The sequence below is a fragment of the Rhinoraja longicauda genome, chromosome 4 (assembly GCF_053455715.1).
Source record: "Rhinoraja longicauda isolate Sanriku21f chromosome 4, sRhiLon1.1, whole genome shotgun sequence".
Taxonomy (NCBI): Eukaryota; Metazoa; Chordata; class Chondrichthyes; order Rajiformes; family Arhynchobatidae; genus Rhinoraja; species Rhinoraja longicauda.
This window is the reverse complement of record NC_135956.1, coordinates 20274687-20418865: the sequence shown is the minus strand read 5'-3', so window position 1 is coordinate 20418865 and position 144179 is coordinate 20274687. Positions and strand designations below refer to the sequence as shown.

Here is a 144179-nt window from a genome sequence, read left to right as displayed (position 1 = left end):
GGAGAGAGCTGTATTGTTCAAGATACTCTGCAGTTTGAGGAGCATCCACTCCTCCAAGAACACCTCCCATAAATCGAACTCCGCCCACAGGATGGAGCCAGCCTTCCTAAAGAGTATGTTAATCCTATTGGTGTCCACAGCCTTCGCCCTGCTGCCCCAGCACATGACAGCAAAGAAGATGGCACTGGCTGCCACTGATTATACTTAATCTCAAAATATTTCTGCACCATCTCATTAGTATTCCAGGATTAATAATCAAGGACAAGTTTCACCCCGCTCCCATCAGGAAAGAGGTACAGAAGTGTGAAAATACTTACCACCAGATTCAGGGACAGTGTCTTCCCAGCTGTTATTTGGCAACTGAACCAACCTATCAACAACTAGAGAGCAGTCCTGAGCTACTATCAACCTCATTGGAGATCATCGGACTATCTTTAATCGGCCTTTGCTGGACTTCATCTTACACTAAACATTATTCCCTTTATCATGTATTTGTACACTGTGGGTGGCTTGATCGTCTTCATATATAGTCTTTCCACTGACAGGTTAGCACACAACAAAATCTTTTCCCTGTTCCTTGGTACACGAGACAATAAACTAAACTGAACTATTAGCTGATAATGTATCTGAAGCAAACTTCTACAAGATGATATTTGCATCTTGAAGATAATCTTCATGAAGGCGTCTTTAATATAATGCTTCAAATCCTGCATCATGCAATCAATTCTCACCTATGTGCTCAATGCCTGTGTAGCAGTTTTACAAAGCAGCTTGTGTATCACTTGAGATAGCAATAGATCTTCAGGGCACAACTGAGTGAGTATATGAAATAGTTTTGTGTTTTTCATTAAGTGCCTTACAGGTTTTAAGCTGGTGGCACTGTGGCGCAGGGGCTGGCACATTGGAGCAGGGGGTGGCATGGTGAAGCAACGGTGGACCTGCTGCCTTACAGCGCCAGACACCCGGGTTTGATCCTGACCACGGGTGCTGTCTTGTCTGTATGAAGTTTGTACGTTCTAGGTGTAAGGTTTGTAAGTTACAGATGTTGCTTGCTTTGATTACATAGAACTGTATTATGTGGAATGTTATATTTGATGCAATTATGCAAGGAGTTTGGGGCTATTTATTTAGTCCCTGAAAACAGGCACAGGGATCATAATTTATTATCGACAGTCAGGCAGCTTGTCAAGTTTGTTCGATGTAACGATGTCTGTGGGCCGTCCATACTAATGTGCTGTATGCATCAGCCGGAAGCCCAATATTGTAAAATGCTAGCCTTACTTGAAGCTAGCTTACTTGCTTAATGCTTGCCTGAATCTCTTAAGGAGAAAATGGATCTTAACTGCTGGAGGTACAAATATAATTGGAAAGGGTACTGTGCCACAATCAATAATGGCTAACAATCAGGCACTGAGGTTTTCAGACACCGAAGTGGAGGTTTTGGTGGAGGCACTGTTATCTTGAATGACAGAATAATGGCGTTGACGCACATTTTCTTTGCAAGAGGAGGTGGTGTACATTCAATAACAGCAAGGATTAACTGGAAGCTAGAGAGGAGCATCTACAAGCTCTCACACCATTGAAGAATATGGATGGTCGCTGTGGAGATGATCACTGCCGAGCTTTTGTCTATGGGTGAAATTTAAACCGTCAAATTGACGGTACAGTCTTACCTGGTTCTTCTTCGAACTTGTTTCCAAGATGGTGCCCAACCCAGGCGAATATTTGTGTGCTAGCCACAGAAGCAGATCTACAATCACATATTACAATCGCTCCATACTCTTAAATCCATACTATACGTGGCTCGATTGTAATCGTGTATTGTCTTTCTGCTGACTGGATAGCATGCAACAAAGGCTTTTCACTGTACCTCGGTACACGTGACAATAAACTGAACTGAAACTAAACAACCCATTTCCCAATCATGAACTATCCTTTCCGTTTTCCAGACCTATTACCATTGTGACAATGCCCTCTCCCTCGGATGCCACTTTGATCTCTTTAACTGGCAGACTGGCCAGGAGAGGCCGGTCTTCAGCATCACTGGTAACAGCTGGGTCCAACTAGCTGGTATTGGTTGGCCACTTGAACCTTGTCAGCCTACTCTATAAAACCCAGGAATTCTCGCCAGAGGGGAGAAACAAGTGGGGGTATCTCCTGGCTGGCTGTGTTCCCACCATCACAGATTTGAGGAAGACTAAGCCAAAGGAACAAACCTGAGACCACCAGCACCACTGTGTGATCAAGACTGAGCTGCTAGGAAGAAGCCCTAGACAGCCTGTGCTTCTACTGTGGCAAAGACTATGTGGCTGGGGCAAGCCTGAGAAGCCAGTCCATGGCTCTCCCAGCCCATGAACAATAAGGGATTGCACCCACACACTGAGGCAAACACTGAGCTGCCAGGATAACCTGGAGACTGTCAATGTTGCCTCTTCAGGCCCAAAGCTGAGCTGCCAGGATAAATCTGAGGTTGCCAGGATATACCTGACACTGCCAGTGCCTCCTCCTGAGGCAAGGGTGAACTGCAGGAAGAAGCCTGAGATCGCCAAGGTTCCTCCTTTCAAGACAGGACTGAGCTGCCAGGACAACCCTGAGAACGCCAGAGTCATCGCACATCTGACGGCGAGGGACACTGCACCCATGCCGTCCTGGACTTTCTTACCACTGTAAACAAAATATATCACCTCTTTCACCCTTCTGTGAGTGTCGGGTGGTGACAGCAAAAGCAGGCACCATCGCACACCAATGCCACACCATGCATAATCTTTCTTTCTTCTTGTAGATTAGTGTAATGGTGTCACTCATGTTATGTGTCATGCTTTTGTAGTTACGCCCCTTTAGTTTTGAGTGACCACTGCTTGTGTGATTCGGGTTAGTGTAAGTGGAACGTGCAGGCGTGAGGCCGTGCTTGCTATGTAGTTAATAAAGTCTTTGGAACATTATCCAGGTGTAAGGCTTATGTTATTATTATAAGGTCAGCACAACACTTCTCAACCTGCACCACAGCCTTACCCCTGACCCCGGTTCAAATATGATACCCAAGAACTAAACAAGCGACAGAGGACATTGATGTCCTCAATGTCACTTTTTGCACAGGTACTAAAATGGTGTGATTTCTAAAGTGTAGCACAAAGATGTGCACTTGGCGAGTTGAATATATTGCGGCCGGGGCAAGATTGTAGAGCAGATGTCTGCTCACCAGTTGCTAGAGTTGCACCTGCGCTCATTGTAGACATTTCAGATGAGGATAGAAGATCCTCCACAGGAATAAACTTCCTAAAGGTTCAACCCAACCTGCACCTTTTTTGCTTATTAAGATGTAACATGAATGCCCATCATAATTGAGCAGCTGTTAGTATGTGCTGGGAATATGAAGTGTGGAACCTGGGGCAGCGATTGCCATGTGTAATATGGAAAGGAGCCGCATTGCATAAAAAATGTTACAAGGTGATGGATGGTCACCCCTTCCACTGAGTAATGTATGCGGTTCGTGGTGCAGTTTGCAGGAAGTCAGACTTAATGATGTATTTACTAACCCCCTGAGCGCACGTGAGGACGAAACCTTTGCAGCACTGCTTCAGCATCAACGGAGTTTCCCTTACATGTTCCACTCAAATGCTGACTCCGCACTCTGCCACTTCATTGCAGAGAGGTCTGGGTGATGCCCAGTCCATCACACAGATCGGACTTCCCACCATTGACTCCATCTACACTTCATGCTGCCTTGAGAAAGCAAACAACATAATCGAAGACTTGTCCCACCCTCGTCATTCTTCATTCTCTCTGCTCCCATTGCAAAGAAGATACAGAAGTTTGAAAGTGCACCCCACCAGATTGAGAACAGCTTCTTCCCCTGTGTTATAGGCTTCTGAACAGCCCTCCCGCAAATTAGGGTTCTGACAGATTCACCTCTACCCCATTGTGGATAATGGACTTTGTCTCTGGAACTACTGCGCTACAATGCTAAGAACTATATTCTGCACTCTGTGTCTTCCCCTTTGCTCTACCAACTGTACTTGAGTCTGACTTGATTGTACTTTATGTATAGTATCATGTGATTTGATTAGATATCATGCAAAACAAAGCATTTCACTGTACTTTGGAACTACGTGGCAATAATAAACCTAAACTGTCATTTTGCTTGAAGGACCTCTTGGCTCTGTTAGGGTACTGGAATTTCTTTCCATCTGCCTTTGCCTTTAAATTCTCCATAGGTCTGCTGGAAAATGTAGGTACTTGGTGTTCTTTGTGCTTGGTCATATCTTTTGGTATAGAAACATAGAAAATAGGTGCAGGAGTAGGCCATTCGGTTCTTCAAGGCAGCACCACCATTCAATATGATCATAGCTGATCATCCAAAATTAGTACCCAGTTCCTGCTTGCTCCCCATATCCCTTGATTCCGTTAGCCCTAAGAGCTATATCTAACTCTCTTGAATACATCAAGTGAATTGCCCTCCACTGCCTTCTCTGGCAGAGAATTCCGCAGATTCACAACTCTCTGGGTGAAAAAGTTTATCCTCATCTCAGTCCTAAATGGCCTACCCCTTATTCTTAAACTGTGATGCCTGGTTCTGGACTCCCCCAACATTGGGAACATTTTTCCTACATCTAGCCTGTTCGATACCTTAAGAATTTTATATATTTCTATAAGATCCCATCGCATCCTTCTAAATTCCAGTGAATACAAGCCTAGTCGACCCATTCTTTCATCATATGTCAGTCCCGCCATTCTGGGAATTAACCTGGTGAACATAAGCTGCACTCCCTCAATGGCAATAATGTCCTTCCTCAAATTAGGAGACCAAAATGGGAGGCCATCATCGACTCCACAGCCGAAAAGGCCCAACAGAGGATGTACTTCCTGTGGCAGCTGAGAAAACACAATCTGTCACAGACAGTGATGGTCCAGTTTTATACTGCCATCATAGAGTCTGTTCTCACCTTCTCCATCATGGTCTGGTTTGGCTCAGCCACCAAGCACGACATCCGGAAGCTGCAGCGCATCGTTCGATCAGCTGAGGTTGTTGTTGGCTGCAACCTTCCCCCATCGACAATCTGTACACTGCAAGGGCCAGGAAGCGAGCGGGCAAGATCATCTCTGACCCCTCTCACCCTGGCCACAAACTCTTAGAAGCATTTCCCTCTGGAAGGCGACTCCGGACTGTCAAAGCCGCCATGGCCAGACATAAAAACAGCTTTTTTCCACGAGCAGTAGCTCTACTCAACAGCCGAAAGTCTGTAGCCTCCTTTTGCTCTGGTATTTTATTTAATTCTTCGCATGTTTTGCATTATAATGTTTTATTTTAAATTGTTTACTATATATTCTGTTGTTACTTGCGAGCAAAGCACCAAGGCAAATTCCTTGTATGTATACACACTTGGCTAATAAAATTTATTCAATTCAATTCAATTCAAAACTGCACACAATACTCCAGGTGTGGTCTCACCAGGGCCCTGTACAACTGCAGTTGGACCTCATTGCTCTTATATTCAAATCCTCTCGCTATGAAGGCCAGCATGCAATTAGCTTTCTTCACTGCCTGCTGTACCTGCTGCAAATACAATGGGTAATCATACTCAACAAATGCTGGTAGAGCTGCTGCCTCTCAGCACCAGGAACATGACCTCGGGGGCTGTCTGTGTGGGGTTTGCATGTTCTCATTGTGACCACGTGGCTTTCCTCCATGTGCTCCAGTTTCCTCTCTCATCCCAAAGACATGCTGGTTTATCGGTTAACTGGCCTCTGCAAAGTTCCCCTGGTGTGTAGGGAGAAGATGCAAAGGTGGGATAGCAGAGAACTAGTGTGAACAGGTGATCGATGGTCGGAGTAGACCAGTTGAGCCGGAGGGCCCGTTTCCATGCCTCCTGGCAGGCCGCAACGACAGACACACGAGATGGAGAGGACCTGGCAGCGATAGTGGAGAGGTCAGTGCGGCGGTCGTGACAGCGCCGACCGACGGACGAGGTCGGACCATCTGGAAGTAAGGATGCAGCTGCCGAGGGAAGGAACAAAGGAGGACCTGCCGTGAGGGAGGGGGAGGGGGAAGAACAAGGGGGACCTGGAGAGGTGGGGTGAACATAGGGGGACAAACATCGGGGGACCTGACGCTGATACTTTATAACTTTGTAAGCACCCCTGATGTGGCGACTATTTGCATACATTGGGTATGCAAGCAAAGAATTTTGCTGTGTCTTGTCACACGTGACAATAAAGTCAATTTTCAAGTCAAGTCAATTTTATTTGTATAGCACATTTAAAAACAACCCACGTTGACCAAAGTGCTGTACATCTGTTTAGGTACTAAGGAAAAAATGAAACATACAGTAGCACACAAACATAACAGCACATAGTCAAGTCAAGTCAAGTCAAATTTATTTGTCACATACACATACACGATGTGCAGTGAAATGAAAGTGGCAATGCCTGCGGGTTGTGCACACAAAACAGTTCACAGCGCCTCCTCAATGGGCCTCAAACACTAGGGAGTAGAAATAGGTTTTGAGCCTGGACTTAAAGGAGTCGATGGAGGGGCCAGTTCTGATGGGGAGAGGGATGCTGTTCCACAGTCTAGGAGCTGCAACCGCAAAAGCGCAGTCACCCCTGAGCTTAAGCCTAGACCGCGGGATAGTGAGTAGCCCCAAGTCGGCCGACCTGAGGGACCTAGAGTTAGAGAGGTGGGTTAGAAGGTTTTTGATGTAGGGGGGGGGGGGAAGTATTCATTCATGTTGTATCTCTAAACAAATATATAAACAATGGCCCTCCCCTTTAAAAGATGTTGTATTCTTTTGGTCATTAGTGGCGACCCACTTATGAAATCAGGTCAGTTGGTCGTGGGCTAAGGCAATATACAGAGTAGTTTGCACTTACAGGTTGCTGGCATTGTGTTAATGCAATTGTGGAAGAAATTTTGTGTGTGTCCTTTGACGCTTCCATTATCTCTTTGCGAGAGCACTCCAAGCCAACTCCACTGGTATCAATCCTAAGATCAAAGTTCCACTGATGAAAGTTGGATAGTGTGCCTTATGATCAAACCTACTTGGATGTTCAGCTGACAAATAAAAATCAATTGCACAACTTGGGTCTTTATTGCTGCGATCCAAGCATTTCTGGTCTGCCAATATGTTCAAAAGCAATGGATGTTGCATAATCCATTCCTAGTATTTAAGTTAATGAAGCATAACAGTCACCAGCCCCGATATTTACTGGCAGCATAGGATTGGAGGCTTCTTTGAGCGACAAGGAAAAACAGAAATAAAGGAAAGGCATTAAATTTGACAGGATCTTGTTAAAAATTTTATTTTTAAATCCTCATATGGCAGCCAACCAGATTAATAGGGTTAATCCTAATAATGGCTTACATTACTTTACAAGGAATGGAAGTGAGCTATTATCTGCAGTTCCTTAAGTTTGTTTTACTATTTGCTTTAAGTTATGTATTGTATTTGCCTTTTTCTACTCTCCCAAATATCCATTGTCACTGTGACTATTCAGGTTTGACCTACTATTTATTATTTTCCTTCTATTTTCCACCCTAATGTATGAAAGATAGCTCAGAAATGAGCTGCATCGAGCTGAAGGTTTTGCTTTATTCTTCTTTATGGCTGACCTGATAAAATTAAGTGTTTTTCTTTCTCAAATGGATCCATGCATTACATGGTGTGACATTGAGCCATGAGATCAGGACTGTTGCAGGTTTAACTTGCAGTACATTGATTTAGGTGACCTCAGCCACAGCGCCAGTAACCATTGACAGGGAGCACCAACAAATTAGCCAGGTCCATACTCCTGACATCTGCATGATAATCCCTACTGGAAAGTTCACGTGTGACTGTCAGGATCTGACTGCATAATTGAAATGGCTGCTCTCATTCCCTGTTTAACCTACCCAAGGAATTATGGTCATTGAAGTATGAGTGGACTAATAGTATTGTGAAAAAATACTCAAAATCTTTTTACCAGAGATGATTAGTTTAATTTAGAGAAATAGCACGAAAACAGGCCCCTTTGGCCCACCGAGTCAATAGACAATAGACAATAGACAATAGGTGCAGGAGTAGGCCATTCGGCCCTTCGAGCCAGCACCGCCATTCAATGTGATCATGGCTGATCATTCTCAATCGACCAGCAATCCCCGCACATTAATACTACCCTACACACAATAGGGACAATTTTATATTTATGCCAAGCCAATTAACCTACATTGGAGTGTGGGAGGAAACCGAAGGTCTCAGAGAAAACCCATGCAGGTCAAGGGGAGAACGTACAAACTCCATATAGACAAGCGCCTGCAGTCAGGATAGAACCCGGGTCTCTAGAGCTGTAAGGCAGTAGCTCTACCGCTACGCCACCATGACGCCCATTATGGCATTAATGCAGAAAAATATCCTGGTTACCACAGAATTATCATATGTAATCTGTTCAGTCATGTCTAAATTTAGGATTTCAGAGAAAGATATTCTTCTTGAAGTCAAATTTAAAAATACTCTGCTACTTGCCAGTTTCCACTGGAGACTGAATTCAAGCTTTCTTTTAAGGGAATGAAGAGAATGCAACCTTTTACAGCAGACACCTTTGATTTTATCAAGCTGCCTAGAGATGACAACTGGAAAGAACATGATAAGAATTACAGAAACTGGATTTAGATATTCTAACATTATTTATTTTACTAATATTTAGGACAAAACATTAATATTTATTCTACATAGGTACAAGTACAAAGTTATTTAGACTGCTCCCTTAGGGACGTTAGTGAAGTTGGACCATTTATGCATTTTTATTCAATTTTCTGTTATTCATATTCATATTTCCTGACAGCATAGGAGACCCATCAAGCCATGCCGGCTCTCAGAACAATCCCACGCCATCATTCATTTCCCTGTAATCTATTCTCTCTCACTTGCCCATTAACTCCAACCTAACCATGCAAGCTACCCCACAATTCTCCCATGAGCTACCTACGCTGGAGGTCATTCAAAATAGGGAATTAAGTGACTGATCAGTTCATTTTTAGGATGTGAGTGGAAGCCCTGTGCAAACAGAGAGAACATGCAAACTCGAAACGGGCAGCATTGGAGGTCAGAATCAAACCTGGAGCTATGAGGCAGCTGCACCACCTGCCGCGCTACTGCTGCACCCAGATGCCCACACGGACGAAACATACATGAAACCAATTCTCCACACGTGCTGGCTGTCATTTCTAGGATGCTGACCCCCAACAGGAAATTGGCAGTAGCTCCTCTGTACCCAGCAAAGTTTGCCCTGTGTCAGTTGTACAAGTGGTCATGTTGGAGGTCACATTGCATGCGTTTCAGAAGTCGGGTGTTTGCAGACTTCTGTAAATATCAGTGGCACATCATTCTGAGTGAGAACTTAGTAATTGGCAGAAATTGGAACTTTTGGTGAAGTCTTCAAGAGTCAAGAGTATTTTATCGTCAGATGTCCCAGACGGAACAATTATATTCTTACTTGCAGCAGCACCACAGAATATGTAAACATATTCTGAACATGTCTGAAGAACGGTCGCGACCCAAAACATCACCCATTCCTTCTCTCCAGAGATGCTGCCTGGCCCGATGAGTTACTCCAGCATTTTGTGTCTATCTTTATGTAAAGATAGTACTCTGTAAACACCTCTTCGGATGTTCACCTTGTTGTAGTGAAGAGGCTTGTGTGCTCCCATGATTCTGAGAGTGATGCCGCCGGAAGCACTAGTTTCTGGTAGGGCCACCATGGTGGTAAGGCCGAGGATGAGGGTCGAGACTAAGGACGGTCGAACCTACAAGACCTCAATGGCGGACCAGGCGGACAAAGTTATCTTGAACTGAATGGCTGTGAAGGCGGATGAAGGCTGCAACATATCTCAGCTCCAATTGTCTTGGTTCCCTTGCCATTGGAATTAGTTGATTGATTTGTGAAGGACCGTGTGCTTCTTGGAGTGCAACATCAAGTACACATTAAACAAACACACGCACAGGTGTCTTCATTCTTCGGAATGTAGACAATCATCTGAACTGAATTGTTTGCTGAGTCACCCTGGTGAGCCTGCTCTCACATTATGGCCAGAATGGGGAAGGACAACTGGTTTTCTTTGCCCTAGAAACATTAGTGAAGCAGATGCATTTCTTGATGCTTCAGTAGCTTTGGAGTTACCATTATTGTTATTCACTTTTTAATTCCAAAGTTATCCAAACAATTCCCCTGCTGCTGTGGTAGAGTTCAAATTCAGTTTGTGAAACATGTTGACTTAAAAACTCCTGAAATTCCCAGAAATGGCAGATCTTAGTAGGTATTTGTTTTGTTGGACTGCTTCCAAGATGGCGCCCAACCCAGGCGACTATTTGCGTGCTAGCCACATAATCAGATCTACAATCACATATTACAATCGCTCCACACTTAAATCTCTACTCCGACAACAATTCCCTTATCATGTATCTATCTATACACTGTAAATGGCTCGATTATAATCATGTATGTCTTTCCGCTGACTGGTTAGCACGCAACAAAAGCTTTTCACCGTACCTCTGTACACGTGACAACAGACTAATCTGATCTGACTGAACTGAATTAGTGAGGTGCATGATGCAGGAATGAGCAGAATGTGCACAGAATTTAACAAATTGCCAGAAGAGAGTGGAATAAAGCAGAAGGCAGAGATGCAACACCTATCTGGAGTCCCCAGCATTGTAATATTATGGCTAATCTAACTGTCACCTCAAATATGCATTCCCAAGTTCCCTGGAACTCCTGGATATCAATTGCCTGCCCTAAACCTGATCTCCACCTCAAAATATTCAAAGAACACTTTCACCTGCCTTTGTTGAGGACAGTTCCAATGACGTGCCCTCTGAGAGAAAATATTTTGCCTCATAGTAAAGTAGGCAACCCCGCATCATTTTTAAACAGACTCCTAGATTCAGATTTACCTTCAGCAGGAAACATCTTCTCGACATTCACCCATTCAAGCCCCTACAGGGTCTGAAGAAGGGTCTCAACCCGAAACATCACCCATTCCTTCTATCTAGGGATGCTATCTGGCCAGCTGGGTTACTCCAGCATTTTGTGTCTATCATTGATGTAACCCAGCATCTGCAGTTCCTTCCTACAGGGTTTGTCTTCCTCCAGGGCCGCTGCGGCAGACGCCTTCTGGAGGACCACTGAGAAGTCTCATGGGCCGGAGCCTCCTAGGCCAGAGCCTCCTAGGCCAGAGCCTGGGCCTCGAGGTCGGAGGCGGAGGCTCGCTAGTCGATGATGCCCGCGGCCAATGGCCTCTGGGTCTGCGGAGCCAGTGACCAGGCCACAGAGGCATCCGGAGAGGACACGGAGGCGATAGTGGAGAGGTCAGTGCGGCGGTAGATTATGGCGCCAACCGATGGACGAGGACGAACACGTGGAAATGAGGATGCCGCTGCTGTGGGAAGGAACAAAGGAGGACCCGGCATGGGGGGACCATCGTGAAGGAGGGGGAAGAGCAATGGGGACCTGGCATGGGGGGACCATCATGAGGGAGGGGGAAGAGCAATGGGGACCTAGCATGGGGGGGACCATCATGAGTGAGGGGGAGGAAACATGGACAATGGAGGCCCCGGTGTGGGGAGACCACCGTGAGGAGGGGAGGGTGGAGAACAAAGGGGGAGCTGTCGCAGGGGTACTTTGTAACTTTGTAACCGCCCTTTATGAGCCACTATTTGCATACTTTGGGTATGTAAGCAAAGAATTTCACTGTGACTTGTCACATGTGACAATAAAGTATTCATTCATTCAAAGCCTTCATTCATTCAATCATTCATTCATTCATTCATTCATCTGTTTTTCATCACTGCAGATTCAGTCTTTAAGTCATGCGCCGTGTTATTATGTGAGTTGGTGGTATGGTGAGACTGCTCTGCTCTCTCCCGTATCGTCTGGTCATGTTGTGCCTACTGAGTGTCTGTAAAGTATATGACAAGGTTGAGATTCTGGTACCAGCCACTCCCAGTAACTAAAGGGAATATTTAGTCTAACATTTTCAAAGCTTTCAGACTCAGCAATAGGACGGCACAGTGGGGCAGTGAGTTGTTGCCTCACAGCGCTTGCAGTGCCGGAGACCCAGGTTCAATCCCAACTATGGATGCTGTCTGTACGGAGTTTGTACATTCTCCCGGTGACCGCATGGGTTTTCTCTGAGATCTTTCTCCCACACCCCAAAGACGAACAGTTATGTAGGTAAATTGAATTGGTACAAGTGTAAATTGTCCCTAGTATGTGTAGGATAGTGTTAATGTGCTGGGATCGCTGGTCGGTGCGGACTCGTTGTGCCGTAGGGCATGTTTCCAGGCTGTATCTCTAAACTAAATTTTAAAAATAGATTTTCTAATAGAGGCCAACACTGTTTTTCTCCATGGGTTTAGAGCATCTACGCATGCCTGACTCCCTACTTCAATGGCCTCTAAAATTCACAAAGTGCTGGTGTAACTCAGCAGGTCAGGCAGCATCCCTGGAGAACATGGATAGGTGAATGTTGAATAGTTGATAGGATGTGTAAACTCTGAGGTGCGGGTCACAGCCTTGTAGTGGTGCTAAATATATGTGATATGAAGGAACAGAATGCAAGATACAAGTCCTGATACATAGAGATTATTGGTAGTGGGTGATTAGGTGATGTCTTGGGCTTACTGTGCAATGGAACGAAGATAATTGAAGATAGACACAAAATGCTGGACTAACTCGGCAGGTCGGGCAGTTCTCTGGAGAAATGGAATAGGTGACTTTTCTGGTCAGCACCTTTCTTCAGACTTCCAGATCATTGAAGATGGTCGTTTCACTGACCATGACCATATCGGACATAAAAAGCACCAATTCCAGTATTTAATTAGACTTGGACGTGGCAATATATGGACACAAAAAACTGCAGAAGCTGCCTTATACCAAAGTGCTGGATTAACTCAGCAGGTCAAGCAGCATCTCTGGAGAAAAAGGATGAGTACTGTTTCAGGTAGGGACCCAAAGACCCGACCCTAAACATCACCCATCCTCTTTCTCCAGAGAGGCAACAACATAGATGGATATAAGATGCATATAATAGGAAGGTAGCTAAATGCAAGGAGAATAATAGAAAAATATACCACTAGGGTTGTATGAAGCGAGTCTGGGGTGGAGGGTGGGGGCAGGGTGAGTTGAATAGTCTGTTTCTTGCCTGTGAATACCACGTAATACCATTGCTACAATGTAATGTCATTTATATGGAACCACAGGGAGAGCAAGGCAGAATTGCAGCATTTTTCCTAATCCCCTACCTATCTCCACTGATCCAGCAGAACAATAATCAGACTCCCACATTCACAGCTATCAGAACCTTCTAATCCTGCAATTCAAGGACCGATCATTTTCTGATTGCCTTCACTTCAGCAAGGAAGATTGGTGCCAGATCCTAGCAGGCTCCTTGTTCTTTGCAGCCAGTTAAAATAGTTGATTTCCATTTTCTGCATTGAAATAACTACAATTCCTTGGAAAGAGAAAGTCACCAGGCAGCAAGTTCTGGGAATGTCTGCCCTGGCCCTGATAAAAAATAGTCTAGTTGCTAACAAAATCAAAAAATGATAGGCAAGATTTAGTTCAGCTAAGTAATATACTTTTTGGTATATAAATGTCAGTTCTATTATCACGTATGTCTCCTCTGGGTGCCCCACACATTCCCCATGACAAGACTTGGACTTTACTGCTCAGCATCCAATCACACTAAAACATTATTTGGCATTGTACAAATGAAACCACTTTTGTGAATGTGAATATTGCATGTGCCATATTTTATGTTGCAGGATGCTAAAACGGAACCCTCATGTTGATCTTACTTTGACAAAATATATCAATGAATAAAGTTTATATTAAATACTCATCTATTTTCCAATGTTCCGCAAAAATAAGGCGAACATTCCTGTGTTAATAATGTAATAACCCTTCCCTTATGGTAGGCCTTATTTTATCTTTTCCCTGGCCCAAGCACTTGACCTTCAAAGGTTAGGTCCTGGACAAAGAAAGATAAAATAGCCTGGATTTTGCAAGGCAGAGTGCATTGCCAATTTGTCACTGATAAAAATCAAGTGCTTATAACTCACCTTGGAGCCAAGGTCGTTAATAGTTCCACTTTATACAAAGTATCCAGCATCAAAAAGAAAATGTGGCTGTTCTGTATGGTCAATGTGGGGCGCTGCTTTTCTCGTTATGTCCAACAGAAGGCATTGGGAAGGGGCTGAGATTCTGCTTGAATGACCACAAATCCTTGAAAGGATTTATGAAGTGAGAAATAGGTTGACATCTCAGGTTACTGAAATGTCATCAGCAGTAGGAAACATTAGGGAACAGGCATGCAGGAGAAGTGTGGAGAGAACAAAGAGAATGTCTTTAATAGAGTGGGAACCAAGAGAAAATGGATGACATAGATTGATCACAAAATGCTGAGGTAACTCAGCAGGTCAGGTAGCATCGCTGTAGAACATGGATAGGTGACCTCATGGGTCAAGACCCTTCCTCAGACACAAGAAGGCAGTCTGAAGAAAGGTCTCGACCCGTAACATCACCTATTGTTCCGTGGAGATGGTGCCTGACCTTCTGAGTTACACCAGCACTTTGTGTCATTTTGTGTGTTACAATTGTCTTCATTTCTGCGCTTCTTCATTTCTACTTTCTGACATGGATTGAATACCTCCTCTCTCCCATCTCTAACTAGGCTGGGCTCAATGGGGCTCTGACTGATATGTCCATTTGGTTCTGATCCACCTCCAAGAAAAAGAGAATGTCAAATTAATTAATTAAATCTCAAATTATCTCAATCGGTACACATGACAATAAACTAAACTCAATTTCAATAAATGTATCAGAAATTTCAAAAATGTCAAATAACTATGTGTTCTCATTGAAACACAGCCTGTTACATGCCTAATTGAACATATACAATGGTGCTCAAAATTGATAGAATGTAAATTAGTCAATGATATCCGATGATTTTAAATGCTGTCAAGTGAACTACAAAAGTGTAGAAGGGGTGGACAATTTAGTAACGATAAGAGACAAGGAATGAGAAATTAGCCACTTAGTCCAAGCAATGGAATTCTCTGCCACAGAAGGCAGTGGAGGCCAATTCACTGGATGTATTCAAGAGAGAGTTGGATATAGCTCTTAGGGCTAATGGAACCAAGGGATATGGGGAGAAAGCAGGAACGGGATACTGAGTATGGATGATCAGCCATAATCACATTGAATGGCGGTGCTGGCTTGAAGGGCCAAATGGCCTACTCCTACACTTACATCTATGTTTCTATGTTTCTCTCTTATGTACCTTTCTCTATGATTTAACAAAAGCCTGGGAGCAAATCAACTGCGCCCACTTCTTGCGTTTGGAGAATGGTGCATGGCCCAAGGAGACAATAATAGAGGAAAGAACCTTATGAATGTCAAACACACTATGCCCCGAGTTGTTAGAACTTAAAAAATTAATTTGCTCAATTACATACTGTATAATACGCACATTTAAAGCATCCATTTATCATAAAGCTTTGTAATGCATAATTCATAACATGAATTAAATTCTCAGCTATTAGTTTTGTCCTCTGAAAATTTCTAGGAATTTCTGCCACTGGTGTCTTCCACATATTGCAATAAAATTAAAATCAGTATCTAATTCATCAAAACTTCAGTTACTTTCATCCATTATTGCAGCCTTCATGTTTCCCCTTTGACTTCCATTATGTTATCTTACATTTGAAAAAGCACAGCCAATATATTTTTTCAAATTTTCTGGTACTGGAAGAACATTGGTCATTTTTATTTCAATGAGAAAACTCACAAGGAAATCGTTTTGGCGTTTGCTAATCTTTATAAAGCTACCCTTGAGTTTCTTTATGTTTCTGGAGCTGTTCATTACTCCATCTATTAATAGCCACACGTGAGAGTTACACATAAGTTGTCAATCAATCACAAACACTTCAAATTGGCATTTCTTTGCCCACGGCAGCTTTTGGAATCAACTATTCAAAGTGGAAGTGATGAGTTCTTGGCAGAGAAGAGCCTAATATTGAAGGAATCTGAGAATAGAAACACTTATAAAAATGAGCTTTCTTTGCACTTTCATACGTTAACAATTTTTCAGACATAATCTGTGCACCTTCCTCCCCCAAACCATTTCCAGTATTGCTGAGGGGTGGCACGGAGGAGCAGTGGTGGAGTCGCTGCCTTACAGCGCCAGTAACCTGGGATCGATCCTGACTGCAGGTGCTCTCGGTACCGAGTTTGTACATTCATCCTGTGGCCGCGTGGATTTTCCCCCGGTGCTCCGGTTTCCTCCTACACACCAAAGTTGTAAATTGTCCCTCGTGTGTATGATAGTGCTGGTGTGTGGGGATCGCTGGTTGGTGCGGACTCAGTGGTCTGAAGGGTCTGTTTCTGCACTGTATCTCTAAAGTAAACCCTGGAAGAAGTATGGCATTCCCTCTGGCATCTAATATTGTGCTTTCTTTAAATGTCACTAGAGGATATCATTATAGAATGGTTGTTGGCTCCATGTGCTGCATGAATGAGCCAAAGAACGATGTGATCTTTGGTAGTGTCTTTTGATCTTTGGGTTATCCCGGGGAGCCGCACAGGCCCGACCAACCCGCCGACAACCGCGCCACCGACCGGAACGTGCCCCGGTAGGCCCGACTCACCCCACAGGCCTCCCAGGGGACTGCGGTGAAGCAGGGTGGCGAAGCCTGCCTGGGCCGAAGGAGCCTCAGCAGCGGCGGCGATGGGAGCTTTGGTGGCGGCGATGGGAGCTTTATCAGCTGTGAGTGCCTCGGCGGCTGCAGCGGGTGCCTCGGCGGCGGCAACGGGAGCCTCGGCGGCAACGGGAGCCTCGGCAGCAGTGAGGCCTCGGCGGCAACGGGAGCATTGGAGATGGTGGGGCCTCGCGATCGACCCGCGATCAATGGTCGATGAGCGTGAGGGAGGGAGGGGAAGACAATGGGGTCCTGGCGTGCGGGGACCGCCGTGAAGAACAATGGAGGACCCAGCGTGGGGGGGGCGCCATGTGGGACGGTGGGAGAACAAAGGGGGACCTGGCGTTGGAGAGGAGGGACACACACTCTAGTTTAGAATCCTCTGCCCTGGCGATAAGTCTGTGTTTGATTGTTTGTCTGTTCATTCATTCTGGTGAAGGCGCTGTGCACACAGCAGCCAGCCAGCCAGCACTCACTTGTCTTTTTCTTTTTGTTTTCACTTTTAATTTCAAGTTTTTGTGTATATTGTTGTATGTTGTGACTGTCGGCAGACCAATTTCTCTCCGGGGCTGAATAAAGTTATATCGTCTCGTATCGTATCGATATGCTAATAAGCTCTTGGTAAAAAGTCCTTGCTGGGTAAGCTCTGGAGGTGCACCAGATAATTGATCCCATCTCTCATATTGTTCTGGAGTGGCACAGGGAGCATGCAACATAAGAACAGGGGACCAATGCTATCTTGAAATTGAGACTGTATGATGTGTTATTACTGGGTAATGCTGCATAAGGATGATGGGGGAAATGTGTACCTGCTCACTTCACAAGCTGCGGATTCAAGGTGCAACTGCTCTATTGCTAAATCGTCTCCAGTGAACAGTCAATGGTTATTGCATGCCAAATTTTTCAAGGAATAGAATAGGCAAATGTAAATTAGACTAAACATTCTAGGTTATAGGGTAAAAGTGTGCTAAGGGATCTGAGGCGTAAGAATTTTAAAGTAAAGGAAAGATTCTAGGTTAGTGCAAGGTGGTAATGTTCTAAATTCATAAGTTCTAGGAGCAGAATTAGGCCATTCAGCCCATCAAGTCTATTTGGCCAGTCAATCATGACTGCTTTATCTTTGCCTCTCAACCCCATTCTCCTACCTTCTCCTCATACCCCTGACACCAGTACCAATCAAGAATCTATCAATTTCCGCCTTAAAAATATCCATTGACGCCCTCCACGGCCTTCTGTGGCAATGAATTCTACAGATTCACCACCCTCTGACTAATGAAATTCCTGCTCGTCTCCTTTCTAAAGGCAACTCCTTTTATTCTGAGCAACTCCTTTTATGGCCTCTGGTCCTAGACTCTCCTACTAGTGGAAACAACCTCTCCACATCCACTCCTCTCTGTGGTGGTGGCAGGTTTCTTCCTCCCATTGTCTGAGAAGAGTATCTTTCTGAGTCCAGTCTGTGTTTCAACAGTAAGTCAAGGGAAAAATTGTTCAAACAGGGCATGCACATTGACAGTTGTGAATCTCGCATAAATAATTTTTCTTTCCTGATTCCAATACTCAAAATCTTCAAGTTTCATCTTTGGATTAGCCTTTGGAGATCGGAAGTGTGATCATTTGTATTCACACCTCCTGCAACTCCACACAACCAATGCCAGAACCAATACTAAAGTAATAATGAAGTGCCTACATAGAAATATCACAAGTAGATGTACTGAACTTTCTCAGGTAATTTCATGCAGCATTTGAAACCACTGTCCCCCAACACATTTCAGAATTAATTTGGAGGCAACAATGAATGTTTTCATACATGGGTGTTGCTTTAATTTAAGGAGGAAGAAAAAGAAGAAAAGAGAATGATCTTTGCAGTGGTATTGTCTTGCCTGGCATTTGATTAAATGATAATTATTTGGGAATATTTTGTCATTCTGGTGCCAGTAAACTTCCCAGTCAGTGCCAGTCTCATTTCCAGCCAGGTGGGATGGGGTGTTGGCATCACTGCCACTAATTTTCATTCACCCACCATGTTCCCAAGAGAAAAGTTTGTCATTTTTCATCTCTTACATGGTGCCAAGCCTTGCTGATTTTTGGCAGGAGATGGTACTTGAATATTCCTAATTCCATCCAAATGTAATAAAAATATTAGTTCGACAGGAAATGAAAAAAATAAAAGAAAGAAACAACCGTAGCCCTGTTTCGCCATAATGAAGACCTGGAGCACTTGTGCAAGAATGAAACAAAAAGACAAATAGGATGTTGACATTTAGCTGAAGAAAATTGGAATACAAAGCTGAGGAAATGATACAGCAATAGTACACAGCCTTGGCCAGACACCATCTGGTACACTTTGTTATGTTTTGGGTTCCTCAGAAAAGATGCATTGACGTTGGAATAAATTTAACAGAATTTTGCCAGGCTCAAAGTATTAAATTGTAAGGAAAAGCAGCGTAAACGTAGTATATGTTTAGTTTTGCCTCAAATTCCAATCATTTTAAGGAGACTACCCTCCCTTCCCTTCCCTTCCCCTCCCTCGCTATGGGTTTTCATTCAAATTTAAGTATATGTCAATGAATATAAGACCAGCCATGAAGCAGCACAAACAGTTTGGTAGAGTTTAAAATGTTTTTTTTAACTTGTTTTATAAATGTTCTATGATGTATTTGGAAACAGCATCATGGCAAAATAGAAATATATACATCCTTTTATTCGTACATACCTCCCTTTGTATTTATTTAATATATATTGTATTTATATATATATATATATATATTTAATGTATATGTATATATTTGTGCATGTGTGTACAACTATTTGAATGAATCACAATACAGTGATTAAATCCTTCATAACATTTGAATGAATAATCCAACATTTTTCCAAATCTACAAATTAATGCCATTGTGCCCAAATGGAATACTTTAATCTTTGGATCCTCCCCAAGCCTGTAAATGATATAATAATTGTGAAGTCCTGATGAGTTTAATAACTCTGGAGACATGGCAGGTTTTGTGAAAATGCCCTGCTGCTGTTTGCAAAACCAGCCTAAACATCTCAAAAGTCACTTCTCACTCAAATGCAATTTGCACTGAAAATGTTGTGGTCTTTTTTACTGGGTACTTAAATGTTAAAGGAGTTATACTGGAAGAAAAAATCATCTCTTGGAAATCATCTCCATCCCTGGAAACTCCAGCCCAGGATATTTTAAATGTTAAAAGTCTTCATGTGGCATGGTAACACAGTAGTTTACTACAGCTAGATGCAGGAAAAATGTTCCCAATGTTGGGAGAGTCCAGAACCAGGGGCCACAATCTAAGAATAAAAGGGAGGCCATTTAAAACTGAGGTGAGAAAAAACATTTTCACCCACAAAGTTGTGAATTTGTGGAATTCTCTGCCACAGAAGGCAGTGGAGGCCAATTCACTGGATGAATTTAAAAGAGAGTTAGATAGAGCTCTAGGGGCTAGTGGAATCAAGGGATATGGGGAGAAGGGATATGGGGAGAAGGCAGGCAGGGGTTACTGATCAGTCATGATCACAATGAATGGCGATGCTGGCTCAAAGGGCAAAATGGCCAAATGGTAAGGGTTAGTATCTTTCCTAATAAAAAAACCCTGGGTGGACAGGTCTATTCGCGTTGCCTTGAATGCTCGCACCACTGCTTACAACTCTGGCCTGGCATCCAGCAATATGAATGACTACAAGGAGAGTCCTACCGACTGCAAAGGGCGGTGAAGGACGCAAAAAGGAGGTAGAGGGACAGGATAGAGTCACAGATGGAGCAGCAGGACACCAGGTGCCTTTGGCAGGGGCTACGGACTATAACTAACTACCGGTGCAGCCCCCCCTCAACCGGAAGTGCCGGCACCTCCCAAGCTGATGACTTGAACTCCTTCTACGCACGATTCGAGATGGGCAACATTACCCCTATCTCGCTGTCTAAAAACAACCGTCAGCGCGCTGGCTAGCGAGGCTGGAGGGGGATCCACCGCTGGGGATGTGCACACATTCTCGGTGTCCGAGCACGACGTGAGGTGGGCTCTGACGCGTGTGAACACGAGGAAAGCTGTAGGCCCAGATGGTATATCTGGGCGAGTACTAAAGTCCTGTGCCACTCAGCTTGCTCCAGTGCTCACCACAATATTCAACCTCTCCTTGGCCAAGTCCGTGGTCCCTGCATGCTTCAAAAGATCCATCATCGTACCAGTGCCAAAGAATGCCTCTCCAGCTTGTTTGAATGACTACCGACTGGTGGCCCTCACCTCGGTGGTCATGAAATGCTTCGAGAGACTAATCAAGAACCACATCTGTGCCTTGCTCCCTCGCAATATGGACCCGCTGCAGTTCACATACCGTCCGAACAGATCCACGGATGATGCGGTCTCCCAGGTTCTGCACACCGCTCTCTTGCATCTTGACAGCCAAAGGGGGGCTATGTGAGGATGCTGTTCATTGACTTTAGTTCAGCTTTCAACACAATAGTCCCCACCAGACTTGCTGAGAAGCTGCTGAAACTGGGGCTTAACACTCCCCTGTGTGCCGGGGTCCTGGACTTTCTCACCACCAGGCCCCAAGTGGTCAAGATGGGGAGACATACATCTAGCCCCCTCACCCTGAACACAGGATCCCACCAGGGTTGCGTCCTTAGCTCCCTACTGTACTCCCTGTACACACATGACTGTGTGGCCAGGTTCAGCTCCAACTCCATCATCAAGTTTGCTGATGACTCTGTAGTGGTGGGGCTGATCTCAGATAATGAGGAGAAGGCCTACCGGGAGAAGGTGGCTGATCTGGCACTCTGGTGTCAGGACAACAGCCTCCTCTTGAATGTCACAAAAACTAAGAAGCTGATTGTAGTCTTTAGAAGGGCTCAACATCCGAGGACGTACACGCCACTGGAGTTAAATGGGACTACTGTGGATAGGGTGAGCAGCTTTAAATACCTGGGAGTCCACATCACAGAGGATCTGACATGGACAACACACATTGCCGCACTGGTGAGTAAGGCAAGGCAACGCCTTTACCACCTTGGACAGCTGAGGAAATTCAGAGTCTCTCTGAGGATCCTTCAATGCTTCTACTCTGGGGCTGTAGAAAGCATCTTGTCCGGCAACATCACAATCTGGTTTGGGAACAGTTCTGCCCAGGACAGAAAGGCTCTGCGAGAGTAGTGCGTTCGGCTGAACGCACTATGGGAATTACACTCGCCCCCCTGCAGGACCTATACATCAGGAGGTGCAGATCCAGAGCCAGCAACATTATGGGGGACCCCTACCACCCCAGCAACGGACTGTTCCAGCTGTTACGGTCAGGCAAACGCCTCCACTGTCACGCTGTGAAAACAGAGAGGATGAGACGGAGTTTTACCCACAGGCCATCAGGACTGTTAACTCTTATATCACCAGGGACTAATTTAATGTATTAATTTTTTTTTTGTGTTGTGTCTTTTAAAAAAAAATTCTATTCTGTTTTGTAGTTTAGCACAATCCACAGGCGTTGCCACTTTCATTTCACTGCACATCTTGTATGTGTTTGTGACAAATAAAGTAGACTTGACTTGACTCCTGCACCTATTTTCTAAATCTAATTCTAAAATCTAGTTATGCCATTGGACTAAAAATCTAAAGGCCTGGTCTATTTATTTGGAGATCTGAGGTTTGCGACAGCAGCTGGCAAATTAAAATTGGTTAATTAAATAAAATCTACAATTAAAAAAATGAAAATGGTAATTGTGACTATGAAACTACCAGATGGTTGCAAATATCCATCTGTTTCACTCGTGTATTCCTTCCAAAGGAAATCTGTCATGAGCATTTTGCCTGGCCTGTACATTTTTTCAGTTCCCAGCTGTAAGGTTGACCCTTACCCTCAGACTTTCATCTACCCACTCCACCCCATCCCCTGTACCCCCCGATCTCCCAACCCGGTTACTTTCCCAGACATCAATTGCAAATCTCACTATATTACGGCACGGCGGCGCAGCGGTAGAGTTGCTGCCTTACAGCGAATGCAGCGCCGGAGACTCAGGTTCGATCCTGACTACGGGCGCCGTCTGTATGGAGTTTGTACGTTCTCCCCGTGACCTGCGTGGGTTTTCTCCGAGATCTTCGGTTTCCTCCCACACTCCAAAGACCTACTGGTATGGAGGTTAATTGGCTGGGCAAATGTAAAAACTGTCCCTAGTGGGGTGTAGGATAGTGTTAGTGTGCAGGGATCGCTGGGCAGCGTGGACCCGGTGGGCCGAAGGGCCTGTTTCTGCACTGTATCTCTAAAAAAAAATCTAGCTACTGATTTCCTCACCACTGATTGCATTCCCCAACTAGGAATCCTAACCCAAATACCAATCTTAACAATCCTCCGCAATTACATCTATGTCTACTTCAACATCATTCCTACTTTGGCTTGCATGACGGCCGACAGACTACGAATTCTGGTCCTCGCTTCAACTGGAGATGAGACCCACTCCATACCAAGGTTATTCTCCAAAAGCCAATTTTACACCAGTCACTGGTTATCCCCTAGTAATGATCCCGACCTCCCATCTGCAAAGATAACCACTCCAACTAGTGCCTTTACTACCCGTAAAGTTATTTACAGTCCTGCACCCTTTTGCACCCTTATTTGCACCCTTGCAACTGAACAGCCTCCTGATGATCAGATTATTGATCCATCCCCACATTAATCCTCAGGCAACTTGACCCCGACCAGGCCAGCAACTGATTAGTCTGGACCCTCAGGACAATCCATAGCTCCCTAATCCCTGCACAGAGTCATACAGTATGGAAAGAGGCCATTTAGCCCACCACATCCACGCTAACTAAGAGGAACAGCATCTCATATTTTACTTGGGTAGTTTACACCCCAGTGGTATGAACAGTGACTTCTCTAACTTCAGATAGTCCCTGCTTTCCCACTCTATCCCCTCCCCTTTCCCAGTTCTCCCACTTGTCTTCCTGTCTCTTACTACATCCTATCTTTGTCCCGCCCCCTCCCCTGACATCAGTCTGAAGAAGGGTCTCGACCCGAAACGTCACCCATTCCTTCTCTCCAGAGATACTGCCTGACCTGCTGAGTTACTCCAGCATTTTGTGTCTACCTTCGATTTAAACCAGCATCTGCAGTGTTTTTCCTACACACATTGTCCCACAGAGTAATTATCAAGACCTGGTATTGAGAGAGAGTCTGGGAGAGTCTAGGACAAGAGCCTCAGAATTAAAGGATATTTTTTTAGGAAGGAGATGAGGGTGTTGAATCTGTGGAATTTTTGATTAGTACAGGTGTCAGAGGTAATGGGGAGAAGGCAGGAGAATGGGATTAGGAGGGAAAGATAGATCAGACATGATTGAATGATGGAGTAGACTCGATGGGCCGAATGGCTTAACTCTACTCCTATCACATGACCTTATGATCTTATTTCCCCAGAGGTATGATTCCATGACTATGACTTGGTCCTAATCACAATCCCTGGGTGTCTCCTGCCCCCACAGTAGGAAAAGCCCTTCAGGGCTTGCAGAACAGTGGTATCCAGTCAAAAAATAATGCCTTTAGTCGTCCTCAACATTGATGACAGATCCTATGAAGTCTCGTGGCATCAGGCCAAACACAGGCAATTGCCTCTAAATGATCTGTTTACGTCCTAACTTTGATAAAGAAACAATATTTCACTACGTTAAACAGTATTTGAAAAATCCCTCTGTGTGAGGCACTTAGAACATAGACTATTGAACAGAACCATACAACAGAGGAACAGGTCCTTCAGCCCATTATATCTGTGCCGAACATGATGCCGAAACCAATTTTTATCTGCCTGCACAAAGTCCATATTCCACCATTCCCTGTATCTCCGTATGCCTATCCAAATGTTTCTTAAATGCCACTATCGTGTATACCTCCAACGCCACCCCAGCAACGTGTTCCAGTCATTCAAATCCTTTTGCCAAAGGGTGCTTGTATGGCTTCAATGTCTGTGGTCAGTTCACTACCATAAAGACACTCCAGGAAAGGCCAAGTTCTTGAGGACATGGGCACCAATATTATGCTTGTGGCAAGTGCTGACTGAACTAACATGATGAATAAACTAACTAGACTTCATCCTCGTCAGTCTACAACAGTATTGGTAGAGACAGAATTCTAATCTCACACCAAAGACACTTCCAAATATTATGTGCCTGCACCATTGCATAGCTGGTAGAGCTGCTGCCTCACAGTGCCATGAGACCGGGTTCAATCCTGACTTCACGCGCTGTCTGTGTGGAGTTGCACGTTCTCTTTGTGACCGCATGGGTTTTCCTCCTACATCCAAAAGACGTGAGCCTTTGCAGGATAATTGGCCTCTATAAAAATTGCCCCCAAAGTGTAGGGAATGGATGCGAAAGTGGGATAACACAGAACTAGTGAGAACAGGTGATCAATGATCAATGTGGACTTGGTGGAAGGGCCTCTTTCCTTGCTGTATCTCTAAACTAAACTAAACTAAACTAAACTAGAATTACATTGTACAAACTAAAACAGATTTGGAAGATGAAAACTGAGCAGGTAGTCGGCACAGTAGACTATCAGCAGCAGCAGAGCTCAATTTCACTGCAATTTGTAACATCGTTGTTCAACACGTACCTTCCCAAACTGGAAACCAATCCTGGTTCAAAGAGAAGTGTAGCAGGGGATACTATGAGCAGCAGCAGACATATTAAAAGATAAGACATTAATCTGTCAGATACGACACAGGATTACAGGCATACTGAGCTCCAAAAGTAAATGTCAAAGGCAAAGTTATCCCACAACTAACAGATCAAAGACAAGTAGCCATGCAACACTGAGACATGAATGTTAGTGAATAGCTGTCAGGAAAAGGAACTTCCAAGAACCCACGGGATGCTGATTTATTACAGAACTTGTAGACCTTCAGTCTCAATACTCAGATACGTGTCTCTCCTGTGCATTAAAAATGACATCCACTCAGGCTGTGCACACTGCTGTGCCAGGAAGCTGGTGGGATTCCTTACTTTCTGCTGGCACTCCCAAGGAAAAGAATCACTCGTGGCCCAGCATGGAGGCTACCAATGAGAGACTGGAGACAGACACAAAACGCTGCTGTAACTCAACGAGGCAGGCAGCATCTCCGGATCGAAGGAGTGGGTGACATTTCGGGTTGAGACCCTTCTTCAGAGCAGAGCCTGGTGTCAGGTGGGTTGTGGTGAGCAGGGGCTTAGATGTGGGGCTCAGAGTTCCATTTTAGCCAGCATGGACCATCACTGGAGACTAGCAGCATCTGCTCCCTGAGTGGAAAACCAAATGAGAACTATAGCATCCAGCTGGCCTTTTAACACATGGAGCAGGTCTTTCCAGATCACAGTAATGCCGCAAAATCATTGTGAGTTAAAGTGAAAGCCAGGGGTTTGCCCTAGTTCCCAGCATAGTTGTGCTGTCAATAACACCCCTCTGAATATACAGTTTAGTATTAGTATTAGTATTTGTTTAGTTTAGTTTAGTTTAGTTTAGTTTAGTGTAGTTTAGTTTAGTTTAGTTTAGTCTAGTTTAGTCTAGTTTAGTTTAGTTTAGTTTAGTTTAGTTTAGTTTAGTTTAGTCTAGTTTAGTTTAGTTTAGTCAAGTTTAGTTCAGTTCAATATAGTTTAGTTTGTTGACATGTGTACTAAGGTACTGTGAAAAGTTTTTGTTGCGTGCTAACCAGTCAATGGAAAGACAATACATGATTACAATCAAGCCATCCATAGTGTACAGATACATGATAAAGGAAATAACATGAAGAATATTGAGTGCAAGATAAAGCAAGTAAAGTCCAATCAAAGATAGTCCAAGGGTCTCCAATGAGATAGATGGGAGTTCAGGAATGCTCTCTGGTTGTGGTAGGATGTTTCAGTTGCCTGATAGCAGCTGGGAAGAAACTATCCCTGAATCTGGAGGTGTACATTTTCACACTTCTGTACCTTTTGCCCGATGGGAGAGGGGAGAAGAGGGCATGGCCAATGTGCGACTCGTCCTTGATTATGCTGGTGGCCTTGCCGAGGCAGCGTAAGGTGTAAATGGAGTAAATGAGAGGTTGGTTTGCGTGATGGTCTGGGCTGCGCCCACAATTCTCTGTAATTTCTTGCAGTCTTGGATGGAGCTGTACCCGAACCAAGACTGCAAGAAATTACAGAGAGTTGTGGGCGCAGCCCAGACCATCACGTCATACCTGTAGAAGTTGGGGACATGCTGAACTTTCTAAAGGGCCTGTCCCACTTAGGCGATTTTAAGGCGACTGCCGGCGACTAGGCTGTTGCCAACAGTTCACCGCGGTGTCGCGGGCATGATCGTAAGGAGTCTCCCAAGTATCGTAGTGGATCTCAGCGAGTCGCTGAGAAATCAACCGGAGTGAAATTTCTCGGCGACAGCTGGCTTGTTGCCAGGTATCGTTGCTTATTGCGGGCGCTGTCGCATGCTGTCCCCAGGTTTGTTAGGTTGTCTTAGATGCATTTAGAAGCACGTAATATTAAATTAAGTAAAGTTATTTGAAGATACCATAAAATACTTGTGTTTAATCAATTTATTTACCGTCAGGACATTTGACAAGTAGATTGGAGGCGACAGTTTGACGGTCAGGTAAGCATGGGAATTTTCGCAATGTTTATGGCCATCAGCGATTACATTTAAAGTAGGTTCCCAACCCAGATAGGCAACCCAGAAACCAGATATGCATCTCCCGTACATTTTCAAAGAATGCCCACACTCATCACAAAAATCCATTTAACCACTTTTAAAATAAAATTTCTCAATACTTCTATTAGTAAGCTGGAAGTCAATCCAGTTTATGCCTTGTTACCGTGAAGCTTGGTTTTCAAGTAACCCGGGCAAGATGTTATATTTCGAAACTCTCAAGTACTTACCGACTTGTCAGTGATTTCAGCGAAAATTAGGACGCCGGAGAAGCATTGACAGCGTGGGAATTTTGCGATGTTTCCGAAGACGGCGTAACCTCATTGTCGCCGGGTAAAAAAAAATGTTGGCGATCTACTACGACTTTGACAGTCGCCTGCAGTCGCCTAAAAAATCACCTAGGTGGGACAGGCCCTTAAGTCTTCTAAGAAATATATGTATAATGCTATAATGTCCTGTTATTGTGCTGGCTCCATCAGCACTTTCACTCGTGGATATGCATCCTGAGCCTGTGTACAAGGCAGGAATCTACCTATGGGTATGAAAAATTGAACAGATGTGGCAATTCCACAAAAAAACCCAACTTAATCCAGTTAATTACCACTCCAGTCCACTCTCAGTCATTAAAGTGATGGAAGGTGGCATTGACAGAGCTGCCAAGGGCATTTACTCACTGATAATCAGCTCACCAATACTAGTTTGGTTTCTGCCAGAACCACTCAGCTCCAGCCCTCATCAGCTTTTTTTCCCTTCAAAACATGGAGCAAAGAGCAGAATTCCAGAGATGAGCTGAGAGTGGCTGGCCTCAGCACCAAGGCGACATTTTACCACCAGGAAGCCTGGTGAAACTGAAGTCGACAGAAATCATGAGGTGGAACATTTGTTTAATATGCTGGTTTACTCCGAAGGTTGACGACACAAAGTGCTGGAGTGACTCAGCGGGTCAGGCAGAATCGGGGTCTGATGAAGGGTCTCGACCCGAAATGTCAGGTCTGATGAAGGGTCTCAACCAAAAACGACACGTATTCCTTTTCTCCAGTGATGCTGCCTTACCCGTTGAGTTATTCCTGCAGTTTGTGTCTATCTTGGGTGGAACACTTCACTGACTGAGTTCATCGTTCATATGAAAAAACAGGTTGTAGATGGAGGAATTTGAATCATCTCATCACCTGGACATTGCTGTGAGAATTCCTCAGTGCCAAGTCCTTGACTCAGTAATCTTCAGCTACTTCTTCAATGACTTAGAGATGTGGAAACAAGGGACTTTAGATGTTGGTTTACCGAGGAAAGACACAAAATGCGGGTCAGGCAGCATTCCTGAAGATTCTAAAGTAGGGACCCAACCACAAGGGACACTTATCCATGTTCTCCCTGGATGCTGTCTGACTTGTTGACTTACTCCAGCATTTTGTGTCTTTCCTCATCAATGACCTACTTCTTCATCATAAGGCCTTATTGAACAATACTCAATGACTGCTGACCAGAAACTTGACTCAAGTCGCTACGTGCATCCTTCGGATTCCTGCAGGTCAGAAGTGAAGCATCTCATGGGGAGTCAGTAGCTTCCCGACACCCCAAGGGCTTCCAGCTATTCACAAGGCAGTCGTCTGGAGTGTAATGGAACACTCTTCACTTTTCTGGATATGTGCAGTTCTCTCCGTGTAGAAGCCCACTTACTTAATTGTTATCCAATCCTCCACCCCAGGTATTCACAGTCCACCAGAGGTACTTATAATTTCAATGTGCACATGTATTGTGCAAAGTTGCTCAGTGTGCAAACTGTACAACTCCTCCCCCTTCTGTCATTGGGTAGATTGACTCCCCTTCCCCCTCAACCCCCCGCCCCAATCTTTGCACATCGCCAATCCTGGACTTTCTACTTGTCACTTTAATCTCATGTTTCATGTATCTTGTTGTGTTTTATGACTGTTGGCAGACCTATTTCCCTCCTGGGATAAATAAAGTTCTATCATACCGTAGCGTATCATATCGTATCATATTGTATCGTATCATGATCGTGTCGTACAACATGCTCTGCAGCTATTCTATCTGGACTACTCTAACCGCACCTTCCATGCCCACCAACAATTAATTAGTCTAACTGGAGCAGGAAAATGCCCTGTGGCTCAAGAGAGCTACTAGCCCTACACATCTCTCCTGCCTCCCTTTCTTTAGCCTCTCCAGCCCATTCCTCTTTATTCACTCTGGACCCATTTGGGAGCTTTGTGCCATCAGCACAAAGGGACCAATTTGGCTTTGATAAAGCAGCAGCTTCCCAGTAGACCTGATAATATTGAGATTCAACAGAGTTATCTAGATCAGAACGATACTAGTGCGAGCCCTGGTTTTGCAACTGCTCTGCCCAAGACAGCAAGAAATTGCAGAGTTGTGGAAACACCCCAGTCAAATAGACAATAGACAATAGGCAAGAGGTGCAGGAGTAGGCCATTTGACCCTTTGAGCCAGCACCGCCATTCAATGTGATCATGGCTGATCATTCTGTCATGTAAACTAGCATGCATCTCCCCACCCCCCATCATGGACTCTAACTACACCACGTTGCTTCAGGGAAGGAACCAGCATAACTAAGGAGCATGCACATCCCCTGTCAATCCCTCTTCTCCCCACTCACAATGGGCAGAAAATCCAAAAGCTTGAAAGCATATCTCACTAGATCCAAGAATACTCTTTCACCAGTTATCACATTCTTGAGCAGACTTCTCATAATCTATAGACCAGTTAGTCTGACATCAGTGGTGAGGAAGATGCTGGAGTCAATTATAAAAGACGAAATTGCAGAGCATTTGGATAGCAGTAACAGGATCGTTCTGAGTCAGCATGGATTTACGAAGGGGAAATCATGATTGACTAATCTTCTGGAATTCTTTGAGGATGTAACTAGGAAAATGGACAGGGGAGAGCCGGTGGATATAGTGTACCTTGACTTTCAGAAAGCATTCGACAAGATCCTACATAGGAGATTAGTGGGCAAAATAAGAGCACATGGTATTGGGGGTAGGGTACTGACATGGATAGAAAATTGGTTGACAGACAGAAAGCAAAGAGTGGGGATAAATGGGTCCCTTTTGGAATGGCAGGCAGTGACTAGTGGGGTACCGCAAGGCTCGGTGCTGGGACCGCAGTTATTTACAATATACATTAACGACTTGGTTGAAGGGATTAAAAGTAACATTAGCAAATTTGCAGATGACACAAAGCTGGGTGGCAGTGTGAACTGTGAGCAAGATGCCATGAGGTTGCAGGGTGACTTGGACAGGTTGTGTGAGTGGGCGGATGCATGGCAGATGCAGAATAATGTGAATATGTGTGAGGTTATCCACTTTGGTGGTAAGAATAGGAAGGCAGATTATTATCTGAATGGTGTCAAGTTAGGAAAAGGGGACGTACAACGAGGTCTGGGTGTCCTAGTGCATCAGTCACTGAAAGGAAGCATGCAGGTACAGCAGGCAATGAAGAAAGCCAATGGAATGTTGGCCTTCATAACAAGAGGAGTTGAGTGTAGGAGCAAAGAGGTCCTTCTGCAGTTGTACAGGGCCCTAGTGAGACCACACCTGGAGTATTGTGTGCTGTTTTAGTCTCCATATTTGAGGAAGGATATTCTTGCTATTGAGGGCGTGTAGTGTAGGTTTACTAGGTTAATTCCCGGAATGGCAGGACTGTCGTATGTTGAAAGACTGGAGTGACTAGGCTTGAATAAACTGGAATTTAGAAGGATGAGAGGGGATCTTATTGAAACATATAACATTATTAAGGGGTTGGACACGTTAGAGGCAGGAAACATGTTCCCAATGTTGGGGGAGTCCAGAACCAGGGGCCACAGTTTAAGAATAAGGGGTAGGCCATTTAGAACGGAGATGAGCAAAAACTTTTTTAGTCAGACAGTTGTAAATCTGTGGAATTCTCTGCCTCAGAAGGCAGTGGAGGCCAATTCTCTGAATGCTTTCAAGAAAGAGGTAGATAGAGCTCTTAAGGATAGCGGAGTCAGGGGGTATGGGGAGAAGGCAGGGACGGGGTACTGATTGAGAATGATCAGCCATGATCACATTGAATGGTGGTGCTGACTCGAAAGGCCGAATGGCCTACTCCTGCACCTATTGTCTATTGTCTATTGTCTAGAGATGAATTACTGATCATCCAATCTACCTTGTGGCAGACCTAACACTTTTTTATCTGCACTTGTTCTGAAGCTGTGACAAAATATTCTGCATGCTATCTCCTTTCTCTATTTGCACTACCTGTTGGTTTACCTGAGTAGTGGGCATAACAAACTTGTTCACTGCATCCCGTTACACGTGACTATAGTAAATCAATGCCAATATTAATACCTTCATGTTGATCCTGAAATTGGGCCTAAACAAGTCAACAGTCCATTTTCACTTTCATCAATAGAGCCTTCAGAGCCTACACAATTCACACGGTATGTAGTAAACTTTATAATCAATGACAAAAAAAAGGATTTATTAAGAAAGAGCATGTTTAATTTTATTGTGGTGCCTTCAAACCCATAAACATAATTTAATTCAGCTGAACCTTTACTTTTCAATCTAACTAACTGTAATGAGAAAACTGGGATAAATCTAGAATATTCCCAATAGCCGCTGATTTGCTCGGTACCTGGGGTATTGCACATGATAAAGCTGCTGCCTTCTGACTATAAACTATTCCTTGCATTTTTTTCACTGCCACTTCCATCAAGATTGCAATCTTGCAAGTCAGATTTTGCATAACACTCCGTGTGTTAAACAGTATGAACTGTATCCATTTATCATTGAAACTTCTTGCAAATTTGATCTGCAGCGAATTGTTTAAGAATGTAATTGGAAAAAAAAAGGCAGCAATATTGCTTCTGATTATTTCTTCTGCCCTTTTCATTCTTCATACTTCTCTCAGTGCTATTTCAAATTCCTGTGGATTGAAGTAATCTTCCAATTTCTAAACTACCTCTGTGAATAAAACATCTCCATATTTTGGGCCAACAAATTAGTCAGCATAAAATAGGGCTCTGAACCAGTCTATTTAATTGCCTTTGTCTGCCTTATTGTGGCTGTGTTCAGTGCCTACACATTTTGAAGCTGATCCTGCACTTTAATAATAATGTATTGTTAACCTCAAGGAACATCTCAATCCTTTCTTTAAATGCTGTGAAAGATTCTCGACTGTGTGTGTCTAGTCTGCTGAAATAGCTTGACTGAATTTGAACTACCATTTTACCCGTGGCACTTACGATTTCTCTATCAGATGCCTACTTTTGTATGTTTAATTGTTATGTTATGTGCACTTCTTTCTGTGCTGCACGCTTCTGCAATGTCTGTTTAACATCGCAGCTATCTGCGCAGATTTACCAAGTCCCTGTGTATCCATTAAAACTTCTGAACTGGAGGTGCAAAGTCTTGATGTTCTGTAAATTGTCACTGATCGACAATCCTCGGTAGTTACGTCAAAGCTTCTCCTCAAACTATGGATTGTAACAACACCATTAAATACCAGTCGTTTTAAATAACATTTTCACTGGTTGTCAAGTATTTATAGGTAGGCAGTGGGCCAGATTTGTGGTGCTGCAAAATATTATCTACAATAATCTCTAGAGGACACCACAACATGCTAGGAGCCTTGGAAAGACACAATGCTAGAGTAATTCAGCGGGTCAGGCAGCATCTTTGGAGAACATGGATAAGTGACATTTCAGGTCAGGACACTTCTTCAGGTAGGAGCCTTACACTTACGATGACATCATATAGATAGAGTCATAGAGTCTTACAGCTTGGAATCACAGGCCCTTCAGCCCAACTTGCAGACACCAGCCAACATGTCCCAACTGCCTGCATTTGTCCCATATCCCTCCAAACCTGTCCTATCCATGTACCTGTCTAACTGTTCCTTACACGTTGTGATAGTCCCTGGCTCAACTATCTCCTCTGGCAGCTCATTCCATGCACCCACTGCCCTTTGTGCGTATGTTTATGAAGTTACGAAGTTTATGTGGCTTGTCCACAAAGGCCATTCGCTTACTTGGATACAAGAAAACCATAATCATATAAGGCAGCACCATGGACCAAACCTGATGACCCTGCACTCCTTTTTTCAGCATTGAATGATGGAAAGATGCAGCAAGGAAACAGTTCCTTCAGCCCACCAAGTCCACGCTGACCATTGATCTCCCGTTCACTCAAATTCTATGTTATTCCACTTTCTCATCCACTCACCCACACACAGGGGGCAATTTACATACAAACCCGCATTTATTGTGATATGGGACAACCTGGAGGAAATCCATGTGTTCACAGAGTGACTTTGCAAAGTCCACATAGATAACAGGTATAACAGGTATAACAGAGCTTTATTTGTCGTTCGGTACCGAAGTACCGAACGAAACTACATAGCAGTCATAGAAAAAAAGAACACAAGACACATAACCCCAACACAAACGTCCATCACAGTGACTCCAAACACCCCCTCACTGTGATGGAGGCAACAAAACTTCCACTCTCTTCCCCACGCCCACGGACAGACAGCTCGTCCCCGACCGACCCGCACAGTCCCCGCACCGGGCGCTGAAACGTCTCGCGGCCCGAACCGGGCGATGAAAGGCCCGCGACCAAGCCTTGCGCAGCTAAGTCCCGTGGCCGAGCCGCACCGGGCGATGTAAAGTCCCGTGGTCGAGCCGCACCAGCGATGTAAAGTCCCGTGGTCGAGCCGCACCGGGCGATGTAAAGTCCCGTGGTCAAGCCGCACTGGGCGATGTTGAGTCCCGCAGCCGAGCCGCACCAGCGATGAAAAGTCCCGCAGCCGAGCTGCACCGGGCGATGTTAAGGCCCGCGACCGAGCTGCACCGGGCGATGTAAAGTCCCGCAGCCGAGCCGCACCAGCGATGTAAAGTCCCGCGGCCGAGCCGCACCGGGCGATGTTAAGTCCCGCGGCCGAGCCGCACCGGGCACTGTTAAGTCCCGCAGCCAAGCCGCACCGGGCGATGTAAAGTCCAGCGGCCAAGCCGCACCGGGCGATGTAAAGTCCAGCGGCCAAGCCGCACCGGGTGATGTTAGGCCCCGCAGCCAAGCTGCACCCCGCGCCGTGAGGAAGAGAAAAGTTTCCCCCACCCCCCCCCCCACCCACCCACCCACACCACCACCCCCTCCCACACATACACAACCAAAAAAATATATAAAAACCATCCCAACACCGACACACAACAAAAAAAAAAAGGAAAAAATACGAACAGACTGCTAGCAAGCCGTTGCCGTTAGGCGCCGCCACTTCCGCTAAGCCGCACCGGGTGATGTTAGGCCCGGTATCAGGATTGAACCCGCGCCTCTGGTGCTGTGAGGCAGCGGCTCTACCAGCGGCGCACTGTGATAACCTTGCCACTGACCACCAAGGCACTGCATACACAGCCATCTCCATGTACTGGTACTGTACTGGTACAGTACAGCCAACTCAATGTACTGCTGGTTCTACCTATAAACATCGCTCACCACCTCTCAAAGCTGTCCAAACAGTTAGCAATCTTAACTTCACAGCTACATTTCAGCCTGAGCATGGTCTACCACGCAGGTAGTCATGCAGAAAGTACAGATCTTTAAAACGAATGATTTTTGTTGATATTTTTCAGAGTTTACATTAATCAGTCCTTTGCACATCACTGCCCTGAGGTAATTGAATTTCTCTTTGCAAGTCACAGTTGTTTGCATTGGGTCAGACGAAGGAATTTCTGGTGCAGGTCACGTTGTCCCCATGTAGAAACAAGGAACTGCAGATGCTGGTTTACACTAAAGGACACAAAGTGCTGGAGTAACTCAGCGAGTCAGGCAGCATCTCTATGGGACACGGATAGGAGATGTTTTGGACCGGGACTCTTCTTCAGACTCCATGGTAAGGTTTTGTATGTGGGAGATTGTGTTTCACAAATTTGATTGTGTTTTTAAAAGATGTAAACAAGCAGGTTGATGAGGGCAGAACCGTAGACGTAGTATATATGAACATCACTAAAGTCTTTGATAAGGTTCACATGGCAGGCTGTTCTGAAAGGTTAAATCGCATGAGATCCTGGGAAAGCTAGAAAACTGGATACAGAATTGGCTTCATGGGAGGAAGCAGACGCTGGTGGTGGAAAGTTTTTCCGACCGGAGGTCTGTGACTCGAGGTGGGCCTCAAGGATTGGTGATGGGCCCATTGCTATTTACCATCTACATCAATGATTTGGATGAGAAAGAATAAGGCATGATTAGTGAAAAATAGTGCTGGAGTATGCTCAGCGGGTGTGGCAGCATCTCTGGTGATCCATGTTCTCCAGAAATGCTGTCTGACTTGTTGTGTTACTCCAGTACTTTGTGTCTTTTTTTTTTTAGAAACCAGCATATGCAGTTCCTTGTTTCTATGTTTAGGCATAATTAGTAAGTTTGCAGATGACACTAAAATAGTAGCATTGGAGACAGTGAACATAGTCATCAAGAATTACAGCAGAACCTGATCACAATGGTATGTGGGCTGAGCAATGGCTAATGGAGTTTAATTTACATAAGTGGGATGTGCATTTTTGAAGGTCAAACCAGGCAGGATCTACCCTGGTCGCATCTTGGGAATTGTAGTAGAACAAAGAGATATAGTAGAAGTAAATAGTTCCCTGAAAGTGTGCCAGAAGGTGGTGAAGAAGGTTTTTGCCACATTAGCTTTCATCAATCAGGAAATTTAATATAGAAGCTGGAATATTATGTTGCAGCTGTACAAGATGTACAAGATGTTGGCAATGCCACACTTAGAATACTGTGTTTGCTTTTGGACATCCTGCTATAGGAAAGATGCCATTAAGCCGGAAAGGATGCACAGAAAATTTATGAGGATGTTGCTGGGACTCAAAAGCCCCATCTACAGTAGTCCCAGCAAAACCTTTTTCAATTCACGTACGTCCGAATGTCATTTGAATGTTATAGTACTTGCCACAACTACCTCCTCTGGCAGCTCGTTCCATCTTTCCACCACCCTTTGTGTGCAAAAGGTTGCCCCTCAGGTTCCTATTAAATAGTTCCCCTCTCACCTTAAACATCTGTTCCCTGTTTCTTGATTCCCCTACTCTGGGTAATTTGCCCTATTCCCCTCGTGATCTTATACACCTCTATAAGATCACCCCTCATCCTCCTGTGCTCCAAGGGATAAAACCTTAGCCTGCCCAAACATTCCCCATAGCCCAGGCCCTCAAGTCCTGGCAACATCCTTGTAAATCTTCTCTGCACTCTTTCCAGTTTAACATCGTTTCAACAGCAAGGTGACCAAAACTGAACACAACACTCCAAATGCGGCATCACCAATGTTAGCGTGGATTAGTTTGGCCGAAGGACTGTTTCCATGCTGCATGGAAATAACTCTTTGACTCTAAAAGGAACTCATCAATGTTTACCTTTGAGTATTACAGTAAGACTGCCTCCCACTCACTGAATGCCTGAAAAGGCTTCATTCAAGAAGGTTAATAGTGCGAGAGAGGTTTGAATGGCAACAAGCTTCAGGACTGAGAGCTTTCATGTGCTTTACTGAGCAGATCATACTCATGTAATAAAAGCCAGACAGTGAATACATGGAAAAGGTTTTCTTCAACATTAAGATTTATATTAAGCCAAATAAAGCGGGGTTTTTTCCTGCTGAACACAATACTGACTTCTATTATTACTGCAGTAGGGTGGACTCAGCTCTGATTGAAAGCATATATTCTGAGCACTCGTCAATATTTTACTGTTGAATTCACTGCAGTTAAATGCTAACCATATTCAGGCATGAAATTGTTTTATAGTACAATTTTCAAATTATGAGAGAGCATATGATATTACTGCATGCATACTATCAGCACAAGCTGCAACATGTCAAATGGAAGAGAGTATATTAGAGCTCTTGTCCAAAATGATGACCTTTTTTTTCCTAGTTATATTTAGCCTTAATTGAACGCTCAAGATTACCTGTATCTCCAACTCCTAGGGTGACAATAGACAACACAGATATTGCCCATGTTGACAATCATAATCAATTTATTCCCTCCTAATAAGATCAGAAACGGAGGTGGCTGTAGAAAATTATACTATGCTTGTATATTTTGAACACTGCTGCAGAGTGGCGCAGTGGTAAAGTTCTGCCTTACAGCGCCAGAGACTCGGGTTCGATTCTGACCATGGGTGCTGTCTGTATGAAGTTGGTATCTTCTCTGTTAGATTAAGAGTTACATTTATCTCTTAGGGTTAAAGGAATCAAGAGATATGGGGAAAAGGTAGGACCTTGGTACTGATTTTAGATGACCAGCCATGATCATATTGAATGGCGATGCTGGCTCGAAGGGTCGAATGGCCTATTCCTGTACCTATTTTTCTATGTTTCTATGTCTCTGTTTCCCTGTAACTGCATGGATTTTCTCCAGGTGCTCCAGGCAAGACATGCAGTTTTGTAGACTTAATGGCTTAGGTAAAATTGTCAATTGACCCTAATGTGTAGACAGTGTACAGGGTGATCGCTGGTTGTCGTAGATTTGGTAGGCCGAAGGGCCTGTTTCCGTGCTGTCTCTCTAAAGACTCTAAAGTCTTGCCTGTTAGAATCCAAATTAAACCCTTTGAATGAGTACATGTATTTAAACATGCTTATTATGACCTAGAAGGAAGCCATTGTGCCCATTGAGTTTCTACCAACCCCAAGCAGAGCAATCCTATGCCCCTACTTATTGCCCTGTAACATTCTCTTCAAACATATCCACCAATTCCTCCAGCTACACTAGGGGTAATTTATAGGAGTCAATTACCTACCAAACAGCATAACTAGATGAATGATTGGAATCAGCAAGCAATTTGCTAAAACATTTACATCGGACTGTAAGGGTTTTGGAGTGAGTGCAGTTGAGAATTTTTGACTGAGTTGCATCGGTCTCAGGTCTCAGTCTTATGATTATTATTGTTTCAAATGTATATAAATGACGATGATTCAGAAATCTAGGTTCAGAATGATTCAGAAAAGTAGGTTGCATCTACTAAATCCCACACGTAATCTCTCCAAACTCTTGCTAAATGTGCCATTTGAAATTAGAAGCGCCAGATGCCAAATCCTCATTGAGGCAAATACCTCATAATCCGTTCTGATGAATGTGTCTCGACCTGAAACGTCACCTATTCCTTTTCTCCAGAGATGCTGCATGACCAGCTGAGTTACTCCAGCTTTTTGTGCCTACCCAATTCCTCTGCAGTTCGGTTCAATGTGACTATCACCCTGTCCCCTATTTCTTTTCAAGATAGTACTTCAGGTTATTTCCTGTGATATAGTCATTGTTTCTGCACAGAGTGAGTGGAAGCCATTTTGCATTCATACATGCTGACGTTGGATGATATTGGGAGACGCTGGGTAAAGATGTTGGGCTCTTGTCAGATGAACATTAGAGATCAAAAATGATTTAAAAATCCAGTCACAGGAAAGGTGGTCAGTTTCAAAGGAATGTTAGGTTACTCCACATTTTTTTTCTTAAGTTAATAAGGCCAACCATTGTCATTCTTTCCTTCATAAGCTTAAGGTCATTCAACATTCTACTGTCTACCACAGTAACTTGCACCACAATCCATCCACATCTCTTTCTGTGCTTGATGACTTACACCAACCACCTTGACAATAAAGTTCCTGTGATTTTTTTCAAATCTGTCTTTGGTCTTACCCCTAACTATGTCTTCATAAGTCCTTCGAATATTCTGAGATATCTCTACTCTTCCAATTCATACCCAGCTTAATCATTCTACTGTTGGCAGCTGTTCTTACCAGCTTTCAACTTCTGAAATATATCTCCTGAACTTATCTATTTCTTCAAATCTCTTTCCTTTTTTAAAGTACTCCTTAAAATCCAAGACTATGATCAAGTTATTGACCTCTACTCTAATGTCTCGCATCCCCCCTGGTGTCTGGGGTCAACGTTCAGAAGCTTCAAGAATTAATTCTGGAGATTTGAGCCGGAGTTTTGAAACTTCTTGTGAAACTCTTGAAAATGCTTTCTCAAGAATTCACTAAAACGTTGTCACCATATATTCCCGCGTGAATATTGCATTTCTCAATCTCACTGGATATCTAACAACTATTGTCAGTATAACCAGCTTTCTTAGATATTAGGTCATTGTTAGGGGCCCCCAAGATCTATAGAAAGAAAGGAGAACATGACACCATTTGCTCTTCGAAAATAGATGAAACAGGTATAAGAGGGTAGGAGGGCAAGTTGGACACCTTTTTTTCCGCAACTAAATGATATCCAGCCCTATTGCCTCCTTCTTTTGGAACCACTCTACAAGTCCTTCAGGCCACATTTGAGAACCTCAATGCTATATCTGAGAAACTTACATCTACTCCTTCAGTCCAAAGGCATCCTGAAACCGGTTGCAGCATGGAAACAGAGCACACATAAAATGTTCAGCAAGAAAGATGTCATGAATGCTGTACTTCCAAGCATATTTGTTTCTGCACATTCAGCTCAACTCAAATCCTGCTAATCATCAATTAGCACCAAAATTGATTTTTCAAACCAGACTATCAAATGGACATTCCTAATTTCTTCAGTATCCACTGGTTCCTGTTTTCATCCTTCCACCAAAATAGTACCTTGGACTCTTGACTCTGGAAAGAAAAGGTAATTTTATAATTAAGATGGTCAAGCTGCAGAAAATATTAACTCACATTACAATCCAGGAGCCTGAGTTCAAACAAGCGAAAATTTAATGTAAGTTTGATATTCACAAAAAAATATTAGGATTTGAAATGATTTTTCTTTTGGATAATATAATAAAGGCCTAAATGTTGGGTTCAGTGCATAAGCAACTGGATGTTTCAACGCATGAAGATAGAATCTCTCTGAAAGGAACAGTTCAACAATAATTATCCCATGAACTTGTGAATAATCATAATCATAATCATACTTTATTAGCCGTATGTTTTGCAACATATGAGGAATTTCATTTGCCACACAGTCATACCAATAAAAAGCAACAGAACACACAAATACATTTTAACATGAACATCCACCACAGTGACTCCTCCGCATTCCTCACTGTGATGGAAGGCAAAAAAGTTCAAGCTTCTTCCCTTCCTTGTTCTCCCATGGTCGGGGGCCTCAAGCCTTCTGTTGACGGGACAAATAAGCTGTTAGACTGTAATTATTAAAACTTTTCAGGGATATTAGCAATTTATTTCATTTTCTTCCAAACTAATTGTGCCTAGAAACATTTTGTATAGCAAGGCAAGGTTTATGTGTTTGCATTTACAGATTTGATGAGGGCACCCATTACCATGCTGGTGAATTGCCAGAGTTTGAAATAAAGAGCAAGTAAGAAATAGAGGTGATTGTCATCTAATTATAGAAATTCCAAGGAGATTCCTTCATTTTGCATTTGATTACTCTGCATGTTGTGATGCACTATGTGGATTGGTGGTTTGATTTGATCTGAATTGCAGTTTTTTTTTTTACTATTTACACTTGTTTATAAAAATATGATTGAGGCATCTTTCTTACCATGGAATAATCAGAGAAGCTCCACACCATCTACTTTGCATTGACTAAGGGCAATATCAACAATGATATTATCAATCAATAATAATAGTAAATAGCAAACTACCACCCAAAAGGAAATCCTTCAGTTATATTCTATTATATCTATTCTACCTTGCTCAATATTCAATAGAATGAATGAATGAATGAATGAATGAATGAATGAATGAATACTTTATGGTCACATGTGACAATTCACAGTGAAATTCTTGCTTTGGTATGCAAATATTCGCCACATAAGGGCGCTGACAAAGTTACAAAGAATAGTTCAAATAGCATGACTATTTGCATGTGACAATAAAATATTCATTCATAAAGTATTCATTCATTTATTCATTCATTCTATTGACTATTGAGCATGGGATAATAGACATCATAGTTTCAATAATTTGTATTAGTTCTGAAAATTAGATCCACTCCTGCAGAAAGTTCATTGGAGATAAAGTGCGACTTTGGTACAAGGAAGATTCAGACAAAGATTGCATTGGGAGAACGATATAGCCTTTCTATTACATTGACTTTCACCCTGATTTCTCTCTGTTATAGACGTGTTAATTGGCATCGTGGCATACATGCCATCATGGAGCAACATTAAAATTGGAGACTATTTTAAGAGGATATTCCACAGTCACTCATGATTGATGGAGTCAGGGGCTTTAGTGAGATTGAAGAATACCATGTTTTGTGGCTGCTTCAGATCCTTGCATTTTCTTGGAGTTGGGGAAATAATGTCCACTGTGATTCTTGATGGATGGAATCCAAGTGGATTCATGGAGCAGCTCTTTAAACACACGGAGGAGCTGCTTAAGAAGGACCAGGTCAAAGCATTTCCTTATGACAGACACAAGAGACTGGTCTCTTTTCTTAAAGGTAGTCACAGCTCAACATTCAAGCCCTCTTTCTTGATGAACAGTTTATGCATGATCTACTTACATGCAGCAACAGGTTTCAGGGTGCCTTTGGACTGAAGGAATGGATGTAAACTTCTCAGATATAGCAATGAAGTTCTCAGATAACCTTGAGGCACTTGTAGAAGTGTTCCAGAGGAAGAAGGTAAGAAGGATGAATATCATTTACTTGCATGATAAAAGGTCTCCAACTTGTCCCCCAACCTTCTTTTACCTCCGTCACCTACTTTCCAAGACCTAAAGGTGTCATGTTCTCTTCCATTTGGAACAACTTTATAGTTGCTAGTTGTCTTCCCTGACCTCTGACTATGGCTCTCAATCTTATAATTCTCCACGATTTCTGATAGAACTACAGTATAATAGTTTTGGATCCTTGCTGCTTTGTTAAATAGGACATTGTTTGTAAGTGGGTATTCCAGTGTCACATATGTATCAGGCCGTGCTTCTCTAAACAAGATTACATCCTTGCATTCATGTACAACATAGTTACAATAATCTTCATACAATATTATATCTTGTCTGAAGAAAATATTTCCATTGTTTCTATAAATGTCGTAGCCTTCAAGATTGTGCACTAAAGCCAACCTAGGACTGGCCTGTCATTTTACTGTCTTGCATTCCAAAAGTTAGTCTTGTATTTGTAATCCATTTTGTGTGGACTAGATTCAACTTTTATGCTGGACATAGCAACTCGACCTACCATGACTTATTGCTTCCAGGATTCGCCCCACTGACACAGTTAACTTTGTCGCTTTTGACGACTATGTTTCTTTGCTGCGTAGGAAGGAACTGCAGATGCTGGTTTAAATCAAAGAAGGGCCTCGATCCGAAACGTCACCCATCCCTTCTCGCCAGAAATGCTGTTTGTCCCGCTGAGTTACTCCAGCATTTTGTGTCTACCTTATGTTTCTTTGCTATTCCATCCTCAACACTAGAGTGAGATAGGTGTTCTCTCTGTACACCAACATCCAATGATGCCCTTTTGCAATGTGCAAAAAATTACATGATATACAAGGAGTATCCTCAAAACAACCTGTATCCTCTTTATTCAAATTGCCTCTCTGGAACATACAATAAAAATTGTTCAAGCTTATCGTGGTTTTGAAATAAAAACATTACATTTTCCCTTGGATCCCTTGAAACTGCCAGAAATGCAGAAGCAAGTTTGAGTCCTTAACAATTGAATTCTCTCTTCAGGGTTGCACATAATTGAGATGTGTGTGGAGCAGTACAACACTCTGTAGTTAAATGTTAAGGCCATTCATTCATTTCCAGATTTTTGTAACAATGCCAGCACTTTTTTTAAACTACTGGTGTGTCTTTGTTCCTGGGTTGGTATGTGAGATATCATATAAAAGATATCATCAGCAAGCAAATTGATTAAACCTTCATTGAAGATAATGGACCATACCCTTGTGAAATAGGGTTTAGAGTAAATTCATAATTACTGTATGGCTCTAAAGGGACTATTTAAAAGAAAGTCAGTTAGTCAAACATAACCTTATATAGATTTCCATACGTTTATTTTTAACCTTGAGGCTTTGTAATGCTCAGCGCAATTGTTTCCAGATTAAGTTCAGTACACAGTTGTGCCTGCGTCCCACCTTCTCAAACAAATCAAGAGTCAAGAGTGTTTAATTGTCATATGCACCATGAATGGAACAATAACATTTTTAATTGCTGCAGCTTTACCAGCACATTCACGCAGCAGCCCAACAAATGAATATACAGTAAATAATTATATCATAATTTATCAGTAACACTAGGTAACAGGTCCTTAATAGACTGTTCCAAGATGGTGCCCAACCCAGGCAACTATTTGCGTATCAACCACAGAAACAAATATACAATCACATATTACAATTGCTCCACACTCTTAGATCTCTATTCTTACAGCAACATTTCACTAAACGTTATTCCCTTATCATGTATCAATACACTGTAAATGGCTCAATTGTTATCATGTATTGTCTTTCCGTTGACTGGATAGCACACAATAAAAGCTTCTCACTGTACCTCGGTACACATGACAATGAACTAACCTAAATTAAACTAAACTAAACTAAACTGAGGTAAAGTTGTGGTTATGGTTGTGCAGTGTGATTCATGAGCCTGAAGGTTAAGGGAAATAAGTTGTTCGAGAACCTGGAAGAAAAAGTTCTTAGGCATGAAACGTCTCCCATTCCTTCTCTCCAGAGATGCTGCCTGTCCCGCTGAGTTACTCCAGCTTTTTGTGTCTATCCCACTGATGAAAACAAGTTCATGGATCCTCAGCTTTGCCTTCACCGTCAGTTGGATTTTTGTTCCTATTTCCTTCACCCAGTGGACAGAGTGACACTTCGAAATTAGTGCCAAATTAAGGACAGTCTCACTTGATACTTGTATTAAGTCGGCACAAAGCCCTTTTGCAGGACTCTTAATGTAAATGTAATAGAAGAGATGTTTGCCCTACATATCTGAGGTAGATAAGCTCATTTTTGAGTGTCATAGCAAAGGGTCTGAATACTTATATAAATGTGATATTTCAGTTACTTCTTTTTAAGTAGTTTGCAAAAATTTCTAAACACCTGTTTTCGTTTCTTCATTCTTAAGTATTGTGTGTAGATTGATGATTTAAAAAAAAGAATTTAATCCATTTTTAAATAAGGTTGTAACGTAACAAAATGTGGAAAAAGTGAAGGGGTCTGAACACTTTCTGAATGCACTGTACAAGTTCCTGCACTTCAATATTGGTCAGATCCTGGTAAAGTGATTTTGAAGGGTGGTGGAAGGATAAGGGAGTGACTGTGACTGCAGATGCTGGATCACAATAGTTCATCTCTGATTACTTAAGAGGTGTTTTACGTTTTGGTAGTAAATAAGTGTGCATGTGTAAGCCTTGCGCAAGTGCTAAGTGTGCATGTTCACTTCAAAATAACTTCGTTTATTTCATGTCAGAATTTCTCTCATTGCTATGCACTAGAGCTTTTGATTGGCTGAAGACACAGAGGCTGGTTCACATGGTCAGTTTAAACCCCAATAGGTTCTAACAACTTGGGGGCTGGGGGGGGAGGGGGGGGAATGAGGGTGTAATTTTTGCCCATACTATAAACATTTTGACAGCTGAGACATGTTAATAATACTGACTTTCCATCCATTCTGCAGAAGAGGAGGCCTCGTAGCACCAGTGACATAGAGTGGGCTTTGTGATAGTCTTGTGATAAGGTGTGGGAATAGCCTGAAGCAGGTTAATCTTTGGCTTCACAGTGGAGACGCAAAGGACCAATTTCATCACTTATCTGGAATACCCATTTGATTCTCCGGTCAGCTCCTAAATTACCACAGACAGGTTGTAGCTTGTATGTGATTTTATATGAATGTCAGGAATAAAGACTGCACTAGGCAGTGAAGTGTCCATTGGGTATGATACAAAAAATACGTGATTCAATATTCGTAAACATATGGTCTCTACTCTTCTGGTCTCCAACTATCAGTGCAATATTCAGTTGTGCAAATGCTTTTCCTACCTTCTCTGCACTCCACTGACATTCACAATGTTACACTGAAAATTGACACAAATTGCGGGTCAGGCAGCATCGCTAGAGAAAAGGAATAGGAGACGTTTCGGATCGAGGCCCTTCTTGGGACTGAGAGTCAGGGGAGAGGTAAACTCGAATTCCTTCCTACATATTAACACTGAAGATTGCTAGTTAATCCTGCATGGTGGCGCAGGGGTAGAATTGCTGCCTTACAGCGCTTGCAGCGCCAGAGACCCAGGTTTGATCCCGACTAGGGGTGCTGTCTGTGTGGAGTTTGTACGTTCTCACCGTGACCGCATGCGTTTTGTCCGAGATCGTTGGTTTCCTCCCACACTCTAAGGACATACGGGTTTGTAGGTTAATTTGCCTGGGTTTGTATACGTGGTATAAGTGTAAATTGTCCCTAGTGTGTGTAAGCATTGTGTTAATGTGTGGGGATTGCTGGTCGGTGTGGACGCGGTAGGCCAAAGGGCCTGTTTCCGTGCTGTATCTCTAAAACTAAAACTAAAACTAAAACTTAGCAATTCCAGTACATAAGAGAGAAGTTGATCATTTAGAACATGCATGCATCAGAGTTCCCTGTTTCATCTATCTTGTATTTTCAAACATATTGAGCCCATGGCTAGGAACACTGTGAATATTAGAAATGATAGTGTGCACGCCCCATGCAAATCAATAACGAAAGAGCTCAACCTGAAGATCCAGGAATATTGTCTTGCATTGTTTTGAGATTTGGTGATCAGCAATTTTAATTTACTGTCCATGTCAAGGAATAAGATTTCAAAATACATATGTTGAACAGTATCCATTCTTCTGAGAATTGACAACTTTTTAATATCTTTCTTTTTCTTTCTTGTAGGATATCCCTGATATTGCCAGATTTTTTAAATGTGTGTAATTGTGTTTATTATTCATTTGAACCGGAATTACAAAAAGAAACATTTAATAATATTGACACAATATTAAATCTGCATAATGTTTACAAAACTTCATTGTAATGAATTCATCTTCAAGGAGAGATCGTGATTCTTTTATTCCCCTCCCACTCACCGCTCTGCCCCCCAGCCCCCACCCCAACTCTCTACCAACTTACTAACAAAAAAACCCATCCCCTGAGCCATTTGCTGCCATGCCTTTGGCTCCACAATGCTGCACGGCTTGATGAGTTCAATTGAATTTTAATGATTGAGCCAAGAAGGGAAGTTGTCAAGTGCTGACAGATTGCTCACCGATCATCAGGCAACAAATCCCGGAACTTCTCCAAGGACTTGAGCTGGCAGTTAACAAACACCCAGCATATTACACATCTATTTCTGTTCACCAAGAGAGTTTATATATGCCTTTTCTTGACCTCAAGATAATCGGAGCTCCTCCCAATTAAACGTCACCAGGTGGGCCATGCATTGGAACACTAAATTATGGTGGAGTCCAATGTGTGACAAGTTTTCCAATTTGCATAAATTAACAAAGACCCCCATGATCACAGGCAGGGGTTCCCGGTAATCTAAACCAAGCTTGCTCAAAAATCACATCAGGTGGCAAATTAACAGATGAGGTTTACCATTTTCACTTCATTTCTTTCCCATTCTTGATGAGGAACAGGGTATCCGATATTTACAAAGATACTTGCTGAAAGCAGGAGGGAACCCTGAAGTTAGCATGCCAATTAGTGGCTGATTAACTCAGTTGGCAGGTTGGCAATTTATTTCCAGGGGATTTCAGAGTCACATCAAGGTGCAGCACAAAAGGAACCCAAATAGTTCCCAATGCCTTCTCTCTTTCAACAAAATCCTATTGTGACTTCCACACTCCTGCTCTTGCCCATATCTTTGAAAACATTTTCCTTTTCAATCCTAATCCACTCTCTTTGTAACGTTGCAAATGAATCTGCTTCCATTTTTTCAGGCAGTATTTTCTAGATCAGAAACTGCTTGCTTTATAAAAATATCTCTCCTCAAGACTCCCCTGTTTCTTTGATGAATCATTTAAAATCTGTTCTTTACTTCCTCTTAATTCTCCTCTTAACCATCTCTGCAAAGGTATTACTGTACTTTGTGGCTGTTCGCACGAGAAATGGAAGCAAGATTAGGCCATTCAGTCCTTCATGCCTGCAAAGTTATTCAATAAGACCATGTTTGATCTTTGACCACCAAATGCCACTTCCCTGCACAGGTATTCTCACCTTACTTTCCTTTCATTCCTTCCACTTTTTCTCCGATTCTCCACAAATCCTCTATTGTCCGAGTACCACTCAAACAATGGTAAGCTGCTGCAGGTCATATTGCTCTTGTTCATAATCCAATCCAATGGTGACCAAGGCAATGCCATGGTTTCATTGTTTAAAATATACTATAGCTCTCTATAGTTCAGAAAATCCGAATGCTGGAATACAAACTCTCAAAACCATCTCGAATAGTTTCTCAAACGAGAAGCTTCCCAGGTTGTGCCATGGAGCTGAACGGCCCGGCAGGCCCGAGGGGAACTCGACAGGGATCCGCCGAGAATAAAGAGGGACCCGGCGGGCCGCGCCGCCAATTACGAAGGAGGACCTGGCAGGGGGCCCCCAAAAATGATAAAGGACCCAGTAGCCATGCCGCTGAGAACAAAGTGGGACCCAGCGGCCACACCGCCAAGTATGAAGGAGGACATGGCAGGAGGCCGCCAAGAATGAAGTGGGACCTGGCGGGTTACCTGCGGCCAAGTGCGATGGCAGGCCTGGTTCACCGTTGCAAGAAGGTAAGACTGTACCAAAAGCCTTTGAAACTTTGTCGGTGCCGGAAACTAGGCCACTCTTTGTGTACTGCCTAGGTGAGGTCTGCTGAATAACTTTACCAGATTGTATGCTAAAGCAAAGAATTCCACCGTGCCTAGGCACATGTGACAATGCAATAACATTGAATCATTGAAAAAGTTATCAACTCTTTCCCACCATTATGGAGGGAAGACTCTTTACAAATTGGATATTTAATGCATAATTATAATATAATTTATGGATTGTATTCTCACCTTACTTTCATTAAAGAGTTTCAGGAAACACAGGGCTCTTATGGACTAAATATAAAATAAAGTGCAATGTCTCCCCAGATGTGCGATCACCACATATTTATAGCAGCCCTCTTCCCTGGAAGGAGTGACTTGCCAATGTACCCACTCAAATCTTTGCAAATTTTAATCCCACATCCAAATGCACATCCAAGTTAAAATTGTCTCACATACCAAGATATTTCATCATTATTTAATTAGGTATTGTAATTAAATTTCATTCTTAATTACAAATGAGAAGATTCATAGATAATTTAATGAATAATGATAGTAGGAATTGATGTCTATAGAGAGCAAATTGAATTATTTTTATCCATCTTGATAATTAATCTGTGTTCAAATCTTATCTGCAATACGTAAAATGATCTCTTGTATGACAGCTCTCGTATGTTGGCCTTGACGTCTCTTCACATTCTGGACGTTCTAGTGTGAGGAGATGGAGAAGCGCAACTTCCACAGACAGGATCGCAGCAGAGGCTGAATAAACATTCATCTTGACTCTCGGATATTTCCGTATATCTAAACGGAATTGTCAGGAGACGTGCAATGTGGTAACCAGTCAAAAGTATTTCTATTGATTCAGCAATGATCTAATCACTACCTGCCAGTAAGTTATTAGTCACAGCAGTTACTGCTACAGATGGAGGAGTAGCTGTACACGCTGACAGAAATAATGGCCCTGTATGATGCTGATTTCACCTTTCAAGATCTGTTTCTGATAGAAATTTTGTGAGAGTCGACTAGTTGACTTGTTGTTACAAGTTCTAATTTTTTACTTTCTGTGTCTCCCTTGGGATGGGAGGGGGAAGGGGACACAATTTTACGTTTCATCATTGGACGAAAAATAATTGAAAACAAAATAACATGAGTGATAACAAAATTGAGGCAGATGAAAATGGGCAGTGAATTTACAAATTAACTGTTAATTGCTTATCCCTGGCTAAAATTACCATAATTATGTCTGTCTTTTTGCCCTAGCTCTCTTTTTTGCCTTGGATTCTTTTTTTTTAATCTAAATAGGTAAATTACCTACAAAAGTACTTTCGTAAAACTGTGCAACAGGGATTTCTTTTCAACATCATTTCCATTGTTGATTGCAAATTGTAGACACTTTCTCAACACGCTACGAAGACATTCTATTCAAAGATACTTGATATCCATTTATGTTAGGTGGCAGTGTGGTGCAGTGGTAGATTTGCTGCCTTACAGCGCCAGAGACCCGTGTTCGATCCTGACTACGGTTGCTGTCTGTACGGAGTTTGTACGTTCTCCCCGTGACCTGTGTAGATTTCCTCCAGAATCTCCAGTTTCCTCCCACACCTCAAAGACGTACAGGTTTGTAGGTAATTGGCTTGGTAAAATCGTAAATTGTCTCTAGTGTGTGTAGGATAGTGTTAGTGTGCGGGGATCGCTTTACGGCATGGACACGATGGGCCAAAGGGCCTGTTTCTACACTGCATCGCTAAACTAAACTAAACTACAAATGTAACTCGATGTTTGGTATCGAGGCCCTGCATCGCGATTTCCTGCACCTTTTGCTTGAACAGATGCAGTAGATGAGGTTGGAGGAGGTGCATACAGTAGATGAGGTTGGAGGAGATGCACACAATAGATGAGGTTGGAGGAGGTGCAAACAGTAGATGTGATTGGAGGAAGTGCGCTCAGTAGATAAGGTTGGAGGAGGTGCATACAGTAGACGAAGCGCAGGCTCGGCGATCATTTTGCTGAACAATTCCATTCAGTCTGCCTAAACCTACCTGATCTCCTGGTTGCTAAGCACTTCCACTCCCATTCCCACACTGGCCTTTCTGTCCTGGGCCTCCTCCATTGTCAGAGTGAGGCCCAGCGCAAATTGGAGGAACAGCACCTAATATTTCACTTGGGCAGCTTACACCCCAGTGGTATGAACATTGACTTCTCTATCTTCAAGAACCCTTGCTTTCCCTCTCTCTCCATCCCTCCCCTTTTCCCAGATATCCAATCAATCTTACTACATTTTATCTCTGCTTTGTTGTTACCTTCTCCCAGATAATAATGATCTATTCTACATTTTCCTTGATCATCATTCCCTTTGTCCTGCTTTCAAAACCTTACACTTTCTAATTTATGTATCTCCCACTCCCTGGACATCAGTCTGAAGAAGGGTCTCGACCCAAAACATCACCCATTCCTTCTCTCCCGAAATGCTGCCTGTTCCGCTGAGTGACTCTAGCATTTTGTGTCTATCTTTGGTTTAAACCAACATCTGCAGTTCCTTCCTACACAATGAAATCATTGTGAATGGCAGGTCGACAAATGTTTTATTCGATGGTCCGCTGCTGAGAATGGCATAGTGCATGAGGTACAAATCTTTGCCGCTGTGGTTTCAGAAAAGATTGGATGAAAAACAAGGTGCTCAAATCAAGTCTAGATTATATGCAAACTTAGCTGTAGATCTACATGTTGTGCCAGCTTGGTATCTTGATAATGATATGTTTTTGGCTGACAGACACATAATGTTCATAGGTTCATCAATGAATCAATGAATGAATACGTTTATTGGCCAAGTATGTACACAATCAAGGAATGTGCCTTGGTGCTCCGCTCGCAAGTAACAACACGAACATACAGTAAACAATTAAGAATAAAGCTTAAAACATTAAGAATGCAACATTACAGTTTAAACACGTGAGTGAAATAAACCAGAGCAAAAAGAGACTACAGACTTTTGGTTATTGAGTAGAGCTACTACTCACAGAAAAAAAGCTGTTTTTATGTCTAGCTGTGGCGGCTTTGACAGTCCGGAGTCACCTTCCAGAGGGAAGTGCTTCAAAGAGTTTGTGACCAGGGTGAGAGAGGTCAGAGATGATCTTGCCCGCTCGCTTCCTGGCCCTTGCAGTGTACAGTTTGTCAATGGGGGGAAGCTTGCAGCCAACAACCTTCTCAGCTGATCAGCGATTCATTGCAGCCTCCAGATGTCGTGCTTGGTGGTTGAGCCAAACCAGCCCACGATGGAAAAGGTGAGGACAGACTCTACCATGGCAGTATAGAATTGGACCATCATTGTCTGTGGCAGATTGTGTTTTCTCAGCTGCCACAGGAAGTACATTCTCTGTTGGGCCTTTTTGACTGTGGAGTCGATGGTGGCCCCCCATCTAAGGTCCTTGGAGATGATGGTTCCACCGATGTGACTGTGGTGTTGTTGATGGTGAGTGGGGGAAGGGGAGAGGGAGCTCTCCTAAAGTCTACAATCAGTTCCACTGTCTTAAGAGCATTGAGCTCCAGGTTGTTACGAAGGCACCACGACACCAGTTGTGTCACTTCCTGTCTGTGGGCAGATTCCTCCCCATCCTGGATCAGTCCAATTAGGGTTGTGTCATCCGCAAACTTGAGAAGCTTGACAGAGGAGTCTGTGAAGGTGCAGTCATTGGTGTGTAGAGAGTAAAGGAGAGGGGAGAGTACGCAGCCTTTCGGTGCTCCTATGCTGAGGGTCTGTGGGTCCGAGATGTGCTTCCCCAGCCTCACATGCTGCTAATAAGTGATGGAAGCAGAAATAGGCCATTCAGCCCATCATCCACACTGCCATTCAAGCATGGCTGACCTATCTTCCCCTCTCAACCCCATTCTCCTGCCTTCTCCCCATAACCCCTGACACCTGTACCAATCAAGAATCTGTCTATCTCTGCCTTAAAAATATCCATTGACTTGGCAATGAATTTCACACTTTCACTACCTTCTGACTAAAGAAATTCCTCCTCATCTCCTTCCTAAGGGAACATCATTTTAGGCTGGAGTAACTCAACGGGATAGGCAGTATCTCTGGAGAGAAGGAATGGTGATGTTTTGGGTCGAGACTCTTCTTCAAACTGTTGGTTAGGCTGGGATAGTGAGTGCCACAAGGTGCAAATTGAGAGGTTCAGTTTGGTTTATCCTTTTCTGTTCTGTGAGGATACAGAACATATAGAACCAGATTAAGGCATTGGAACAAGAACCCATTACACTGCAATAATCATGGGTTACTAATCTTGACAAATCAAATTAGTAAAGGTTGTCTTGAGTGCGAGTTATTTAGGATCATGTCTTAATAAAATACATTGTGCAAGCAATGTGGAAGAGGCTATTTTAGATCTAGTCATGTGTAATGAGACAGGATTAATTAACGATCTCACAATAAAGAATCCTTGGGGGAAGAGTGGTCATGATGTTATGGAATTTCACATTCAATTTGATAATGAGAAACTTAGACTGAAGTTAAATAAAGCCAATTGCAAAGGTATGACGGCACGGCTAGCTAAAACAGACTGGTTAAATAGATTAAAATGCAGGGTGATAAATAAGCGGTGTAGTCATCGAGTCGCCGAATTGTGTGTCGTATATATGAGTGTGAGTAAGTCTTTAGAATCTGTTTAAACCATGTGAAGTGACCTTGATGCTTTGTTGTGCCAGATGCCTCTGTTTAGTTTGAGAATAGTTGTCGTCAATGAGGGATTTTCTATTGTTACTTCTGTCTAGTCTGAGTGATAGAACATGCAATAATACAGTAGAAATCCACAGACACTACAAGCAATGAGAGATATTAGGGTAACAGAGGCATACAGCATTTAAACAGGCCCTCTGGCCCAACTTGTCCTTGTACAAATTCCCGGAATGGCGGGACTGTCGTATGTTGAAAGGCTGGAGCAATTAGGCTTGTACACACTGGAATTTAGAAGGATGAGGGGGGATCTTATTGAAACATATAAGATAATTAGGGGATTGGACACATTAGAGGCAGGAAACAAGTTCCCAATGTTGGGGGAGTCCAGAACAAGGGGCCACAGTTTAAGGATAAGGGGTAGGCCATTTAGAACGGAGATGAGGAAGAACTTTTTCAGTCAGAGAGTGGTGAAGGTGTGGAATTCTCTGCCTCAGAAGGCAGTGGACGCCAGTTCGTTGGATGCTTTCAAGAGAGCTGGATAGAGCTCTTAAGGATAGCGGAGTGAGGGGGTATGGGGAGAAGGCAGGAACGGGGTACTGATTGAGAGTGATCAGCCATGATCGCATTGAATGGCGGTGCTGGCTCGAAGGGCTGAATGGCCTACTCCTGCACCTATTGTCTATTGTCTATTGTCTATAGACCAAGATGTCCCATCTTCATTAGTCCCACCTGCCTTTGTTTGACCCATATCCCTCTGAGCCTTTCCTGTCCAAATGTCTTTCAAATGTTGTTATAGTACAGTGATGTAACATTTGAAACATGGACGATGGACACGAAAGAAGAAGAAGAAGACGACCTGCCTCAACTACCTCCTCTGTCAGCTCGTTCCATATACTTACCATCCTCTGTATATAAAAGTTGCCCCTTAGGTTCCCATTAAGTCTTTCCCCTCTCACCTTAAACCTATGTCCTCTGGTTCTCGATTCCCATGCAAGGTAAATGATTCTGAGCATTCACCCTATCTATTCTCCTCATGATCTTATACGCCGCTATAAGATCACCCCTCATACTCCTGCACCCCAAGCAATAGTCCTAGCTCCCCAACACCTCCCTATAGCTCAGGCCCTCATGTCCTGCCAAATCCTCCTAAATCTTCTTTGCACATTTTCCAGGTGAACAACGTCCTTCTTATAGCAGCAGGGTGACCAAAACTGAACACAATACTCCAAATACAGCCTCACCAACATTTTGTACAACTGTAGCATAACATCCCAACTTCTATAATCATTACCCTCACTTATGAAGGCCAGTGTACCAAAAGCCTTGTTGATCACCCATCTACCGGTAACAATACTTTTGCGGAACTATGTACCAGCATTCCTAGATCCCTCTGCTCTACAACACTCCCCAGGGAGCTGCCATTCACTATGAAAGTCCTGCCATGGTTTGACTTCCCAAAATTCAACACTTTACACTGATCTGCATTAAACACCATTAACTTGATCTTACATTAACTTGATCGATAGGCCAGATGGGCTGAGGAATAGTTGATTGAACTTAATACAGAGAAATGTGAGGTGTTGCATTTTGGGAAGTCTGACAAGGGCAGGACCTACACAGTGAATGATAGGGTTCTGGGGAGTGTTGTAGAGCAGAGAGATGTAGGAGTGCAGGTGCATGGTTCCTTGATGATGGAGTCGCAGGTAGATAGGGTGGACAAAAGGCTTTTGGCACATTGGCCTTCATCAGTCAGAGTATTGAGTATAGAAGTTGGGAGGCCATGTTGCAGTTGTACAAGACGTTGATGAGGCCTCATTTTTAAAGTATTGTGTTCAGTTCTGGGCACCATGTTATAGGAAAGATGTTGTCAAGCTGGAAAGGGTACAGAGAAGAATTACGAGGATGTTTCCAGGATGAGAGGGTCTTAGCTATAAGGAGAGGTTAAGTAGGCTGGGACTATTTCTTGGAACACAGGAGGATGAGGGGTGATCGTATAGAGATGTATAAAATCATAGGAATAGATGGGGCACATGCTCAAAGTCTCTTGCCAAGAGTAGGTGAATTGAGGACGAGAGGACAGGTTTCAGCTGATGGGGAAAGAGTTAATAGGAATCTGAGGGGTAACTTTTTCAAACAAACGGTGGTGGGTGTATGGAACAAGCTGCCAGATGAGGTAGTTGAGGCCAGGACTGTCCCAACATTTAAGAAATAGTTAGGCAGGTACATGGATAGGACAGGTTTAGAGGGATACAGACCAAACATGGGCAGGTGGAACTAGTGTAGCTGGAATATGTTGGCTGGTGTGGGCAAGTTGGGCTGAAGGGCCTGTTTCCACACTATCACTCTCTGACTCTATGACTCTAACCATTCCACAGCCCACTTGCTCAACTGATCAAGATCCTTGATGAGCTTGATGGACCAGCTAGAAGGATAGATTGGACAAGCAAGGACTTTACTCTTTGGAGCGCGGGATGCTGGAGGGTGAGGTGCATAAAATCATGAGGGGAATAGATAAGGTGAATGCACTGAGTCTTTTTCTCAGGGTGGGGGAATCTAGAAATGTTGAAATAGAGGGCATAGGTTTAAGGGAAAGATTTAATCGGAAACTGACAACCTTTTCACTACAGAGGGTGGTAGGCGTAAAGAACAAGCTGCCGGAGGAACTGTTTGAGGCAGGTACAATAACAACATTTAATAGACACCTATAAAAGGATATGTGCCAAATATGGTAAATGGGACTATTTTAGATAGGGCATCTTGGCTGGCATGGATGTGCTGGGCTGAAGGGCATGTTTCTGTGCTGTATACCTCCACAAAATATGATTGTGATCTTATGAATGACAAAGCAGGCTTTATGGAATTCTCCTACACCCATACCTTCTGTTCTTATCTTCCTTGTGCATCTATAAAGAGCGTATATAAAGATTTATTATCCCAAAGTACTTCATAGCAGCAATATGAAGCAAAATTTCAGAGCAATCCAGCAAAGATATATTATGAATTGAGACCAAATTGCTTTTTGGAAGATGTAGCTTTTAAAGCCTTTCAGAAAGAAAAATAATTGATGGATTTTATAAAAATGATCCCAGAAATGATTGGGTTAACATATAATGAGCATTTGACGACACTGGGCCCGTACTCACTGGAGTTTAGAAGGATGAGGGGGGACCTCATTGAAACTTACCGACTAGTGAAAGGCCTGGATAGAGTGGATGTGGAGAGGATATTTCCACTAGTGGAAGAGTCTAGGACCAGAGGTCATACCCTCAGAATAAAAGGACATACGTTTAGAAAGGAAATTAGGAGGAATTTCTTCAGTCAAAGGATGATGAATCTGTGGAATTCATTACCACAGAAGGCTGTGAAGGCTAAGTCACTGGATATTTTTAAAGCGGAGATTGGTAGATTCTTGATTAGTACAGGTGTCAGGCATTATGGAGAGAAAGCAGAAGAATGGATTTGAGAGGGAAAGATAGATCTGACGTGATTGAACGTAGACTTGATGGGCCAAATGGCCTAATTCTGCTCGTATGAATTATGAATATGTGTGGAGATCCTGGAACATAAGGGAAAGAAGGCCAATAGTTTAATTTTCTGGATCAGTATGATATTTCTGCTCATACAAAAAAGAAACAAAACTGTTTTTAAAAAAAACCACCTTTCTGGGTCCCTTCTAACCCCACCTCATTCCTGGTTTAGTTTAGAAATACAGTGCTGAAACAGGCCCTTCGGCCCACCGGGTCCACACCGACCGGCGATCCCCGCAGATTAACACTCTACCACACACACTAGAGACAATTTTTACATTTACCAAGCCAATTTAACTTACATACCTGTACATCTTTGGAGTGTGGGAGGAAACCGAAGATCTCGGAGAAAACCCACGCAGGTCACGGGAAGAACGTACAAACTCCGTACAGACAGCACCCATAGTCGGGATCGAACCCTGATCTCCTGCGCTGCATTCGCTGTAAGGCAACAGCTCTACTGCTGCGCCACCGTGCCGCCCCATGGCGTAGTAGACTTGATGGGCCACATGGCCTAATTCTGCTCCGATAACGTACTGTATGAATGTGGATTACATAGAGAGAATTCAATCACTGCCTAAATATGAAATTCTTGAATATTCCTAAAGTGCAGTGAGTTTGCTTCAAAGGAAATATTATCTGATTTCCTTTTGTTTTGGAGGATGGAAAGACCTGCAAGGGAAAGACTTGTGAGACTCATGGGCATCACTAGAATCAGCAGTGGCATGTACCAGAAACACAAAGCAACGACTTAGCTTCTCTTTCTCTTGGAATTGTGTGTCATCATGTAACCTTGCACAAGTGACTCCAAGTTTGGCATTTGAAAGCATTCAAACCCACAATATTTCACCAATGGACCTTTAGTTCAATTGCAGAAACCAAATATTTAACAGTTATGTAGATTTTGTCTATCATCCAAATCCTACATTATAGCTTTTTTTATGTGTTGCCATCTACTTCATTTCTCAACTACTTTCCCAACAAAGGATGCATTTAGGATTCTTATTCTTCTTTATTTGTCCCTCAGGAGTAAAGTTGACTTGTCCCCATTCCTGCTCAGGTAATGTGTGATGCCAAAGTTTCACCTGCAAACTTAGCTGCGGGCTCTTAATGATAGCGGAGTCAAGGGATATGAGGAGAAGGCAGGAACGGTGTACTGATTGTGGATGATCAGCCATGATCACGGTGAATGGTGGTGCTGGCTCGAAGGGCCGAATGGCCTACTCCTGCACCTAATGTCGATTGTCTATTGTCTAGTCTATTGAGATGGGAAGTAGCGATGAAATGGGCAGGTAGTTTCATAGATGGTGCTTTCCTTCAATGTCCTACCTTCAGTTTTGATGTGCTCACAAAACAAGTTGGATGTCTCGACAACATTCTGTATGTTCCTTCCAAACGTTCAACGGTGGTAGCCAGGGATTATTATGAGTTGCTGAGAAGATTACACTGTTTTCAAGGAGAATTTGAGAACATCCTCAAATAATTCCATTTGTCAACCTGGTCACCTCTGGTTGCAATGGAGCGTGGAGTGGGGTATATATTTTGGGAGTCTGGCGTAAAGCATGCGTGAAATGTGACCGACCCATCAGATTAAGAAACCTGGTAAGGCTGCATAAAGAACTTTCAGACTGAAAATCACTATTTTAAATTAGATTTAATAAGAAGTGCTCACTAGAATATGTTTTGGCCATTCCAGCCTCTGAACTATTAATCAGGTCCATGTACTTTTTTCCCACTTCATGCTCATGTAGTTTTGTCTTTTAAGATAATTCAATTAAGTGCCGCACCTTTTTGAACTCAAGAGAAAAACATAATAAAGTTGACTACTGATCCAAGTAGAAAAGCAATTTTGTTTAATGAATTTCATGTTGTTTAAAGAAATGAAGAAAACCATTATGTTTCCTCAGTATCAGAAAGATCAAAGGGACAATTCCCTCCCCTTAGCCTGAATAACCAATGACTGCCAAGCCCAAAAAATGTTCGGAATGCTGGTTGTTGTGTTGAAGATTTGGACGATCCACAATTACACCTTTGAATTTCCATCAAACAATTCATAAGCTGAAGCAATAAGTCTCCATGCTTAAAAATAGTTTATTTTCCTTACCTCACAGGATCATCTGTCGTCTTTTTCTTCTTGCGTTTGAGGCAGCAGAAGTTATGAAGGTGCTTCTGCTTCTGCCGCCTCTGTTTGTTGCCGTTCGCCTGACTGAGGTCAGTCGACAGGGCTCATCACGGGGAGGTCAACAACGTGAGCCCCATCTGTAGTTATTAACACTTACTGAGATGTCAAAAGGATATGTGTTTGTGATTATTCGCCCAAAATATCTGTGGCCGGTTTAGTTGCATGTACCATGCAAATATAGCAATTTCATGATATATATTATATATTATTAGCAAGGCAGGCATTGCAGTAACTAACTGCGGTTTAGCTATCTCAAAAGCAAGAAACCTTTGAATTTTTATTTTCAATTGCATACCTGCTCCTTGTCTAAAGTTGCCACAGCATTTGGAAATGTATTTACATATAAGCATTATTGACTTCAGCAGCATATTGCTGGCAGAATTTGGTCTATACTTTTAGGCAAATTAATAATTTGTTGGTATTTATGAAGAACCAAATTTGAAGATAAGCTGTTTTAGTTGAGAAATGTGTGTTTTCCAGCATAATTAAAATGAAAATGTAAAAATGATAACAGAAAAGGAAATGGATGCACAACACATTTAAAATTATTAAGACATTAATTAAAACTTGCTGAGAATCTTATCACCAGAAGTCATATGGGAGATCAGTTATGAACAATTAGAGCGTATTCTAACCTCTGTATTGTTTGAAAAATATGTTCAGTTAAACATAATGACATTGTTGTAGCTTTTAATTTGGCGCATGAGTAGTTGGTAGCCGAGTCATGCCTGAGTTTGGAGCTGAGTCTGTACTAAGGTTAATTTAGCTTCCTTGCAATTGCAGTCAATAACTCCTTCAAGCCAATAGTCTTATGGTGATATCATTAGCAGTCATTCGAAAGAGGTTATAGAAAAGTTGATAGAAAGAGATAGAACAAGTAGGCATTGATATCCATTAAAAATCTTTTGTTTTAATTTTTAGAGATACAGTGCGGAAACGGGCCCTTCGGCCCACCGAGTCAGCACCGACCAGCGATCCCCGCACATTAACACTATCCTACACATACTAGTGACAATTTACACATACACCAATTAACCCACATACCTGTGCTTTGAAGTATGGGAGGAAACCGAAGATCTCGGAGAAAACCCACACGGTCACGGGGATCAAACCCGGGTCGCCGGTGCTGCAAGCGTTGTAAGGCAACAACTCTACCCCAGCACCACTGTGGTAGCCCTATTTTTAATTTCTTCTGTTGCAATTATTTGATTTTTAGAAGAAATCCAAATGCAATGATTTTCAATTGTAATTATTTTTACCTAATTTTGTTTAACCATACAAATTTTTTTTAAAAATTGTCCTAGGATTTATATAAATATCTTTACTATCATAGATTTCGTGCTCCCCCGCCCCCCATGCCATATATTTCAGCTTTAAGGACCTTTAATTTATTACTTATAGTGTTAGAACATAAAAGTCACAAATATAGTTTGCCTTGAGTAAAATGGTCACCTAAATCATGCATTGAAGTTGATGGACCCGAATAAAGAATTAAATGGGCTCCACATTAGTGACCTGATGTGTAAGTCATTTAAGTTATATGACTAAGTTGTAGAGAAATAATACATTATCTCTCTTATTAAGAGAGGTTATAGAGAGATTATGGCGCCGCGGTAGAGTTGCTGCTTTACAGCGCCAGCAACCCGGGTTCAATCCTGACCTAACGGTGCTTGTCCGTATGGAGTTTGTACGTTCTCCCCGTGACCTGCGTGGGTTTTCTCTGGCATCTCCAGTTTCCTCCCACGCTCCAAAGACGTACATGTTTATAGGTTAAATGGCTTGGTATAATTGTAAATTGTCCCTCGTGTGTAAGATATTGTTAGTGTGCGGGGATCACTGGTTGGCAGAGTCGGTGGGCCGAAGGCCCTGTTTCGGTTCTGTATCTCTAAACTAAACTAAATATATTTGCATACAAGAATAGTGTTTCTGCTAAGTTGATCCAATGCAGTAAATTGGAAAAAACATTAAATTATTGCAATTACAAAACTTTAATGATATTTCTATAAGTTAGCTAATACATGTACTGAAATAAACATGTGTAAATGTGATTTTTGAACGTGAGTGAAGAACAGAGGCCCTTTAGTCCTGCAAACATATTTAACCAAACTGTTCTCCCGGTGGCTCAGCACTTCAATTCCCCTTCCCACTCCCAGTCTGACCTTTCTGTCATGGGCGTCCTCCATTGTCATAGTGAGGCCCAGCGCAAATTGTAGGAACAGCATCTCATATTTCGCTTCAGCAGTTTACACCCCAGCAGTATGAACATTGACTTCTCCAACTTCAGATAGTTCCTCTGTCCCTCTCTTTCCTCTTCCCCTTCCCAGTTCTCCCACTGGCTTCCTGTCTCCCACTACATCCTATCTTTGTCCCTCCCCCTCTCCTGACATCAGTCTTAAGAAGTGTCTCCACCCGAAACGTCACCCATTCCTTCTCTCCTGAGATGCTGCCTGACCCGCTGAGTTACTCCAGCATTTTGTGTCTACTCTCCATTGAATTTGATCGTGAATTTGATCTGTACTGCAATTTCATCTACCCTCAAAATGTTTTCCATATAACAGGGACTAATATGCAAAAACAAGACAATTAGGATCCCTGTCATTAAATACAATATTATGTTTCTCAAGACTATTACTTCCATCTGTGCTGTTTCTTAATAGCTTTTGGTAGGTTCTGTTTACTTGTAAACCCCTCCTCCTTACTGGCAACAACCTGTTCCTGCTACGTCTTGTCCCTGGTCAACATGGCTTTATTTTCAGCATGTGCACAGAAATATAAAGTAGGGCAACATAGAGCTGGAGGGCAACAGCCAGAATTCTGATAATCATCCCAGGGATGTGCAATAAATAACTAAAACTCTATCTTTTTCTCTCAGGCTGCTCTAATGACATTCCACAAATACGCTGATCCTTGCAGATAGAGACACTTTGCATAGCCACTGCTTTCTTCAAGCATTCCTGATGTGGCACCCAATGGGATGATGTGAAGGCACACGAGCCAAGTGATGGTTATGCTCCTCCGAATTTATTTGCATCTCCAAAACGTGCTCTGCTTTGTATCCAGTGCAACGCTCTCTTGGGTAGTTGCAGAGGCAACACAAATCAAATTAAAGGGGCAGCTCCAGTCCACTTTTGCCATATGTCTTTCTCTTAACTATGCTTTCATTCATGTGCAAGTCCAGGCTTTGGCTCCTCTATTAGAGAAAGATAACTGTCCTGATATGTAACAATTATCTCAATTTCATCATTGGGAAGATTCTTCAGTCAGTCAGTTCAATTTAGTTTATTGACACGTGTACCGAGCGAGGTACAGTGAAAAGCTTTTGTTGCGTGCTAACCAATCCGCAGAAAGACAATATAAGATTACAATTGAGCCATTTACAGTGTATAGATACATGATTAGGGAATAACGTTTAATGCAAGGTAAAGCCAGAAAAGGCCGATCTAAGATAGTCCGAAGGTCAACAACGAGGTAGATAGTAGTTCAGGATTGCTCTCTAGTTGTGGTAGGATGATTCAGTTGCCTGATAGCAGCTGGGAAGAAAGTGTCCCTGAATCTGGAGGTGTGCGTTTTCACACTTCCATTCCTTTTACCCGATGCAAGAGGGGAGAAGAGGGAGTGGCCATGGTGTGACTCGTCCTTGATTTATGCTGCTGGCCTTGCCAAGGTATAAACGGAGGTATAAACGGAGTAAATGGAAGACAGGTTTGTATTTCTTCCTCTTACTCACTTGAGAGGAGGAAAACCAATAAAAGTGGAATTGTGCGTGTACTAATCATACTATGAGAACTTTCTTAGAATTATAGACAACTTTGATTACCTATTTTCTTTCTCATTGTGTGCCAGTAGGAATGGACAGTAGTAATAGAAAGTAGTAATACATGATTGTGTTGCAAACTCTTGACACAGTCTAACAATTATAAAGCAAATAATTTTCTTCTACTTACAGCTCCAGAGACCCAGGTTCGATCCTGACTACAGGTGCTTGCCTGTACGGAGTTTGTACGTTCTCCCCGTGACTGCGTGGGTTTTTTTCCAGGATTTCTGGATTTCCTCCCATACTCCAAAGATATACAGGCTTGTAGGTTAATTGGCTTGGTATAATTGTAAATTGTCCCTACTGTGTAGGATGGAATTAATGTGTGGGGATCACTGGTGGGATGTGCAATAAATAAATAAATAAATTTATTCGGTGGGCTGAAGGGCCTGTTTCCGTGCTGTATCTCAAAAGTAAACTAAACTACTAAGTTTCTGTATTAGACGTGTCAGTAGCTTTGTATCTATGTCTCATTGTTTTACCTTTGCATAGATTCAGCGACTGGATGTTTTTTAAGGTAGAAACTGATTAGTTTCACATCGTAAAATCACAGGCATGGAAATATACAGCAGGGAAACAGACTATTTGGCTCAGCGTATCCACGGTGACCAGTGGCACCCTTCTGTATTAATCCCATCTCCCACAACTTGTCGCACAGTCTTTTATGTCTAGTAGAGTCAAATGCTGATCTTGACATTTCTTAAATGCTGTCAGTGAACCAGCCTCAACCATTCTCTCCGGCAGAACATTACAGGTCTTCCTCATATTCCTATTGATTATCTTTCCCCATACCACAAATCTATGTAATCTAAATTTATCTGCCTTGGGTAAAGTTTCCTGCCCTCTATCCTATCTATGCCCTTTATCATTTTATATACATCAGTTACATCCCCTCTTAACTATCTCTGTTCCAGGGAGAACAAACCTAGTTTCTCCATTATCTCATCATTAGTGAATTGTTGCATCCTAGGCAACATCTTGGGTGAATGTGTTCTGTACCTTTTCCAGCGTTCTCACCTGCCATCTGTACTGTGGAGTGAGGCCACACACAAATTGGAGGAACAGCACCTCATATTCTGCTTGGGTAGTTTGCAACCCATTGGTATGAACATTGAATTCTCCGATTATAAGTAACTAACCCAAAAACACCACCCCGATTCCCCCCCCCCCCCCCCCCTTTTCCCCTCTCTTCTGTATTTTTCTTAGATAGATGTGCGCCAATTTCTCCCTTTCCCCTATCCACTTCCACTTATATTCCTTATATAATAAGGAATTATATAAGGAATATAATTCCTTAAAGGAATATAATTCCTCTGTCTTCACATTTCACGCTTCTTCTTCGATTATCTTATTATCTCACACTTTTTGTCTTTTCATTTCTAGCCTATGTCCAACAATCTGCCAACTAAATAAAACCCCTCACATTATCCACCTATCACTTCCTAGGCTTTCACCTGCCCCACCTCCCTTCCAGCTATCTACCCTCTACTACAAACGGCCTGAAGAATGGCTCCCGAAATGTCGTTTATTCATATTTTGCAGAGATGGTTCTTTGTGTCTTTGTAAACCAGCATCTGCAATTCTTTGTTCCTGACATGTAATAATCCTTCACATACTCCTTTACTGGTTCACCTGCATTAGTTTAGTTTAGCTTACAGATACACTACATAAACAGGTCCTTTGGCCCACTGAGTCCACACCGACCAGAGATCCCCGTTCACTTGCACTATCGTACACACTAGGGACAATTTACAATTTTAACCGAAGCCAATTAACGTACAAACCTGTATGTTTTTGGAGTGCGGGAGGAAACAGGAGCCCCCGGAGAAAGCCAACGTGGTCATGGGGAGAACATACAAACTCTGTATAGACGGCACCCATCGTCAGGATCGAACCCAGATCTCTGGCGCTGTAAGGCAGCAACTCTACTGCCGACCTATGTTAAGGTTGTTTCCTCAAACCATTTGCTGAGAAGGCCTTCATCAAATATTTACAATGGTGCAAAACGTAGCTATATCTTATGAAGGCAATGAGATTTGTTTACATGGCCAGGGTTTCTGACGCGTGGAGGAGACAGGTGAAGGAACCCCCTGCCAGGCTCATCCGATGGTGGCTTGTGCAGTATCCTCAAGTTTCCCAATTACACGTCGCCTCCTGGCTGGCTTTTATTTCACGGATGAAAAAGCCAGCTCTTTCACTTTAATCCAAGGGCTGTCTCCCTCTCGCCAGCAGCCTCTCTCTTTCCTCCACAGAAGCCATAATGATTGTTGCCACTGTGGGGAGTTTGAGTTCAACTGTTTTGCTCTTCTCAGAGAGCTATGCAGCGAATCACTAGAAGGTACGTTCCAATTGCTCCCAGACCTTTAGGGAACCATGTAGTCACTGTCATAGCCACACCAGTGCTGTTGTTAGGGTATTTTTAGTTAATTTTATGTTTTGTTTTGTGGGAGATCCATTTGGGCACCAGCTCCACATGCTGTGCAGGTTCAGCACACCAAAAGCGGGTGAAATCCAATTTCTCAGTAATTATAAGTTTCTATAAAGGAAACTGACAGTGTAAGCTTGTCACTTTTTAATTATAACCTTCCACTGGGGGTGGTACTGTAGAGCATCAATTTTGTGTCACAGCTAGTACCGAAGTAAAACCTAAAGCTCCAAGCAACCCTGGAGTTTTAGAACATAAAACAGTCACAGCCCAGGAACAGGCCCTTCTCCCTACATTGTCTGTGACGAACATGATGCCAAGTTAAATTAATCTCCTCTATCTGTGTGTGATACTTATCCCTTCATTTCCTGCATATCAATCTGCCTATCTAAAAGCTTCTTAAACCACTGTATCAGGGCGGCACAGTAGTTGCTGCCCCACAGCACCCAGGTTTGATTCTGACTATCGGGTGCTGTCTGTATGGAGTTTGGGCATTCTCTCTGTGACTGCAAGGGTTTTCTCCAGGTGCTCCAGTTTCCTCCCACATCTCACGACGACGTGCGGGTTTGTGGGTTAATTGGCTTCTGTAAATTGCTCCTAGTGTGTATTATACCCCTAGTTGGATATCATAGAACAGTGTAGGGGTGATCAAAGATCAGCGTGTACTCAGTGGGCCCTATGGCCTGTTTACTCACCATATCTCTAAAGTAAAGTAAACTAAACTACATTAAAAGCTTCTTTGTTTCACCAACAGCCATAAAGTTTTCCAATCTATCGATAGAATCATAGATAGAGTCATAGTCTTACAGCGTGGAAACAGGCTCTTCGGCCGAACTTGCCCACACCGGCCAACATGTCCCATTTACACTAGTTCCACCTGCCTGCGATTGGCCCAGATCCTATGAAATCTGTCCTAAATGTACCTGTGTAAATGTTTCTTAAAAGTTGTGATTGTACCTGCCTCAACTACCTCCTCCGGTAGCTCGTTCCATACACCCACCACCCCTTGTGTGAAAAAGTTACCCCCACAGGTTTCTATTAAATCTTTCCCACCCTCACCTTAATCCTTTGTCCTCTGGTTGTCGATTCCCCTACTCTGAGCAAGAGACTCTGCGCATCTACCCGATCTATTCCTCTCCACAACAAACTGAAGTATATCGTTATTTGCAGATTTTACGCTACATTCCAGACTTTTGTCAGTCTTTCTGCAATGGCATTACTGTGTCTTCACTGAAGGTTCATTATCTGTAAATGTACTTCTCAGGAAGATATGGCACCAGCAGAGAATCTGAATTAAATCTGGGGAATGCCTTATTAAAGAGACTTGTGTCCATATTTCATCTGACCCACATCTAATCACCGACTCCACCCTTCTACCATCCCCAACACTGACCCCCTTCCCCCTCAACCTGACATTTTAGCAAAGCAATAGAAGATCGTCTGGGATTAATAATAAGATTGTTTTTGGAAAATAAAATGTTGCAGCGTTGTGAGGTAATGAACATTGCTTCAAGTCCAGCTTCAAGTTTCTGGGCACTCACATTTCGGAGGATCTCACATGGTCCACTAACACCACTGCGCTGGTCAAGAAGGCGCAGCAACGACTGTTCTACCTGGGAACACTGAAAAAGTCTGGTCTGCCCCAACAGCTGCTGACGACCTTCTACCGCTGCACCATAGAGAGCATCCTAACGCATGGCATCCCTGTGTGGTATCTCAGCTGCACAGAGGCAGAGAGGAGAGCTCTTCAGCGGGTAGTCCATAGAGCTCAGAAGATTATCGGAACACAGCGACCAGCCTTGGAGGGCATCTACAACACACGATGCCTCAGAAAAGCCACCAGTATTCACAAAGACTCAACACACCCCTGCAATAGTCTGTTCGAAATTCTACCATCGGGCAGACGCCACAAGGCCTTCTACGCACGCACCTCCAGACTCAGGAACAGCTTCACCCCCAGGGCCATAGCTGCTATGAACCGGTCCTGCTGAGCCGGATGGTCACATCGCACAGCGAACCGGCACAGACCTATTTGAACTTTATTCTGTTTTAAAACTGTTCCTAATTTTGTTTCACTGGGTTGTCTAAATTTATACTGATCAGCTAATTAATTTATTGCATCGTATGGAAGGCGCATTCCAAATCTCGTTGTACCCCTGTACAATGACAATAAAGATAGGTTGTATTGTATTGTATTGTAAACCATCCTTATTTTAACCGAGGTATTAATCTATGTATTTTATCAGGAGTAGCCCCTTCATATTACATTAAAATTGCTGACTAGAAAACATGCTTAGCATTCACATATCAAAAATTATTCCAAATCACCATCTGTGCAAGCAGAACAAACTTCAGCTCAGAAGGTGAAAAATGAAGATAATACTAGTATGTTTTATTCATTGAGTAGGGAAGATGTACAATAGAGTGTGCAAGATGACAGGGGCATTTTTAGAGAGCCAAGTGATTATTTGGTGAAACAAGTGAGTGATGGGTTAAGCTCCTGGTTAAATGTACTATTCTCCAAACATCCAACGTGGCCTAATGAATCATGATGTTATCTAATTGTTCAGGTCTGCACATCAGACCATCAATTCAGCATGAACAGCAATAAATAATGGGTACGATTTATGGTACTGTCTGAGGTGGTCTTTTTGTGTCATTGTATTATATCAAAGATTTGTTTCTGACCATCAGAAGAGCAATTTGAAGTATGCCTGCCTTTTCTGTGCCTCTGTAAGACATCCGTGGCATTAGTCTGAGCAGTGTTCTGCAGCCCACATTCTGATCAGTATCAACCCCGGCAAATCCAACACAGACTCAATTTGACTTTATCAAATGACCTAAGATGCCACATAAGCAGATGAGAAGAAGAGCCCAGGCATTTCTTGTCCCCTTTTAAAGATATGCTCATTTCAAGGCAGAGATTGATACATTCTTCATGAGTGTGGGAGTCAGGGGTTATGGGGAGAAGGCGGGAGAATGGGTTTGAGAGGGAAAGATAGATCAGCCATGATTGAATGGCGGAGTAGATTTGATGGGCCAAATGGCCTAATTCTGCCCCTATCACTTCTGAACTTATGAACTTATATCATACAATGACCAAAAATAATTCAACCTAAACAATTCTGTAGCCTAATTTTGAATGAGTAAACTTTCTAGATTGGTACACTCATTGATAATTGTGCTACTAATATGTCATGTTAAAGATATGGGGTCGATGGGGCATTGCTTTCTTATCCAGTTATAATGAAGTTGACAACTTTTCAATGAATTGTGAGAATGAAAGAATGTTTGTGAATGCCACTTTGCACACAATACTTGTCAAAAATGTACCTTTTATTGCATGCAAAATATTTGCCATTTATAACATCTCTTTATACTTAAATTCAGCAGTTAAATTTTCTCTGTACATTTTCATTCAAATTTTGAATATATATTATATATTGATAAAACTCTATAGATGGCTGTTTTTGTACAAAATACTACCACTGAAGTTAATTCCTGTGGTGCAAATTTACAGGATTTTCCTTAACCATGTACATTTGTTATAAAAGCAACAAAGTACATTTTGAAACGTGCCATATTTTAATGCAAAAATTAGAAAAGTGCATTATTTTACAACACTGCAGTAATCATTAAGACAATGTAAAATATATACATAATAGTGCATTCATTACAAAAAAGAAGCAATCCCAATAATTACATTTTATACATGAGTCTGAGATCTAGCTTGAGTTGTAAACATTTTGTTACAGCTTCCTATCATTTAAAATATTTCATAGTACAACAAAAATTAAATCAGCTTTGGGAATAACAGTTAAATCATTGAAACTGTTAGACCTGTAGAGGAATCTTTTTGTTGTTGTTGTTGTTCTTTTTCTATTCTTACAGTCTTAACCCAGGCATTCAAAAACTAATTCCAGGTCATGCAGGTCTTAACTGAACTAAAGATCTAAATGCAACTCTAGCCATCCATTCCTATTCCCTTCACATAAAGCAAGAAGCAGCAAATGGCCAGAATTGCTGCAAAAGTACAAATACTCACCCTAAATTAATAAATATTAATTGCATTATTAATTTCTTTGCTAGTTAAGTTGTCTTTTCAGGTTTGTTACAATGCATACCAGTTTTACAAAGCACATGCATTTTAACTGGCATGCTAAAATGGTCTTTCCGCACTTTACAATCCATTATTAAAGAGCCAGCTTTTCAAAATACAATGGCACATCCGGTATACTGACTGCATCATGTGATAACGCGCATGCTTTTTTTCAGCAACACAATTTAGGTTATTCTGTTCTGTCGATTAATTCTGAAATGCGGCATTTAAACTGTTTTACAAAATTAGTACCTGATGCATTGTTTCCTCACATTTCCCACTTTCATCCAGAACGCTCCCTCATTCTAACAATGTAATGTTCCTTTCAAGCTGATTAACACCAATCAAACACGTCCATTTGCAAGTAGTTTTGATGGATGCGCAATGTGTTGCTTGTTCCTAAAACTCCAGCTGCCACCTGTAAGGCATATTGTCGTTGCTTTGGAGCTGTTACTAACCATGCTTCATGCTTGGTTTTTGAGTCTCGGAGAAAGGCTTCGTTTTTTTTGCTGCTTCTTCTCCAGCGCGCTCAATAACAAATCAAAATAAAAAGGGTCTCAAATGGACTTCCTCCTTCTCATGAGCCTGTGGTTTTCGTTGAAGCTGTGTAAACCCGGCGACACAGAGCTCACAGGGGAGGGGAACAGACTGTTTTTCAATGTACTCGGTGAAATCTCTTCTATCTTGTAAGATACCGAGTGAAAGTACTGAGGGTTTAACTGCGAGCTGAAGGAATTCTGGTGCGAGACCACCTGATTGGTATACTCGTGAGACCTGTAGCACATGCAGGAGCAAACAGATTGCAGGTCTGTCACTTCGGCTTTGTATCGCTGTCGGCCCTGTTGGGCGTCCTCCTGGATGTGGATAATCATGCTGTTCCTATTGCCTGCCAAAGATGCTCGCTCCTCAGCGTCCCGTCGCTCGTCTTCACTGTTCATGGTCAAAAACCTGAGAACCACCAAGTTGAGGAAGGCTCCAATAACTGTTAAACCGACCAAAATGTACATAAAGCTGAAGGCCACGTAGAGTGGCCTTTTTTGCAGGGCCTTATCTTTCTGCAGGGCCACATAGTCCCCGAACCCTATTGTAGTCAATGTGATGAAGCAATAATAGTATGCATGGAAGAAGTTCCAGTCTTCGTAGTGCGCAAAGGCAGCTGCTCCAATGCACAGGGTCCCCATGCATGAGAAGAAGCCGACAGTCACCATGTTCTCCATGGACACATCAGTGCTTTTCATGCCAAGGCATTTCTTTATCCGTTTCAAAAGGTACTTGACAAATGTGTTCATCCGTTCTCCCAGGCTCTGGAACATGACTAGGGTCAGTGGTATTCCCAGCACAGCATAAAACATGCAAAAAGCTTTACCTGCATCTGTGTCTGGAGCTGCATGGCCATATCCTATGAATCAAAAACATATATAGCGTTAATCACATTGCACCCAACATCGGAGATTGACAGATTTTTGATTAGTACGGGTGTCGGAGGTTTTGGGGAGAAGGCAGGACAATGGGGTTGAGAGGGAAAGATAGATCAGACATGATTGAATGGCGGAGTAAACTCGAAGGGTTGAATGGCCTAATTCTGCTCCTCGAACTTATGAACTTATGAATTTTTCAGGCACTTGTGTACTTAATCCTGAAACCAGGAATTACCCTGGTTCAAAAGTGGATATTTTCCACTTTAGACTTTAGAGATACAGCGCAGAAACAGGCTCTTCAGCCCATCGAATCCGTGCTGACCAATGATCACCCCCTGCACTAGCACTATCCCACACTCACTAGGGACAATTTACCATTTCTTTATCGAAACCAATTAACTCACAAAGTTGCACGTCTTTGGCGTGTGGGAGGAAACCAGAGCACCCGAAGACCAGACCACGCGGTCATAGGGAGAACATACAAACTCCGTACAGACAGCACCCGTAGTCAGGATTGAATCTGAGTCTGTGGGGCTGTAAAGTAGAAACTCTATCGCCACTTATTTTTGGAAGATTTTCCGTTTCAGAAATAGTGCTTTTATTACCCATAACCTCTGACACCCAGCATGACAATTGTGCTCTTTTCACAATGCAAAGCACTTGTTATTGAAATGCTTAGAATGTGCACGTAGCCGTTACATAGACAGCCGGGCTTGAAAAATTATCAGATGCGTTTTTCACCAAAGTATGAAATAGCAACTAAAAATTTATTATCAGGGAGTTGAGATCATTTGAATGGTGACATCAGCCAACAATGATAATGGATGCTAGACTATAAATTCAAGCAAGCATGGTGATTAAACCCCTGCAGAATGAACCCAAGGTCTCTCAATTCTCATATGACACATTTTTAAAAAGGAACAATTGTGAATTATTATACTGAGGACTCAAGTTAATTTGGGGATTAGAGATTTTGCGTTGAGCAAAATTAACTAAACTAATTGAATACATGGGCAGTGCTGCTAAAGGTGATATCAATTATTGGAATGCACTTGGACCCATATTGTTATAGGTTTCACATCACAGAATTATTCAGCTGCTAATTATGTACCCTTTGATCCCAACAGATACTGATCCAGACTGACAAAATGTTTAAGCAAGACAGAAATACAAGACAAGACTAGTCCCCAGTGCTCAGTCATTGTTTGATTTAGTCAGACAATGACTGACTAAATTGATCATTTAGTCAGTCATAGACACAAACCAATAAACAGTTTGGCTTCTAAAACATTAAATAGAGCATCCCTAACTTATTAGTGTGCAATTTATTTCCTTGCATTGGCTGGTGTGGAATTATAAACAAAAGAGAAGAAAGTGGATTTCTTTCAATACACAAATTCCAAATGGCTCTTCCAGTATAAGTTCATAAGTTCATGTGAGAGGAGTAGAATTAGGCCATTCGGCCCAACAAATCTACTCTGCCATTCAATTATGGCTGAACTATCTTTCCCTCTTAATCTCATTCTCCTACTTTCTCCCCATGACCCCTGAAGAAATTTTATACAAATTCCAAAAATTGGATTATTACCATTATCAGATGCTGGACAAGTATAAGCAGATCATTCTGTGCCAGTCCTCTGACTGAGGAAAAAGTGTCTTTAAGGTAATGAGAGAAGACTGCAGAGAAATCATTACATTGACATTTGATTGAATGAAGGCAAAACACATTTACAGATTTGATGTGTTTTTATTTCATTACATCGGTACCAAATCCTGCAAAACTATTTTGTCAACCACTGACTTGGAATTTTGGCCTGAAATTTCATGGAAAGTTTTGAGGAACGGTGATATGACTGTGAAATAACATAATGCTTATTTTGCAAATTTCACAAAGCTTATTGATCGAATTTTGCAATTCTATCTATACATTATCTTGCCCATTTGATCCATTCCTGATTTGCATCAGGCACCATCTTACCCAGATCATTAACATGCTTCGTGTAAATGATCACAAATGACACACGTTCGTCTTTTTGGATCAAAAGTCATGATTGCTGATGTTATTTAATGATTTATCTTCCACCACATTGACGTTGCAGTTTTCTACATCACTATATGTCTTTCATAGCATCAAAATTTGTAAAATATAGAAGGGAAAATCTTCCCCAATTGTATTTTCTTAAACATGCAATGCTTAATGTGCATCAGCAATCAACATTGATTTTTTTAGTACATCAGTAACATGTACCAGGACATAAAGAATGAAAAGGACCTGCATTATGGATTTTCACTGCACACCAGTTGTTTACACTGCTTGCTGCTTGTTTAACACCAGTTTTTAAAAATGTGACATATGTTGCCATCATTGCTCAGTGTAATTTTGGCATGAGTCAGATCAAGGAGATTCTAGCCCATTAATTATTTTGTCATCTGATTTGTATTTGTGGGATATTCTTCAGTGTGAAATGGCTGTTGTATTTGCTTACATAACAATTAAGTGCCTCAGGATACTATTTTTTCTTTATTAATAGCTCTGTACAAAAGCAAGTTGTTGTTGACATCATTGTGTTTCAAAGGAAATTATCTAGTGTTAAACATTTAGATATTTTAGAAGTTTGTAAATACATGCAATCTATTCTTTATTCTCTGAAAGATGTTCACAATGGTTCTTTTTCCACCTTGCATCTATTAAAACAATCAGAGTTTGAGAGTCTACCATTCGGTAAGCTGCTATATTTGAGGAAAAATGTTTTTATTCCATTTCAATTTCAAACAGAGATATTGGATCATTTTATTTTATCCCCTCAGGCTTATTATTTTCTGCATTATTCATGAAAAAGTCCCTTTTTTAATCTTATTTATTGCTGATTGATGGCGTTTCCAATAAAAGGACTGTACTGTACAGTCTGTATTATACGGAAGACGTACATTTAAGATATTGTCACATGAAAACAGTTATATCTTTGAAGAAATATTAAACTGTCAAACTGTGAGACCAATAATAGTAACACTGGGGAACAGATTGGTAATATAAATGATGAAAAAATGGAATTGTTTCCACAGTGTGCACAGACCTGTGTTCTAGATTATTATGATTTCACCTCAACACTTTGGACACCAATGCGGATCAAATTCCGGGAAATTAAGTGGAACGAATGTGGACTGTAAATTGAAAAAAAAAACCCGAAGGACACTTAAAAGAAAGGTCGACTTCAACAAGATAAATTGACAAACTTTTCAGATAAGTTAGTAGTAAGAATTGTCTGATAAGACGGTGGGAAAAGCATAGGAAACTCTCAGATAAGAAATGTCTACAGTATGAACCGAACATATTTGCACATAAAGCAAAGCAGTGAAGCCAAAACAGCAAACAACTTAAAAATGGTAATCAAACAGAGTTTTGAAAATAATTTAGAGAATGTAAGAAAGATGGTAGATGGCATGAAGGTATATACAGTTTCATTATGTGAAACATCCACCATAGTAATCTAAAGGCAATACTCATTACATATTTATATTAATGTCAATTTTCAGAGTTGTTGATTACAACATTTTAAGTTCTAAGTTAATTTAGACAGAAGGTGCAGTGTTTATTAACTAAGTCATATAGTTGCATAAAAAATTGAGAAACCTACAAACTTTATACTATTACACTTTCTGAGATACAGTTTCTGGTGCCTTTTTGGTGCAGCTCAAAGGTTCATTATAAAACCTAAAAGACTAGTTAGTTTAGTTTGGTTTATTATTGCCACCGAGGTTTATTATGTACCGAGCGAGGTACAGTGAAATACTCTAGTTTGCATGTTTATCCAGTGAAAGAAAAAAACTATACATGAATAAGATTATCTTGAACATCATAAAACTTTGTGTGGAATGATTTGCGAGGATTGAGGTTTGCCTCTGTCCTGTGCTGTATCCTTCAATGTTCTACATTCTATGTTCTATTATACAGACCATCACATATTTCAAACTACATTTTTGGCAACCTTTTCTAAGTGTAGGAGCCATTTTGTGTTTATTAGCTATCTTGGCATATTATTATAGTATTTTGTATCCTGCTGTATTATTTTTGGACACCAAGAGGTTGTCCTGAGATGAATACTAGGCTTATGTGTATGGACTGCGACGAGCCATGGGAGGGGCCAGAACTATGAGTATTATTCACCCAGCACTGATGTAATGCTTCAGTAACACCAGGAGCGTGCTAGACATAGGGTTTAACAGGCCATACAAGAGAAGCTAAGCCTACTAAACATAGGGTTTTAGTAAGTCAGTGACAGGATACGAAGGAGTGACAGTGAGATACTAAGTTCTTACCAAACAAAGTTAATGATGGGAGATATACTAATCTGTTTGTATTGTTACTTCAATAAACAACTAACTAAACTGCAATGCCGTGAAGATCTCTCCGTTGTTGTTTTTGCGTCAAGAAATATCGCTCCACCTCCTTCGTCAATGGCAAGCTTAAGGACTTTATTGGGAAGGACTAAGTTGCCGCTATATTGTAAGAACTTATCTTAGCCGGAGTGCTATTGTAGGAACTTAACTCAGCCAGAGTGAATAGATCAAGAGCTATCCTCGGTGAGTGAAGATAGTTAATCTGTCTCTTATAGTCATTTTAAGTTGGAATTGGCTCTAGGAATGGGACTGGAGCTTGTGTATCGACTGCAAGGAAGACAAGGATTGTTTTATTGCAAAAGCTCTGAAGCCGAAACAGACTGATAAGGGTCATTACCTACATTGATCTACTGCGGAGATTGGAAACTTCGTAAACCTTCGCACAGGAATTATAAATTTTGCATTAAGCTTTATTGGAAAGCTGTTTATCAGAAACTGTATTGGAAAATGGCTTCTGTGAGGAATGCTGAAAGCAAAGAAGTGACCTTGTGCAGTGCTTGCTATCAGTTTTGTTCGTAATTCCTTTGAAGATATGACTTTATGTCAGTACGTCTTAAAGGGACAGTGACGTACAAGTATGTTTTTATGTAAATCTTATGTTCGGCCAGCAGGTGGCAACATCAGAATGGATTCCCAAAAGGAAAATGGTTTTTCTTCAATAGGTCGAGCTTCTAAGTTCTCTTATGTCTCGAAACGAGTTGCTACCCTGAAAGGACAGGGTGAGATTGAAGAAGAAGAAGAGGAGGAACAAGAAGAAGAAGAAGAAAAACAGAAAAACTCAAGGTATAAACAAGCTACCAAGTTAATACAAATAATGAAAGAGAACATGGAATCAGGTGAAAATGTAAATGGAGTACAATCTAACCTGATTCAATTAATCAAGGAAGAACTGGTAAGGTTACCACTGCCTGAAGATGTGCTCGAAAAGCAAGATCAGTGGATTCACCACACAGTGGAAACTTTCATTGGGTTTTCACAAGGTACTAAGGATGGTCATCAAACTACACACTCCATTGCTGAGAGTGCTACACGTCAGAGTCGTGTAAACTTAGACATCATTGGACCTGAAGACAGTGCTTCAAATGTCTTAAACTCTAAATTAAGCTACAAATCTCGTTCTTCATCTCGTGCATCTTGGACGCACTCTGCTCATATGAAGGCTAAGGCAGACCTGTCCGATCTCGCAGAACAGGCTGCCTTCATGTAAGAGAAGTATGAGATTGAGGCTCAGATAAAGAAATGCAAAAGGAACAGAACAGAAGACAATTGGAAGAGGAAAAGGAACGGAACAGAAGACAATTGGAAATGGAAGAAGAATGTAAGAGAAGATAATTGGAAATGGAGGAAGATTGGAAGAGCCAAAAGGAACAGCTGAGAAGACGGAAGGAACGATTGGAGCTAGATGCTGTAATAGCAGCAACCAAGACAAGGTTCAATGTACTTAATGCTAGGAAATCAAGATACAGCTCGACAGTGGCTGATGGGATGAACTCTTATTTGAAAAGAGGAACTGTCAAAGGCCCTACCTTTGCTAAGGCAAGAGAAAAACCGCACAGCCAAAAGCATTTTGGCAATGAATACATAACCTGTAGAATCACAGGTGCAAGAAGATCATCCTGAAATACTTCATATTGAACAAAAAGTCAAGGAAAAGAAACCAGAACAGAAGGAAAAGCCAAGTACGAGTGATGCTGTTCACCCATCTCAAACGTGTGACCATATCGGGTCCGGTGATGAGACCTCTATATTCCCCATTGTACCAGTACGTAAAGAGCCACAAGGGAAGTACAGTGTTGCAAACACACACTTTTTTGGATCGTGGAAGTTCATCTACCTTCTGCTCTGAAGGTAGATGAGAAGGCTGAACATTTCAGGTTCAAAGATCGAAATTCTCATTGGTACCATGAATCAAGTGAAGCCTGTGACCACTTGTCTTATCTCAGGTTTGGAAATATCTAGTCTGGATAAAGATGATTTTATTCAACTATCTGATGTGTTTACACATAAGACCAACAATGTTTCTCAGTAAACATTCCCAGACAAGAAGACCTGAAGCAATGGCCTTACTTGAAGGATGTCAAGATTCCTGAAATTGACTCTGGCATTGACCTAGTCATTGGGGCAAACACTTCAATGGTATTGGAAACTCGGGAGCTGGTCAATAGTCAAAGAGATGGACCATATGCTGTGAAAACCCTACTGGGATGGGTCATCTATGGTCTCCTGAAAAGAGACCTCAACAGCAGGGATGGGAATGGCTGCCCTTCTGCTGCTGTCAATCGAATATCCATTGCAAGCTAGGAGAAGCTTCTGGTCAAGCAATACAATCACGACTTCATAATGGGAAAATCCAGAGTTGACACAATGCGGCAAAAGGAATTACAGCTTCAACTGGACAAATCAATTTTCTGGACTGATAGCACAACAGTACATTAACAACAAAACCAAACGCTTTCAAACATTTGTAGAAAAACAGAATCTCTTTTTTAAGGGATGTTACTGACGTATCACAATGGAGATATGTTAGCACAAAGGGAAACCCTGCAGGTGAAGCATCAAGAGGACTGACAGTAGACCGCTTCTTAAGTTGGAAAAGAAGAAGATTGAAGAGATTCTGTCTAATTGGAGACTATGCCAGATCCACAAAGTTTTGTGCATACTGTTCGACTTCAGGCTAAGAGCAACATCTTGGAAAGACTGATAACGAAGATAGGTTTGCTCCTGGAAGCTGATACCTGAGTACTTAGAACAATTAGGGGCTGGTGTGTAGGAGCCATTTTGTTTTTATTGCCTATCTTAGCATATTATTATATTATTTTGTATACTGCTGCATTATTTTTGGACACCAGGAGGTTGTCCTGAGATGAATACTAAGCTTACGTATATGGACTGGGATGAGCTATGGGAGGGGCCAGAATTATGAGTATAATTCACCCAGCACTGACGTAATGCTTCAGTAACACCAGGAGCCTGCTAAACATAGGGTTCAGCAGGGGTTTCTCGGAGAGGCTGAGGTATTATTGATCGTGGGATAAAGTGTCCGTGGGATAAAGCGAATATGAGAATGGTAGAGGAACCCAGAAAATAATTGTCACACACTCTGGGAGGCAATCTTTCTCATATTATTGGATATTGAAGTCACACTTGGATATTAATGTCACACTGCATTTCAGCAATGTAATGTTGCTTTTCGAGAAGGAGGCAAATTAAAACAATAGACAATAGACAATAGACAATAGGTGCAGGAGTAGGCCATTCAGCCCTTCGAGCCAGCACCGCCATTCAATGCGATCATGGCTGATCACTTTCAATCAGTACCCCGTTCCTGCCTTCTCCCCATACCCCCTCACTCCGCTATCCTTAAGAGCTCTATCCAGCTCTCTCTTGAAAGCATCCAACGAACTGGCGTCCACTGCCTTCTGAGGCAGAGAATTCCACACCTTCACCACTCTCTGACTGAAAAAGTTCTTCCTCATCTCCGTTCTAAATGGCCTACCCCTTATTCTTAAACTGTGGCTCCTAGTTCTGGACTCCCCCAACATTGGGAACATGTTTCCTGCCTCTAATGTGTCCAATCCCTTAATTATCTTATATGTTTCAATAAGATCCCCCCTCATCCTTCTAAATTCCAGTGTATACAAGCCTAATTGCTCCAGTCTTTCAACATACGACAGTCCCGCCATTCCGGGAATTAACCCAGTGAACCTACGCTGCACGCTCTCAATAGCAAGAATATCCTTCCTCAAATTTGGAGACCAAAACTGCACACAGTACTCCAGGTGCGGTCTCACCAGGGCCCGGTACAACTGTAGAAGGACCTCTTTGCTCCTATACTCAACTCCTCTTGTTATGAAGGCCAACATTCCATTGGCTTTCTTCACTGCCTGCTGTACCTGCATGCTTCCTTTCAGTGACTGATGCACTAGGACACCCAGATCTCGTTGAACATCCCCTCTTCCTAACTTGACACCATTCAGATAATAATCTGCCTTTCTATTCTTACTTCCAAAGTGAATAACCTCACACTTATCTACATTAAACTGCATCTGCCATGTATCCGCCCACTCACACAACCTGTCCAAGTCACCCTGCAGCCTTATTGCATCTTCCTCACAATTCACACTACCCCCCAGCTCAGTATCATCTGCAAATTTGTTAATGGTACTTTTAATCCCTTCATCTAAGTCATTAATGTATATCGTAAATAGCTGGGGTCCCAGCACCGAACCTTGCGGTACCCCACTGGTCACTGCCTGCCATTCCGAAAGGGACCCATTTATCCCCACTCTTTGCTTTCTGTCTGTCAACCAATTTTCTATCCATGTCAGTACCCTACCCCCAATACCATGTGCTCTAATTTTGCCCACTAATCTCCTATGTGGGACCTTGTCGAAGGCTTTCTGAAAGTCGAGGTACACCACATCCACTGATTGTCCCCTGTCAATTTTCCTAGTTACATCCTCAAAAAATTCCAGTAGATTTGTCAAGCATGATTTCCCCTTCGTAAATCCATGCTGACTCGGAATGATCCCATTACTGCTATCCAAAACCATGCAGTTACGTGCATACATTCGCTAGGCATTAATGCAAATAAAAACGGATACTGGAACGGATACGGATCCCTAACATGCGTTAATTAGGGATAACCAACACAGCAAAATAATTTGAATCTGGAAAGTCACTAAATTCTGAGAGTAAAATGCAATGTGTTGTTAAAGAGGTCTTGATTAATAGTTAAGTATAAATGTGTTAAATGAAATTTAGTACAGAGATAAAATAAGAATAAATGTGCTTTAAAAGGCAGAACCTTCAAAAAGACAGGTAAATAGAAGCTAAATTTCCAAAACACAAGCAGATTTTTAAACATGTTCAAAAAATACAAAATGGATCCTTGGCTTTTAAAAAATGTGGCATCAATTATAAAAAAAACAGAAGGTAATGTTAAACTGACACAGATTTCCGAATATAGCATTCACATTTTGGAAAACTGTTTCCAATTTGAATGTTCTGCCAAAGATATGGAAAGGATACAGCTAAGATTTAATATCGTACCAGAGATGAGAGGCATTGGTACTGATGACAGGCTGTGGAAATAAATGTTCTTTCCATTATAATAAAAATGGTTAGGACAGGATCTGAGAGCAACATTCAAGGTTCAGTAGAAGACTTTTTAAGGAAAAAATATGGAAAACTTTGGAAAAATATGGAAGACTTTTTAAGGAATATGGAAAAAATATTATAAATGGGAAATGAGAGAAACAGAGAAATATATTGGTTGCATTGAAAGTTCACTAAACGTTTAAATGTCTGGGTATGTCCATAAATGAAGTATTTTTGCAAAGGAACTTGCAGTTATGTAATATTTTTTATATTACAAACACTCCAAAGGGCTTAACAAATTGGGACTGGCAAGCAAACAAAATCAGAGACACGAGAGACTGCAAAACAACGAACTGCTGGAGGAACTCAGTGGGTTAGGCACCATCTGTGGAGGAAATGGATGAATGACATTTTAGATCGGGAGCCTTTTGCAGACTGATGGAGTGGGGAGTAGAATGCTGGAAAAGAGAGGCGAGGGTGGGACAAAGCTGGCAAGTGATATGATCGGTGGATACATAGGTGAAGTGAGGGGGGGGTCTGACTGAAAGATAGATGAAGTGACAAAAACTAGAGGCGAAAAGAGAAATAAAGGGTGCCAGATAAGGAAAGAAACGGAGTAGTGGAATGTAAAGCCAGAGGGATGGATGTGGCTAGATTGGTACTTGGGGAAGGAAAGAGGGGGGATAAAAGGGAAATATGGGACACCAGGATGAGACGTGAGCATATGGAGAAGGAGTCTCAGGAGGTGGGGGATGATGGAAGAAATGTGTGCATAGTGGGGTGGAGGAGGCATGTGTGCATAGTGGGGTGGAGGAGGCATGGAAAAATGAACGGTGGGTTAGGCGTTATTACTTGAAAATGGAGAATTCAGTGTTCATACGGTTGGTTTGTCAGCTACCTAAGCGGAATATAGGTGCTGTTCATACAATTTATGTGTACTCCAGCAAATAAGGACAATAAGGTCAGAATTAGATTGAAAAGGAGTTAAAACGGTTAGCAACCGGGAGATAGCAACCGGAACTCCAAAGATGTGCAGGCTTGTAGGTTAATTGGCTTGGTAAAATTGTAAATTGTCCCGAGTGTGTGTAGGATAGTGTTAGTGTGAGGAGATCGCCGAAGGGCCTATTTCTGCGCTGTATCTCTAAACTAAACTAAGAAAGATCCAGCAGGCCTTGAAAGACAGAGAACAACTGATCGCCAAAACGATCATCTAGTCTGTGCTCGGTCTTGCTGATGTAAAGGAGGCCACATCGGGAGCACTGAATGTAATAGCTGAGACTGGAAGGGGTGCTCATGAAACAAAATTACCATGGAAGATTTTGAACAAGAGACTTGTATGAAAGAATAGGTTTTGAAGAACACTTTATGAGTGAAAGGGAATATAACATGTCAAAATGTTTTGATAAGGGTTTGCAGGATTATTGAATGCAAAATCCCCAAAAATGCCATTTTCATGAGCTTATCATTTCTTATTTGTGGCCATATCTTTCCATTGCAACTAACTCAGAACTAGAAGAAAATTCAGAATTATTTTAATACATAATCAGGGACATGATATGTTGAATATGCAATATTTCATTAGGCTTAGGGTTAATGTTTCATCCAGCACTAACATCTTCCACTCTGACCATTCAAACAAAGATTAGAGATCCATATTCCCAGAAGTGGTTTTCACCAGGAGAATATAAAATAACATTGTTTGTTGCTGATTTGATTTCCGCATCTACCTGAGGGGAACATCATTGTATTATCTCTGGATGATGTTTATTGTAAAAGAATGAAAAATATAAAATGAACTAATATGTGTTTTTATAAGGAAACCTACTGTGTTTTATCTATCCCAAATGCTCCAAAGTCTTGATTTATTGATGAAAATATCCAGTTTCATAATGGTATATAATTCTCCTGCCATGCAGTAAAAACATTCATTCTAAAATATTTTCTTACAAATTGCAACCACATTCCAATCTTAAATACAAGGTAAGAAATATTTTAACTCCTGAGTTACTGGTTTTAGTTTAGAGAGTTTAGTTTAGGGATACAAAATGGAAACAAGCCCTTCAGCCCACCATCTATATCAACCAGTTCGGACTAGATATATGTAATCTCCCTTTCGTATTCATTTCCTCACACTAAAGCAATTTTACAGAGGCCAAATAACCTACAAACTAACACGTCTTTGGGATTTGGGAAGAAACTGAAGCAACTGGAGGAAACCCACCTGGTCACAGGGAGAAGGTGCAAATTCCACACAAACAGCACACCAGGTCAAGATCGAACCCAGATCACTGACTTTGTGAAGCAGCAGCTCTATCAGCTGTGCCACTATGCCGCCCACGATATACTTGAGCTACACTTTTCTCTATCCCTGCATTTAGAGATTTCTAATTAGTATTTAAACAGCATATACAGTGACAAGTACTTTTGATTCAAGTACGATTTTGTCAATAGTTTCCTACACCTAATCCCAGCCTTCTGAACGAATTTAAGTAGCAAAACAATCACTAAACTCTAAAAATCGCTGAAACATAGGATTTTCAGACATTTTATTGATTGCCTCAGAATTTGGGAAATTGAATTATTTTTACATTTAGACAGTTCCTTGGTTTCAGGGGGGATTTGCTTCTATGGTGACTGAAAAGACCATAACAGGCCCCACGCATCCTGCCATAGAGATATTTGGCAGGGCAGGGGAGGCAGGAGGGTAGTTTAAGTGGTGGAGCGATCTGTGGGAGGTGGTGTGACATTTAGAACATCCTCAAAGTCCTGTGACCAATTTGATAATCTCTTTCCAATTGAGATTAAATCCACGTATTTCCTCTTTATTTCCACCTTATTTTTATGTAGTCAGCTTTTTACTAGTTTTAAATTTAGATGTGAGTCAGGCTGAAAGCTGGAAGGTAGGGAAGATTCTAAAATTTGTTAGTATCTTAGAATATTGTACCCATTTTGGGAGTCTCATTAAAACTTACCGAATAGTCAAAAGCTTAGAGAAAGTGGATGTGGGGAGGATGTTTCCACTAGTGGGAGAATCTAGGTTATAACCTCAGAATTAAAGGATGTTCCTTTAGGAAGTGGATGGAGAGGAATTTCTTTGGTCAGAGGGTGGTGAATCTGTGGAATTCTTTGCCACAGAAGACTGTGGAGGCCAAGTCAATGGATATGTTTAAGGCACAGATAGATAGATTCTTGATTAGTACAGGTGTCAGGAGTTATGGGGAGAAGGCAGGAGAATGGGGTTAGGAGGGAGAAATAGAGCAGCCATGATTGAATGGCGGTGCAGACTTGAAGGGCCGAATGGCCTAATTCTGCTCCTATCACTTATGACCTAATGACATGTCTGTGTTGGGCATGCAAATGATATGGCATTTCCAATGGATTCAGCTGAATACAACTGGCCTCTCAATGACTAGCAATTTATGCCAAGAGAGGACCTTGATGTTGGTTCACTTATTGTGCTGGTGGACTTGGAGGATTTTGCAGAGGCAGGATTGGTGATACCTCTCTCGTATGTACTGTGATGGTCCAAGTTTCACAAGCATATAGGACGGCAGGAATCACTGCTGCCCAGTATGCCAGAGCTTTGTAGAAACAAGGAACTGCAGATGCTGGTTTACAAAAAAGGACACAAAGTGCTGAAGAAACTCAGCTGATCAGGCAGCATCCCTGGAGAGCATGGATAGGTGACTTTTCAGGTTGGGACCCTTCTTCATTTGTCCTACAAGAGGAGGTACGGACACTTTTGAAGAATATAAAAGTGGATAAGTCTCCAGGTCCTGATAGGATATTCCCTAGGACATTGAGGGAAGTTAGTGCAGAAATAGCAGGGGCTATGACGGAAATATTTCAAACGTCATTAGAAACAGGGATGGTGCCGGAAGATTGGCGCATTGCGCATGTTGTGCCTTTGTTTAAAAAAGGTTCTAAAAGTAAACCTAGCAATTGTAGACCTATTAGTTTGACGTCTGTGGTGGGAAAATTAATGGAAAAGATACTTAGGGACAATATATATAATTATTTGGATAATCAAGGCCTGATTAGAAACAGTCAACATGGATTTGTGCCTGGAAGGTCATGTTTGACTAATCTTCTTGAATTTTTTGAAGAGGTTACCAGGGAAATTGATAAGGGCAAGGCTGTGGATGTTGTCTATATGGACTTCAGTAAGGCATTTGACAAGGTTCCACATGGAAGGTTGATTAAGAAGGTTAAATCGTTGGGTATTAATAGTGAGGTTGCAAGATGGATTCAACAATGGCTGAATGGGAGATACCAGAGGGTAATGGTTGACAATTGTATGTCAGGTTGGAGGCCAGTGTCTAGTGGAGTGCCCCAAGGATCTGTGTTGGGTCCACTGTTGTTTGTCATTTACATTAATGATCTGGATGATGGTGTGGCAAATTGGATTAGTAAATATGCAGATGATACTAAGATAGGTGGAGTAGTTGATAGTGAGGTAGATTTTCAAAGTCTACAGAGAGACTTGGGCCTTTTGGAAGGGTGGGCTGAAAGATGGCAGATGGAGTTTAATGCTGATAAGTGTGAGGTGCTGCATTTTGGTAGGACAAATCAAAATAGGACGTACAGGGTAAATGGTAGGGAATTGAGGAATGCAGTGGAACAGAGGGATCTGGGAATAACTGTGCATTGTTCCCTGAAGGTGGAATCTCATGTGGATAGGGTGGTGAAGAAGGCGTTTGGTATGCTTGCCTTTATAAATCAGAGCATCGAGTATAGAAGTTGGGATGTAATGTTGAAATTGTACAGGGCATTGGTGAGGCCGAATCTGGAGTATGGTGTGCAGTTCTGGTCGCCAAATTATAGGAAGGATGTCGACAAAATGGAGAGGGTACAGAGGAGATTTACTAGAATGTTGCCTGGGTTTCAGCACTTAGGCTACAGAGAGAGGTTGAATAGGTTGGGTCTTTATTCTTTGGAGCGTAGAAGGTTGAGGGGGGACTTGATAGAGGTTTTTAAAATTTTGAGAGGGACGGACAGAGTTGACGTGGGTAGGCTTTTCCCTTTGAGAGTGGGGAAGATTCCAACAAGGGGACATAGCTTCAGAATTGAGGGACAAAGGTTTAGGGGTAACATGAGGGGGAACTTCTTTACTCAGAGGGTTGTGGCTGTATGGAATGGGCTTCCGGTGGAAGTGGTGGAGGCTGGCTCGATTTTATTATTTAAGAGTAAATTGGATAGGTATATGGATAGGAGGGGATTGGAGGGTTATGGTCTGAGTGCAGGTAGATGAGACTAGGTCAGGGAGAATGGTCGGCGTGGACTGGTAGGGCCGGACAGGCCTGTTTCCATGCTGTAGTTGTTATATGTTATATGTTATATGTTATAAGGGTCCCGACCTGGAATATCACCTGTCCACGGTTCTCCAAATATGCTGCCTGACCCACTGAGTTACTTCAGCACTTTGTGTCCTTGTCAGAACTTTGTTCTGGGTTTCAGGTCAATCTTCAAACTCGCCAAAGACTGGGCAATGGTTAATTTATTATCGATGACTGTCTTTGATGAGACGTGTTTCCTATGTTATGAAAAGTTGACCACAACCAGGATCACATTGTGCACCCTTATTGTTGAAAAGCAGCTTTAATCAGCAGGGGTGGATTCATTAGTTCATATGTTCATGTGATAGGAGAAGAATTAGGCCATTCGGCCCATCAAGTCTACTTCAAGTCTACTTCACCATTCAATCATGGCTGATCTATCCCTCCCTCCAATTTTTACATTTACCCAGCCAATTAACCTACATACCTGTACGTCTTTGGAGTGTGGGAGGAAACCGAAGATCTCGGAGAAAACCCACGCAGGTCACGGGGAGAACGTACAAACTCCTTACAGTGCAGCACCCGTAGTCAGGATCGAACCTGAGTCTCCGGCGCTGCATTCGCTGTAAAGCAGCAACTCTACCGCTGCGCTACCGTGCCGCCCTAGTGGAAACATTCTCGCCACTTCCACTCTGTCCAGGCCTGTCCAAGATTGGTAGAGGTCCTTTGTTTTTTGGATACCGGGTGTGTTCCTTGACATTCACGAGTAGTCAGAATGGACAATGGTTGCGTGAGGCAGGAAATAGAAAAAAATATGAAGGTTTCTACAACTAACCATCAAAAATATGCTGGGCACCAAATTAAATAAAGATTGATTGTGAGGGACCTCACAGTTGAATAGCTGAATAACAGTTATCTCAGCTCATGCATAAAGAATGAAGAGTATATTGAGTGATGTACAATAAGATGTCAGCTAACTGTGAAACAACAGTGAGGAGGAGAGTCTTAGAGTCATGGTGTCATATAGCATGGAAACAGGCCCTTTACACTATCCTCCCCTCCCCTCACACTTCCCGGTGTTTGTACCCATTATCAAGCACCCAGTTACACTAATCCTACACTAATCCCATTTTATGTTTCCACATCACCTCCCTCCCCCCCCTCACCGGATTCTGCACATTAGCGACAACATAGTAGCTAATTGACATATCAAAAGTTGACAAATTGATGAAAATCAAAATTATCATTAATTGGTTTTGATCATTATCCATCATTTGGAAAGCCAGAAATTATAAAATGTGGGACTTTTTTTGATGAACAAATTATCAAACTGGTTCTTTCATGTTTTAATAGGAAGGTGTTAGGTGTGAATCACGCACTAAAATTTTCAACAAATTTTAGAACCTTCCCTGTTTCCCTGCTTTCTCTCTGGCCCACGGCCAAAGTTGAAACTGGTAAAAGTTGACAAAATTAAAATTTAGAGTCATAGAGTGATGCAGTGAGGAAACAGGCCCTTCGGCCCAACTTGCCCACACCGGCCAACATCCCCTGCTTCACTAGTCCCACTTGCCTGTGTTTGGTCCATATCCCTCCAAACCTATCTTGTTCATGTACCTGTCTAACAGTTTCTTAAATGTTGGGATAGTCCCTGCCTCAACTACCTCCTCTGGTAGCTTGTTCCAGACACCCATCACCCTTTGTGTGAAAATGTTACCCCTCAGATTCCTATGAAATCTTTTCCCTGTTATCTTAAACCTATGCCCTCTGGTCGTCGGATTCACCTACCCTGGGCAGCAAAGAAATGTGCACCTATCCGATCTATTCTTCCCATGATTTTTTACATAGGTAGGAACAAAGGAAAATTGCCAAGATTTAATATTATCAAATGGGACTAAACACACTAAACAAAAATATGACAAGAGCTATAATCATTTGCTACTGTTCGGATAATTGGAAATAGACATTTGTCACTTCAAGGTGTTGTTTCCGCCTGTGATTACTCTTCGTGCTGACATTGGGGTCGAACATTAAGGTTTTCACTCAGTGAAAATCAGATTGAGCACATTTGCAGACTGCCAAGATTTAGCAGCCTTGTTTTATGTAAGGAGACTGGCCCCTTTGCCTCAGGTTGTTAAATCACCCATATGCAAGCATCAACAGAGTTGTCATAAAGTGAACATTTTCAATTTGGAATTGTAATCAGAATAGAGGGCCTCACTTTACGTTCTGATATTTATTGTGAATTGTTTGCTGTAGTGTTACCACTGTAAGTCTGCAACCTCCTGTGAACCTTTCCACTCTCCATGACCAGTAGATTAAGAAGTGCAATGTCTTGACAAATCTAGTGAAGCTAAAAATTAGAGTGAAGTTAAATTAAATAGCAGGTCTAGGCTCATTAACTTTAATATATATAAGTAACAATGGCAACGGCAACTACTTTAAAAAAATACTGGCTAAAGTGGGAAAGGAGGATGATGTGGAACATGTTCAAGATTATTTAGAGGTCCACAAGGTTATAGCCCAAAGGATTCATGGCAAATTGGCAAATTGCAATGCTGGCATTTATTTCAAGAGGTCTATTATATAAAAACAGGAATGTAATGCTGATGCTTTATAAGGTACTGGTCAGACTGCATTTGAAGTATTGTGAGCAATTTTGGGCCCTGTGAGGAAGGATGTGCTGGCTTTGGAAAGGGTCCAGAGGATGTTTACAAGAATGATCCTAGGTATGTTTGAGTTAACATATGATGAGCATTTGATGGCACTGGACCAGTAGTCGCTGGAGTTTAGAAGGTTGAGGGGGTGCCCCATTGAAACTTACCGAATAGTGAAAGGCCTGGATAGAGTGGATGTGGAGAGGATGGTTCCATTAGTGGAAAGGTTTAGGATCAGAGGCCATAGCCTCAGAATAAAAGACGTTCCTTTAAAAAGGAGATGAGGAGTAATTTCTTTAGTCAGAGGGTGGTGAATGTGTGGGATTAATTGCCATAGATAGCTGTGGAGGCCAAATCATAGGGTATAGGAAGAGGTAAACATTTCAGAGGGCGATCTGAGGAAGAACATCTTTGAATGGAATTTGTGTGGTACTTGAGGCAAGTACTTTTACAACATTTAATTATTTAGGCAAGGAATTAATTATTGAGGCTTTGAAGGCTGTTGACCAATTGCTGACATATGGGATTAGTATTGATGGGTACCTGATGTTTGGTGGTTGGGGATGAATGGTTGGTGTCTGTGTTCTACGGGTCTGTGATTCTCTGCCTGAATGAATAATATTTAGGTATGTAGGAAAGAACTGCAGATGCTGGTTTAAATCGAAGGTAGACACAAAATGCTGGAGTAACTCAGTGGGACTGGCAGCATCTCTGGGGAGAAGGAATGGGTGACTTTTCGAGTCAAGACCCTTCTTCAGACTAATAGTATCTACAGTATGTTTTCTCTGCGGAAAATAAAATCTCATTATATTAACAATCTTATCGCATTTGCTTAGGATTTGGCAACCAGAGTCCAGAGTTGCTATCTAATGCAGAAAATTTGCCTGACAATTGCAGTCCGCAAACTGGAAACAATTCAAACATTTGATGTAACCTTCTAATTTGAATTTGTGAGCACCATGAGCCAAGCTAACGGACAGAAATCACCCTTTCAGCAGAAATGACAAACGTAAAGCTAAATCTGAACAGCGTACAAAATACCCAGGTAATAAAAGCTAACGATTAGATTAAATTTGTGAGCACCATGAGCCAAACCAACGGACAGAAATCACCTTTGCAGCAGAAGTGACAAAGCTAAATCTGAACAGCATACAAAATACCCACGTAATAAAAGCTGAAGATTAGATTGAACTTTACCAAGTTATTTAATAGAAAGAAGAAGGGTCTCGACTCGAAACGTCACCCATTCCTTCTCTCCTGAGATGCTGCCTGACCTGCTGAGTTACTCCAGCATTTTGTGAATAATAGAAAGTAAAGATCTTTAAGACAAACCTCATTGTTTTGGTTGAAATTTAGATATACTTAAAACATTATTTTCAAAAGCAGAAATAAATGTTTCATTTTAAAAGCTCTTTTCAAGTGCTTATGGAAATATGCAGTTCACTTTGTGCATGATGCAAGCCAGAGAAATACTTCTTGATAAATCTTGATCTTCAAGAATAATTCTGATCCCTTCGTAATGCCTTTAGCTTATTTCAATAGAACCTGCCACACAAAAACAGACTATTCAACCCAATTGACCTTCACTGGTGTTCATTCCCCACACGAGTGTCCTACCACCCCAGCTTCTTCAATCATTATAATATTTTCTCACACATTCATCTAACTTCCTCTTAAATATGTTATATATCCTGATCATTCCATGTTGCGATGCATTCCATTTTCCCACCTCCCTCAGTATAGTTTGTCCCAAATTCTTAGTTAAAGTTTGTATTATTTATCGGGAATTTACAAAATAGCAAGGTAATATTAATAATTGTGTATTTCATAGTTCTAAATTGTAATCATCCTACTTATTGATGCATGCATTTTTATAAGAAAACATCTATTATGCATGGACATGAATTCTTAACTATCTGATCTTTTTCAGACAAATTTCTACAAACTCCTTTATCCCCACAACATCTATTCTAAGCATGCATCTATTTCATCTTACCCTGCCTTCTGGGTATTATTCTCTCTCTCTCTCAGGGCTTCACAGTAGAGAAATCATTTTGTTCAATGAAGTACAATGAGTTAGCTTATTACATGCAGATTTTAATGAAGCCAGATCACCTATTGCCAATTTAGCGTCATGCTCATATTATAAGTACGACCAGGTGGTTGTCAATGAATTAAAGATACCAATCTAATTGAATGGGTTGGATGACATGTAAACTGCGGAGATTTTTCATCATAATGGGCTCAATTGGATCACTTATCTTGTTATTCACCGAGGGATGATTTGTATTCTTTATCCATTTTTAACATAATGATTCTTCTACATTACTTGAGCTGACTGATTGAAAGGCTGTTACTAAAACTGACCTTCTAAATCTACCAGATGAATGTTACTTGGAATATGTGGATAACAATCCACAAGAAGGTGAATAATCCCGGCTCTGAATTATAGCATGAAAGGGTGCACTGACTCCAATTAGGCAAACCTTGACTTCTCTAACTTCAGATAGTCCCTGCTTTCCCTCTCTATCCCCTCCCCCTTCCCAGTTCTCCCACTAGTCTTCCAGTCTCCTACTACATCCTATCTTTGTCCCGCTCCCTCCCTTGACATCGGTCTGAAGAAGGGTCTCGACCAAAACATCACCCATTCCTTCTCTCCAGAGATGCTGCCCGACTTGCTGAGTTACTCCAGTTTTTTGTGTCTACCTTTGATTTTAAATTACTCACCTCTAGAGTCGTAGAGTCCTACAGTCTAGTCACACAGGCACGTCCCAATTCTTCCATGTCGACCAAGATGCCCCATCCAAGCAAATCCCATTTACCTGTGCCTGACCTATATCCTTCAAACCCTTTACTATCCATACACCTGTCTAAATGCCTCCTACGTAGAACATGGAACTGTACAGCACAAGAACACCCCTTTGGCTCACAATGTCCGTGCTGAAGTTGATGCCAGGTTAAACTAATTTCTGCCTGCACATGTACCGTCTCCATTCCCTGGACACAGCACAGACCATCATACAAATCAACCTTCCTTCCTTTGACTCCATTTACACCTCACGCTGCCTCGGCAAGGCCACCAGCAAAATCAAGGACGAGTCGGACCCTGGCCACTCCTTCTTCTCCCCTCTCCCATCGGCCATAGGTATACAAGTGTGAAAAGGCTCACCTCCAAATTCAGGGACAGTTTCTCCCAGCAATTCCCAAGCAACTGAACCATCCTACCAACAACTAGAGAGCAGTCCTGAACTATGTAGGTTAATTGGCTGGGTAAATGTTAAAAAAATTGTCCCTGGTGGGTGTAGGATAGTGTTAATGTACGGGGATCACTGGGCGGCACGGACTTGGAGGGCCGAAAAGGCCTGTTTCTGGCTGTATATATATGATATGATATGATGATATTATCTAGCTCATTGGAGACTCTTGGACTATCTTTGGTCGGACATTACTGGCTTTACCTTGCACCAGATGTTATTCACGTCATTCCCTTTATCATGTCCCTTACACTATGGACGGCTCGATTGTAATCATGTATTGTCTTTCCGCTGACTGGTTAGCACGCTACAAAAGGTTTTCACTGCACCTCGGTACACATGACAATAACATGACAATAAACTAAACTAAACTAAACCAAAAACTAAACTAAACTAAACTAATCCAGGTGCCCATGCAAACGCCTCTTAAATGCCATTAAAATATCGTTACTCTACCTACCTCAACTGTATCATCTGGCAGCACATTCCACATACCTACTACTCTCTGTGTGAAAACATAGCTCTATTTGTAAATGCTTACATTGTCCAATTTTTCTCTATCAGTGTAATATCCTCAAGCCCTTTAACCCGCTATGAAATCTGGGTTGACACTCATCTCCAAGATCAACTGGGTCAGAATTTCACTTCCTACAACACTCTGCTTTTCTACCTTTCTTTTCTTCTTAAGAATCATCTTAAAACCTCTCATTGTGCATGATCTTATTATTGTGCGCCGGTCTTATATACCTTTATGTGGCACAGTATTAATTTTTATTTAACAGTGCTCCTATGAAAAGGTCTGGAATGGGGGTTTTTTTCATTAAAAAATAGCACTGTCAACTAATTGCCAATAATGGTTTTGATTAAAGTGAATGCAAACAAATCCATTCTCAAATTAGTGTTTCAGGGTAAAAGAAATTACAGTTTAAAATAAAACTTATTCTCTGCATTCTGCTCTCTATTTTTACCAAAGTCGATCATGTTTCGAATGAAGACTTGACATTATCAGGATGTGAAGGGCCTGGTTCACCTACCACGGAATGGGGAGAGGGAAGCCTCCAAGCTCAGCCCCCTGCTCACCCCCGGAGACCGGGAACCGGTGAGGGGGTGGAGGGAGTCAGCGATGGCGGCAGACACTGGATAAGGAACGGTAGGAAGAACCGGTCTTACCTTCCGCAACCTCAAGGTCGGCTGCAGGAGGCGCTCCCTGGGCACAAAGATGGAAGATGGACGGGGCAAGGAGAAGGACAAAGGTTCACGGGATGACCAGGTGGAGGCGACGGCTGCAACAGGCATCTATGGCCACCTGCAATTGAGACTATGAAACCTGGTGACTATTGCACATAGACTCAGTGAGCTAAGCATAAAGTGCTCAACTGGGTATTGTACTTATGTATGGCAATAGTCTTAATGAACTGAGTGCAAAAAAAAGAATCTCATTGTACCTTGGTACACGCGATAATGAAGGAACCATTGAACCATTGCATGTGGGTTAATACTGATGCAATAAAGAGTTATATAAGACTTCCGAGGTATTCACGTTGACAGAAGCCTCATTTCAACTCAAGCTACTATTTCTTGCGGAGGGGAATAGGTAAATAACCAAATGCAGTGAAGCAAAATGCAAACCCAAATGCAGTTAGGCAAGAAAGCAGACCGAGGTCTGGAATCAAGGCAAGAATCCCTGCAAACCCGGGAAGAAGCATGAGGGGGACACTTTCCTCTGTGACATCAACCTTCCTGAAAGATGATTCCAGAAGCAAGGAAAACACACAGGCTCCAAGACCCCTCTTTGACTCAGTAGGCACCCCATTTTCCACTCTGCCATTGATGTATGCTGAGTTCTCTGCAGGCCATGGTGTTTGCTCCTTTTATGATGTGGCCTTATTCTCCTGGTGATCACCACCTCTCCCTCTCTCAGCTCACTGCTTCTACGTTAAACAACAAAAGCTGTCAGTTGGGTCACGAGGTTTCTGTTTTAAATATTATGTCAGTGATGCTTTAGAGTTAAATCACACAACTACAGATAAACTTGTGGCAACTTTATTCTTCCTGGTTCACCTGTTAGAAACATAGAAACAGAGAAGCTTTGAAGATAGGTGCAGGAGTAGGCCATTTGGCCCTTCGAGCCAGCACCGCCATTCATTATCATCATGCTGATCATCCAAAATCAGTACCCCGTTCCTGCTTTCTCCCCATATCCCTTGATTCCGTTAGCTCGAAGAGCAATATCTAACTCTCTCTTGAAATAATGTTGTTTTTTGGTTTCTCAGCAATTTTGCTCCTCATTCTTTCTGGCAGGATATGGCTGTACAAATATCCATTACATTGCAGTATATCTGATCAGATATAAAATATATATCCCAGAAGTGCAAATTCACAATGAGTAATAGCAAGCTATGTAGTAATATCTACATGATGGCACGGTGGTGCAGCGGTAGTTGTTGCCTTACAGCGCCAGAGACCCGGGTTCGATCCTGACTACAGGTGCTCTCTGTACGGAGTTTGTACGTTCCCCCCGTGACCTGCGTGGGTTTTCTCCGGGATCTCCAGTTTCCTCACACACTCCAAAGACATACAGGTTTGTGGGCTAATTGGCTTGGTATAATTGTAAATTGTCCCTAGTGTAAGGAGGACACTGTTAGCATGCGGTGAGCACTGGTCAGTGCGGACTCGGTGGGCCAAAGAGCCTGTTTCTCTAAACTAAACTAGACCACCACTGGCAGTATGAAGGAAACTGGGGGAGAAGCAAGCTGCTGAGTGAAGTTGGAGGAAAGGAGGGAAAAGTCTGTGGCAGGACTGGGGGAGGTTACAGACATAAGGAGAAGTAAGGAGAGATCTGAATACATTTTTAGATTACTTTACTGGAGGTCAAAAAGGCAAGATGTATTCCACTCTATGAATTAAAATATTGGTATTCTATTATTATTTAATAATGTAATTAATGCAACCACCAACTTGCAATTAACTTTTAAAATATCATAATTAATAATGATCTTTTTTCTTAATTTTTCAAGCCCCTAATCCAAAAGAAGTGGCCATTTTGTTGATTTTTTTTTAAATTAGTTTAGTTTAGTTTAGCAGGGCATGTTTAAATTAGTTTAGGTTTGTTTAGAGATACAGCGTGCTCACTGAGTCTGCGCCGACCAGCAATCCCTGCGCACTCTGCGCAGTCTCTCACCCAAACCAGAGGAAATAATGAGGTGATGATGAGGTGAGGTGGATTGGTAAGCAATGTTCAGTGCTGGGGGTGAAATGAATGGTTCATTGTGTTGGGGAAGAATTTATGGAGAAGTCCACACTATGATTAGTGCGGGGGTCAGAGGTTATGGGGAGAAGGCAGGAGAATGGGGTTGAGGGGGAAAGATAGATCAGCCATGATTGAACGTAGACTTGATGGGCCAAATGGCCTAATTCTGCTCCTACCCGACTTATGGACTTATGTCTGGAGTTCCTGGAACATAGGGGAAAGAAGGCCAATAGTTTATTCTTCTGGATCAGAATGATATTTCTATTCAACCAAAAAAGAAACAATACTGTTTTTTAAAAAAACACCTTTCTGGGTCCCTTCTAACCCTGCCTCATTCCTGGCAGATTGTTTTTAATCATTCCCTGGATGTGGGTGCCAGCATTAATTGTATGTCCAGATTTGCGCTTGAGAAGGTGTTGTGTGGTTTGTTAGACCATTTGCGAGGGCTGTTAAAAGTCAACCACATTGCTCTGGGCAGGGAGTACCCACAGGGTGAGAACAGATTCCCTTTCCTCAGTGTGAGGTAACAAGCAGTGAGGTAGCTAGCTGTTTATAATCATCTAATAATTTCTGCGTTATATTAATGATATATTTAATAAACTGAAGTTAAATTCCCTTGTTGACAATCGTAGGTCTTGAAATCCTTTCTGGATCGTGAATCGAGGTCTTTGCATTACAAGGGTCCTGTAAAAGAACCACAATGCTACAGTGGCCCATGCTTAGCAGAAAAACCATGAGAGTTTCCCCTTGGAGGCATGGAGTCAATATGTAGGTCAGTGGAACCCAATCTCCTTTTTTAAACAAGGGCCCCATCAATTTCAGCTAAAATGCTCTTAGCATTTGAAATTTAAATTGCAGCCGACAGGATCTGTTAAAGCTAAGGTTAATGAGTCATAGAGCACAAAAACAAGTCCTTCAGTCCAACTCTCCGTGCCAAACAAAAATCCATCCAGTACCTTTTGGCCAAATACTTTCCCTGGTAACGCATATTATATACACACTCACCTTCTGTGTGAAGAAGTTGCCCCTCGGGTCCCTCTTAAACGTTTCTCCTCTTACATTAAACCAATGCCCCCTAGTTTTGTATTCCTCTTCCCTGGGAAAAAGATTATGCATTTACCTTATCTCTGCCGCTCATGATTTCAAACACCCAATAAAATCACCCTTAGTCTCCTACACTTCTGGAAGTAAAGTAGTAGCCGATCCAACCTGTGCCTGTAACTCAGCTTCTCAAGTCTTGGCTACATTCTTGAAAATCTTTGAACTTCTTCCAGCTTAACGGCTTCCTTTCCTACAGCAGGGTAACCAAAGGTGTACACAATACTCCAAGCGTGGCCTCACCAACGTCATGCACAACTGCAACATGACCATCCAATTTATTAAAAAATGACTATATAACAGTATAACAGTATAACAGTATAACAGAGCTTTATTTGTCATTCGGTACCGAGGTACCGAACGAAATTACATAGCAGTCATACAAAAAAAGAACACAAGACACATAACCCCAACACAAACGTCCATCACAGTGACTCCAAACACCCCCTCACTGTGATGGAGGCAACAAAACTTCCACTCTCTTCCCCACGCCCACGGACAGACAGCTCGTCCCCGACCGACCCGCACAGTCCCCGCAAGGGGATGGAAGTCCCCGCGGCCGAGTCGCACCGGGCGCTGAAACGTCTCGCGGCCGAGCCGGGCGATGGAAGGCCCCGCAACTATACGCAATTATCCTATTGATCAAAGCCAGCATATCATACACCTTCTTTACCACCAAGTTTATTGTGACGCCACTTTCGGGGAACTATTTACTTGTACTCCACTTTCAGGGAACTATTTGCTTGCACTCCTCTGCCCCTTTGATCTATAACATTGATGTGAATGCTCCAATATTATTCCAACTGTAGAGAAACTAAGCAAGGAGGGGGTGGTTGAAATTTGCTCGGCATAATTCTTATTATTTTACATTTAACTTGTAGTACCATACATTTAAAATGACACAAACATTACCATACACTTAAAGTGAAATTACCCTTATTATTCTACACTTAAAATGACATAGCCCAGATTGCGGTAAAATAAAGCACTTACATTAGCACACACTATTCACAACCAAGTTACATAAAAGTAGAATAGGGGACAAGGTTTGGCTTTAAAACAAGCACAACCATACAATTAAATGGAGTAGTTGTATAGGAGGCTCTCTCTGTTGAAGTGTACAATTAGTAGCTATTGTTCCTATCAGTCCATTGGATGCTAATGTGAACGGGGGTGTCAACAACAGATAATAAACTCCGTAGACAAATTGAACTCATTTTATATAGTGTACTATTAATAAACTGGAAAGCTATTTTCGAAAAAGCTTGGTTTTTATGTTTTGAAAGCTTTTGCCCAGGAATAAACAAACTTGAAAGCATCCATGTGCTTTGAGGCAAATCCTCAATAGATTAAGCTAACTTGTTCATTGCAGATGAAATTTACTCCCTCAGGGTTAACCTGATGCTTGATACAGATATGCTCTGACCCCAGTTGCCCATTTAACTGACTTCAATTATGTTTCTAAATAAACACTGATTGAGTCTTTGTTTGTGTACCATGATTATGGATTAAAGGAAATAACACCGGTGACAAGTAAAAGCAGAGTATCTATTTCAGTCCATTTCTGGAAGTATTTTATGTCCCCTAATGTTTTCAACGACTTACATTGGCTTTGTATCACATTACATATTATGGTTGAGAACCTACTTCCAGACAAACCTGTAGCAGCTTCTAAAGATATTGTTGCTAGGTAACAATGGATTAGAATCTAGGTGGCATCAGCTTTTTTTAACATTAGGAACAAATAGCGATTTCAGTAAAATGGCAGGTTTTTGATACCAGAGACTAGCACCAAGAGCAACAAGCCACATACAGAGAGTCCATGCACCTAAGATGCAACCTCACATTTAATTTATATGTTGATATCGACCTTAGATAGTTTAATAGGCAAATGCACTGCATTAAAATGCACCAAAGCAAGCTGCTTAGAAAGTCAAAGACAAAAGAAACTGCAGACACTGGAACCTGCAACAAATGCAGAACATTGGAAGAACTCCTCTGATTAAACAGCATCCGTGGAGACGAGACAGAACAGCGATAGAGTCCTCGTGGGTGGACACCAAAGGAAATCTCCCTGGGCATAGTCATAGAGTCATAGAGTGATACAGTGTGAAAACAGGCCCTTCGGCCCATCTCGCCCACACCGGCCCAGCTACACTAGTTCCACTTGCCTGCACTTGGTCCATATCCCTCCAAACCTGTCCTATCCATGTACCTTCTAACCGTTTCTTAAATGCTTGGATAGTCCCACCCTCAACTACTTCCTCTGGCAGCTTGTTCCATACACCCACCACCCTTTGTGTGAAAAAGTTACCCCTCAGATTCCTATTAAATCTTTTCCCCATCACCTTGAACCTATGTCCACTGGTCCTCGATTCCACTATTCTGGGCAAGCGACTCTGTGCATCTACCTGATCTATTCCTCTCATGATTTTGTACACCTCTATAAGATCACCCCTCATCCTTCTGCGCTCCAAGGAATAGAGATCCAGCCTACTCAACCTCTCCCTATAGCTCACACCCTCTAGTCCTGGTAACATCCTCGTAAATCTTTTCTGAAGCCTTTCAAGCTTGACAATATCTTTCCTGTAACATGGTGCCCAGAACTGAACACAATATTCTAGATGCAGTCTCATCTCACCAACAGCTTAAACAACTGCAACATGACCTCCCAACTTCTATACTCAATACTCTGACTGATGAAGACCAAAGTGCCAAAAGCCTTTTTGACCATCTTATCTACCTACGACTTCAAGGAACCATGCACCTGTACTCCTAGATCCCTCTGCTCTACAACACTACACAGAGGCCTCCCATTTACTGTCTAGGTCCTGCCCTTGTTCGACGTCCCAAATTGCAACAGCTCACACTTCTCTGTATTAAATTCCATCAACCATTCCTCCGCCCATCTGGCCAATCGATCCAGATCCTGCTGTAATCTTTCACAACCATCTTCACTGTATCATCAGCAAACTTGCTAATCTTGCTCTGTATGTTCTCATCCAAATCATTGATGTAGAGTTGACGAACAGTAACGGGCCCAGCACCGAACCCTGAGGCACACCACAAGTCACAGGCCTCCAGTCCGAGAAGCAACCTTCCACCATCACCCTCTGCTTCCTTCCATGGAGCCAAATTGCTATCCATTCAGCTATCTCTCCTTGGATCCCATGCAATCTAATCTTCCAGAGCAGCCTACCATGCAGAACCTTGGAGAACACCTTACTGAAATCCATGTATACAACATCTACAACTCTGCCCTCATTGACCTTTTTGGCCACGTCTTCAAAAAAATCAATCAGATTTGTGAGGCACAACCTCTCACATACAAAACCATGCTGACTATCCCTAATTAGCCTTTACACATCCAAATGCCTGTATAATCTATCCCTCAGAATACTCTCTAGTAACTTTCCAACTACAGATGTTAAGCTCACTGGCCTATAGTTCCCAGCATTTTCCCTGCAACCCTTCTTGAAAAGAGGCACAACATTTGCCACCCTCCAGTCTTCCGGCATCTCTCCGGGTCACAGGGAGAACATGTAATCTCCACACTGACAGCAACCGAGGTCGAGATTGCACCTGAAGTTGGGATTGAACCTGAGTCTCTGGTGCTGTGAGGCAGCAGCTCTACCAGCTGCTCCACTGTGTTAACCAATCAGCAATGGTCTGTGCTGGAAATTAAAACACAAGTATTCTCTTCCAGTGCTGCTAAAAGACCGAAGTGAGTGAAGAAAGGAGGATCCTTCCTTTGTCCTGCCTCTATAATCTATCCCTCAGTCTGAAGAAGGGTCTCGACCCGAAACGTCACCCATTCCTTCTTTCCCGAGATGCTGCCTGACCTGCTGAGTTACTCCAGCATTTTGTGAATAAATCAAAATGAGTGAAGAGATCTGCCCATCCATTTCTGTATGGATCGGCAGATGCCTACTACTCACATTAATGCTCTAATATGGCAAAGAAGTCAGATGAAACCATCAGTGATGGAGTCATATCCCAGCACGGGAGGGATAGATCCACAGGAATTAATCATCATTTTTTTTTTACAGCGTCTATTTATTCCTAATATTATTGACATGGCCACAAGCTACCATTCCCTTATTAATGGTCCCTTCTTCAGAATGGAAGAGAATGCAAGTGTGTGTTTAATTTAAAAAGAGAGGTGGAGAGGTGAAGAGAACAAAGGAATCTGTGTGATAAAGTGGAGACTTATGTTGCCAAGGTAACAACTGCTTTAAAAAGCAGTGGATGGAGACGGAAGACAAGTTTGAAATGGAAAGGCACAGCATGTGAAAAGAAGGATGCTCACCTGAATATGTTCACTTATGTATTAAATCATAAAGGAAGCAGCACGGAAGTTGAACTTCTGCTCTTCAAGCTTATGTTGGGCTTCTTTGGAGCAATGTAGGAGACCAAAGGCTGAGAGGTGAGATTTGGGGAGAGGCAGAATTAAAGTGACAGGTAACTAAAGGTTCATGGTTACTCTTGCGGTCTCAGTGGAGTGTTCTTCAAAGGAGTCACCACTCAGATCCACTGATTGCTTTGCATGTAACACCATTTCATCCTCAAGGGCAACCCTGAGTCTCCAGCTGCCTGTCACTTTAATTCTCCATCCTGCACCCATTTTGTTTCTCTGACTTCAACCTCTTGGCTCTGATGTCCAATAGGACCTAGAAGAAAATACCTCATCTTCTGTCTGGGCACCATGCATAAAATGGGAGTCAGTACTGCATCCAACAACTTTGTGTACCAGCCTTTTATGATGCAAGTTACTTCAGTTACAATTTGGTGCCAGTATTTATAATGGTTCCTTGTCAACTTTACTCTGCACCCCATTATAGAGTCATAGAGTCAGTCATACAGTGTGGAAACAGACCCTTTGGTGCAACTTGCCTACACGTCCCATCTATATTAGTCCCAACACGTCCCATCTATATTAGTCCCACCTGCCTGCGTTTGGCCCACATCCCTCAAAACCTATCCTATCCATCTACCTGCCTAATTGTTTTTTAAACATTGCAATGATCCCTGCCTCAACTACCTCCACTGGCAGCTCGTTCCATACACCCACCGTCCTTTGTGTGAAAAATCTATCCCTCAGATTCCTATTAAATCTTTCCCCTTTCACCTTAAACCTATGTCCTCATGTTCTCGATTCCCCTACTTTGGGCAAGAGACTCTTAGCGCCTTCCCGATCTATTCCTCTCATGATTTTATATTGCAAACATTTCCCCTGATCTCTCTGTCCTTCTCCACCCGCAACGTAAAAGTTGCTTGTTTTCACTCTTTCCCAGTCTGATGACCTGAAACTCCCAAGTTTGAGTTGTTCACTTATTTCAATATTATGCTGCCTAATTTGAAGTCTAAATCTTCTGAGAGCTGAGGCCCAAAAGTCTATACGATTTCCAATGCATCTCTAATCTAATGGATTGAGATTCAGTTCATTAATTGATGTATCTGATTCAAATTGAAGTCTATCAACAAGGATTATTATTAGTTACAAAAAAAAGACAAAGGAGATTCTTAAAAAAAATTCTGGTTAGTGATGTGAAAATACTTACTCTTAAAGTACGACCTTCCCACCCCTATGTGTTAATATTATGCAACCCACACTCCAAAGACGTACAGGTTTGTAGGTTAATTGGCTTCAGTAAAATTGCAAATTATTACTGATATGTACGATAGTGTTAGTGCCAGGATCTTGCAGACTTGGTGGGCCGAAGGGCCTGTTTCCATGCTGTATCTCTAAACTAAACTAAACTAAACTAAACTAAATAATAAGAAAGGAGGATTTGTAATAAAGAGCAAATTTCAGCTTTAGTGTGATTTGAGGTTGGGGCGGCACGGTGGCGCAGCATGGTGGTGCAGCAGTAGAGTTGCTACCTTACAGAGCTTACAGCGCCAGAGACCCGGGTTTGAACCCAACTATGGATGCTGTCTGTACGGAGTTTGTACGTTCTCCCCGGAACCAAGTGGGTTTTCTCCGAGATCTTCGGTTTCCTCTCACACTCAAAAGACGTGCAGATTTGTAGGATAATTGGCTTGGTATACTTATAAATTGTCCCTAGTATGTGTAGGATAGTGTTAATGTGTGGGGATCGCTGGTCGGTGTGGACTCGCGGTGGGTTGAAGGGACAGTTTCCGCGCTGTATCTCTAAAACTAAAATCTAAAACCAAAGTGTGGGTTGAATTGAACGCTTGATTAGCCAAAAGTAATTTGTTGACAGGCAAACCTGTTTTTTGTAACTGAAACAAAATCCCGCAGAAATTCTTCTCAAAGCCACAGATTTATCCAAAATACATATGGTTAGCTTTGATAGATTTTCATCTTGATTACCACAGGAGGTTAATTAGTACAAAGCAAAATGCCATGAGATGAGATCAGATTCTAGAGTCTAGCAATAGCAGTTCATGGATCTGTTATATTATTTATACCACATATTTTATCATCAATCTTGGTAGTTCTAACCATTACTCTCCAATCACCATCTAAATGGTGCAAGAAAAAAACAGGAATATCATAATTAATCATCAAGCGAGTGATTGAAATGTAAATAATGAACTTTGGATAAATCATCCACCAATCCATCAGTAATTAATATCAGTTTGCTCTTCTGGTCAAATCCTGATCCTCATTACTTATGTCTTTCTTATGTTTTTCTTTAAAAAACATTTGGACAGGTAAATGGATAGGAACTTTTTAGAGAAATATGGGCCAAACACGGGTAAATGGGACTAGCTTAGATAGAACATCTTGTTCAGCACGGTTGAGTTGGGCCGAAGGGCTGTTTCTGTGCTGTATAGCTCTATGACTCCATGTCTATGGAACAGATAGAGTCATAAAGTCTTACAGCCCAGAAACAGGCCCATTGGCCCAACTTGCCCACACCAGCCAAAATGTCCCATCTACACTAGTCCCACCTGCTTGAATTTGGCCCATATCGCTCTAAACCTGTTCTATCCATGTACCTGTCTAAATGTTTCTTAAACGTTGCGATAGCACCTGCCTCAACTCCTCCTCTGGCAGCTCCTTCCAAACACCTACCACCCTTTGTGTGAAAAAGTTACGCCTCTGGTTCCTGTTAAATCTTTCCCCCCTCACCTTAAACCTATGTCCTCTGGTTCTTGATTCCCCTAATCTGGGCAAGAGACTCTGTGCGCCTACCCGATCTATTCCTCTCATGATTTTGTACACCTCTATAACATCACCCCTCATCCTCCTGCGCTCCAAGGAATAGAGTCCTAGCCTGCTCAACCTCTTCCTATAGCTCAGGCCCTCAAGTCCTAGCAACATCCTCGTAAATTGTCTCTGCACCCTTTCCAGCTTGACAACATCTTTCTTATAACATGGTGCCCAAAATTGAAAATACACTAAATGTGGCCTCACCAATGACTTATACAACTGCAACAAGACCAAAATGTGCCAAAAGCCTTTTTGGTCACCCTATCTACCTGTGATGCCACTTTCAACGAACTCCTAGATCCCTCTGCTCTACAACACTCCCCAGATTCCTACTGTTCACTCTGTAGGTTTTGCCATTGATAGTGCTCCCGGAATGCAACACCTCACATGTCTCTGTATTAAACTCCTACACATGTGTTACAATGTGTTACTGTGCTGAGAACTACATTATGTGCTCTGTATCTTCCCCTTTGCTCTATCTATTGTACTTGAGTTTGACTTAATTGTATTTATGTATGGTATCCATTTGGACAGCAAGCAAAAAAAGCTTTTCACTGTACTTTAGTATATGCAATGACAGTATTATTGTCTTGTTACCTCGTGTAACCGATCATTTATTCTATCTTTGTTTATTGTACATTGATTTCTAGCATTAATGTGCATGTAAAGCTGCAGCATGTAAGAAATTCATTGCTCCAGACCTGGTGTCCATGGCAATTAAATACTCTCGACTCATAACTTGAGTTCATAGGCAGAGAATGGAGGGATACAGAGCATATGCAGACAAATGAGATTAGTTTATCTTGGCGTTGTGTTCAGCACAGACATTGTAAACTGAAAGGTCTGTTCCATTGTGTACTGTTCTAAGTTCTGTGTTCTAAATATCGACAGGTGGATATCTACAGCATCCAAGAGCTAGATGCTATAGGACTAGGTCGTATATTTAATGCAGGATCAGAAATGAGAAGTTATGAAAGGGACAATGTAAATACATCATTCATTCCTTGCAAACAAAATGTGAAAACTGCCTCAATCCAAAAAAAGGAAGGAGGAAAACTAAGAACGCCCATTTGCTGCTTGATGGAAATGAATGTGATTGACTGCCCACCTGTTCTCCTGCTGAACAATAGTCAATAGTCAATAGTCATTTATTTGTCACATACACATAAATGTGTAGTGAAATGAAACATTACCCGCAGTTGAAACACTAAGACCAATAAGAATAATCAATAAAAATACAATAACACATACAATCATACACTAACACCAAACAAAAAGAAACATCCATCACAGTGAGTCTCCTCCAGTCCCTTCTCACTGAGATGGAAGGCCAAAATGTATTTTTCTCTTCCCTGCCGTCTTCTCCTGAGGTCAGGCTGTTGAAGTTGCCACGTCGGGGCGGTCGGGGCTCCCGACATTGGAGCGCCGCGCCGGACGGTGAAAGGTCCACGGCCTATTCCAGGCCGCGCCGGACGGTGAAAGGTCCGCGGCAGGCCGACCCAAGCCCCGCGATTCGGGGCGGGCGAACACGCTGCCTCTGCCGGTGCTCCCGATGTCGGCCCCCACCCAGGGGCCTGCGGGCTTCCGACGCCCACGCGGCCCGCGCCGGAGCCTCCGGAGACGAGTCGCAGCCGCTCCCGCAGCAACCGCAGGCAGCCAGCGCAGCAGGTGGTGAGTCTGGGCCGTGGGCTCTGCGAACCAGAGCCCCAGGTGGTCCCAGGTGCATGGCCGGTGGTAGGCCGCAGCGGGAACGGAGACACGACACAGAAACAAAGGTCGCATCTCCGTTCGGGAGAGATTTTTTTTTTACAGTTCCCGTTCCCTCCCGTTCCCTCCCATTCCCTCCCACCCCCCCAAACATAATATACAAACACTACACCATATTAAAACTACAATTCATACAAAAACAACAAAAAACACAAAAGACAGACGGACTGCAGGCAAGCCGCAGCTGCGACGGCAGCGCTGGCTCCTCGTGGCTCAAAGAGAAGGAAGTCTGTTCGATTATACCAAATGACATCATATGCACATAAACAAAATGAAAATGGTCATGGACAAAATATTTTCAGGGATCACAACTTGGAAAACAATGTGTTTGCAAGCCAAGACTGTCAGAGAATGGGCACAAGTCCCCTCTGGAAAGATTCGATGCTCGATTCATCTATTAGGTTTGCTCTTGCAGCCGTTTCAAGCATTTGATAAATGAATCTCATTCTTGTGAGCGATTTTCTTCTTGTTTCATGTTGTGAACATGAATGGTATTCAATAACTGGGGCATGCCATTTCTCCGTGTTCATCTCAACTATTCTGCGGTGTTCAACATGGTTGACTTTTTGCAATTGTATGTCTTCCGTTTACTGCACCACAGGATCACCTCACTGGGTTCAATGTGATTTTATTTTTCAATTTCTATCGTTACCTTCTCTAATTGTCTCTTGCAGTGTTCCTCTTGCCTGGGGGAATAGAACGCTGTTTACAATAAAGATACCACATCAGTGAAAGGTTTCATTAATTGACAGGGGGATAACCCAATGTTAGGGACAATTCAAAGAATATTTATTGGAAGTGCAAATAAAAAAAACTGCAAATGCCAGATATCCAAAATAAAAACAGAAAACACCAGAAATGCTCAACAGATCAGGCCACATCTGTGGGAAGAGAAATGCAATGTTTAAGAAACATATCGACAGGTACATGGATAGGATAGGTTTAGAGGGATATGGCCCACACACAGGCAGGTTGGACTAGTGTAGATGGGGCATGTTGGTCGGCATGGACAAGTTGGGTCAAAGGGCCTGTTTCCACGCTGTATGACTCTATAACTCGATGACTCTAAACAAAGCTAATGTTTCAAGTCTGACCTACTGCATGGTTCCAGCATTTTTGGTCTTTATTTCATTGGAAGTGCATGCCACAAGAAGGATATGGTCTTGTAAATGAAGGAAAATTAATTTCCATCCAAATTAGGGTGGTACGGTGGCGCAGTGGTAGAGTTGCAGCCTTATAGCATCAGAGACCAGGGTTCGATCCTGACTACAGGTGCTTGCCTGTACGGAGTTTGTACGTTCCCCCTGTGACCTGCGTGGGTTTTCTCTGGGATTTCTGGATTCCTCCCACATTCCAAAGACGTAGAGGTTTGTAGGTTAATTGGCTTGGTATAATTGTAAATTCTCCCTAGTGTGTGTAGGATAGTGTAAGTGTGTGGGGATCACTGGTCGACACCAACTCGGTGGGCTGAAGGGCCTGTTTCCGTGCTGTATCTCTAAACTAAACTAAAATGTTAGCTAAACTAAACTAAAATGTTAAAGCTGAAGTGCGTTTGGAAAGCGGCATTCTAATTGGGTGCACAATGAAAGGTTTTGCGATTTGTCCAAACTTTCAGATCCAATGCATGAGTCAAGATCATCTGTCAACGGAAGGTTAGAGCCCCCGACCGCTGGAGGACAAAGAAGGGAGAGATTGAACTGTTTTTCACCTTCTATCACAGTGAGGAATGTGGAGGAGTCACTGTGGTGGATGTTCATGTTAAAATGTATTTTGTGTGTCCTGTTGCTTTTTACTGTTATGACTGTATGGCAAATGAAGTTCCTCGTATGTTGCAAAACATACTTGGCTAATAAAGTTTGATTGTGATTGTGATTGTGATTGTGATGAGTTGACAAGGAGGCAGCAGGGGTCATAAGGTCATAAGGAAAAGGAGTAGAATTAGGCCATTCGGCTCATCAAGTCTACGCTGCCATTCAATCGTGGCTGATCTATCCCTCCCTCCTAACCCCATTCTCCTGCCTTCCCCTCATAACCTCTGACACCTGTATTAATCAAGAAATCCATCTCACACAACTCACTGGAAGATGTAGGAGCCAGGAGGGCATCACCTTTAGGCCTGAGGTGATGCACACTTCTATGTCAGCCACCATCAGCACGCAGAGATGCCCTCTGTGGAAGGGGACAAACTTTCCAGCAGCCCTGCGGCAACCACAGCAGGTGCACTGGGATGTATGGAAGTACAGTGAAGCTGATATAGAAAGCTAGCACATTGGAATAGCCCCAAGGTTTACTATATTGATGCTTACAATCAGATGGCTTCCCCATAGAAGACAGATGGTAGCAGTGGAAGGGTGATATTCTGGCTGGAGGTCATAGGAAATAGGAGTAGAATTAGGCCATTCGGCCCATCAAGTCTACTCCACCATTCAATCATCTTCATGGCTGATCTATCTCTCCTAACCCTATTCTCCTGCCTTCTCCCCATAACCTCTGACACCTATATTGGTCTATGTCTATCAGAGGGATATTCTATGCATGTTCCTCAGGGATCTGTGCTGAGACTTCTGTTGTTTGTACTATTTATATAAATGACAGACATAAATGTAGATGGGTTGGTCAGTAAGTTTGCAGACAGCACCAAATTGGGTGAGATGCGGACAGTGAGGAAGTCAAAGATTACAGCAGGATGCAGATGTTGGTGAGAAAATGGCAGATGGAGTTTAATCCAAGGAAGTATGAGGTGTTACACTTCACAAGGTCAAATGTAAGGGGAAAATAGCATTTAATGCCAAGACCTTTAATAGCATTGATATACAGAGGGGTCTTAGGGTCCAAGTCCACAGCTCCCTAAAAGTGATAAAACAAGTAGATGGTGTGGTAAAGAAGGCTTATGGTATGCTTGTCGTTTTTAATTGGGACATTGCGTGTAGGAGTCAGGAAGCCATCTAGAATATTGTGTGAGACAAAAGGATTGAAGAGTTGCAAATTGTGAAGCTAGAGGAAGGATAGTAGGTTGGTGGGGAGGAATAGGTGTGTCCAGGTGGGGCACTGTGGCAAAGGGGGAGGAGCAAAGAAGATGGGCAGTAGGGGAAGGAGGGGGAGGGTTGTGATCTAAAATTGGAGAATTCAATATTCATACCTTTGGATTGTAAGCTGCCCAAACGGTATGCTTCAATCTTTTTGTCTCACACCTTCTATCTTGTCATCTCTGGCCTGTGTCAAACCATCTGTCTACCAAAAAAAAACCCTCACCTGTATCCACCTACTACCTGCCAGGCTGTGTCCTGTCCCCTCTCCCCCTCCCCCCCCACCCAACCCCATATTCCAGCTTTCTATCCCCCCCCCAACAATCAGTCAGAAGAAGGGTCCAGACCCAAAACGTCACCTATCCATGTTCTCCAGAAATGTTGCCTTACTCGTGGAGTTACTCCAAACACTATATGTCTCTTTTTTATAAACCAGCAACTGCAGTTTCTTGTTTCTCTAATTATCAGACATCTGACTGCCTCCGGTGATGGCTATAGCAGTGGTCCCTCCAACATGCCTGGATCTGGAGGTCAAGGGGGGCCATAGGGATAGCTCAAGGTAGATTCAGTGCACTTGAGGGTGGCATGGTGGCGCAGCGCTGGAGTTACTGCCTTACAGTGCTTGCAGCACCGTAGACCTGGATTCGATCCCGTGTACGGGTGCTGTCTGTACGGAGCTGTACGTTCTCCCCGTGACCGCGTGGGTTTTCTCCAAGATCTTCGGTTTCCTCCCACACTCCAAAGAAATACAGGTATGTCGGTTAATTGGCTTGATATAAATGTAAATTGTCCCTAGTGTGTGTAGGATAGTGTCAATGTGTGGGGATCGCTAGTCGGTGCGGACTTGGTGGGCCGAATGGCCTGTTTCCACGCTGTATCTCTAAAATAAAAAAACTAAACAAAGATGTGCTTCTGAAAAGTAAGACATTTACTGAGCTGTATGCAAAAATGAATTTCACTCAACCACGGTATATGTGACAATAAAGCACCATTGCACTATTGAAGGGGTGGGGCCAACACAAGGCACGTGCTGCATCAAGCACATTGTGAGGGACCATTGCACTCTACAACATGCCATTGCCATCCAACGTTCCAAGTTCAGCACTTACAAAATGATGCAAAATGAAAGATCAATGAAATGCAGATGATGAGTTGTTTCCATAATGACAAAAGGCAAGATCCCTTCTCAGTTTGGAATGCAGCACTGTGGCAAGTCTCCTGACCCATCTGATGAGGGTAAAAGGACAATTTCCCCCCATTGTAAGAGGATACAGGAGGAAAACTCTCAGGCGGTGCTAAGATTTATTCATGTGCAATATTCCATGCCGCCTTTCTTTGAGAGACACATAGGACCTTGTCAAGAATGGTCATTCAAAGTTACCATGAATAATTAGATTCATTAACACTAAATTAGCCCTGGGCCTCATTGAAGAAACTCTAATTACTGGAAGCTTGGCTTTGTCATGTTATTCATAGAGAGATAATGCAAGCCATGTCCTTGTAGAGACACCACTCCTGTGAAAAGATACGTTTATAGAAACCAAACCTTCAGGGTCAACGATGCACAATTCACCACAGTGACTTCACACCCAAAGCAGTTCCAATTATTAGGACTTGCATCTTGAGTAGGTAGCTGCACCCGGATATAAATGTCAGCTCTGCATCCATAGCAGTGGACCCATTAAGAGATCATTTTTAAAATGCGGCTTTGATAAACTACAGGTTCAGCTTTTGTTTATTTCTTCTTGCCCTTATTTGCTTGTCACAATCCTGAAACTGAAGCCATTCCACACTGTATGATTCTATGACTATGAAGGTCAATTATTCAACAGGGCTGATCATCCAAACCACACTGCGTATTTCTCATTCTCAGTCAATGCCATTATATCTATTTGTAAATCAAATGATTTGTAAATTGTTATATTCCTTGACTGCAAAGCTCTTTAAGTATAATAATTTAATAATATTGAAATCCGCAAAGATACTGAATAAAACAATCTGTTACTTGAGAGTGCTGGCAATTAAACAGTGATATCAAGACCACTAGGTGTGATACATCTGGACTATTCTGAATGTTGCCTGACCTTCAGATATCTCAGAGGATCCATAGTAGAATGACATATTAATGACCCAGGTAAAGCATTCTGCTTATTTTTGCTATATTTGGATCTATCATTACAAGCCTGGCAAAATGAGACAGCAGCTGATGTTAAATACAATAGAAAATATAAAACTTGCAACTGTAATGAGTACTTCTGGAATTTTAAGAATAGCTTTCAGTTGTTTGTGCTTTTCTGGCCAAAAGGGTTCAGAAATAGGGGAATCAAGAACCAGAGGTCACAGGTTTAAAGTGAGGGGGGGGACAGATTTAATAGGAACCAGAGGGGTAACTTTTTCATGCAAAGGGTGGTAGGTGTATGGCAGGAGCTGCCAGAGGAGGTAGTTAAGGCAGGTACCATCCCAACGTTTAAGAGGCAGTTAGACAGGTACATAGATATGACAGGTTTAGAGGGATATGGACCAAGCACAGGCAAGTGGAACAAGTGTAGCTGGGACATTGTTGGCCGGTGTGGGCAAGTTGGGCCAAAGGGACTGTTTTCACACTGTATCACTCTATGACTCTATGACTCTATGGTAAAAATGGAAGTCGACGAGAGATCCTTTGCCATATATCCAAAGACTTATCAAAAGCTAAGAATTGTCTATCGTGGTGACAAATGTTTATGAGCGCGCTGAGAACTATTTAACTGTGTAGATCGTGTGATGTGTGTTATTATTAATATAGCACATGGCATATTCTCAACATAAAACTCCCAGGCAGCAGTTTCAGATAGGGCTTCCCTTCTGTGCTGCCTGGTGCTCTGTTCTGCACCTGACATATACTGTTCGTGATCTTTTGGGCGGCACAGTGGCGCGGCGGTAGAGTTGCTGCCTTACAGCGCCAGAGTCCCGGGTTCCATCCTGTCTATGGGTGCTGTCTGTGTGGAGTTTGTAAGTTCTCTCTGTGACCGCTTGTTTTTCTCTGGGTGCTCCTGTTTCCTCCAACACTCCAAAGACATACAGGTTTGTAGGTTAATTGGCTTCGGTAAAATTGTAAATTGTCCCTAGTGTGTAAGATAGTGGTAGTGTACATGGGTGATCGCTGGTGGCATGGACTCAGTGGGCCGATGGGCCTGTTTCCGCCCTGTATCGTTAAAGTCTAAAGTCAAAGTCAAAATCTAAATCTGGATGCTGACTCAGCACCCCTTTCTTTTTCTCCTCCTCTTTCTTCACCATCTGTGGCATAGTGGTACAGCTTGTAGAACTGCTGCCTCACAGCGCCAGAGACCCAGGTTCGATCCTGACCTTGGGTGCTGTTCATGTGGAGTTTGATTAATCTCCTTGTGACTGCATGGGTTCCAGCCGGGTGCTCTGGTTTCCTCACACATCCCAAAGATGTGCGGAATGTCTTGGATGTAGATTACTAGGTCTCTGTCATGTGAGAAAGTGAGATAATATAGAGCTAGTGTGAATGGATGTTCAATGAACAGTGTGGGTTCAGTGGGCCAAAGGGTCTGTTTCCATGCTGTATCTCCAAACTAAATTAATTAATCTTCCTTGTTTCCTTCTGCTCCTCCTTCTGCTGCAAGCAAGGTCTCTACTCATCTGATGGCTAGTAAGTGGCAATCAATGACAATATTGGGGTCAAATGTAATCTTTAAGGAGCTTCTTCTGCTGCTCTGGCTTTCAGAATAGTGAAGCTCAATTGCTCTGGTAGAAATTCAAAAGGCAGGTAAGGAATGGATAACCTTTCTATAGGTTGTGCCCCTTGTTTCCATTCATTCCTGTTGCCCTCTGGCACATTTGCACAAGTTACAGATCTTTAGGCAAGATCAGCAGGATCACCACACTGGTGGCTATTGTAACTGGAATCCCAGTTCTGAAGTAGCATGAGCTCACTAGAAGTCTCCACCTGAGTGGGATTAGTTTAGTTTACTTTCATTTTTTAGTTTAGAGATACAGCGCGGAAACAGGCCCTTCGGTCCACCGGGTCCACGCCGACCAGCGATCCCCGCATATGAACACTATCCTACATCCACTAGAGACATTAAAAAATAAATTAAAATTTACATTTACCAAGCCAATTAACCTACATACCTGGACGTCTTTGGTGGGAATGAGCAAACAACCTCTCGTGTGCACACTACAGAAGCTGCAAATGAGAAAGTGAGCGTCCCTTTAAATTGCTCAGAGTCAGAACAAACTGTGTTAAGAAATCTTAGAGACATTGCCTTTATAAATCAGAGCATCGAGTATAGAAGTTGGGATGTAATGTTGAAATTGTACAGGGCATTGGTGAGGCCGAATCTGGAGTATGGTGTGCAGTTCTGGTCGCCAAATTATAGGAAGGATGTCGACAAAATGGAGAGGGTACAGAGGAGATTTACTAGAATGTTGCCTGGGTTTCAGCACTTAGGCTACAGAGAGAGGTTGAACAGGTTGGGTCTTTATTCTTTGGAGCGTAGAAGGTTGAGGGGGGACTTGATAGAGGTTTTTAAAATTATGAGAGGGACGGACAGAGTTGACGTGGGTAGGCTTTTCCCTTTGAGAGTGGGGAAGATTCCAACAAGGGGACATAGCTTCAGAATTGAGGGACAAAGGTTTAGGGGTAACATGAGGGGGAACTTCTTTACTCAGAGGGTTGTGGCTGTATGGAATGGGCTTCCGGTGGAAGTGGTGGAGGCTGGCTCGATTTTATTATTTAAGAGAAAATTGGATAGGTATATGGATAGGAGGGGATTGGAGGGTTATGGTCTGAGTGCAGGTAGATGAGACTAGGTCAGGGAGAATGGTTGGCGTGGACTGGTAGGGCCGGACAGGCCTGTTTCCATGCTGTAGTTATATGTTATATGTTATATGTTAATAGATATTAAAAAAAAGACTAGCACTACAAGCTACAACATTATAGACTGCATATGCTGGAATCTTGAGCAAATGGCAAGAGGAACACAGCAGCCTGACCCGCTGAGCTCCTCCAGCAGTCTGTTTTTTTGTTTATGAAATCCGAACAGATTTGTCAATGGCCAATGACTAGAAACTGGAAACATGTCACCAAATTTCACCTGCCAATACTAGAAGGTGGCAAGTGAGAACTGATCCCCATTAGGTGCGCATCCAGCACCTAAAACATGTCATGCACAAGTGTGAATCACCTCAGTAAGTGCCTGCTCAAATTGCCAGGGAGGTAAAATGACTTGGAAATGATCATTACCACATTTCATCCTGCAGAAAGTAAATTCTCAATTGCCTGACAGCGTGGGGAGAAAACGTATTTGTGTAATTGAATGTCTCGGCCAGCCTGCGCTTCTTGCACTGGTTTAATATATCACCAAAATGGTCGGTTTGTGCATTTGCTTATAGAATAATGTATGATTTTCATTTGGAGAGGAATATATTTATGACTGAATTGTCCCTCATTCCAGAACCAAGATGGAATATTTAATAAGGGTTTTCAATGACAAGCTGGATATTTAATAATTGAAGTCCTTCACTGAAACTCTGGCAACATAATAGGGTAGAAGTTTATAGATATTTGGAATATTTTCACAATTAATTTCTACACCCCTTCTGGACAAGGCTGCTGACAGTGGCAAGATAACGATCCTAATGGGTGCCTTGTTAGAAAATGAGGAAAAACACACTGTATATTGACTAAATATCTTTCAGAACCTCGTATAGATATTTCTAAATCATCATTTGTTGAAATTACTTCACATCTCTAAATGTTGCCAGCAGTTTTCATGTGATGTGTTTGAAGAATGGAAAGATTTATCATGTAAAATAATTAGCCACAAGAGATGCAAGTAAATCAATTTGAATCATAGAAGAACGATGCTTTTTAATTTGCAATTTTCCAGCATAATTGATTAAAATAATACAATTATAAATAGATTCCAGTGTTATTTCATGGGCAACGTAGTCATACATCAGCAGAAATTATATCGCTGTCAAATAATAGGAATTGCTGAGTTTTTAAATAATATTTGAATTTGACTTACTATATAAAGTTCATGCAGAGAGATGCAAAAATAATATGTCAGCATTATTCAATCATCGGCTTCAAATGCAGATCGTGTGAACTGTGACATAAGATGAAAGGTGACCAGATTAGAATGGAAGATGAAAATTTGAGAAATGTTTTAATCTGCTTAATTTTTTTCTTCACGCTACTCAAATTAGTCCTGTATTATAATTTGCTGCTGTGTAGTTCATAAGATCATAAGATCATAAGAGATAGGAGCAGAATTAGGCTATTCAGCCCATCAAGTCTACTCTGCCATTCAATCATGGCTGATCTATCTCTCCTTCCTAACCCCATTCTCCTGCCTTCTCCCCATAACCTCTGACACCCATACTAATCAGGAATCTATCTATCTCTGCCTTAGATATACCCACTGACTTTGCCTCCACAGCCTTCTGTGGCAAAGAATTCCACAGATACGCCACCCTCTGAATAAAGAAATTCCTCCTTATCCCCTTCCTAAAAGAACGTCCTTTAATTCTGAGGCTATGACCTTGTTGGAGACCTCCAGGTGGGTATGAAACATCACAACAGCATGTGGTTCAAGACTCTGGAGGCCCGGCACCAGTGCCACATAATGGGTAATGGCAACAGCAACATCCTCGCCAATCCAGAGATAACCACCTGCGGAAGTTGTGGGAGGGTCTATCTGTCAAGAATAGACCTAGTCAGCCACTGCAGGAAATGCAATCACAGGTGAAACAATCCCCTCACCAAGCAGGACAACGTTAAAGCCGCACCATCCCCTCTCGCAGATGGACAGATGCCAAGCAACCTGTTAGAGTCCTAGCATATGGTTAATTTGTAAAAAAAAATCCATGTGATATAAAAGTATTTTTTCAAGGTTTCACCAAAACTCAAGACAGATGCATAAATGTAAACTAACAAATCACTCCTTAAAGCAAAAAGGAACTGTTTGTCCTCCCACAGATGCAGCCTGATCTGCTGAGCATTTCCAGAATGTTCTGTTTCCAGTTTAGACTGTGTTTTTTTTTAAATTGTCACTCCTAAAGCAAGTACCTTATGGCCCAAATTTTCTGGTCAACAGCAAAGAAAAGGTGGCATATGGAGGCTGCAAATAAATCCATGTCAATAACTCTGAATGTATTTTTATGTCCGTGAGTATAATTACTTACCAGTAACAATGAATGTGTCTGTGGGCCTGTGCCTGTGTGTATCAGTAACGATTAATTTGTTTGTCTAGCTGTTAAGGTCAGTGAATATGCATTTATTTAAACATCTGTGTGTCCGTGTGTGCAAGTAATTCTGAATGGGGTTGTGTGCTTGTCATTGTGTTTTTATCAAGGAAAATAAATAAAATGTGTTTGTCTGTTCATGTGTATGTATATAAATAACTCGGAATGTGTTTGTACCTCTATACATGTATCTCAGTGACTGATCATGTTTCCATGTCAATGATCATGTGTCTGCACATACATCAGTGAACATGAATGTATCACAGTATGTGTTCATATACTGTATATTAACAACTAATATGCATTTTTATTTATAAGTGCGCACACATATCAATAAATGTGAAAATGTGTGTGTGATTGTGCATGAATATCCAGAATTATTGTATGGCGACGTGTGTCTATATTTATTCACAAAATGCTGGAGTAACTCAGCAGGTCTGGCAGTATCTCAGGAGAGAAGGAATGGGTGACGTTTCGGGTCGAGACCCTTCTTCAGACTGATGTCATGGGGGCGGGACAAAGGAAGGATATCGGTGGAGACAGGAAGATAGAGGGAGAACTGGGAAGGGGGAGGGGAAGAGAGGGACAGAGGAACTATCTAAAGTTGGAGAAGTCAATGTTCATACCGCTGGGCTGCAAGCTGCCCAAGCGAAATATGTGCTGCTGTTCCTCCAATTTCCGGTGGGCCTCACTATAGCACAGGAGGAGGCCCATGACAGAAAGGTCAGACTGGGAGTGGGAGGGGGAGTTAAGTGCTCAACCACCGGGAGATCGGGTTGGTTAAGGCGGACTGAGCGAAGGTGTTGAGTGAAATGATCGCCGAGCCTGCGTTTGGTTTCGCCGATGTAAAGAAGTTGACATCTAGAGCAGCGGATGCAATAGATGAGGTTGGAGGAGGTGCAGGTGAACCTCTGTCTCACCTGGAAAGACTGTTTGGGTCTTTGGATGGAGTTGAGGGGGGAGGTAAAGGAACAGGTGTTGCATCTCCTGCGGTTGCAGGGGAAAGTGCCCGGGGATGGGGTGGTTTGGGTAGGAAGGGACGAGTGGACCAGGGAGTTACGGAGGGAGCGGTCTCTGCGGAACGCAGAAAGGGGAGGGGATGGGAAGATGTGGCCAGTGGTGGGGTCCCGTTGTAGGTGACGGAAATGTTGGCGGATGATTTGTTGGATACGCTGGCTGGTGGGGTGGAGGTGAGAACGAGGGGGATTCTGTCCTTGTTACGAATGGGGGGAGGGGGAGCAAGAGCGGAGCTGCCGGATGTAGAAGAGACCCTAGTGAGAGCCTCATCTATAATGGAAGGTGGGAAGCCCCGATTCCTGAAGAATGAGGACATCTCTGATGCCCTAGTGTGAAACACCTCATCCCCTACGCGCAGATGCGGCGTAGTCGGAGGAATTGGGAGTAGGGGATTGTGTCTCGATATAGTATAGTCAGTTTAGTATAGTTGGTTTATTTGTCATTGCATTCCTTACAGATCATGCAACGAATGGGACAAAACGGAGTGCCTCCGGGGGCCATAGTGCAATACAAATGCAAAACATATAGGTAGGGGATGACAGTGCAGTATAGTAAGATACAGTTCAATACAATTAGATAGTGCAATACAATACAATACATGTAGACAGGGGATTAAAGCATGTAAACGGTAAAATGTAAAGCATCATTGAATGTGTTCGGCTGTTGGCGTGTTCGAATTGTGGATGTGTATAAATGGAGTGTTTGTGTTCTGTGATTGTGTGTGTGTGTGTGTGTGTGTGTGTGTGTGTGTGTGTGTGTGTGTGTGTGTGTGTGTGTGTGTGTGTGTGTGTGTGTGTGTGTGTGTGTGTGTGTGTGTGTGTGTATATGTGTGTATGTGTGTGCGTGTGTGTATGCGTGTGTGCGTGTGTGTGTGTGCATGTGTGTGTGAACAGATTTTAATGGTACTTGAGTACATGAATAATATTATTATGCCTGTGAATGCACATATTTTGGTAACCATGAATCTGTTTGTGTATCAGTAAATGTGTATCAATGTTTGAGAATGGATTTATGCGTCTGTGGCTTATTTTCTCCTATATTTGAAAAAGACAAAGGGTGTCCGTTCAGAATAGTGACAATATAAATTTCGACCAGTTTCTTTTAAGCGCCTTGTTATTTTGAGGTGGAAAATAAGATAGTTATTTTTGCTCAATCTATAAGATTGTAATGCATTATTTTGCTTTGAAAAATATTTTGCTTCTCTTATCTAACCAGATACGAATTTCATCAAATCCTGGGGCAATTTTGTGGGCATGATAATATAGTGCAAAGTTACGCAGTGTCCCGGTTTGACACAATTACATCTGACTTATTTTTACTGAACCTTTTATGTACGTGAGGTTCAATATTTTGTGATTGATCTGGGTTTTTTTAATTAAGGAAATAATCCAGTACAAAAAAAATCTAAAATTAGCAGATGCTAAACTTGAACAATCTAATTTTAACACTACATTGATTCTGTTAGTGGCTTGACATTTTAATATTAGTATTCTAATTGATTTGTTTTATGTTGCACAAATTGTCTGAGTTCATTTTCACACAGCAGGCATTTTTTTTAATCAGATAAAAGTACATTTCAATTTTAATAGCTGTTGAATTTATACACAATTTTCTTATTCAAACTTGCCGAAATTAACTGCCGGAGCAGCACAGGATTGAACTTTTTACTTTAGACAATATTTTTAGTTTGTTTATTTCACTGAGAGGGAGGTGATCAGCAAGAACAATCTATCGAAAGTTTTGGATTCAAATCCTTGCGAAGTCTGAAATATAAATATATTTTACATTTCAGAGGCCACCTGCCAGCTATTTTCTGAGCCAATAAATACATTATTGAGGAAAGCATTCAGTCATAAATCATACAGCATGGAAACAACCAGGAGAACCTGTGTCAACCATCAAGCATCCATCTGCAATAAACATACACTGATTCTATGCTCTGCACTTTTCCATCAATTTCTCCCGGATCCGACCACTCAGCTACACCCTGGGCGCTAATTAACCACACGATCCCCACAACTGTCAGAGTTGGAAGGAAAGCAGAGTGCCTGGAGGACACCCGTGCTGTCAAAGAGAGAATGTGCAAACTCCACACAGACAGTACTGGAGTTCAGGAGTGAACCCAGTTCACTTGGCCAGGAGGCAGCCCTTCAACTAATTGTTCAATGGTAAAACCATCTGCACATTTGTCTTGCTTTCACACCTCATGAAGCTCCCCAGTCCACAGTCAGATTACAGAACTGCATTGATGGTGGCAATAGGACGTCAAGGTTTCAAGAAATCTTCAGATAATTTTAAGGCTTAAAGCACTGGCGAAATGAATTGTTTTTTAATTGGATTTGGATTTTAATTGAATGATTTCAGCCAGAAATGTTAATCCTGGTTCACTCTCCACAGATAGAAACATAGAAAAATAGAAACATAGAAACTAGGTGCTGGAGGAGGCCATTCGGCCCCTTGAATCAGCACGGCCATTCATTATGATCATGGCTGATCATCCACAATCAGTAACCTGTGCCTACCTTCTCCCCATACCCCTTGATTCCGTTAGCCCCAAGAGCTCTATCCAACTCTCTTTTAAATTCATCCAGTGAATTGGCCTTCAAGGGACCCACATTTCACTGTCAAGTTCGTTGAGTACTTTGAATGTTTATGTTTTGTTTTGTATAAGGTGCTTAAAATCCACAGGATATTTCTATGGCTTAGTCAAACATGTCATTTTTGTATTTGAAACAGCCTTGGCTGATTGATGAAAAAAAATTAGATTCAATCATATGGAAATCTGAATCGATAAGATGGACACTTTCTATAGTTTGCAGAGGTTATGAGAATAATATAGAAGCATAGAGTATAGAATTACATGGTAATTACATAATTACATGCATTATGACCGCTAGTTCTTTGAAAGAATTGTTTAATAGTCCTACTTCCCTGCTGTCTCCACATAACCCTGCAATTTTTTTCCCTATTCAGATATTAATGCAATTTCTTTTTGGAAGTTTTCAAAGCTGCATCTTAATGTGATCCTACCTTACATTGTATGGGCACTGTTTCAGAATCTGTCAATAATCAGAATGCATTAAAAAGTATTCTACTGAGGGCTTAATAATTTAAAAAAGAATGTATCCATTTATAGGCTGCCTCATCTATCCTTTTCCATGTAAACTCCTGAGAGACAATCAATAACATTACACTTCATGGGACTAAGGTTTTATTAGGCTCCAAGCAGCCATTCCATACCAAACAATCTTTCTGTTCAATAATGTCTTCCTAGGGAAAATAATGAACATAGTGATTGTATGAAATAATGTTATTAATGGGACCGTTATGTATTTTGTCTATTTGATTAACTTTGTAATAAATCTCAACCTTACAGTTATTAGTCAAGTTTATATTCCGTGGCCTCACTAAATGACATATTATTTTATTTAATTTTGCCAGAGAATCCACTGGTCTATAATTAATTTAGCTTTTGTATCAGGGTGAAATAGTACTGTGATATCATGGAGTATTTTTGGCTATTGAAATATAAATGACCCAATAGAACAATATATGAATGAAGGTAAAAATATGAGACCGTACAGAGACCAAGAGTAGGTGGGAATGTGAAACAGCCATAAGGTTTTGTTAGCCAGTATGTGCCTTATGCTCTACAACTTCAAGGATATTTATGATTATAATTTACTTTTAAGGTTTAAACATCAAACCAACAACTATATTTGATAATTGTATAGGAGGCATTACTCATGAATATCAGTTGCACCCTTTATTATTTATCAAGGGGTTATTCTTGTAAGTTCCCTGTAAGATGCTTCATTTAAGTTGGACAGAAATTTAAACGTTAGTATTTAAAATATTTTACCATTAGCTGCATATCTGAATCAAACATACTGTTAGTACTAACGTATGTTTCTGAGATATTTCAAGGCTCCACTCATCTTTTACATTTTGTGTATTAATCTTTGTGGATAGAATCAACACTCAGTAAATTGGAGCAATCATTAAAGACGGTTTCTGGCAATTATTTAGGGGAATACAATGTCACAAAGATTTAGAATAAGGAGTTACATTTCAGGAACATGGATTTATGCTGGATTTGTAACTATTGTAATTTATAGTCTTGGCTTAGCCTTTTAGTACTTTGCTATATGTATTGAAATTGTGAGTCCATCACCGAACCATTGGCTAGTTATTACACTTTAAACAACAGTCTAAGGCTTCTTCCAAAGCATCTCTTCAAGTTTAACAGGCTTTCTTCAACCGTGAAGGTGAACCTTGTGCACAGTCTAAATATACCTAGGTGTGGGGACTAAAAAGTTCCAGACGTTATCTCATGTCAGTGTCTGTGATATTATTGGATTTTGGAACAAGTATGAAATCCAGCAGTAGAATTTTGGGTCGTGTAGATCAAGGTGAACTTGGTAGCAGGTAGAAAAATAGAGTATGTGAAAGAATTTAAATTTGATTAACCTATTTTTCAATGCACAGGATTTGGTAAAAGGGTGCGTGAAAAAGCATTAATTTTACACACACAATAGACAATAGACAATAGACAATAGGTGCAGGAGGAGGCCATTCGGCCCTTCGAGCCAGCACCGCCATTCAATGTGATCATGGCTGATCATTCTCAATCAGTACCCCGTTCCTGCCTTCTCCCCATACCCCCTAACTCTGCTATCCTTAAGAGCTCTATCCAGCTCTCGCTTGAATGCATTCAGAGAATTGGTCTCCACTGCCTTCTGAGGCAGAGAATTCCACAGATTCACAACTCTCTGACTGAAAACGTTTTTCCTCATCTCAGTTCTAAATGGCCTACCCCTTATTCTTAAACTGTGGCCCCTTGTTCTGGACTCCCCCAACATTGGGAACATGTTTCCTGCCTCTAACGTGTCCAACCCCTTAATAATCTTATACGTTTCGATAAGATCTCCTCTCATTCTTCTAAATTCCAGTGTATACAAGCCTAGTCGCAAAACTTGTATGTTCCTACATTTGTAAATTGCATTGATATCTCCATCCCTCTGAGCACAGGCAGACAGCTGAGGCATGTTCACAACAAAGCCAAACTCCACCATATAAAATTTGACAGCATCACAAGGTACTGCAAATGCCGGTTTGTGAAATAGGTACAAAGTGCTGGAGTAACTCGGCGGGTCAGGCAGCATCTGGACGACACGGATCAGTGGCGTTTCAGGTCAGGACCTTTCTTCAGACTGGTTACGGTGCGGTGGGAGGGGTGGGGTGGTGGGGGCGGACAAAGCCTGGCAAGTGATAGATGGATACAGGTGAGGGGGAATTGTAATAGGCAGATGGATGGACAACGGCCAGGGATAAAAGACGAAAAGTGTGAGAGAAGGATAGAAAAGGCACGAATAGTGAAGCCAGTTAAAGGAATGTAGGTGGAAGGGGATGGGGAAGGGGAAGGGAAGAAATGGGTATGAATCCAGGTGGGGCATGGGGAAGAGAGGGGGGAAATGACAGAGTTGAGAAGGGGTGGTGTTGTTTGTAGATTAGTTACCTAAAATTGTAGAATTCAATGTTCATATCATTGGGTTGGGGAAATGTGATATATTACATACCATAGAATATGGGTTCCTCCAGTTTGCGTGCGGCCTCACTCTAGTAATGAAGGGAGCTCAGGACAGAAAGGGTGATATGGGAATGAGAAAGAGAGTCAAAATGGTTAACAACTGGGAGTCCCAACAGGGCTTGGTGGACCGAGCGTGTGTCCGACAAAAAAGTTGCCTAGCCTTCGCTTGGTATGACCAATGACAAGGAGGCCACATCGGGGATACAGAATGCAGCAGATGAGGTTAGAGGAGGTGCATGTGTCTAAAATATCTGTTTAATTGTTATATCTCCTGCGGTTGCACGGGGAAGTAACTGGGGAGGGGGTGGTTTGGGTGGGAAGTGCCAACTGTCTCACTCCCAAATAAGGGACAAGGTAACATCACCACCCCACGCCCCATGTGATCTCACCCAGCCAGCGGTCAGGTGCTCCCACTCTACCAATGGCGGCCGCCCAGGCCTACACTGTCCGGGCCTGCAGTGGCCCTCGGGCCTAATACGGGTCGATTGAGTCAGCTGTTCTGTATGTGAGGTATCTGAGCTGAAACTGGAGTGAGAGAGAGAGAGAGAGAGAGAGAGAGAGAGAGAGAGAGAGAGAGAGAGAGAGAGAGAGAGAGAGAGAGAGAGAGAGAGAGAGAGAGAGAGAGAGAGAGAGAGAGAGAGAGAGAGAGAGAGAGAGAGAGAGAGAGAGAGAGAGAGAGAGAGAGAGAGAAAGTGTGCATTGGATACAGAAGAGGCGAGCTTCAGGACTGAAGAAGAGGCTGGTGTCCGGCGAGATTTTGCAGGAAGATAAGAGAACCGTGTTAGCCTTTCCGTGGGAGGAAGCGACGAGGGAGGGACTTGTGAGGAATCTTGCCGGAGGCAAGATGAACATCGAACGGCAACAGGTCTGATGAGCCGGTTGGTAAAATCTCAGAGCTGCTACCGACTGTGACAATTCGCCAGGTGTTCGCTCCTGCGGGGAGGGCCGGCACTCGGGAGATTTAAGGGGCGCCGGTGCACAGGGAATTTGTGAGCGCTCTGACCGAACCGGGGCGGTGGGGGTAGGGTGGTTGGTTGAGAGACGCAAAAGAGATTTAATAATTAACCTGAACACTGCTGGTAGCAGTCAAATACAGAACAAGGGCGGTCCCGTACGGGACAAACCGATTTAGCGCAAAAAACGGGATGTCCCGGCTAATACGGGACAGTTGACAACCCTAGTGGGAAGGGATGAGTGAACCAGGGGGTTACAGAGGGAAAGATCTCTTATGGAAGGTGGAAAGGTGGTGAATCTGAACCAATAGAAATGCCAATTACATTATTGGGGACTTCATTACCAAATAATCCATCCACAAATATTAAAACCACCTCAGTGGCCCAGCTTTAGCCAGCTCCAGTCATACGCAATCTTATGACTTGCAAGCAATGATAAATCAGTGCAACTTGTTCACCAACTATGGAGGATTTGAAATTCTCTGCATTCTTCTACCTTGCCACAAGCTGCTAAATGATTTCAACATTAATAACATTGGCAGACTTGCAGACAATCTACATTTTTTTTCAGCAAATTCTGGGCCAATATTTAAACAGGTTAGACAACAAGGTGGTTGTTTGTATGGATAAATTTAGGAAACTCAGCATCTATCATAAAGTGAATCATGATTGGAAAAATGTTAAGGAAATTTTAAAAACACCATCACCAACTGAATCTGGGCTGGTACCTGTTGGGAAATATCAGAGATTCTGTACCAAAAGGCCAGCATTTCAAGTTTAGGTATCAATGTCACTGTGCTGGCAACTTCCCAATGTGCAGTAATTTGGATATCCTGTGAAGTCAAGAAATAGAGCACAAAATTTGTAATTCTACACGAATTACACACCATAAACAGCGTATAAATGGGCTATTTGTCTGAATTAGTCATCGTCAATGTTTAGGCTCCACTCAAGCCTCCTTTTTTCTGTACTCACTTAAATCTTTCAGCACTTGAACTAATATTCCTTTTTTCCTTTTGTGTCAGCTTTCCCCTTAATAGCACGAGTGCTATTTGCCTCAATTACTCCCTGTGGTATCGTGTTCCATTTTGCATAGAACATCATAGAACAGCACACCTCAGGAACAGGTTCTTCTGCCCACAATGTCTGCACCGAACATGACATCAAGTCACCCATTCCTTCTCTCCAGAGATGCTGCCTGTCCCGCTGAGATACTCCAGCATTTTGTGTCTATCTTCGGTTTAAACCAGCATCTGCTGTTCCTTCTTGCACATTACATCTAGATAGAACTCTTAAGGATAGCGGAGTCAGGGGGTATGGGGAGAAGGCAGGAACGGGGTACTGATTGAGAATGATCAGCCATGATCACATTGAATGGTGGTGCTGGCTCGAAGGGCCGAATGGCCTACTCCTGCACCTATTGTCTATTGTCTATAACTCCCCTCTGCTCGCACATAATCCATCCCCCCCATCCCGTGGTCTATTTCTGGACTTTCACACCACTATTTGATTAGTGAAGTTTCTTTGCTGTATTCCCAATTGGATTTCTTCTACCTTAGAATGGTAGCCTCTGGTTTAGAGTTACAGCCTGGAAAAAAGGCCCTGCAACCCACTGAGTCTACGCCGACCAATGATCACCTGTGCACTAGTTCTATGTTATCCCAGTTTCGCATCCTACACATAAGGGGCATTTTACAGAAGTCAATTTACCTACAAACCTGCACGTCTTTGGAATGTGGCAGACAACCCATGCAGTCACAGGGAGACCGTACAAACTCCGTACAGAGAGTACCCATAGTCAGGATCGAACCCGGGTCTCTGGCGCTGTAAGGCAACAACTCTACTGCTCCGATACTGCGCAGCCCCTCCCCAACAATATATGCTCTCCTCAACAAGTTCAAACATTTTCTCTGCACTAAATATTCGTTTCATCATTATAATTATACAGATTTTGTCTAGATCACTCCTCATCCTTCTTATCTCAAGATAATTCTATCTCTCTGCTTGGGTTCCTTTCCTTTTATCCCTGTGGAAACCTTTAATACAACTATTAGTTATTAGTGAATTTCTACTCTTGAGACCCCACTACTCCACCTTGACACTTCCCATTCATGTAGGAGGTGACCTCTATACTACATCTACCAAAATGTACGAATCCACATTTACCTATGTGGAACTTCATGTGCTAATTATGATCTCATTGTACATGTTTGTTAAAGTCTTCCTGTAATTTGAACGATGCAGAGATTTGCGTGGCCTGTCGCATATTCGTGAAGTGTTTCATGCTTTTAGATGAGTTTAACTTGGCATCATGGGTTTGATTCTGACTGTGGCTGCTCTCCGTACAGAGTTTGTACGATCCCCTGTGACCTGTGTGGGTTTTCTCCGGGATCTCCAGTTTCCTCCCACACTCCAAAGATGTACAAAAAAAGCTGGTATCACAAAATGCTGGAGTAACTCAGCAGGTCAGGCAGCATCTCTGGAGAGAAGGAATGGGTGACGTTTCGGGTCGAGACCCTTCTTCAGTCTGAAGAAGGGTCTCGACCCGAAACGTCACCCATTCCTTCTCCCCAGAGATGCTGCCTGACCTGCTGAGTCACTCCAGAATTTTGTGATACCTTCGATTTGTACCAGCACCTGCAGTTATTTTCCAACACAAGAAGCTGGAGTAACTCAGTGGGACCCTTCGGAGTAACCCTTCGGTCTCGACCCGAAACATCATCCATTCCTTCTCTCCAGAGTTGCTATCTGTCCCGCTGAGTTACTCCAGCTTTTGTGTCTATCTCCGGTTTAAACGAGCATCTGCAATTCCTTCCTATACCAAAGATGTACAGGTTTGTTGGTTAATTGGCTTAGCGTAATTGTAAATTGTCCCCAGTGTGTAGGAAGGAAATTAAAGTACCAGGGTTAAAAGGCACTCAGACAGAGGGAGAAAAAGCAAACTTATAGGTGGGACTTGGTTTCACAGGACAGCCCTGCCTGAGTTACACCACTTAGGGTGTCAGCAGGGAGCAAGTTGCCACCAGCTAATTCAGGAAAGGTAAATTATGTGGAGACACAAGAGACTGCAGATACTGGAGGAAAAATCAAACTGATGGAGGAATACAGTGGTTTGAGCAGCAACCGTGCATGAAAGGAAATGCGACGTTTCAGGTGCAAACTCTGCATTGGGACTAAAGGTAAATTTATACCAACTTCAATACTGGCTCGAAGATAAACACAAAATGCTGGAGTGACTCAGCGGGGCAGGCAGGCAGCACCTCCGGGGAAAAGGAATGGGTGATGTATTGCGTGGAGACCCTCAATACTGGGCTGTTGTTTTGTGTTTCCTTTCATACTCCACCATGTAAATATGGGTGTATTTCATTATAATGCTATAATATTTTCAAATGCAAAGGGCTGCAATAAGGAGGGCATGGTAGCGCATGGTAGAGCTGTGGCCTTACAGCGCTTGCAGCGCCGGAGACCCGGGTTCAATCCCGACTACTGGTGCTGTCTGTACGGAGTTTGTACGTTTTCTCCGTGACCAGCTTGGGTTTTCTCCAGGTGCTCTGGTTTCCTCCGACACTCATACAAGTTTGTAGGTTCATTGGCTTGCTGTAAATGTAAGTTGTCCCTATTGTGTGTAGGATAGTGTTAGTGTGCGGGGATAGCTGGTCAGCATGGACTCGGTGGGCCGAAGGGCCTATTTCCGCACTGTACCCCTAAAATAACTAAACTAAAAAAAGGGCTACATTACAGTGATCTTTTGGTTTTGCAGCCATTCTCATCTGTCCTTATATACTATTTCTGTACAAGTAAACAGCATTTATGGAATTGCCCAAATTCAACATAACATGTAAATAAAAATATATGGAAAAGCAAAATATAATATTTGCATTATCACTTTATTCATGCATGAGTCAAAACACACGTGCACTCATCTGTTATATAAAGAGTTCAGTTTTCCAAATTCATTCTATTTCAAATCTATATATTACTAAAACTCTCATCTTGTCTGTTTGTTTGTCTATTTGATTCTTTGTACGTACCCGGAATACAGCCAAAACGGCACATGACAGCACAACAATTTCATGCCCACCCTATTCACCCGCAGTCTCGATTCTTCAAGTTTTCTTCCATTTTAAAAGCAATTAATTTAATAAACTTTAATAAATGCGCTCCCCCCCCCCCCCCCCGTCGGGAGGACCGGCACCCGTCCCGGCACCCGTCCCGGCACCCGTCCCGGCACCCGTCCCGGCACCCGTCCCGGCGTGCCCCGCTCCTGACCTTCCTCCCTTAGTGCAGCATGGCGGCAGAGGGTCAAAGAAGATGGCTGTCGTCATCGCACTGCCGCTGCAGGAGAGGTTTGCACCCAACGGGTCCATGGCTCACCATGGCCGCCCGGGGCCGGGATGAGTGGTTCCCTCTCCCCTTTCCGCTCCCCCCTTGCCCGCCCACAGCCCCGGGGGAGACTCCCTAGCCGGCAACGGGTCCACGCCCGTCTAGTACCAAATAAAATTAAAATACAAATTTGCTGTGAGTATAAAGAGCTATGTTTAAATGGTGCAAATCACAAATGATAATACATTTTCTTCATTGAATTTGTTAATTGAAAAGTAGTTTGTACTCTTGGTTTTAGGAAGTGTTCCTTTTGGCATGAGCGTTGAGCTATAGTAGCAAAAGCCAGCAATGAAGGAGATGACATCTTCCCCAGTGAAAGTGAAAGCTTTGCTAAGCAGATATTACCCATTATCATTTTCTGCTCATGCATAAGATATACCTTCATTCCAAAACAAAATTACACTTGGTGCAATTTAATTAACCATAATTTAGTGTTAACATTGCTTGTGCACACTTAGATAAAAATCATGATATGTTTTCTTTTTTAATAGACTATCCTTCTGAACACGTGAAGATGCAGAGTCACTGAGAGCAGGGGAAAACTTGGCAGTGAATGCTCCTGCGGCAATTTCATTTGGCTTTACTGCAATGCCAAAGGTAACTCCTAATTGCCCATTTTAAGGGGAATACTGTGTTTCATCAAGACACGGTGCAGTTGTTTTTATTGTTATATCTCCAATGTCAACGCTGACACATTTTGCCCATCTTTAAATGCCCAGGTAAAAGTAGTCATGAGTTTCCTTCCTGAAGCTTCGTAATCCTTCTGCTAAAGGCAACCCAACAACATTATTCTGCAGGGTTCCAGGATTTAGACCCAGTAGTGATAAATCAATGACAATATAATTGCAAGACTGGGTAACTTGAAGGAGAAATTGCAAATGATGGTTGCCAATGTGTTTTGTAGTTGCGAAGGTTTAGGTCCGTGTTGCTGCAATGCATTCTGTCGAAAGTCCCACTAAGGTTATGGGCAGATGCTGGTTTAAACAGAAGATAGACCCGAAAAGCTAGATTAACTCAGCGGGCCAAACATCATCTCTGGAGAAAAGGAATAGGTGACGTTTTGGGTCGAGACCCTTCTTCTGATGAGGGTCTCAACCCAAAACATCACCTATTACTTTTCTCCAGCGATGCTGTCTGACCCATTGAGTTACTCCAGCTTTTTGTGTCTATCTCCCACTAAAGTTATGGTGCATTGGTAAAATAGGTGTGAATGTTATTTTGAAATGCTACTGAATCTCGAGCCTTGGGCAGGAACACAGCTGGGGACTTGCTGGACTGACAGTGAGCAAGCTCCTACATTTTTCATTCATAAATCGCCGCAGTGTTTATCATAAATCACAAGAGTAATAGTGAAACATTATGTGCACTTTTAGAAAATCTTCTAGAGTTCTTACGCTACTTGTCTGTGTTTAAAAAGATATGATCTCCAAGCAGTTTCACACTGCCTCCAAAATCTAATAATCATGCAACAATATTCTTTATGAAATAAAAATCAGTTTTCATTGCTTTCTCTGCAAGAGGACTTTAAGTATTCTCCAAACAAACTGACTTTCCCGGTTCATATTTTACATGAGTGAAAGGACAAAATAACATGTTTAAACTCCCTTCTAAGATTTACCCAAGTATTTTCAGCAAAACAATTGCTTTATAAATTATGGATATTTCACAGAGACGCGAGAGACCACTGATGCTGGAATCTCGAGCAACAAACAATTTGCTAGAAAAACTGTCTGAAGAAGGGTCCTGACCTGAGTTGCTGTCTGTTCATTTCCATCCTGAGATGCTGCCTCACCCGTTGAGTTCTTTCAGCAGTTTGTTTTTTTTGCTCCAAAATCCTGCATCTGCAGTCTCTTGTTTTTCCATTTCACTGGAAGAACTCGGTGGGTCAAGCAGCATCTTTGGAGTGGGGAGTGAGGGGAGGAATTTTTGATTGTTTTGATTGAAACCTTGTTTCACGACCACAGGTGGAGAGGGAGGATAAGCCGTATAAAGAGGAGAGACCAGGGTCAGTGGGTGGACTGAGGAAGGGTGGATGACGATAAGCAAGTCAAGCTGGAAGGAGGAGGGGGGAGGAGACAGGAGTAAGTAGATGAAGGCAGACTAAAGAAAGGCTGATGGAGCCAGGTCAGGGGAAGGGGCAAAGGCTGAAGGTGAAGACAGCTGGGTGGGTGATCAACAAGAATGCCAAGGCTACCAGTGCAGGAATCTAATGGGAATTATTAGGGGAGAGGTGATGGGCAGATGGAACCAGAACCAGATGGGGAAGATGGGGGAAGCCAGGAGGTGAAATGTGTTCGTAGTGGGTGAATGGAACCAAGAAGAGGAAGGACCTGAAAAAGCCTGATGGGGGGAAGAATGGGTTATGGGAAGGAAAACAAAAATAGGGGGGGAAGGGAGAGAGCGGGAGGGGGAGAGAGGGAGAGGGAATGAGGGAGAGAGGGATTGAGGGGGAGAGGGAGTGAGGGGGAGAGGGGGAGAGGGGGAGAGGGGGAGAGGGGGAGAGGGAGAGAGGGAGAGAGGGGGAGAGGGGGAGAAGGGGAGAGGGGGAGAGGGGGAGAGGGAGAGAGGGAGAGAGGGAGAGAGGGGGAGAGGGAGAGAGGGAGAGAGGGGGAGAGGGAGAGAGGGAGAGAGGGGGAGAGGGAGAGAGGGGGAGAGGGGGAGAAGGGGAAATCAGGTCTCAGAAATTGATTAAATATGAAGCCATGTGAAGCAAATGTCTTTGAAAAAGGAGGATGTTTCAGATGTCATGGAATGGAAGTGTCATCATAAGAAAAGATGCAGTAGAGATGGAGAAAATGGGTGAAAAGGATAGCATCCTTATTAGAGGCAGGATGTTGTCTAGGTAGCCGTGGATAGTTTGTCTCATGAGATGGACGCAAAAAACAGTAGAAAGAGGTCAGAAATGATCCAACTAAATTTGAGAGATGGGGTGGAAGTTAGTAGCAAAGGTGATAAAATCAATGAGTTCTGCATGAGTGCAGGAAGCAGCACCAATGCAGGCTTCAATGTACTGGAGAAAGACTTAGGGAATGGTAGCAAAGAGATCTTGGAGCAGACACTGTTCCATGTAGCCGACAAAGGGATAACCAAAACTAGGGCAATTTCACATTTATTTGGCTTGTAAATAAATGGTACTTCATTCATTCTATATGTTGAATATACACGGTAAACTGTGTGCCTTTAAATGAATACCAGGTCTTATTATGCAAATAATCTAACACTGCAAGCTTTTGCAGTCACACATTAACATTGAAAAAAAACTTCTATGAATGGGTATTAATGCTTCAAGCGGAAAAAAACCAAACTTCCTTTAAAAATAAATAATTTTGCCGCACACTGTTGAGGAAATTTGTGTATTCCACTGTTTGGCGTCATTAAATTGTAACAAGTTACTGAACAAAGATTGCTGAGTCATTAATCATTAACTTCTGCCGCAGGACTGCTTGGAGGACCACGTACTAATACTTCTTCCCTTCTATTCTTCATGGCAAGTGTACAGAAACCTAAGCCCTCTCTACCATGTTGTTTTGAGTAGGTCAGTAATTCTCCCTGCAGCAGCAGAGATGAGATCAGAAATTCAATGATCTTGTTGAACTACACAGTGGAGTAACGTGTTACTGCGACGGTACAAATATATTATCATCTAACTCCCTCACGGAAGGAAACAAGGGTGACTTCTTTGACTTCTGCAATGCCTGGAAAGGTCAGAACATCATGTTGAATAGAGGATAAAAGTGTGTTGATCACCAAATTAAATATGAGCTCGTCCTTTTCGGTACTGCCAAACAAACTAAAGATTCATTTTGCTACTTCTTGTAGGGATCGAGTTCAAATGTTTAACAATTAAAATGGATAAATGGACTGGCGTGTTCCTATACATTTTTATCAAGGATGTTTCATTCGTGGTGCTTTCACTGCCTGGGATTTCAGTGCGTAGTGTTATTAATGGGCCCAGAAAAAGTATCATCTAGGTAGCTGTGGGAGTCAGAGGGTTAATAGTAAATGTTGGTGGATAATTTGTCTCATGAGATGGAGGCAAAAAAACAGTAGAAAGAGAAGAATCATAAATGATCCAACTAGATTTGAGAGTGGGGTGGAAGTTAGTAACGAAGGTGATAAAATCAATGAGTTCTGCATGAGTGCAGGAAGCAGCACCAATACAGTCTTCAATGTACTGGAGAAAGAGTTAGGGGATTGTAGCAAATATCAGGATTCCCTGGTATGAGCAGGGAGACAGACCCAGCAATTCTCACATAGCTAATAATCAATCATACGCACTAAAGTCGCCTTAAGTCAAAGCAAGGATATTAGAAGATGGTGCATGAAAAGTGCTAAAATTACTAATACTCATACTAATGCTAATTTTAGAAACATAGAAACATAGGAAATAGGTGCAGAAGGAGGCCATTTGGCCTTTCGAGCCAGCGCCACCATTCATTGTGATCATGGCTGATCATCCACAATCAGTAACCTGTACCTGCCTTCTCCCAATATCCCTTGATTCCACTGGCCCCCAGAGCTCTATCTAACTCTCTTTTAAATTCATCCAGTGAATTGGCCCTCCACTGCCTTCTGTGGCAGAAAATTCCACAATTCACAACTCTAGGTGAAAAAGTTTTTTTCTCACCACAGTTTTAAATGGCCTCCCCTTTATTCTTAGACTGTGACCCCTGGTTCTGGACTCCCCCAACATTGGGAACATTTTTCCTGCATCTAGCTTGTCCAGTCCTTTTATAATTTTATACGTTTCTATAAGATCCCCTCTCATCCTTCTAAATTCCAGTGAATACAAGCCCAGTCTTTCCAATCTTTCCTCATATGACAGTCCCGCCATCCCGGGGATTAACCTCGTGAACCTACGCTGCACTGCACTGTCTCAATAGCAAGGATGTCCTTCCTCAAATTAGGAGACCAAAATTGCACACAATACTCCAGATGCGGTCTCACCAGGGCCCTATACAACTGCAGAAGGACCTCTTTACTCCCATACTTAAATCCTCTCGTTATGAAGGACAACATGCCATTAGCTTTCTTATTTTGCTTTAGCATCTTACAATCCTGCTGTATGAATGCTGATTTCTCTCATTTCAAGGAAATCCTGCATTCACATTCGTACTCCCCCCCCCCCCCCCCCATTAAGACAATATTCCTTTTGAGAAAAGGGATTGTTCATATTTGCTCAATATCCATCCATTTCTAAAGGTGACAGAAATCAATCAGCCTTCCTAATCCTGCACATGATTGTCAACAATTGGAATCACTGCAGATCTTCCATCTTTAAAAGAACCACCATTGTTTGTCTCGGTGATATTTGAATGTAAAACGCAACTAATATAGATAGATTCTTGATTAGTAATGGTGTCAGGGGTTATGGGGAGAAGGCAGGAGAATGGGGTTGAGAGAGAGAGATAGATCAGCCATGATTGAATAGACGTGATGGGCCAAATGACCTCATTCTGCTCCTATCATTTATGAACTATGAAGAATGCTTGAATAATCATTGAACTAAACATTCTGAATTAACTCATTACAAAGACAAGTTGATATAAGAACTGCGTTCAGTATGTTGATGATGGTTAATACACAAGGGAACACAAAGTGCTGGAGTAACTCAGTGGGTCAGGCAGCATCTCTGGAGAACATGGATAGGTAACATTTTGGAATTAGACTCTTCATCAGACCCATCGTCAGTATGGTTGCATACCAGTTAAGTTACTGAACCAATGTCCAAAGGGCTATTTACCTGGAGATTTGAGTTTCAAATGAGAATTCAAATCCAAATATTCAACAGCTTCAGAGTGAAATGGCACTTTCAGTAATGCGAGACATTAAACAGCCAGGATAAACGCTGTGCAGAAAAGAAAAAAAAGTTCACTGATAAGCTCCAGGGAAAGAAATCTACCATTCTCAGCCTGTCAATCCAGCCTGTGACTCCAAATGCACTGAAGAGCTTGATTATTAAATGTCCTCTGTAGTGACGTAGTAAATAAGGCCAATTGGCTTCCCAGTTAAGCCCACCCTCTCTGATCTAAAAAAAGACTTTTGTTTATTGAGGTTTTAGAAAAGAGGGATGTTATCAGCAAAATCTGGCAACCAGCCAGCAATTAGACAATAGACAATAGACAATAGACAATAGACAATAGGTGCAGGAGTAGGCCATTCAGCCCTTCGAGCCAGCACCGCCATTCAATGCGATCATGGCTGATCACTATCAATCAGTACCCCGTTCCTGCCTTCTCCCCATACCCCCTCACTCCGCTATCCTTAAGAGCTCTATCCAGCTCTCTCTTGAAAGCATCCAACGAACTGGCCTCCACTGCCTTCTGAGGCAGAGAATTCCACACCTTCACCACCCTCTGACTGAAAAAGTTCTTCCTCATCTCCGTTCTAAATGGCCTACCCCTTATTCTCAAACTGTGGCCCCTTGTTCTGGACTCCCCCAACATTGGGAACATGTTATCTGCCTCTAATGTGTCCAATCCCCTAATTATCTTATATGTATACATAGTAAATTGAAGAATAATGTGGCAATTGTGTGTGGCAGGGGTGAAAAGGTCTACATTTATATTTATGGAAGCCATGGGAGGTGACGGAGGGGAAGTGGAAAGGAGAAGGAGGAAGGGAAGGGAAAATAATGGAGGAGAGGGAGAAGGGAAGGGGAAAGAATGAAGGGAGGAGAGGGAGAAAAGGAGGGGGGAAGAATGAAGAGTGGAGAAGGGGAGGGGAAAGAATGAAGGGAGGAGAGGGAGAAAGGGAGGGGGAAGAATGAAGTGAGGAGACAGAGAAGGGGAGGAGGGAAGGGGAAGGAAAGGGGTGAAGGGGGAATGGGGAGGGGGAACGGGGAGGGGAAGGAGAGGGGGACGTGGAAAGGGAAGGGGAAAGGGGACAGGAAAAGGGAAGGGGAGGGGGCAAGCGGGAGGGGGCAAGGGGGAAGGGGTTGGGAGAGGGGGAATGGGGAAGGGGAAGGGAGGGGACAGGGGTTGGGAGAGGGGGAATGGGAATGGGAAGGGAGGAAAGGGGGTGTGGAAGGGAGGATGCGAGGAAGGGGGTGTGGAAGGGGAAGGGAGAGGGGAAAAGGGAAGGGGGAAAGGGAAGGGAGAGAAAGGGGATGGGGTGGGAAGGAGATCGGGCAGGGCAAAGAAAAGCAAAGGGCTTTGAGTGTGTACGTGTGGATGAAGTCCGCTCCAGTCGGGTTTCTCACCTGAGGAACAACTGTGCACTGGTGTGTTCATTGTGTGTGTTTGTGTATGCATTTGCCGTTCCCAATGTATTAAAGTAAATAAATTAACGCCGAGCCTTCGATGGGTTGAACTATGAGCTAAGGTAAGTAAAACTGTGGCGCAAGAGGATGATTTCAACTTGTTAATATTTCAACTTTGATGAACCGCTTAGAGTAATCCCCGGAGTGGCGGGAGGATTTCAGACCACAGAAGATTGAAAAATGTCCAAGCTGTGGCAGATCTTTGTGCGATCTGACGCTTTGTCCCGGGCTTGTGAAGATGGATTTCCAGCTCTTGAGATCAAACGCGGCGATGAAACGGGTTGAGTGAGCAGCGGGCGGGAGGTGGGGGGTGATACAGAAGGTAAAGAAATGGATTCTTAATCCGCATTTGAAGCAAATAGTGCCGGACAAACAAGACTTGCAGCGGGAAAAAACAATCACCGGGGTCGTGATTCGATTTGGAGAAAGGACTAGAGTAAAACGGAGCAAGGTGGAGAGGAGAGGAGGATGGATGATGAGTGGGACTTAAGGAGAAGTCCATACATTTGAGAAGACGATTGTAACTGAAATTGTATTTTTTTTAAAGATGCAAGAGAAGAGGAACCAGGTGTTATCAGACAACTGATACCACAACTCGAGAGCAGTGCTGAACGACTATCTACCTCTGATTTATTCACAAAATGCTGGAGTGGGTGACGTTTCGGGTCGAGACCCTTCTTCAGACTGACCTGCCGAGTTACTCCAGCATTTTGTGAATAAATCGATTTGTACCAGCATCTGCAGTTGTTTTCTTATGAACTATGTCTCGGACTATGCTTAGCCGGACTTCGCTGGCTTCACCTTGCACTAAACATCATTCCCTTATCATGTATCTTTCCACTGCACATTGGCTCAATCGTAATGTCTTTCTGCTGACTGGTTAGCGTGCAACGAAAAGCTTTTCCACTGTATCTCGGTATACGTGACAATAAAGTAAACTGGACTGAACTGAAGATGTGTGAATAAACAGGGAAAACTGCAAAGGGGTTGCAAAATGTTGCGGGAATGCGAAAACGTACTGCAAATGGTGGAAATCAAAAGCAAAGTATTGGAAACGCTCAGCGGGTCGGGCAGCGACTGTGGAGAGAGACACGGTTCACTTATCAGGTGGGAGATCCTACACGTTCGTGGATCAGGAATGTAAAGCTCTTGTCTGACTCCAGGCTTCTACTTGACCGCTGCGTGTTTTATCGTTTCGTTGCAGGGTTTCCCTCCCTCCGTTCCCTCGGGAAACAACCTAAAGAGGGACAGGAATGGTCCCGGCCTGAAACGTCACCCATTCCTTCTCTCCAGAGATGCTGCCTGTCAATAGACAATAGACAATAGGTGCAGGAGGAGGCCATTCGGCCCTTCGAGCCAGCACCGCCATTCAATGTGATCATGGCTGATCACCCTCAATCAGTACCCCGTCCCTGCCTTCTCCCCATACCCCCTGACTCCGCTATCCTTAAGAGCTCTATCCAGCTCTCTCTTGAATGCATTCAGAGAATTGGCCTCCACTGCCTTCTGAGGCAGAGAATTCCACAGATTTACAACTCTCTGACTGAAAAAGTTTTTCCTCATCTCAGTTCTAATTGGCCTACCCCTTATTCTTAAACTGTGGCCCTTGGTTCTGGACTCCCCCAACATTGGGAACATGTTTCCTGCCTCTAACGTGTCCAACCCCTTAATAATCTTATACGTTTCGATAAGATCTTTGTCCCGCTGAGTTACTCCAGCACTTTGTGCCTATCTTTGCCGTAACCTATCCAGGTTACTTATCGCCTGTCCATTTCCTCCACACATGTCGCCCGGCCAGCTGAGTTCTTCCAGCACTTCGCGTTTTACCGCAAGAAGCTAATCGACCAAAAGGAAATGGAAGATCTGACCCAAAGTGTAACGACAAACCGAGTCTTCTGACTGCACTGACGTGGACCTGGTCTCTTAAACCACTCGGGAGTGGAATCAACTGAATACTATATTCCAGTCTGAAGAAGGGTCTCGACCCGAAACGTCACCCATTCCTTCTCTCCCGAGATGCTGCCTGACCTGCTGAGTTACTACAGCATTTTGTGAATAAATACCTTCGATTTGTACCATCATCTGCAGTTATCTTCTTATACTATATTCCACATACCTGGACATGGGTCTTTTAGTCAAACCACGCAGGACTCCAGTTGGTCTTTAAAGAATTAACTTATGTTGCTATTCTGGGATAAGTTACGGTAAACTTCGCCTTATCTGCAAGTTATCTGCACAACAGCGGCAGTGTTAACAAACAAAGAACTGCAGGTGCTGGTTTACCAAAGATAGACACAAAGTGCTGGAGTAACTCAGCGGGACAGGCAGCATCTCTGGAGAGAAGGAATGGGTGACGTTTCGGGTCCAGACCCTTCTCTCGACCCAGGAATCTGAAGAAAGATCCCGACCAGAAACGTCACCTTTCCTTTTTCTCCACAGATGCTGCCTGATCTGCGGAGTTACTCCAGCACGTTGTGTCTATCAGAGGCGGTGGGTTCACGGAATTGGAAATAAACCCAACCTATAAGCCTGGTCGCTTTTTAAACTCAACCTGTTTTGCCGGAAAATGTAAAGATGCTGAGGGATATGGGAAAGGACAATAAGTTTTTAGTCGTCAAGGTGAGCGTATTAACCACTAACTAGGGCGATGAATAACGGGATGCCGGTTTTCCAGCCCCTGGTCCAGCCATTTACTGCGGACGATACTGGTTCAGGCCCAGCATTCCAAATAATGGGTCGTATTTGCTTTTAGACTTTACACTTTAGATAATACGTCGTGGAAATGGGCCCCTTTGGCCCACCGAGTCCGCACCGACCACAGACCGCACCACAAGCAGTGTCCTGCACACTAGGGACAATTTACAGTTTACACACGCAAACCTGTTCGTCTTTGGAGTGTGGGAGGAAACTGGAGCACCCGGAGAAAACCCACGCGGTCACAGGGAGAACGTACGAACTCCGTACACACGTCACGTAGTCAGGATGTAACCCGGGTCTCTGGCGCTGCAAGGCAGCAACTCTACCGCTGCACCAGTGTGTCAATAGTCAATAGTCAATTTATTTGTCACATACACATAAATGTGCAGTGAAATGCACCCCCTCCCCCCCCCCCCCAACACCCAACCGTTTTAACAAGTGATTGAAGAAGATTCTAATCTGTCTCTTCCTCGTCTTAAATTGCGCATGTATATGCATTTCCTGAGGTATTGTCCATGTAGGCACCAAAGGTTGAAACGATTAGAGGCTGGTTTCTCCATCCTGTGCTCTGCGATCTCCCCATGAGGACATAGATGCACGTCGCTGTCACCTGTAAGTTCCGGCCTTCTCGCCACCATGGCGAATTTCACCAAATTAATCTTCATTGCCGCCCGCCAACCTCTTATTCCGCGACTTTGTAAGATATCCATTGCAAAATCAATGCAAAATGATTCTCTAACTTCCAAATAATCTCCCGAATAAGAACTACACCGACTACTTCACACTGATTTTCAGAGATGCTTCTTACACCGACGGTGTGTGTGTGTGGAACATAGTACAGGTATAGCACAAGAGCAGGCCCTTCGGCCCACAATGTCCGTGCCGAACATGATGCTAAGACAATCTCTTATCTGCCTGCAATACAATCCATATCCCTCCTACCCAACAGCCTCTTAATTGCCACTGCCGTATCTGCTTCAACCACGAACCCTGGCGACGCGATCCAGGCACTAACCGCCCTCTGTGTAAAAGAAAAGTTACTCCGCACCTTATACACTAATGAAACGTGGTGGTCGTCGTCGTCTTCCGTCCCCCCGCCCTTAATGGTCCTTGTGCATCTTGTTACTTCTCTTCCCTCTTGAGCGGATAGTTATCTATCTCCGTAAGAAAACTGCCAACTGAACGTCAAATGGTTATCCTGGAACGCTACTCTCACTTGCTAATTGCGCCCATTTTGCTCAATAAATGCATCTGGTGAATTGAATGGGAAGAGAACCAGGTTCAAAATCCTGGGTCAGAGTGGCGCGATTAGTGGTACCACTGACTGAGAAAGGATGGCGAAAGCTTGTTAATCCCAGCTCATCTCTCCGGAGTAGTATCGAGTCTTCTAGTCTCACAGTGTGGAAACAGGCCCTTCGGCCAAACTTGCCCACATCGGCCAATATGTCCCATCTACACCAGTCCCACCTGCCTGCATTTGGCCAATATTCATCTAAATCTGTCCTATCCATGTACCTTTCTACATGTTTCTTAAACGTTGCATTTAGTCCCCGTCTCAACTACCTCCTCCGGCAGCTTGTTCCATGCACCTATACTACCTTTGCGAGAAAAAAGTTACCCCTCGGTTCCCCTCTCATCTTAAACCCATGTCCTCTGGTTCACGACCCCCCCTCCTCTGGGCAAGAGCATCTAGAAGGTGGCGAGTAAAAAAGGAAGGGGAAAAGAAGATCCGTTCTGGATCTATGAGATACACATTACTGCAGATGCTGGAAATCCGAATTAAAACAGAAAATGTGGCATGGTGGTCTGTGGAGATCGGGCTGATGTTACACGTTGATGATCCTTCATTGGCAATGGCCAACTCTGATATAAACTGGAAAGGTAAGTTATCGGAATTCAACGTTGAGTCGAAAGAGAGCTTTCAGAAGCGCATTCAAGGTAGGATCACAACAGAGTATCAGAACTCGCTGTGGGATTCCCACGAATACTCAAGAGGAGATATATTACAAGAGGTTTCTCAAATCCTCCTGTCAAGGGATGAGATTTTCTTCCGTTTTCTTATGACGGTCTTCCTTGGAACAGTGTGGGCTTGAAAGCTAGTGAAGTCAGCATGATAGGTAGCTGAAGAGGCAGGTTCAGTCTCGCAGTTGTGGACTGAACGGAGGCGTGTTACAGAGCAGCCAGCTAATGTACTGTTGTTTTCTCCAATGCAGAGGAAACCGCATGTCGAACAGCGAATGCAGTACATTGCATGAGAGGAAGTACAAGTATCTTTCTGCAAAATAAGGTCGCTGTCCCGCCTTTTTTTTTGCTGCCCGTTTCTTCCATAAAGAGGAACACACATCTACATTTGCCAACCGAGTAAAATACTGCAATACGTGTTTTGGCGGATGCATTATGTACTCGTCTTTCAACATAACTCCCCTCATCTCCAGCCCATCGTCGTCTCCAGTGTCAATATATCGTGTAGAGGACAAGATATGTCGAATTAGCTACGGATCTGAGATTTGAGATTAATAACAAAACCCCGACAGTTGAAAGATTTTACTTTAAGAGGGAGGCGTGTCACACGCAAGGAAATTAAAGTTTCTTTAACTTTAGTCAAATTCAGATTTAACCAAAGTTCAATTAAAAAGAGCAGAGACGGGGAAGTGAGTGTGATATTGTGAATGTTCCCTAACGGGGGCGCTACCGTGCACTTCCATTAACTTTAAAACCAAAAGATTGTTCTGTAATCCTTAACTCAAACCATTTGCGTTAGCTACTCCAATCTAGGCGATGACCATCCTTATTATGTCCCGACTTTATTCTCTTTGAATACGACTTTTAAAACTCAGTCATTTCTATGAAACTTCTGAAACGGACTGGCTTCTACATGTTGAATGCGGAGATAGCGAACGCTGTATCGCGCACAGTGCTGGCATTTATGTGTATAATAGATTTCAAAAATATCGACTGCATTGTATTTTTGATATACAAATAGGGGGCAATAATGTACGGCTATTACAGCCATCTAATCCTCAGGGAGAATGTATTCCCGGCTATGTTGACTCGCGACTGAGACCCTTCAGGAGGATTTGAGAAACCTCTTGTAATATATCTCCTCTTGAGTATTCGTGGGAATCCCACAGCGAGTTCTGATACTCTGTTGTGATCCTACCTTGAATGCGCTTCTGATTCTGCACTTGTCGGTAATTAGATAAGTAGCGTTGGTGGAAACATTTAAAGCGGTTAAATCAGGAAAAGAGCCGTGGATCGAGTGACAGGTAGGCGTATTGGAAATGTCAACTCTTGACAGTTTGAAATAAGAAGAAGACCATGAGCTTACAAACTGCAGCCGGCACCGTTTTTTAAAAAAAACAGATTCCAGCAGGACTTTGTCAGCTGGAAATCACGTAGTAATTTCACCTTTAAATGTCACCCCCAAAAACATTCTAGGAGTTATAAATATTTAAAACAACAAGTTGGAGCTAGCAGGTAAAATATGCCACGGCGCTTTCTGCACTGTTGTCTGAAATATATGGGGAGAAGGGGCGGGGGTGGGCAAAGATATGGATGTTCATGGTGGCCAAGGATGTGTGTAAAGTAAACCAGCCGGTAATGAGTGCAGCGCAAGGTGCGGTTGGCATTGGCACGTGGTCAAATTAACTCCACTCTCGGGCGAGTTTACGGATTTATGTTGCAAAGCAGCTGACTACCTCGCAGAAGTTAGGACCTCTTTCGTGCTTAGCATGAGAACTTGGATGATTTACCTCCCCCCTCCTCCCCCCCTCCCCCCCCCCTCCCCTCTCCCGCTGTTGCGCATTTTTAGCAAAATTACATCATTATTGTTTGGTATTGAAGGAATGAGAAGTTGATGATCCTCGGCGGCGGGGGCCACATTACTGCAGCGCCAACCATATCTACCTTTTGGTGCAGTGGTACACTGGGTTCCCCATTGCAGGACAGCGTTTTGGCAAACGTCGCCAATAACAGTGATCTTCTCTCAACCCCCCCCCCCCCCCCCCTCCAAAAACCCACAGTTCAACTGAAAACAAAATCCTTGGTGCTTAATATCTTTCTCATGCATGCCTATCGGCAACTGATGGAAGTTTTTAAAGTCTCAGTCGTTTCCCACAAACTGCCACGTTCGTATTAGTTAAAAACTATGTTGCGCACCTCGTTGAATGTCCTCCCATTTTGTAATGTTTACCCCCCACCCCACCGTCCCCTTAACACAGCACGTCATCTTCCGCGTTTGCTGCACTGCACTCAGGCGCGAAGCAGTATTATTTTATTGCATCGGTTTTGCTCACATTGCGGGTATTTTTTGAAAGCATTTCCATTCCGTTCCTGCCTGTCATTTCAGACATTTTGAGACTTAGCGTCCCAAAGTGAGGAGAAGGGAAGGGGGGGGGGGGGGGGTGATATTTCAAACGATTGTCTCTTTCTTCTACACAGCCCTCACTCCATGTGGTCTCCCCTCCTTACACTTCCTAGACACTTTGGGGGATATTTATTATGTACACTCTCCAAAGTCTCCTGTTGCGTTCGGTCCTACAAGGTGGTTTTGGTACTCTACATGCAACAGGGTACAAGTTCGGTTTAGGCTGAAACCTACTCGAGTGCCGCTGCGTTTTGAACCGATTTCCTGGGCACCGCACGAATCTCACACACAGAGATTGGCCGTGGTCTAAGTGCGCTTACAGTCCCAATGATGGGAAACAGACATGATCTCATTTCAAGCAGTCCACGTACAGTACTCAGGGAGCTGAAAGTCAGAGTGCCTGGCTGGATAAATGGAGTCGCGAGTATCGCTGGCGTCTTTAGTTGAGACTGTATTCAACTACAGCAAGTTACAGATAGAAAAACACGCACGAAAATGTCATTTTATAATTGCAATCGGCGCACTGTCATCCGGGGAGAAGGTTAATAAACTATTTTTTGAGTTTAGATATGGAATAACGAGTTTATAAACTTCAGCTAGCAAGGCAGACTTTCAATTCTCTGATTGTTTTTTTAATCTACTATCAAACAGATACTAAACAAAAACATCTCTTCCTATTAGTAGACATCTCTTGTCGCCCTCAAAGAGGTTAGTTAGTTAACCCAGCCAGGTACATAGGTTTTGAAGGTTTTATTTCCCGCCTGTCGCTGTTCTTTCAGCACCCAGCCACCATAGAGATTAGCTTGCCCGAGTGTGTGCGTGAACCGTGTCTGTTTGAAGTAGATCTAGTCAGCACTTACCAATAGTTGTGATCACCGTGATAGCAAAATAAAAGGAGCCGGCGAATTTCCACTGAACCCCGGCTCTGTGCGGCTCCGCTTGCATGATGATCACCTCCAATTGCTTGTAGTCTTCATCGCTGATGTTGTACTTGCCCTTGAGTCCGATCTGCTGTTCCTTCAGCTTCCCACCCTGTTCCATTTCGAACTCGGACTCGAGGGCATCGAAGACAGCGGCTCCAACCAGCAGATAAGTGAACGTGCAGATGATCAAGGATAGAGTTCGCACGTTCTGCCGCTTCATGGCCTCCAAAAAACGGCGTTTGAGCGGCTCATGTCCGCTCCCCCTTCTATTCTCCAAACGGCTGAGGTCCACCGAGAAAGCCCGGTTACAGCAGCCAGGATCCCGGCAGCGACTGCTCAAGTTATCCGATACGTACTGGTCCTCTTCGATAGCTTTCTCGGAGGCGGACAGGCAGAGCAAGCTGCTCGATCGCCGGGACCAGGATCCCTGCAGCCTAACTCTGCGCAAGACCTGACCAAACCAAGTCGTCCCAGTGCGCAGGGCCATCAAAACAACACTCTGGGTGGGGGGAAAATGCTTTTCGCTGAGCGATCTGTTCACAAAGGATACGGTCGGGGCTCCAGAGCCGTGTGATCTGCGTCAAAGCCCGCTGGTGACAGTAAAGAGACGGGCGGGCTTTACCGGGCGGGGGATGGAGCGAGTGAGTTTGGCGGATTCCTGATGGATGCCCACCAAGTTGGACTAGATGTGATTACAGGAGAGGCTACCTCCCTCTCCCCGAGCCCCCCTCCCCTCTAACCACACCCAGTGGCCTCTTAACCACCAGGGTGCCTTTGTCTAGTTATTAATCTCAAGGGCAGGTATTTTCATTGTGTTGTTAATGGGTGGATTTCGGAGCCTAACTGATGTCATCTCCATATTTGGACCCTGATGCACGAAAGGCGGGAATGAAGCAACCTGCCAACGGGGGATTAAAGGCGGATGAGGACGGGTGAAAGAGGCGGGGATGTGGCGGGTGGGGGACCACCTGCGGAGGCTTTACTTAAAGACATGCCCTATCGTGTCGCGACAAACTTCTGTAACCTCTCCTGGCCCAACCCTCACCCTCACACTCCCGGTCTCACACAGACTCCTGCAGAACCAGCTCGGTTTCAGTATCACCCGGGCCAGCTTAATCCCGGCAACATCTACATTTTAATCACGACTAGGAATAAGTAGGTAGGAAAGAACTGCAGATGCTGGTTTATATCGAATGTAGACACACAAAAAGCTGGAGTAACTCAGCGGGACAGGCAGCATCTCTGGAGGGAAGGAATGGGTGACGTTTCGGGTCGAGACCCTTCCCTCGACCCAAAACGTCACCCATTCCTTCTCTCCAGAGATTATGCCTGTCCCGTTGAGTTACTCCAGCATTTCGTGACTAGCTAGGAATAAGTAGGGTTCTGTCCACTTCGCTGTCAATATATATTTAATCCGCTCATGGTGTCCCGTCTCTTTCTGACTTTTCTCCTGTACTGCGGAAAGCCCTCCCTTGAAACGTAGTCACTATTACACACAGTTCGTTGTTACACGGAGTATTCTGATTACCAGGTACAATCTGATGATGTCCTTTCCACAGGACAGGCGCTATTGGACCGGTTTGAATCTAACTTCGTGGAAACCGGTGTTATTCTCGGTAGCCCCATCCAACTGCTATCTCATTGAACAGTGTGATTTCTATTTACAATCGTATTAATTCATCTGATGGACAGCTAAAACCGAACTCCAGGACCAAGCAATGTAAACGGCGATCCTTTTCAATAAATAATTGGAAATAAATTCAACCTAACATCATCTACCAAGTAAACGCCCGTCCAAATAATCCATAAACCCAGTGCTCTAAAAGCATATAGAAACCAGCGGGTGCAACAAAGAAATCACCGACTGGCGCTTGGAATGACTTTCAAGATATTATACATAATAATGCAAAAGCAAACTTCAGATGCCAATAATGAACTCGACACCTTGCTTACATTATGTACATATATAAGGAAGCGATTGTAGTCAATGTAAATCAATCAACAAAATATCGTGAAAGACTGAGAAAAATGCAAATTCCTTTTATATAAAAGACAAATAAATATTTGCAGTTTGCCCATTTATCTACCATGCAGAGAAATTAGTCATGAGAAATCTTGGTACGAGCCAAATATTCCTTTGCAGTTTAATTATTCCGCTATTAGGATTAAAAGATTCGAGAATTTGAGGAAATGCACCCGATGTAAATAAGGATCTATTTTTATATTATCGCAGTCGTGAATCACACAATGTGGCACAAAATGGCGTGGGTTATGCGACTGCACAGTTGTGAAGAGATGGCTTTGTTTAGCTTTGTTTTAATAATATTCAACAGCGAAGAAGGGCACCCACGTTTCTTGTTGTTGTTCCTGAGCTGGCCACGGTCCTTCACAGCAGCGCCAGACCGGGCTCTGGGGCGGGGTTTGATTTCCTCGCATCATTGGCAGAAGGGGAAGAAACACAAACT

General features: G+C 42.8%; 1 protein-coding gene across 1 annotated transcript; it reads right to left on the bottom strand.

Moving 5' to 3' along the window:
• Positions 1-68105: 68105 nt before the first annotated feature.
• Positions 68106-142766, bottom strand: kcnk9 (potassium channel, subfamily K, member 9). The gene is made up of 2 exons (XM_078398514.1): positions 141652-142766; positions 68106-70242 (listed from the first exon to the last, which is right to left on the bottom strand). Exons 1-2 carry the CDS (start codon positions 142199-142201, stop codon positions 69401-69403), a joined length of 1392 nt encoding a protein of 463 aa, XP_078254640.1. The 5' UTR covers positions 142202-142766; the 3' UTR covers positions 68106-69400.
• Positions 142767-144179: the final 1413 nt, after the last annotated feature.

Bases quoted from the DNA above. Each gene is read 5' to 3' on its own strand.
- kcnk9 (XM_078398514.1), bottom strand. From the start codon at position 142,201: ATGGCCCTGCGCACTGGGACGACTTGGTTTGGTCAGGTCTTGCGCAGA. The intron at 70,243-141,651 runs GTAAGTGCTGAC...TTTGATTCATAG, and splicing joins CACGGTGATCACAACTATTG to GATATGGCCATGCAGCTCCA.